Genomic DNA, 144,179 nt, shown 5'->3' on the forward strand with positions numbered 1-144,179 from the left:
TGTCCGAAAAGAATCGTACGGAGTCAAAAGGCCTAAAGATCTGAGGGAACGTTTCAAACACGTCCGAACGGTTTGATTACCCACCGACTGTTCGCGGATAGAAAACGTGCGTTCCGCGGATTCACGGTCCAACACACACACGGTCGAGAGTGCACCTCCACACACAGTTCCCGTATAAAAGTTTCCAATTACGGCGCTCGACAAGACTTACCGCGTTCCGTTCGTCGCCGATTAAAAGCCACGAAAGCAAGGCGGTTTCGCTGGTAAGAAAAACAAAAAGAAAAATGCACATCCAAGAAAGAAAGGTGCTGATACGTGAACCGTAAGATGCGTCACGCGCGAGTGCGTCTCTGTGTATTCTAGAAGATGGATGTCTTAATAGGACAGAATCGACCGACTTTTGGCGCATTGTTATGCTAATGCGATGAAGATGAGATGTTTGTCGATGGTTTACAAACATTTAAGCTCTTTTTAATCTTAATAAGTTGAATACAACGGGGTTCTTGTATGTTTAAACCACAGCGGCCGAGTGAAATCTTCGTTATACAGAGTGCGTAAAATGAAAATGTTATATAGGGTGTCGACGATTTCAATGTTAAAATTTCGGGAGTGTGTAGAGGACCGATAAACTAAGGGAAAAAGTCCTTTAGAGGAATTTGCTCGTCTCTGCTTTATTTAGGAGAAAATAACTAAAAATAAAAGGAAAAAGGTTTCGCTTTTTTTAATTACTTGCTTACACTTATTTATTCGTGTTATTATCAATTTAACCTTAGTGTTCATAACCGCATACCCGGATGCCCTCTTGGGACTTTGAACTCGAAATTTTGTACTAAATTATGCTAAAAAAAATACTAGATTTTATTCTTGAAAATATTACCACAAAGATGGTCCAAATTGTTTCAGTAGTCTTCTACCTAAATAGCACATGACGCCCAATCACGCCTTGAAGGCGGCTTAAAGACGCCTTAGACCTAAAATAGCCGTAATATGAGCGTTTTCAAGAGAATGACGCCCTATGACGCCTTGAAGGCGGCTTAAAGACGCCTTAGACCTAAAATAGCCGTAATATGAGCGTTTTCAAGGCATCATGTACTATCTGGGTTAAGTATTTAGCAAACGCTTTTAAATCCCAGCCATTTTCTTCTGTTAATAGATATAGCTCAATTTTGCAGAAATTACTAAGGAAATAACATATAATAGCATGTCTATATTGAATATTTAATAAACAATAATTTTGCATGTACAAACAAATTTTTTAACTTACCCTCTCATATAACAGCTCTAAAATATGTAACCCCTTAAATTTCTTGGAGATACTTACGCGGAAGACGGTCTACTTTTTGCGAATAATTTAAATTTCATCGTCATATCGAATATAAAAACTTCAGGTGCTCGAATACCTTCTTAATTATATACCCACTAATAAAGCATTCGTGCAATTTTTGCTGGCCACTTTCTTCTTCGACGTATATAAAGCACCGGTCTCACGTCTGCTCGACAGACGGGAAAACGCTACGTGACGCAATAAAAGATCGCGTAAATCCTGCTCTCCCCCGAGGCCAATTATCTTATCGTGACATTCACCTTTCCCAGGTCGAGTTGGGCCAATGTCTCTCTGAAGGCCGTATGATCTCGCGGCTAGAGGTGATTCGGGAAATGGGAATCACGGCGGCTTGTTACGTACGTTGGAACACGCACTTTTCCAACCTTGATCGTTCCACATTTCTCTCTCAGACGAGAGACGAACGTGTGATTTACGCTCTCGTGCATAAGTCGTCGACCGCTTTAATAAACGAAAACTGGACATGGAAAAAGTCTGTGCGTACCGTAAATAAAAATTTGAAAAAAATAATTTTGGTTAATTATACAGTTTCGCGGCTTTTCTCAATTTTAACTACTAATATTTCGGAAACCAACCGGTGTTAATGCTATAATATATCGAAAGGTCATTGAAATCGGTTTTGAGTGGATGATTCCGAATAATTTTCCACTGGTTTTTAAACAAAAATGACAAAAGTACATTAGTTTTTTGAACTTCCCGCTTGATTTTTTGTTTTAGTGATAAAATAAAGCTATATAAAGAAAACCGCAGTGAAATAGAGTACATTTGAGAAAAAGCCACTAATCTGCATAATTATTCAATTTTGTAATGACCAAACCAATATTTATCAAAAAAGTGTGTAAAAGAAACTTACTGTTTACATTTACAAAAATAAATTTTAACGGGGCATTTCGATCCTATTTTCTGATACATATTGGTCTTGACATATTCATCGTATTTCTGGGGGAAAAATTTGTCAAACATTATATGACACTTACATGGCCTCTTTTATGTACAGTTTTCAAATGAAGAATAAGATCGAATTACATTATTTTTTAAGTCATTCGAAACCCGAAGTGAACAATTAAGCAATTAAACAAGCAGAGAATTATTTAATAATATTTATGTCTCTCTATCGTTCCTACCAAAATTACAAAAATATCGTTCATATTTTATGATATTTTTTAACAATTCGAAGTAAGAGAATCGTATCAGAAATGAAATTTGTCTTTAATGAGCTGCTATTATTTTTTTTTTTTTAGCTTGATATCTAAATAAACAATTGTGCCGGGACAATACATACAAACTGTTCTCTCATTGAAATAAAGTTTGAATTTTTCAGTTCACATGAATAGAATCGAAAATGAAGGAAGTAAATTCAAAGCAGATCTATTTTAAATCGTGGAGACCAACTGTATTTCTATTTTGCACTAACAGGATTAAAATCTAACTTGTTCATTGGCTGAATAGTGGAAGTTGAAATTCAAAAATTAAAATAAAACTGAAGTCGTAATTGTTTTCTCTCACTTTCACATTCAGATCTCACAAACTTTAACCTACTCCACGCGAATAAAATGCAATCTGCACAGGATTTATTGTCGATGGACTAATTAGACTAAAACAAACAGAAATGAGTAACGTGACATTTATTATCAACAAATGAAGCTATATAATATGGTAATTTAACTAGGTGATTTATGACGAAACGAGGAATCGTGATACGTCACGCGAAGTTTCGCGCCCTCTCCTTTGTTGTTGCAACATTCTACGATGTCCATAGAGTAAACACAGTAATTAGTAAATATAACAAAAAATTACGTGGACGAACTGTGTTCCCGCATTTTCCATTTGCATATTTAGTTAAACGATAATGCGTATCGAACGAAGCTGTGGATACGTATAAATAAAACAAAACTCACTTAATTTTGTATACAAGAAATTAAATTTTTGGTAAGCATGATAAATTAGTAGCAAAGAGTCACAAAAAGTGGACGAATTGTTACCAGAGAATGAAAGAAAAATTACAGTCTTTTAAAATTTGATATTCGCGTAAATATCCGCGATCTAATTATTATTCATCTAATTCTAATTTATAAAAATAAGTTTCATTCGTTAAAGAAAGTGTTCTATAATGATCGTTTGAAATGAAATAGCTAACGTCTAATAAAAAGGCCAGCTTCAAAATCGTCCTCGACAAAGTTGAATGGAAAAAAATCGTTGAAAACCGACGAAGAAGGATGGAAAACTTTCTCGTTACATTGTACTGCGTAATTAACACGCGAACTATGTGTGCATATCTACAAACAACAAACGATAATCCTCGTGTTATGAATCACCGATAGCAATCGCGACAGGTATCTTCGTCGGAATTCAGGAGATGCAGCGTGAAGCTTTTATGAATTCCACACGGAAGTGAAAAGCTATAGATGTAGAAAATGTAAAAACTATGTATAATAATTTTTATAAATAACTCAACGACGAATAATTTTCTATTTTCTTCTTATTCCTGCGTGAATATTTTTATTTTATACTTTCCAAAAGACTCTCATAATGTTCTATTTCCTGTCCTCCATTTATTGCTATCACAGAATCAAAGACTTTGTTGTTTTACAAAATGTAATAGGGCGATAAAACTGTATCGAATTATAAATACCTACAGATCACTTGATCGTTATATACACAAGGTAGTACAACCGGGGCACGAGGTTATCTACATGCAAAAACAAATCGAAAATATTCACTAAAATTTTGTCCTACGATCCTGTGTTTTGAAAACTTACTGGATAACACATGATAATTGTATAGGACATTGGTTAACGCGTCTGTTCATCACATTCCGTTTCTACTTAGTCACCAATATACACGTCTACACTCGATCCAATTTCCAAGCGAGGAAAAAATTTCTTCTTCATTTCGACTTGTTTCTCAGAGACCCACCTCCTGTCAGATTGCACTAACCTAGACCAGAGACACCATATACATGTAAACTACTGGTATCGAATTAATTAACAAGTGTCTCTGATAAAAAAATATAATGAAAAATTAAACTCTATGTTTGGATCAAAACTGATTCGATCCGACTGCACCAGAGTTAAATTAATCAACTGAAACAGACAAATACGTGCCCTCGACCTGAGAAACGAGAAGAAAAGAAAAGGAAATGAAGCAAGGTGAGTCCGCGATATTTATTGAAAATTGCCCTTACTTGAGCGGGGGAGAGAGGTCGCGCGTATAACAAGCGTCCGCGGTGATACGGGAGCCAGCGGGATGCCGGTGCAACACGATTAATCGTTAAAAAATCGTCGGTTCTATCGGACTGTAGGATCGAAATGGCGTTGCCGCATGCGACCGTATTAACATACGGCATTAGGTATTCCGCATGCGAGCCCGCGGCTGGCCGAGCTTTACTTGGATTTCTGCGGCAATTACACGCGCCTAATGGCCGTCCTTCGCGGATATCGATACGGTTTGCGCGAAACCGCGACCGGGCTTCGAATTAACGCTATCGGGGAGATAAGCTTCCACGATGGTTATACGGATTAACGAGCGAGCACACGCATGCAAACAGAAAACGCGACCACGAGCCTGCGGCACTCCTGACGACTGGTGAGAGTCCGCGAACAAAGTGCTTCAAACATGCTTCAAACATGTCGTGTGTAAACTTTTTTAAACGATTGGTTGAAACGTTTCCAGTCGATAAATATTGACTGTAAAGCCTCAGATACCGCAGTACTGGTCCGTAAAACAAAGTGCTTCAAACATGCTTCAAACATGTCGTGTGTAAACTTTTTAAACGGTTTGTTGAAACGTTTCCAGTCGATAAATATTGACTGTAAAGCCTCAGATACCGCAGTACTGGTCCGTGGACAAACTGCTTCAAACATGATTAGTCTTTTGTGAATGTGAGAAATTTGACCAGTCCAAACCGAGTTTGATTTTGAAGATCATATGTAAACTCTTCAAACAGTTTGTTGAAACGTTTCGAGTCGATAAATACTGTGAAGCCTCAGATATCGCAGTACTGGTAGCGGGTCCGTGGACAAACTGCTTCAAACATGATTAGTCTTTTGTGAATGTGAGAAGTTTGACCAGTCCAAGCCGAGTTTGATTTTGAAGGTCGTATGTAAACTCTTCAAACAGTTTGTTGAAACGTTTCGAGTCGATAAATACTGTGAAGCCTCAGATACCCCAGTACATATTAGTAATGGGTCCGCGGACATACTGCTTCAAACATGATTGTTTTTTCGTGAACACGAAAAGATTGAATGGTCCAAGTCGAATTTGATTTTGGCGAGACGACCTAACTGAAGGTCGTGTGTAAACATTTCAAATCGTTTGTTGAAACATTTCGAACATCAAACGTTTCAAATCGCCAGCTAAATGATTGTGAAGCCTACAATACCCCGCTACTAGTAGTGGGTCTACCAACAAACTGCTTCAAACATGTTCGATATTTTGTGAACACGAGGAGTTTGAAAACAGGAATTTATTTGGAGTACACGTAACGTTACGAACAATACAACGGTTATTCTGACGCGACAGCGTCACACGTTCCAGATACTCGCGTCGAAATAAGGACTCGCGATGGAAATAGCGGGTTCGTCGTCGCGTAAGTACGCGAATCGTGGTTGCGTGAACGTCCACTTCCGTCGATTTACTTCACGCCGGGTCTGTCCGCGATATAATAAAGAGAGGACGCGTGCGATGCACAGGTTGCCGTAATCAAAAACCCATTAGATGCACGGTTTTTCAGGAATTCGAAGTGAAATGGGTCGAATTTAATAATCCTCGCGAACTGATGAGCTTGGGGATTTTCGTGAAACGAGATTAATCGTAAAGACAAGAATGCAAAGCTCGCCTTACAATAATCGAGGAACAAATTATTTTTTCTCCTGCGTATAGAACAAGACCTGTCATTATTTTTTATTAATAAGATGCAAACGATTTGATCAATTATACGTAATTAGTCATACATAATTATTATTTTGATTAATTACTTAGTTACTCTAAAAAAAAAAAAAATAATTAATATGAGCAAAATAATTAATATAAATTAATATGAGCAGCGAACGATCCTTGGATCTCTCAATTATCAACCAATTACCAATCTTTGCCAAAATACAAAATCATTCTATCAAAGCGCCACTTTAGTCTCTCCTTAGAATCAGGTGTTTGGTTATTCTAATACTCCAGAGATTTTAACCTATTCAAGGACGAATCTATTTAGACCAGAAAGAATACTTTTTTTATTCTTCGTCCGTACTGAATTAAAATATATTTATAAATATTAACGACAATCACTTGGTAGAATATTCTTTTTTATTAAGGAATGTCCTAATTCAATTATTCAATTATTCTAATTCAAAAATTCAATTATAGTTTCAAAATACTACTTGAATGAAAGAAAAACTAAACGTGCCAGTATCCCTCAAGAAATTAACTATTCTATAGTAGAAAATCACATTTCGAATAGAATACTGTCAATTTTATAAAGCAAACAACGACCACTATTGAGTGCCTATACCTATAACTCTACAGCACCCACAATCTACCTGTCGACCACCTCTCCACAAAGTTTCATCGAAGTCAGTGCGTGACGCGTGCAATCCCCATGTGTCAATGCATTTCCTTCGCTTCCTTCATCACACGACGTTACGTAATCCCTTTCCTGGACGCTACCATTGCCTCCAATACCCAACACACAAACTTCATCTTCCTACAGTACAACAGAAAATGGTCCACAAATTGTGTCTTATATTAGTAAGTGTATCGATAAGTAATTCACTACTTTTTAATCACACTCAATATCTACTAGCCAAAAATTCGCACTGCTTCATTAATTTTCTAGTAATCCCACGCCACTTTTAATAAAAAAATCGGAAAGATATTTTTATCCTTCAAAATATTGTCTCATTATTCGGAGAAAAATCGGGGATTATTTATTAATACACTTAATAAAACCAATCATACCTACATTTCACATTACAAGTTTCATCTTCATCTTTGACAGGTCGATCGTCCAACGGTTCAATTTCGATTTCCCAACGATCACATAACACCTCGAAGCAACGATCGAAAGGACCCGTTCACCCAGTCGATCACGAAACAATATTAGATCCTCGATCATGGTGGATTCATCCGATCAGGGTTAACCTAAACACATTCGACGGATCAATTTTCCATGGATCGAACGCGGTCGATCGGAACCGCCGTACTGTCTCCCGATAGGCCACGGAGTTATCCCCCGGACGGCGGTTGTCCGCGGCGAGCACGTTTTTGCGAATGCAAAACGAGACGCAGAAGCGTAATACTGGACGATGAGGTGCAGCGAAAGTGCAGAGCCATTATGCTCGCCGTGTATATAAGGCTCACTCTGGAAAACGAAGCGGTTCAGCCACCGCAAAACACACGCGAACTCAACGATGAACATTAAGGTAAGCATATACATATACATACACGTATACACTGAGAGGACACGCAGTCGGATCTGTACGATCGTCTACGCCAGTGGTGGCGAACCTTTTTACGTGCGCGTGCGAAAAATTTATAAATGATATGTATCGAGTTGCTGACGTGCCTAGGAATTTTTAATAGGGGAAACATTTAATAGAAAATTAATTATCGCGGAATTATATTGAGATGATTTTGAGAATTAATATTGATTTTCATGAAGATGAACTCGTAAGTGTCGTAAACTTTGCTGACGCACCTAGGGATTTTTAATAGGGGAAACATTTAATAGAAAATTAGTTATCGCAGAATTTTGTTGAGATGATTTTGAGAATTAATATTGATTTTCATGAAGATGAACTCGTAAGTTGTAAACTTTGCTGACGCGCCTAGGAATTTTTAATAGGGGAAACATTTAATAGAAAATTAGTTATCGCAGAATTTTGTTGAGATGATTTTGAGAATTAATATTGATTTTCATGAAGATGAACTCGTAAGTTGTAAACTTTGCTGACGCGCCTAGGAATTTTTAATAGGGGAAACATTTGATAGAAAATTAATTATCGCAGAATTTTGTTGAGATGATTTTGAGAATTAATATTGATTTTTATGAAGATGAACTCGTAACTTGTTGTATACTTTATCGTATAAAAATCTATATCAATTGTTTATTAATGAGATTTTTGCTGTTATACATTAGGTGCCAAATCCTTTATATCAGGTTCACATTTCGTGATTTTGAATAATACACCCGCTGAATTAGATTCATCTATCATTCTATTCCTTAAACAATCGTTTATAAAATTCATTTGGAAAATAAAATTTACTTGTATATATTATAACAATTAATCAAAATCTGAATAATTTATAAGCGTATAAAATGATATCACGTGCCAGCAAAACTTTTTGCAGTAACTTGATTGTTTATATCATTTAAAATTATCAAGTGTGTCCACCTAATATTTCACATATACCATTAGGAACCTGTAGACATCATCTTACAAAACCCCATTAAAATCCGAATCGGAAAATTGGGGTCCTTCCCTTATGAGTTCCCAACCGTACAATTATCTCCGTCCTTTCACAAAAGATAATCCTAAAGTTTCACAAACATTAGAATCTCGCTGCTTTGAACGTTTAAACAAAATTCCCAATTTCTTCAGCTGACCAATGATAAACCTCCACTTGCTACCTGTCCACCGCCACAAAACACACATCCACCCAAACACACACACGCAGTATCACAGCTACCAAACATCTAGGAAAGCCTAAGCTACACAATCTTTCCAAAAGAACACACGACCGAAAGCCTCAACTCGCACCAAGCGACAACCTCACGATTTCAGAACCAGTGAAAGCCCAACAAGACTCTAACCATCACCCATCCGTTTTCTCCTCAGATCGCCATCGTCCTGGTGGCGCTGGCCACGCTGTCGAGCTGCACAGACGAGTCGAAATCGTCTAAGAAGAACTCGTCGGCCGAGTCCACCGAGAAGAAGACCGAGAAACGGGGTCTCCACGGTAGCTACGGTGACCTAGGCGGTGGTGGGGGTGACTACGGCGGAGGTGGAGGCGGCGGCGGTGGTTCATACGACCACCACGAGCACGTGAAAACCGTCACAGTGGTGAAAAAGGTCCCGGTACCATACGAGGTCACCAAACACGTCCCCTACCTTGTCGAGAAGCATGTGCCGTACGAGGTGAAGGTCGGCGTACCCCAGCCGTACACCGTCGAGAAACACGTCCCCTATCCTGTGAAGGTGTTCGTGAAGGTGCCAGTCCACGTGCCTCAACCGTACACCGTCGAGAAGAAGGTGCCGTACGAAGTCAAGGTACCAGTGGACAAGCCGTACGAGGTGAAGGTGTTGGTCCCGCAGCCGTACACCGTCGAGAAACACGTGCCGGTCCCGGTGAAGGTCCCAGTACCCCAACCGTACACCGTCGAGAAACACGTGCCGTACACGGTGAAGGTCAAAGTTCCGTTGCCGCAACCGTATCCGGTCGAGAAACCGGTACCGTACGAGGTCAAGGTGCCCGTCGACAAACCGTATCCTGTCCACGTGCCGAAACCGTATCCTGTCCAAGTGCCGAAACCGTACCCGGTGCCGTACGACAAGCCGGTACCGTACGAGGTGAAGGTACCCGTCGACAAACCGTACCCGATACCGGTCGAGAAGCCTTACGCGGTGCCAGTTAAGGTACCCGTTCCCCAGCCGTACACCGTTCACAAGCCTGTACCCGTCTCGGTACCGAAACCGGTACCCTATCCCGTCAAAGTACCCGTGGACAAGCCCTACATCGTGGAGAAGGAAGTACCGTACGCGGTTGAGAAAGAGGTCCCTGTACCCGTCAAGATACCCGTGCCTGTACACATTCATGACGATCATGGTGGCAACGGTGGTGGTGGTGGTGGTGGGGGTGGTTACGAAGGGTACGGTGGGCTCGAAGATGGTGGCGGGTACTACTCGCATCACCGTTGACTGGGTTCAGCGGGATAGGTGATCGGTCGGGTTCTTTGTCTGTCGAGCTATGCGCGCCTGATGGATCTCCGATGAATCTTTTCCCTTTTCTATCTAAACACCCTCCTCCCCCCCCCCCCCCCCCCCCACGTGTACGAGGAAGTATCGTTGATAAAAGTATATCCTGAGTATGTTTGTATTGTTTCGGAGTAACGGGACCGGTATTGAAGGACGACTCCCGGTTTTATCGAGTCGTGGTTTCGCGGGTAACGTTCCCTCGACGCGTATTTAGAGGTTCTTGGTGGCTAGCCTTGAATGTAGTTATAAATGAAGTTGGGTGGGGGCGTGTTTTCGATGAGCCAATTGGGTTTTAGTGGATTTCTATGTGTATGATTTTGGTATTGAAAGGGGATTTTGGTCGAGTTTACTTTGATCATTTAGTTCGGAAAATTTGATCCCGTCCACTTTCGAGAATCACGAAATTTCGGGTCGATTTCGTTCAGGTTTCGAACCTGTTGTACGCGTTGAAAAATATTTTTTTTTTCAGAGGATATGCTTTTTGTATGACAGCCACGATTTCTTGTAAACACTATACGCCTAGTTGTGTATTGTTCTTGCTGTTCCAAAGAAAATGTCCACGTCGGCTGCCCGGGCGATCTTTGTCGCGCGCGTAACGCTGGCCGACGTGAAGCAAAAGCGACGTCGCGCGATTCCGATCACGCGTCGGCGAGAAACACTTGTACCTAATTTAAGTTAAGACATCCCGAGCGAAGCAGAATCTCTTTTTTTTGTATCAAAGATTTTTAATAAATGTTTGTCTATCATGAAACGTTGCCTCACGATTATCTCCTCGGAAAATAATACAGTAAATCCTGGATGAGTGTTCGAGGGCTCCTCGGCGGCGACAAGGAGGGGTTGGATGTGTGGAATTTGGAATTCTGAAGCCAATGATACTTGTTTCAGCCGCATATGGCCATTAGTTCATGAAATATTTAATGTTCAGTGCCGAGGACTATTCGAGCAATCATCAAGGATTTACTGTATATTTACTGTGAACATCTATGAGAACGATAGAAATAATAAATTGATACAGAAATTCTGTATCAAAGAACCAAAGATGAGTAAGGTTCTATTAACAATTCTCATACTAATTATCGAATAACAATTTTTTTAGATTGCTGTAAGATATGTGTATGTCAAAGGTAACTTGTTACTGAGACGTTCATGAACACTTCATACATAAAAATGTATGTTAATAGAAGTGTTTGATTATGAAATTTAATATAAAACTTCTCTGTACAGCCATTCAATCTTTTTTTATTACTATGTACTAATACACTATAATAAATTAAATTCATCGTAAGTAAATTAAAAAGTGACAGAACTAATCTTGATAGAAGCAGTATAAACAGTTTTTATAATCAACGTCGGTTATTGAAACTTTTTACAGAAGAATATATATCACTATACCTGGATGCAAATGTACAAACTAATATGTGTATGTAATATATACATGGTATTTGCAATTAGTGTCATTTCTGCTTAGATGACTGACCATCCTATGGTCGAATCACTGACGACCCGTCAACGAACAGTTTACAAAATACTGAAAGCAAATACTGTCTAACACACTATCACTATTTTAGTTTCACTTAGAAAATATGACATGTCAAAATAACCATAGTCTTTTTTCCGCAATGAAGGTCATAAAACAGACAAAATTCATGATGGTGTATCAAAAAATTCCGAAAAAGTGAAATATAAAATGAAAAAGAGTAAACCATTCTCCTTCGTGTGTTTATACATATTTCCGAATATTTTTATACAATATTAAATATAATACGTATTTGTGCAATCTTATTATGGGTCACAATTGACCCAGTTGTCGAATCTAGTTCTAACGAAGTCTATCCAAAAATATCCCACTTACAACGAAAACCATGATATATCAATTTTTTATTACTGTCTTCACGAATGCTTATCTTATCGAAACATGAAATTATTAAATCTTTCACTTTTTTCAAAAACTCATCGACCTATCTCAATCAAAACACTAAATAATGCCCATCTATTACGGTAGACTCGATGCCCCGTTCAGATTTCCTTCGTTCGATCTTCCGACAAAACTTCTCCCGCAACGACGCAACAATTTTCGCCAGGCCGCTAAAAGCGACCGCGCCTGAAAAGATTTCGCGCGTTAACGAGCTGACGCTTTCTCGAGTGAATCTGCCGGAAATCTCGTACCCGCCGTGGAGTTTCACTGTTACAAAATCGCCACGCATTTTCGCGTGTGTCATGAAAGAAAAAAGAAAAGAAAACGGTAGGGGTCAGTTTCTCGAAACGTCAAAACCTCGAAACCCTAGAAGGTTTCGAGTTTCCAGAATTCCAAACTTTGTACTTTTTTCGGGGTTCAAAATTCTCGAAACCTAGGCAAGAGAAAATATAAATTCGATGAATAAAGAATCGTTCGAGAATGTTCGATTCATTTGTATCACGAATATTCGGTACGAAATGCTTCGTGAATGCTCGATGATCGATTTTTGCTTTTAAGAATTGAAAATATAAGAGCTTGATGCATTTTTTGAAATATTTATTTATTTATTTCACGGAATAATTCTCATTGTAATACTAGAGAAAAAAAATGTAAACAAGTTTATATACTATAACTGGAAAATACAAAAGAGAAAAACAAAATGGTGACTATAAGACACTGTAAACTTGGTTTTTCAAAGATTGGATAGAGCCAATAAAAAAATGTTAAAACAATAGTTAAACATAAAAATGTTTAAACGAATAGTTTAATTGTAATAATACCCAAGCCTGGTTTCAAAAGCACCCCCTAAAAAAATAGCAACAGCGAAAGAAAAAGAGAGTCGAAAAAAGGAGAGTAACGAGTTACGTAAACGCGTCGCGGCCTCTTTCGCTCGAACGAATGGAAAAAGAAAAGCACAACACGAAAACCATCGAGGAGGATCCATGAACGTCCGTTTCCGCGTTCGCGTCGCGGTCCAACGAGTCGACAGAGAGAGAGAGAGAGAGAGAGAACACGAGAAATCGAGAGACACCGGAAGCGAACCGGATCCAGGCGTGCCAAGGAGGGAGAAAAAAAAAACGAAATGAAAGATGAATATTCTGACTCGGGGGCCGCTTCCGGGGCTCGCTTTCGATCTCCGAGAGAATCTTAATCGTTACAGGATCGCGATTAAGTACCGTGGATACGTGTTCAAGAAAGCATTCACTTTCACTCTCAGGCTTTTACACGGACGCGCACATGTTGCGGCGCGCGGGATCTCGTTTGAATCTGACGGCGTCCGTGTTACAGGGAGTAAAAGGCTCTTGCGTACGTATTTGCATAAAGATATGTAAACTCTCGTTAAATATGAAGTGAACTTCGTTTCATTTCAGTTGTTTATTTTGAAAGTTGTGCGAGTACACACTTTGGTCTAGTTCATTTGCAACTCTGGCAACCATATTACTGATTTTCTCGGAATTAAAGATACAGTAAATCATCGATGAGTGTTGGAAGGCTACTCGGCAGGGAACATGAAATATTTCATTCCTCTTTAATTTAATTAATTAGTTTTTCCGAATTCTTTCAAGGGAAATGTCCATTCATACCTTATAAACAGGTACGGATAATGAAAAATCTACTTTTTATGTGCTATATATTTGTTAATATCCTACTTTAATAGTTAGAAAATTTCTTAAATTTTCATTCATTAATACGTTTACACTATTTGCTTTTTAAATGTAATTTGCTTTTAGGGATAACTATGAGAATCAATAAAACATAGGAAACAAGTGCAGTAAATTCTCGATGAGTGTTCAAAGGCTCCTCGGCACTGAACATTAAATATCTCAAAAACTAGTGGTTATGTGCGGCTGAAACAAATATCATTGGTTTCAGAATTCCAAACTCTATCACTGTACTGAACTCCATTAACCATAGAACGACACCCTTCATTTTTTGGCGTCAGTAATACTGTGGGATCGCGGGCGACCCAAAACAAAACCTTAATATTTCAAATACTATTTAATATTTTCGAACTTTTCTTCTTTAATTCTTTTTTAAACACCTTAGGAAATAACAACTGCAAAGTGTAATTTATGTTAAAAAAAATATAGGAAAGGTAACGAGAATATTTCATTCTAATGTTTATTTTCACGTTTGGTGGCGTTCCAGGGTTAAAAAGTCAGCGTTACACCTGAGGATCTTTCCTTGTCAGTGCCTAAGAGCCTTCGAACATTCATCCATGATTTACTGTGTACATTATTTGGACACGAGGTTCGATCACGATCGAACGACGAAACGCACCGAAAGCTACCGATTCGCTCGAGCGAATTATCATCATCGGGCGATGTCAAACCGTTGTTCATTTTCTTCTTTCGTCGGTTATGTAAAAAGTTATGCGATACGGGAACTACCTACGAGTTACGACGATACATAACCGCGACGAAATACGAAAGTGCGCGTCTTATTAAACCGAGTGAACGAAGGCTTTCGTGAAAGTGAAAAAAAAGAAAAAAAAGAAATGAAAAGAAAAGAAAAGAAAAATCGCGACGATACCGCCATGCGTGAATTATAGCCGTGTACGTAGCCATCGTGGCCTCCCTTCCTGCATCGGGATCCCGTGTACTTCCGGTTTTCTATCGGCGCCTCGGTAATAAGAGGAAAGTTTCGTCGTTATTTTTTTTTTCTTCTTCTTCGTCTTCGTCTTCTTTTATTACCGTGCAGACTCGAAGCTCGAGCTGCACTTACGGGGAACCGCCGTTTCGTTCACTTTTACTCACCGAACCGATTTTCTTACTCTTTCACCGATTCGATCGAGCTGCGGCGAGCTCTTACGTGGGAACCTGATGATCCTTTAAAACGCTTTTATGAAGGCCGTTAATGGGAGCTGTTCAACGAATGACCCTCCGACGGGAATCCGCTTTAAGCTTTATGCACGTTATACGCGTTACGAGCGACTCGTGGATGAACGATTATTCAATTTTTAATACGTCGTTCGTAAGTAAACGTTATATCATCTCTATTGTGGTCAGTTAAACGTGGTGATGATGTATTTAAGAATTCAAAAACGAGAATGAGTTTGTTACACTTTAGCCTCGTGAATATTCTACGCGTAGTGATGGGCAGGTGAAAAAACAGTCCAAACGTATTCGGACATTTTCAGACGCAGGATATTCAGGTTGGGTAAACGAATCAGTGAATGACCGAATTGTTGAATTTATGAACGACTTGAATGTATTTATTTATAACAACAAAACAGCTGTGGAAATTGCAATTATATTTATTTTTCTAGAAATTTTTATAAAAATAATTACTCATTCCTATCGTAATTTTTAAAAAATTATTTATAAAGTGCGAAACGTGTGAAAGCCTGGTAAATGACTGTTACAGTACTGAAATATTTTGAATAGGAATTGTACTTATTAATGTTTGCTTAATACGCTAAACTAAAAATATGGGATATTAAAAGTGTAACTACACTCCATTTATAAACATTTAATAATTTTCAATTTATAATTTACATTTCTTTGCCTAATGGTCATTCACTGGTACGCAATCAATTGCTGGTTGGTTAACTTTACAAAAATTTGACCGGTCAATTTAATATTAGATTAATAAAATACCAGAAGTTGAAAGTGTTGGTTGTTTTATAGAGAATTTATATCGTCTTTCAAAATGACGGAATTTATATCGACTTCAAATGATACAAATATAAATATTGAATGCTTTTTGCATACATTCTAGTACCTCGATGGTTGCAGCAAAAAAAGATACTGAAACAAAATATTTCAACGAGGCATAGATAATGCATCGACTCTATTAATTAAACCACGGATATTTGTGCAAATTGGCATCTCCACAAAATTATCTTTCAAGAACAATAAGCGAGTAGAACAATAAAAATATAATAAGAAGTTAAATCTACATTTTCCACAGGGTTAAAATCTACCTAGATTTATAAAATTGATAGCAGTTTAATAATTTATTCAAGTATGTGCCCATTGATTTACAAAATTTTACTTCCAGAAGGACAAATTCTTTCGTTACTAAATTGTTATTTCACATTTCCAGTGTCGCTGTAACCTATTCTCTACATTTCGAAAGCGTCACGTACGCGGAATGATTTCATGAAAACGTGTTTTTGATTGTCAGTCCGTGTACGCGCCGCGGCGACAGTTATCCACGATTCCACGTTTATTTCGACGGACGGTGAACACAGACCGTAGTTTCTCGAGTGAATTGCAGTGAAAGCAGCCGCGTTATGAGCCGGCGGAACGATCGCCGTGCGCCTGCATTTAGTTCGTGTTCTGGCACACGACGTGCTCGCCACGAAGGACAAATAAAATCTGTCCGCCCGTCGCAAATTATCGGCCGACTATTCAGCCCGCAAGAAGTCCGTTCCAGCACTTAAACGTCTACAAAATGGCCACCATTCGTCGTGCCACCGGAAGAGCTTGCCGGAACGTTTACAAGCAGCAACCCAGAAATAAATTCCTATGAAAATACACTCTTACTTCGTTGATATTAATGTTATCCGTTCTTGGGAGTGTGTTTTCATTTTGTCAAATGGCTACAGTAGCTCGTAACGAATATTTTATGGCAGGTTTGACCGATCCAGAGTTGGGGAGAATTTCATTCGAATAATACATCGTGAGAAGCGGCAGTATCTATAAATCGTCAACCTGATGTTGGAACAGTTAATGAAATTAAGTCAAGTGTCTACCCATTTAAGAAGAAAGTATTATTTTGTTATAAAGATTGAAATTTCCAAGTTTAATCAATTGAAACTGGCGAAATGCTTTCTTATCTTTTATTCGTTAGTCGAAACTCTTTATCTAGATAATAAATTTGGTTCACTTCTGGATCAACCAGTAAATTAGAAGATTTTTCAAAAACGGTGAACACAATACGTAACGTTAATCTTATCTATACCTGCGGAAATGCATTCTACGTGTCTGAAACTTGTATAGAAATGATTTCCAGGCATCAGTTCGCTGCGAATTGCTTCGAAAGAGGTCGCCACAAAAACACCCGACAAACTGCCAGTCGCTAGTAATTTAACCCTTTAACTCCCAGTATTGCACTGGTACAACGCTAATTTTAAAAGTGCATTAAATTTTGTCACTGGTTAATATCTAACTTTTCTCAGCAAGGAACCATAGTTTCACTAAGCTGGGTTAGATCTCCACATTTTCAGTTGAGAAATTCAAGTTTTCATTCGAAAAATAAAAATAAATAGGTCTGTTCAACATCGATATTTTCGACTTAAAAATAAGAAGTCACGAGATATATAATCTCATAATATATATATCTCCACATTTTCAGTTGAGAAATTCAAGTTTTCGTTCGAAAAATAAAAACAAATAGGTCTGTTCAATATCGATATTTTCGACTTAAAAATTACAAGACACGACATATATAGATTCATAATATATGTATATATCTCCACATTTTCAGTTGAGAAATTCAAGTTTTCATTCGAAAAATAAAAAAAAATAGGTCTGTTCAATATCGATATTTTCGACTTAAAAATAACAAGACACGACATATATAGTCTCATAATATTAATATAACGATTTAAGGGGCTGGGCGTTAATAGGGTTGACACTAGAACTACCAGCATTGAATGTATACTAAATTGAATTGTATAATACAATAATATATACAATGTATAAGACAATCTAGTATAACATACCATAAAATAAAATCTGTAGTAAATTCAAAGCCAGCATAAATTCCGTCAAAAGCCCCATTACCACTTCAATAATAACAAAACAGTAAATCAGTAATCCTTCATTTAAACGTGTTTGGTAATTCTAGTGTCAAAAATGGAACTACGTGTGCCCTTCTTAACAATCAAACACCCGTGTAAATAATCTCCTCGTCCTCTCGTCGATCGATACGAGCGAAATATCCCCGCAAGTATCGTCGTTCGAATAGGCGAGGGGATAGGAGGGGACAATGTTCTCCAAACCGCTGCGCAGCTTCCGCCGAAGGGGAAGTATCTAGGAGTTCCCGTGACGGGGAGATCGGAATCGCGTAAATTCAGAGGCTGAAACCCATTATCAAGTTTCCCCTGCGGCAACCGTTCCCCGACGTTCACCCCGTTCGCGGGGGAGGAGGAAGAGGTGGCGGAGGAGGAGCCTTTTATCCAATGCTGCGGGTGTCGGAGGGCGCGACTGTGAAGCGAAGGCAATTATCGTAGCGAAACTTGAACGTGGCGGCTTCGAGGTTGGCCGACGCCGAGACCCCGACGGCGCGGGAGTGAGTGTTTGGCGTCTGATACGACGGGTCAGGTCCCGGGGGGATTCTCAGGGACTCAAACGGGACTATCCCCGGACGGTCTCCCTCCCTCTCTCTCACTCGTAGCAGTTAATTACAGAGTCCTCCTCCTCGTTCTCCTTCTACTCCATTTCCCTTGGCCGGGGTTTCCTTCCTTGAACCCCGTATCACTATCGAGTCTTCCTCCTGATTGTTGGACGTCGACCTTACCCCCTCTACCCTTCCGCGGCCCTTTTCACGCGCCCTCAGTTTTGTACTCGAATTCTCTCTCGGAGACATTTATGCAGGATGATACAAAAAAAAGGGTCCGAGGCGTTAGGGGCTTGTGGGAAGTCTGGGAGAGACCACTATGTACCTTTCCAATCTTCTGTTTAAATGCGGTATTGTTAAAATAGGGTGGCTACTTGAATTATTTTGAGGAGAGTACACAAAGTTTCACAAGAAACAGTATACTTATTGGTGCACTTAGTAATTCCTTATTGATAAACAGTAAAATCGAAAGTCCCGATTATATATACCTATATTACCTGAAGTAAATATTATATTTCGATAGGTATTATATTTTTGAATATTTGTTTCTGGTGTCTAACGTATTTAAATTTCACGTCTACTTTTTGCGTAGTTTACATTTCTCAAGAACAAATCATTTCGAAATTTGAAATAATTTTATTCAAAGGGATGCAAACGTGAAGAGTAAGTAAGAATAACAGTAAGGTTAATAGGCTAACGGTTGCAATGGCGTTCTGAAAAGTTGTGCCGATCGTATGCTTGTTGTAAGTAGGGATAAACCGATTCAAGTAAATACAAGCAAATAATCGATTCCTTTGTTTCGATATCTACTCGGTATCGAAAATAAATACATCGAATGTAGCAAATAATCGCCCAGATAGCACACAACGCCTCGAAGACGCCCATTTTATGGCTATTTTAGGTCTGAGGCGGTTTTAAACCGTCATTAAGCCGTCTTAAGCCGTCTGTGTGCTGTCTGGAAGATATGAAAGCTAAATGAATTTGAAGGCGGTTGTCGTTCAGTTATATTACTTTGTGAATAAATGTTCGTTAATAAAATATATCTTCGTTAAAATCAGAGATGGGCAAATTCATTATCTAGATAAAAAGTTTCGAATAACGAATAAGACAAAAAAGTACTTGGTCATTTTTAATCGTTCAAACGTGGATAGTCTAATTTTTATAACAAAATAATACTTCTTCCTGAATGAGTCCACATCTGGGAAACAATTATTCAATCTCATGAACTGTTTAAAGCACAAGATGACGCTCTTAGATACTGCAGCTTTTTATTATGTATTATTCGAATAAAATTCTGCTCAACTCTAATTAAAATATATTATACCAATAAAAAAAGAACTTCATATTCATTTTCCTTCGATACAAGTGGGCATCGATACTTTTGATGCGATACTAAGTATATACAGTAGACTCACGTTAAAGTAGCGGTGCAGAGCTCTCGAGGTCGGTTTTTCCTGAAAACGCTACTTTAACGTGAACCAATGGGCACAGAAAATCTCGTGACAGTTCGGTCGATCCACCAATTGGATCAGAAATTTGGTTACAGATTGCAACCCATAGTAGGGTACGCGCACGTGTGTGAATAATACATGTAAGCTGGGCCATTCCTACCGCTACTTTAACGTGAGTTTACTGTATCGATACTTTTTTTCGATACAAGTTATGAGTAAAAGTATCGATACCTCGACGGTATCGGTTTATCCCTAGTTGCAAGGTTCATTTACCCGTTTTCCAATTCAAGTATCCGTCAAACGTTTCAATTCTCCATACAACGAACGACGTGAACAATATCCCACGTCGGACGTAGCGCGCGCGTTTAAATCGAGTTCGAATACAGGTGTGCACACGGTCCATATAAGTGGCGGCAATCGACGAACGGCACAGAGGATGTCCCCGTGGGTATCCGAGCGAGCGAATCGTGGCGGGATTGAACGCTTGGAAATGGAATAATATCCAATAATCTGGCCGGCTGAGAGAACGGGATAAAAAGGGACGTTTTATCGGGGCATCGCAGTAACCGAGCGCTGGTGCCCGACAATTTCCGTGCGGCGACCGTTCCCAGGCGCGTAGCCCGTCCTCCACCCCCCAAACCCCCACAGGGGGCGAAATTAATTATTGATTTCGGATACGGGCATTCACGGGGCCGGGAGCTTTTAATCGAAAACGAACCATCCGTCGCCCGTTCGTTTCCGTTCGAACGCCGACCCGACAACGACGCGGTCCAGAAGCTCGTGCGGCCGCGGATCGGCGTTACACTATCGGCGGTGCTCCTTTTCAACGGGACCAACCTTTTTTTTCCCCCACCCAACTGTATATAAAATGGCGGCATCGACGGAGAACTCTCGTTGTTTTCTCTTTGTTTCAATGGAAAAACTTTCGACACCCTCTATAACCGTGGACGTTCGTGGAAATGTAAATCTGTATAAACTAGGTTGTTGCGAATGAAATGACTGAATTCGGCGACAAATCGTCGCCCGAGTTCTTAACTGTTCTAACTCCATTTTTCAAAAACATTTAGTAATGTACGTGCGTCTCGTTGGTGCAAAGAATACAAATTCACCGTAATATAAAGAAAATTCCACCTAGGAAACAACAAATATTCTTTTAAGGCCTCAGTCTAAAACTTTGAAAGTTTTTTTGTCTTAATGGTTGTATCTGTAAATATTAACAACGATTATAAATTTAGGTAAAAGTTACATTTAGGGGATGCAGATCCGATGACCTTGACATAAGTTGCCAAGGTTACCCTCCTGAATGACCTTCAGAAAATTTCAGTTATCAAATATTGTTTATAAACGAGTTATTAAGAGAACAATGATACCTTTTTCTTAAACTGTTTCTAACCTAGTCTGAATGTCTCCTTTTTTCTTGAACTGTCTTTAACCAACTCTGAATTACTTTTTTCCTTGAACTGTCTCTAATCAACTCTGAAGCATCATCAGAAAGTTCACAGAAAAAACGTAATTCAGAGTTGGTTAGGGACAGTTGCCTTTCGATACTCAAATAAGTAACTGGTATACGTTGCAAATTTCTTTTGATATCAACTTTCTAATAAAAAAACGAGCGGCGGCGAAAACTTCTTGGGGATTACTTAGGAAAAACGTAACTTTTACCAAAATTAATGTTGATGATGTAGAAAGAAGAATCAATATAACAAAATATACATGGTGTTTCATGTACAATAATAAGACACACTTTTATTAAGGATTGTAATAAGTAGTTATTTAGTACCCAGATAGCACAGACTTAGACCTAAAGTAGCCGTAAAATGGGCATCTTCAAGGCGTCATGTGCTATCTGGGTAGATAATAGTATAGTGTGATTATGTCACTACTTTCCTGTTTCTATAATGAACCAATTAAAAATGACCCAATTTAAATTTACAACAAAAAAAACCACTCAAATTGAACGTTGATTGTCCACTTTCTTTCACGAACCACCATTAAGACAATTTGCCGAAGCAGTTATTAAGTCTTTTCAGCAAACGTCAAGTTTTAAATTTAAATAGACATGCAACAAGTGCCATCTCGCGGTACTTTAGTATTACTAAATTGTTAGAAACTGTGCATGCAACGAAATCGCTCGCTGCATATACAACAATCTAAAAATTTACAAAAACGAAAATATAAGGAAAGTAACTCAATGAACATATGATAATTGCATAATATGATGTAGAAATGCTTACGCGTACGTAAGATTAAATGCTTGGGACAACAATATAAGAAGAGCAAGAGTAAATTTGAAAAATATAAGAATGAAAATGTAAAAATAAGTTACAAAGTGAATAAATGTTTTATTAAAGTGTACCTTGATAAAGATGGAAAGACAGTTGTAGGATAGGAATGAGACATGTTAATAAAGCGAGGCTTCTCTGCAGTGTTTTTCACCCACTAATGGATATAGGTGGGAGTGGACCAGAGGTATTGGATCTTGATCTTAATGAATCTTCCCTCGATGATGGTAGATTATCGATTAACTAAATTAAACGTTGAAACAAGATAATGATTACACATATTAACAATATGATTACGAAAAGTGCAACACTACTGTATCATTTCAAAAAACATGATTGAATTCAATGTGATAATATTGAAAAAGGAATAGATGGTAATATGTTACACAAGTTACAAACACACATGAAAACTAGGAATAGGTACAAAGGATTCATTAATAGCAACGTTAGTCATTGTTTACTATTACGATTTCTGTTTTGAGAAAGAAATAAAAATATAAAACTGTTCATTGTATAGAAATTACATATTGTTTAAGTGAAAAATGTATGTATAATTTGCAATTGTAGAGCATTCAGATTTCTGTTGCAGATAAATTTATGCATTGATGTCAATTCATTCAACATGTTTTTAAACACTATAAGGTTTAAGCAATATCTTTAATCACCTCCTGTAATTCAGGTTTTTCGAACATATGAAATAAATTCTCTGGTGTCATTGTCATTACTTCTATATTAGTATCGTTCAGTTTCTCTTCCATGACCTGCTTCAATATTGTTAAGGCAGCCTTAATTGCTTCTTTCAGCGTCATAGACTGAAACAAGAAATCATACAATGAAATAAGATATATCCTACATTGCATTAAATTTATAAAAGTATAAAATTTAAAAAGTATAAGTTATTTATTCAGTACCAGTATAACTAATGTATTTCAGAAACACGTGTAAAAATTACAAAACATTGACATTAATTTATCAAAATATAAATAAGAAAATATCCTTAAAGTATAATTATTTTGTCTGCTTTGGTAACAGTAATTACACACATATATTGATTAAATATTCCACACACTAATCAGCTTACCTTGTGGTATACTTCTTGAAGGTTATGTTGCGCACCTTCACTTCCTGAACCAATGGCTTTTGCATCAAACTGAACAAAAGTGCCAGATGGATCCATATGGTACAACTGAGGCCCTTTTTCATCAATACCAGCAAATAACATTGCTACACCAAATGGTCTTGACATAGCACCACCATCATCATCACTATCTCCAAATCGTATAGCTAAATTCGAAACAGCTTGTGCAGTGGATTCCACTGACATTTTCTCATTGTAAACAAACCAATGATTTTGACATTCAGCTCTAGCACGATCGATCATTGTTCTAGAATCAGCTATTAAACCAGACGCAGCACATCCAATATGCTTATCAATCTCTACAATTTTCTCTACTGTTGTTAGCTCCATTAAGGAGGAGGTGATACGTTTCTCCACAGCTAACACTACACCTTCAGATGTTGCGATTCCAATGGCAGTGGAACCAAGCTTTATAGCTTCTATAGCATATTCAACTTGGAATAATCTTCCTTCTGGTGAGAAAGTGTTAACGCCATGATCATATTCTGAACGTGTTAAAAACATCTAAAAATGTAAATACATTTACAATTAAAAATTACTCCTTACTAAAACAATCAACAGTATGGAGGTACCTTTCAGGATATTATGAATTCAATTTTATGTGCTATGTAATATTTCAGATACATAATATACACTTGCACACAAATATTAAGGTTATGATACACTATTGCATACATAAATAGGTTTGATATTACTTTAATACAGAGTATGCAAGTAGTACGTATTAATTAAAATTCATATAATCTTTTTCTTATTGCAATTATTCAATAATGTTCGAAATAATCACTACAAACTTAAATAGAATGAGGTTAGCCTGGAATGACATAGCAAAACCACCATATTCACATTACTGTCACTTAGACACACAGAATTAAATCCATTTTTAGAATCAATGTATTCCTTAAGAAGTAAGAATATTTACCTTTAAGTTAGTTTTTAACTTCACTAAAAGTTGCTTATGAGAAAGATTATGCCGACTTGACAAATGCTAGTCACGAAGAGACTTGAATTTAATGGCGGGGATAAATACAGAGACGTAACCTTATTTCCACGAACCCCTATACAAAAGGACACAAGCGTTACTAACTTCAGAGTAAAATAACTTCAAATTTAAAAATCGTTGAAATGAATTGACAATATATTAACAATATATTCATCAAAACCAACATCGTATTGAAATTATCTATATAAGTCTCATCGATTTCTAGATCCTTTCAAAATGTTTATAGATTCAACAAATCATAAATCCCAATCTAAAAAACTAAAAATTAATATATTCTACCGCCCATTGTGAATTATACATTAAATTTGACGAATTGCTAGTTATAAATAAATATTATTTAATCATTTTAGAAAATGTAGACTACTAAAATATTTATCATCTTCTAATGATTATAATTAACGCGTTACGATAAGCCTTTTATCATACAATATTTTAATAGTACAAAATAATGATTGCTTTGGCGTATAACGTACACATGTACATATGAGTTGTAAGTATCAAAATGGCGTTAGTTAGGTTCGTGAAGAACGTTGGTAAAAACATACAAATACCGGGACAGAACCGTAATGTATCATTGTCTGCTACAACATATTTGAAAGAAAGTGAGTGGAATACGTGAATTATAAATACTAATTAAAAAATTAGTTGAACTTCATTACAGTTTTACTTTTTCTAACCTATACATTATGAATTTATATACTTATGTGTGTGTATAAAATGTTCATCTTACTTTTATTCTCAGTTATCGAGAAGAAGGTGGATAATACGTTAATAATTGAGGCGATTATAAAGGAAGATGAAAATGAGAAACGATTACTTAAGCCTAAACAAGGAGCTTGTACTATATGTTCTTCTGGTATTGACATCAAACATACAGTAAGAACTTATTTTCACATATAGATTATAGCTCTTTCTTAAATCTCCTTAGTTTGATATACTCTTAAGTAATTTGAAAATATTATTGTAGGATGTTCTTATACTAAGCCAATTCATAAGGTCTGATGGTCGTATATTGCCACAAAGAATCACTGGTCTGTGTAAAATACAGCAAAAAAGAATTAGTACAATGATTCTGATGGCCCAAGCAGCAGGTAAATGATTCATTTATTGAGGTTTAATAGTAATGATTAGATTATGAATCTTTATGCAAATTTACATTTTTTAAAAGTAATCTACAAAAACTGGAATGAAATGTAAATGAAATATGAAGTTGGTCATATTATGTTGGATTTATTATTTTACAATATAATTTATATTCATGTGTTAATTATCATGTATATAATTTCGGTGCAGTAATGATCAATTAATATTACAAATATATCTGTTATGTCTTTCTTTTAGGACTATTACCAGGACCTCTTGGGGATCTATCAACAAGGAGGAAGTGGAAGAAATTTAATACATATTACGATGAAACTACCATTAAAACTAGATATATGTAATGTTCTGTAAAAAAGTCACTAAATATAATTCGGCGTATTCTGAAGTTATAACTAGAGATGGCGTGCAAAATCACTAACGGTGATTTATCACAGCGATCGCCGAATCACGATCACGGTCGTGATTCAACTTCATTCACGGCCGTGATTGCAATTTTTTTATCTTGAGTGAATTTGCTCACTGCGATCGTAAGTGCTTGATCTTTAAACAGAAAAACGTATTCAACATGATTTTAAGTGTCAGTCAGATTTCGACAGTTGCACGAGCAACATTAGACCAAGCTCGAGAATTGTACGAGCAACAACGATAAAGGATCACGTTTCCAAACTTTTGTGCATGCTCCGGGGGTTCTATGATCCCACGTTCCATCCCACGGGGTCTCTGGTGCCCCCTGCGGGGGTTCTGTGGCCCCACGTTGCACCACACGGGGTCTCCGGCGCCCTCTGCGGGGGTTCTATGACCCCACATTCTCACCACGCAGGGTCTCTGGCGCCATCTGTGGGGGTACTGTGACCCCACGCTCTCACCACGCGGGGGGCTCTATGACCCCACTTTTCACCACGCGTGGGCTCTGGCGTCTCTTCCGGGGGCTCTGTGACCCCACGTTGCACTACACGGGTCTCTGACGCCCTCTACAGGGGCTCTATGACCCCACGTGCTCTCCATACGGGGTATCAGGCGCCTCCTCCGGGGGTTCTATGACCCCATGATCTCACCACACGTGGTCTCTGGGCCTCCTCCGGGGGTTCTGTGACGCCGCCGTTTTTCCGCCATCTTAGACTCAGAAAAGTGCCGGAAAAATTTGGGAATTTATGAGACATTTAGGGGAAAATATGAGATAGTGTAGTGATAGGCTTAATAAACAACACATACGTACCACTTAACTGTTTTTTATTGGAAAAATCTAATGAAAGTACACAATTTACAATAGTATTTGAATAAATTTCACAACAATTGCCTTAAGTACTACTTATATATGTACGAGTTTACAATACATTTGTAACAATATGTGCATAAATTCAGTAAAACATGGCTTAAATATTATTCAGACTTATAACAATAAAAATAATTCCCTCTTCTGTAACTTGTAAATCTTCCGTACGATGTTCAATGCTTCATATGAAATAGTTTCATACATTTGTCGTCAAAATTTTCATTCTTGAGGACATACGATAAATGTCGGACTTCTGTGGAGAGATTGCGAACACATCACGAATCACGAGTCGTGATTCACGACATATTTGTGTGGGAAGAAAATGATATATACGCGCTCTCATTCACACATTTCACCCACCACTGCCATATGCCCGCATGCTGCACGGCTGCACGATGTTGCCCGCTAGTGAGTTTGGCAGGCGTCATGTTGGAAATGGAGAAGTCGAGTTATGTGCTCAGGTTCGTTTCAAGTCGACACGCCCCTGGTCGTCGCAAAATGGACCAATAAGAATTCCATCACGTGCGAGATGCAACCATCATTGTTGTTTTGACGTGCTCTATCTTTAACTTTAACTAGATTCGAAGCATGGATCTGATCACTGATCAGGTCCATGATTAGAAGTCATGTTGAAACGTAGGTTAGTAACGACTTGGTGTAAGCGTCAGAAACGATACACGAACAGCCGTTCTACAGCTGTGAAGGATGAACATGGGAATCACGATGTCGCGAAGATTCGTAATATCGGGATTTTGGCGCACATCGACGCTGGTTTGTTAAATTTTTATATATTTTTCAATGTAACCTATTGTTGTGTGACATATTTGTTCTGAAAGTAAGTTTTAATAATGATTTTTCAGGCAAAACAACTACCACAGAAAGAATGTTATTCTATTCTGGTCTCATTAAGACTATGGGGGAGGTGCATCATGGAAACACGGTGACGGATTACATGGACCAAGAACGTGAACGCGGCATAACCATCACTTCTGCAGCAGTAACGTTTGAATGGAAGAACCATCGTATTAATTTAATAGATACCCCAGGACATATTGACTTTACCATGGAGGTAGAGCAAACTCTGAGAGTGTTAGATGGAGCAGTCGTTATACTTGACGGATCTGCTGGTGTAGAAGCTCAAACATTAACAGTGTGTAGACAAGCCGACAAATACAATATACCTAGGATTATTTATATAAACAAGATGGACAGACTAGATGGAAATCTTGACATGAACTTAAGGTCTATTGAGTCAAAGTTAAACGTAGAGGTGTTGCCCACACAATTTCCTATCAAAGCTGAAGGGATTTTGAAAGGTATAGTGGATGTGGTCTCTTTAGAAAAAATGATGTTTTCGCAACAGGATATGGGTTTTAAATATACAAAACTAAAACTGTCTGAAAAAGAGGACAAAAGTTTATGGGAATTGGCACTAGAAAAGCGTAGAAGCTTGACTGACAAACTGTCCAGTATGGATGATAAACTAGCAGATATTATCATCGAACAAGAATCTTTGGACACAATTTCGTCACAATTGTTAGTTGATTCTTTATACAGAAGTACCGTAAGTATGAAGGGTGTTCCTGTACTGGTTGGCAGTTCTTACAAAAATGTAGGAGTACAACCTTTAATGGACAGCATCCTCATGTATCTGCCATCACCTGATCAAAATAAACACATGAAATATTATCATTCTTTTAACCAACATTTGTCTGCCAGAGTATTTAAAATCGTTCATGATAAACAGAAAGGACCTATCACCTTTTTTAGAATTTACACTGGAAGCATGCAGAAAAATGAAAGAGTGATGTGCAGATGATTATGAAGAGATATCTAAGATTGGTCATGGTAACATTGTAGCAGTTACAGGATTGAAAAATACTATGGCTGGTGATTTAGTAACAACAAACGCAACAGAAGCTAGCAGAGCCAGGAAGCAGCTGGAATCACAGGAGAACATCAGTCCAGAAGACGTGGAAAATTTTTTTGCCTCAACCTCGAGGATATTAGAGCCTGTTTTCTTCTGTTCCATAGAGGCACCATCTCTTGCTTTTCAGGGAGCGTTAGAGTCTGCCCTTCAGCAACTTGAAAGAGAAGATCCAAGTTTGAGAGTAACTCAGGACAGTGAAAGTGGTCAGACTGTGCTTGCTGGTATGGGTGAATTGCATATAGAAATCATTAAAGAAAGAATCAGATCGGAATTCAAAATTGATGCTGACTTAGGACCTTTGCAAATTTCTTACAGGGAAACCATAAAAAATCCTGTTAAAGATACTTTCACGCCTGAGTTCAAAATAGGGACAAACAATTATTCTGTTACAGTCACAATATCACTCATACCCGATTATCAGGGTAGTCAAACATTGCTACTAGACAGATCACGTGAATATGCAGAAAATATTTCTGCTATACGTCCAAAAATGTTGAAAGCACTTGAAGCTGGTGCGAAATTTGTTCAATTTCATGGACCAAAACTGAGTTACCCAGTTATAAACATGGGTGTTAAGTTACATTGGTTCGAGTGTAAACCTGGTACAACAACAACAATTATTACTGCTGCTATGGCTCAGAGTATCAAAAAGGTAACTCAGGTTTCTTAGATCATACGAAAGGGTATATTGAAACGTAATATGCAAACAAACATTTTTAACATTTATTTCGCGATCGTGCTACTGTCATCTTGTTTGATCGTCTCGACTGTCTTTTTCGAGTCTAAAATCTTCTCATTTTCGCCAACAGCTTTCATTTCTGACAAAACCGACATAGACTTGGGTTTTCGGTCCAACATGGTTCTTTTATTCTGTTCAGATGTGTTGCTGCTGTTCGTGTCCTCGTGTCGCAAGAAGTATCTATGCTGCCATTTCTCCTGTATAGCCCTTACCGAGTAGTCTTCTTTTAGCTTGTCCTCGGTGGGTATGTACGAGTCGGTGACCGTTCTGAGGACACCGATTTTCTTCAGAGCATCATGTGAGACCATATTCGGATCGAAGTATCTGGCTTGCTTCTCTATCGATGGAAGAGCATAGCACTTCAGTTTGGCTTGTTGTTTAAACTCTGCCACCCGTGTCAACTTGCCGGACTGTCTATCGAGGAAGTCGTTGATCAGTATGTCGTTTTTCATCTGCAAGCTTCGCAGAAAGTTCTCATTGATCATTTTGCGTTTAGCACCCTTCGTGCTGTTACTCTCTTCTGAGTTGGCATTGTCGCCGCCAAGGTGCTTCAAACCGTTCCTCTGATTAGTGTTCTCCCTTATTCTGCTTTTAGTCCGTTTGACGTTGGTTTGGGTCGACTTGTCGATGCTGTGTATACCCCACTTCAGCATGTAAGCGTCGAGGAACCTATGGTAGAGCTCGGGGCAAACTTCTTGTTGCTCGTAGTGCTTGTCTATGAAATAGATCCTACGCAGGCGACAGTTCCCACATATCTGCAATCTCTGAGTGGCAGCGTAAATGCTCTTGAACGCGGTCTGGGTTAACTGCGACAGATTCAGCTCCAGCTTGTTCCATCCGGTTTCGAGTTTCACCTTCACGCGACATATCACACCTCTAGCGTTGTACTTATCGGACTCTGCGTTAGTGAATTGAAAGTGATGCAAACAATTTTGCGTGTCCACCACCTGTGATCCGACCGAAGTGACACGCTCATTAATTTCAGTAGATTATTTATTGTCGAGGACCATGTTAACTCTTAGTACGCATGTTGGACCTAAGAACGTTCCATAATTTCTATACTGAAATCATCAGTAGACTCTTGAAAGTGAACAGCGCTATCGATAGCAGAGTCTTCTTATCGATACATTTTAAGTTGTGAACTCGGAAGTCCTCTTTGAAGATGATTCTGGTAGATATACAAGGTTAATTAGACGAAAATGGTAGTAGGTTAAGGTAAGATGGTCGAAATGTTAAATAGGTCATGATATATGGTAAATTACTCCTATGGTCCAACATATCGTCTATAAGTTACGATGATTCCCTATTCAAAAAAACAAATTACTCGAATAGTGTTCCACACTGGTCACTACAGAGATTTTCTGACTAACTAAAAGCCAGCGTTCATGCTTACTTGCACTTGCAATCGACAATGTAAGTTCAGATTCTTTATAACCACAACCAGGATTGGTAATTCGATATTCAGAAACTGCGACGAATCGGACGGACAAAGGATAGAGGTTCCATAATCATGCGGTTGCTCGAAGTCCTGTATTTCGATAACCTGCCAACCATTTACGACTCTAATTAATTCTAACCGCTTCGAACCAGTTCGTACGGAAAACACGTCGGTTTGACGTTCACCTCCGATGCACGTACATTTTCCAGCAAATCCGAATCGAGGATTTTCCGGATACGACCAGACTGCGAGTGCTGTTTACTCCAGTACTCTAACGGCTTCTCGCTGATACTGTATAGTAGGGAGATGTACCCGGCCACCATTAAACTACGAAATTATTTGACGAAAACTAGGAAACATTTACGCGGATCTGCACTTTAGGATTTACATCTTTCCGTTCGCTTGTTTATTTGACGACTGCGTGTCGTTGCCGGAAAACGCGGCGAACTTCGATACGAGGATCGGTTCATTCGAAACTGAATGCTATCGATCGATTTTCTTCTTTCAACACAGGCTGATCCGTGCCCATAGACTGGCGCATTTTCGTACGAATATCATTTTTCTAGTAGTTAATTTACTACAAGAACGGAAATGAAATCGAGATGTAGCTTTAGATGTAGTTTTTTTAGTTAATGTGGCTTCGCGATCGGTCTCTGCTGTAAATGCATAAGTATCTGTAATCTAGTTATCAATTTCGGAGAAGAATTAAAGATACTATCGAATAATCCCCAAGTATTAGATGTTGCCGATTAAAAACTATATTGAGGGTGACTCCTTGTTGGCCTTGGACGATCGAACATCGGTGTTTCTGTATTTCGCGAATTCTTTTTTACTTAACGCTAAAGGCTTCTTTGGGTTCTGAATTTGTAATATGCCTTTATTATCCGTGTTCAGCTAATGCAGAAAGGCACAGTTGTGTTGCTGGAGCCAATAATGCAGCTGGAGGTCGTGGTGTCTGAAGATTATTCAACCATTGTTATGTCGGACCTTTCGAAGAGACGGGCGGAGATACAAGATATCGATGCACGTGGTTCGAGCAAGGTAGTTAAACCTTCCTAACACCTCATCTTCTTTTGTATATTATTATTCTCAATTACTCGCATTCGACGGTTCGCTGAATATCACTTAAATGGATATTTATGTAAACAGGTGGTCAGGTGTTTGGTTCCATTGGCGGAACTATTGGGATACTCAACGATACTGAGGAGAATTTCATCGGGACATGCATCATTCACGTTGGAGTTCGGTCATTATCGACATATCGATCCAAGCAACGAAGCGGAAACCATTAAGAGGATTACAGGATTTTGTTAAAGTGAGATTATTAAACGATAATAAAGGTGAGAGAAAGAGTGTTGTTCTCGTAAACGTCTCAATTGTCATTTCTCCTTTTCGAAATTCTTTTGTATTAAGAAATCAGCAGTTTCAACTTTACAAAGATGTAAATTCGTCTTGTTCTAACGTAAAAATTATTTGCACGTATCACTGAACGCTGCTCCACATGGGGCACCGTTCCCACGAAGGCAACCGTACACAATACACCTAAGCCGGGAGTAACACGATTCATACGACCGAAGCACGTCGTAATTGTCCCCCCCTGAAGAGTTTACATGTTCAGTTTCATTTTATTCGTTCAAACTAATGAAAATATATTGCAGCATTATCAGTGGTGCGTTATAATTTTATTTTTCTTATACGATCGTCGGTTGTGCGAGCGTCGATTGCGGGCCTGGCCGAGACATCGGAGCATACCCCGCGGCGACCAGCTGAATCGGAATTGAGAAAATAAAAACTAGTTCCGCGTCGAAAACACGTCGACCAGCCTCGCAACCGACGGTTGCGTATAAATATATTAATATTGCTTAAGATCATGCAAAAATTGTCATACATCGTAAAATATATGTATGCGTATATATTATATGTATGGAGGGAATAAATGTTAAAAAAATGGGATGAGACCTTGCAAACACGTTCAGTTGCACAGAAATCTTCTCGTAGTATTGCATAAGACACGGCTTCGGACGAGAGTCCGAAAAAGGCAGAACGAACGCTGGATAGGATTCGTCTTCGGTGAAACGTATATATAACGCACAGGGTCTTTCTAAATTAGGTGAGCAAACTTCACTAGTTAATAACGACAAATAATTTAGGAGTACCCTGTGTCTATGTGTGTGTGTATGTGTGTATGTGTATGTGTGTGTCTCGTCACCGCTAAACCGCTTGAATGGTTTACCTTTGAATTGTGCGACGTTTCACGATTAAGATAATCAGGCGCAATTCAAAGACGACAATTCTTATTCTACGTAAGGTTTTGAAAACATGATTATTCGACGAATTCTAACGAATTTCAGGCATAAGGTTCGGAAAGAATCAGTTAATTATCGTAGTAGTATAAAAAAGTGTTCACCTAACTCGATTTCTTAAAAAAGAAAAAGAACCAGAAAAAAACGAATAAAATGACAATCTTATTATATGCTCGTCGTTACATCCTAATTTGTTTGCGTGAAACGTTACGAGTTTAAATACAAATACATATCACTTGCGCGCGCTGATAACCGTTATCGTCCGCGACTATTTGCCAGAGGGGGTAAGAAAAACCGAAAGCTTCGGAATTTCGTTGCGGAAAAACTACTGGAGATATCGGTATGCAGTTTTGTATCTATAATTTATATAAATTTAGTTTAACTTATTTTAGTAAACCTAGTTACGTAAATTTCATTACATTCTCAGATACTGTAATTCGATAATCTGGTTGAAATTTTTTTTCTTTTCATACCAATCGGCGGTTTTTTTTTTTTACATATTTGACACTAGCATTACCCCCTCAAGCTGTAAAAGAAAAAATACTTCGCTCCTCGAATGTATTTTCCGGCTACTGATTCACGCCGCCTAATACGCAGACACAAGAGAACTCCCCCTCTTTTTCAGCCTCAAAAACGAATCAGAAAGGTTTCCTCCTCCGCTGTTGTGGTCGTAGTAAAGCACAAACCAGAGAGCTTGCCTCGACGGGTTCACACGTTTTACAGGCGTACAATACTGAATTTTCATGAAAACACGGATCGAACGCGAACGTTTACCACAAAATCTCGTGACAATGGTAACCCGTCCGGGTACTGAGTGATCGTTACAAAAACATGTCCGTCGAATATACAATAAAATAGAACAGAGTGCAACGACATCACTTTTATTGCATCGTACTTGTTCGTTTCCGCTTTTACAAACGAGTCAAAAAGCTTCACTGTCGACGAAGTGTCTCGCGTGTGTGTATTGTGAAACACGTTTCCAATTGTCGGAGAAATGCATCCGGGCACTCGCGGCGTTTCCCGGTGTCCAACGGAGAATACGTGGATCGGCGCTCGGTCTAACGGGGGAACGCGGAATAATTGGAGAAAAGACAGATTATTCGTTGCAAAAGGATGCGGAGCGAGGTATCCTCCTCCTCTTTCTCCTCGTTTTAATACTGCCCGACAAAGATCAATTTATATTCTTCTCAGTGGTCGACGACGGTATGGCAACTGTCTCTTTCTCTCTCTGGTGATGTAGAAAAGAACTTCGTCAAGCTTCCTTTCGCGTCATGGTTCCTCCTCCCTCCTCCTGTACATTCTACGATTCGTCCGCAAAAAAAAGTAATATTTGTAGCAAGTGAAACACGACCCCATTCATTCCGGATCGTCCTCGTTCGATCCGTACTCGAGGTCTGCCTGGCGTCACAAGCTCACGAGCTTCGGTGGATTTGCGTCCGGTGAGCTCAGATCAACCGCGGACAGGTTGTTCCTCTGCTGCGTCGAGCAGGACGGTATCATTGGCGTGGAGACTGGCGTCAGACCGGTGCCACCTTCCATCAGGGATTCGAAATTGAACGGTATACCGCTGGTCGGCGTGGTGATCGGCATACCGGCCACGTCCAGCGACGGTTTCATGAACGCCGGTGTCTCGACCGTTTTGAACGGCAACGTGTCGGGTCTCTCTTTCGGCTCGTTGAAGATAGGCAAGGAATTCGGTCGGTTGTTGTTGTCGAACCCGACCGGCAACGAGTTCGGTCGGTTCGGTCTCAAGTTCGCGTTCGCTGCTGCTGTCTCCTGTTTCGTCAGGCTGTTATCGTTCTCGGCGAATTGATCCTCGGCTGGAAGGCCCGCCGACGGTTTTATCACCGGCTTCACATCCGGCGGGGACGCGGAACGAATCCGACAAACGGCTCTGTGGGCTTGCAAGATGAACTCTAGCTCGTCTTTCGCCTGTTGCAGCTGGTGGATCTCCTCTTGCAAGCACTGTTTCTTCTGTTCCAAACCCTCAGTCTCCTGGAATCAATGAACGTGTATTAGTTACCCCAAGTTTAAGTGGAAGAAAGAAGGAAAAGCTTGATAGGAAATACGACGATATATATTTTCCCCTGGTTCTAATTCAAACTTTTAGCAATAGCCACTGAATGTCTCTTATCGTTTAGACTCCTCTTTCCGATGAACGTGATTGGTTACTTCAGTTGACTTACTTAACGAGGGTATACACTCTACTTTCATTTGGTCATAAAGTAATTCCAAACGACATCGGTCAGATGAGGGTAGTCCCCCCATGTGTCTTTGATCGGACCAGGGTCAATCCAATGGCGGATCCAGAGAGGGGCGATAGATGCGATCCCCCCAAGAAGAACAGAATATAACAATATTGTTACTTACACATATAAAAGATGATTTAAAAAAATGTACCTATGTACTTTTAAATATCCACCCCCCACCCCCCTATAAGAAAGTCTCCTGGATCCGTCACTGGGTCAATCTACTCTAACACACAGAAAAACAACGTAAACTCACTTCTAGCAGGGCATTGGTGTGATCCATTCGTCGCTTGCGGCATCGTGCTGCTGCCATCTTATTCCTCTCCCGGCGGATCTGCCGTCGTTCCTCCTCCTCCGGGCTCATCCCGATCGTTCTGGTGGGCCTTCTGCCGCCCATGTTGCGCCTCGCCGTTTGCTGCTGTTGTTGCGGTTCCGTCTGATTATGAGGGCCCTCCACGAGGGTGGTGGTGCTCTGTGCCACGGGGGCGGCACTCGTGGCGGTGTTGGCGATTATGTGATGCGCCGTCGTGTTTTGCGTTTGTGCCGGCGTCGGTTGCGACGGCTCGACCAGGGGCGGCACGAACCCGGCCTCGCGACTGTGCGACGCTGACTCGCTGGTCAGCTCCAAGAACGTCTGCTCGATACTGCGGAGCGTCGTCGGCGTCAGCGTCGGCGTCGTTCTGGTCGGCACTCCGCTGTGTAATCCGTCCAAGGATACCAACTGCAACAACCAACAACAGATTTATGTTAATTGGGATATCCTATCATTTTTTTTCAGACTTTACAATTGGATAACTGTCGGAGGTCAACATCCATACTGGCTGGGGATATACCGTGGCGGTATTGCTAGTTGTATTGGTTAACCCATTTGCATCATTTGGAAAGAAAACAAATGAAAAATAGGCCTCGAACATGAAATTTTTTTTTATTAAATGAACTACAAATATCTCAAAGTATAAAAAGACGTAATATTTGGTACATGCGTATATACAATACATTCCCGTGATAGTGACTATATAGGAAAGTTGTACGTATATATACGCTAATGATACAAATGGGTTAGTAGAGTGTGGTTTCTATTTCACTACACACGTTCTTTGACTCCACTTTTTAGTATTTCAATCGGCTTGTTTTATCGGTACAGGTATACATAAAAGCTTTAACGATGAAAATATTGCGGGGTACCATATCTCACCACCACAATAATTGCAGGGGTAACCGTAATCAATGACGAAAAAACTCAGTTTCCGCTAGGGCAACAAGTAGCGTAGGGATAATGGCTTCGTACCGCTTGGTAAATGTATTTCAAGCAATAAAATAAATGTTAAACCGAATGTTAATTTACCATAAATTTCAGTAACTTCCGAGATCAAGTGATAGGCTCTTCCCTAACGCCACTTTTCCCCTAGCGGAAGCCGGGTTTGCTCGTGAGGGTACAAGTCTCGTGAAAGTTAACGAGCTATGTATGCTTTCAATCTACTAGGAATATAATATATAATATCTAATTCCATGTTGCCCCTCCATCCCCTATATTGGAAATAAAGATTCTGATATAGTGGGCCCAAATGGGCCATACCTTAAGGTAGAAGTCTTGTGACCTACGAAGGTTATTCTCCCCATAGAGAATCATGAACTGCAACAAAATTCTTACCGATCGGAATACGATATCGTATAAAGAAAAAACACTTCGAGGCAATGTCAAAAATAGAAATCTCAACGGAATCAACGATTCTAGGGATACAAATGATACTTGGCGTGAGAAATCAAACCTCGAAAAGTGCTCATCGTCCCCGTTAATAGTCCAATAATACTATCTATCGCATCCGGTGCCCACAGAGTACAAAGAATGTACATATAATATGGGGTGGTATGGTGGTGTGCACGCAGCTCGGCGAATCGTGCACTAGCGTAAACACTCGGGTTGGAGCCGGTGCCCACAGAGTACAAAGAACGGGGTGGTATGGTGGTGTGCACGCAGCTCGGCGAATCGTGCACTAGCGTAAACACTCGGGTTGGCCAGGTGCAAGCGACGCGAGATCAAGAAACGGTTGGGAAACAAATGGTTTTTCGCTGGCAGCTGCGCCGCGGTACGCGATTGCCTTCGAAAGTCCACTTGCGCATTAGGCGACCGTTTTTCTTTATGTTAGAGCCGGATAGAAGAAGTTCGTCGTATTATCGACGAGTCGGTTGAGCAACGCTGTTCGAATCGATTCCAATGAACGCTCTCGTTCCAAGGCAAAAGGGGGCGCCGTGCGTTGCGCAATGATCGATCGCAAGATGAAGAAAAAAAAAAAAATAAGAAATAAACAAAGATGGAAAGGCATGTACACGATCAGGCAAGCGTTATCGTTTCCTCCTTGCCGATATCGCGGGAGGCTTAATCCGACGAGATGTTTCGATAAAAATATCCGTGATCCAACAGCCGATAAGCTATCGCCCGAGCCAGATAGATCGTCCGAGGGAGGGGGGGAATCACGTTTCAAGGTATGCGCATCATTATCGTCGGACATCATCATCGCTAAAATTACGACGAATTATCGCGACGTTCCTAACGATTTATACCCTTTCCCAGTAATCGATGATCTACGAATTCCGTTTGCACGTTCCAATCATGGTTGCTACGACGCCCGAAAATAGAAGTCGAGTGCCGTTTGGGAGATTTGGTATCTGAATACACTATTGTCGCGGAAGTTGAACATTGTGTTCGCAAAGTAGAATCGAGCAAAGTGTGATTGGAAAGGTGACCATGCATGATGGAAGCAGTATCGACTCCTGAACTATAGGCGAACGTTTGGAAACCCTGATAAGAGTATATTTGAACTATTTATTCAGTGTACCTCGATTCTTTTTGTCCCTCGAGCGTGAATTTGAATCTTGAATGAGGTTTAAATATTACTCGAGGACGATTGATCGAACATGAACTACTTATAAGTAGACTTTTGAACCTTGTACATACTCTTTTTACAGGTTCGAGGACAGCTGATCGATACCAAGTACTTGGCAAGTACTTGAAATGAGCCGTCCATTATTTGTGATAACTGATAATGAGATTGATGTTCATTATTGTGTATTGAAATTAGTCCAATCTGTATTCAGTGATTTCATGTGTAGAACAAGTTATAGGCTAACAGTTCCCTAAATATTTGAGAGATATGATCCTAATGCAAATAAATGAGAGACATTATACATATAGTACCTATCTCTACAAGTCTCTCAATGAGACCCACACAATTCATTTGTTAGCAACGTAGTTCTGCCAAATGGCCGATATAGGATCTAAACGGCACTATACACACCACTCAAAGCTATTGGAGGATCCCTATTGTGTAACTTCCCAGGTGTAACGCTGACTTTTTAACGCGGTTTACCACAATGATAGAGCTTGGAATTCTAAAATCAATGGTATTTATTTCAGCCGCATGTGGCCATTAATTAATAAAATATTTAACCCTTTCCACTCGGAATTTCTAATTTTCCATACATTTTGTCGCTTCAGAGGCGACAGTCGAGTGCAAAAGGTTAATATTCAGTGCCGAGGAGCCTTCGAACACTTATCAAGTATTTACTGTATAAAGGTGAATCGACGCGTCACACCGTTTTAATCCGACCCCAAGCAACGGTTCATCCTACAATTTTTTTTTTAAACTGCCAAAGAAACGTACCATCATAAGTCTGTCAGGTGCACGTGCGTTTCTGCGCCTCGAAAAGTTTTTCAATCGCGGCCAATCGTGTCCGATGTCACGCAGCACCGCGATAGAAAATCGATTGTCAGTCATCGGACGGATTTCACCGGCGAACGAAAGTGCACGGCACGTCCAGCTTACAATGATATTAATGACTCGGCTCGAATCGCAGGTCACGTAGCGACAGCCTCGCGCGCGTTCACCATTATCACGACGGCCAATCGGCGCGACGTATTACCACAGCCGGCGCTCGACGTTTCCCAGAAAGCACAAAAGGACGCAGGAAGGAGAGACATGCCGCGCGCGCGTGTCCTTCGCGCTCATAAGGAGAGGAGAGGACACGCACAGAGGGGGACAGACACATGCGCTCGTGCGGGCAAACCTCGTCTCGTACAAGCCTGTCGCTTGCGCTATCATTTCTAAAATTACGATCCGTGTACGGGATCGTTAGCGAAGGTCGATCCGCGAAGACGTCGCCGTGGAGACCCGAGCCTCGATCTCTTGGTGATCGAACGTTGTTGTTCTGTGGATTCCTCGTGGGATATCCTTGAACAACGTGTTTGATGACTGTGCGCGCTGGCATTGCACGGAAAATTTTCGAAGCTCGGAGGGGAGCAAATGAAGGGTGGAAACACCTTGTAACTTGGGAACCGTTTAATAAGAATTCAACGAGAAATAATTGCTGCCTTCGAACTATTGAACAGAGTACAGAGTAGTTTCGATATGTAGAAATGGTGAACAGTGCATTAAGTCCCCTGTGTGATGGATTTTAGATTGATTGGTTCGGAACAAGATATGGACGTAATATCTTTTTTACATTATATTACAAATTGAACGACTTAGAATGAAATAATTTTTACCGTAAGGGTTGGCACTGGGAACATGTAAAATAGCGTTTTTATAGAAAGAATGGACTTCATACAGTTTTGGTCATTTTGTGGGCCTGAATGAAGATTTAGCAAAACCTTTACCTTATTGCATTTTGCAAGTTAGGAGATATTATAAATGCATAAACTCCCGCTGTCTAATAATTACCAACACGCAAATCTAATTTGTCGAATGTCTATGTAAACATATTGTAAATAGGAGAATAAAGAGAAATTCCAACGTTTCTACTTTCCTGGGACAGTAGCTTATCTCTTCTTTGCGAGTCTCTACCGATCGTGAAAATATTCTATGGCTTTGGAATAGTGAAACATAACTACATAGAAGGATAGTTCGTACGCTCTTAGTAAAATCAAAATTATATTTTATCTTATGCTCAACGACTAATATATTCCTATTTATTAAATACAGTTGTATAACGATTTCAAAAGTTCACTGTGTAATTAACTGTTCGAGAACCATAAAGTGGAGCTAACCTAACAGAGGTTTCATCCATATTGCTACTTTGTCAGCCTTCCTATGCATCAAGATGATCGACTTCGATCCTCCTCCAGCGGGAGCAAGAGAACCAAGAGCAAAATTCAGAATTGAAAATAGATAAAAAAAAAAAAAAAGAAACCATGTTTTACTACTCCATGAACATAAATATTCTTCTTTATGGTTTTCGTGCGTTAACTCTCCGGCGTTATTTGTAACCTTTGAACGCTGCTGCTGACTCTGTGCAAATGGAATCTTTGGTGTGACCCCCAGATGGTCCGTTCCCCACATTTGGGGCGAAAATTTATCGCCAGGATATTTTTAACGCGGAATTACGGTGTATAATCGGCGGCACCCCGCATCTGGCCCGGGTGTCATCGCTAAAATTACTTAGCGGACACCACAGAGCGAGCGGCGACTTGAACGGGACGAGGAGTAATCACCCACCCACAAAGTTCGGCGGCCCACCCAGCCGATCTTGCACGCCGCAGAGCGCAACAAGTCGAGGAATGCCCCCGTGGTGATAAACTTAGGCGTTACCGAATCATTACCGCGTGACACCGGTTTCTGGAATTCCGGTGTCGGTGGTCCTGACAAATTCTACGACTTTCAAAATAACGTGTCATCCACCTCGTAGACTGCAAGTCTATGAACACATTCTATGGATATTAAGGAGACACAAAACCACCCTCTGTAATGTAACAATAGAATTGCTTTCGTTCTAGTATTTGTCAACACGTTGATTAACAAATCTTATCTGTACCAAGAGCAAAAACTGTGGCGTTCAACGTGTTAATGCTTCTTGCGCTGACAGAAGTACCTACTGGTTTAACGTTTGTTAATCTTTAACCCTTTGCACTCCGATGTCGGCGACAGCGGCGAAATCTATGTAGAAGCAACTTTGTATTCTTATACATTTAAAAATTAAAATATTCTCCACTTTTTCATGGGGGCCTCTACTGTTACATTGCATGTATAATTGTGTGTTAAAATTAAATAGTCCTGGAGTAGCTGGTTGCTCATAGTAAAAATGACTCAGAGTTGCTGGTAGGTCATATTAAAAATTACTCGGAGTGCAAAGGGTTAAGCCTTCAAGGTACACGCGCAAAAAACATGTAATAACTTTGTTAATATAAAAGATAATTGCACAAACATTTTACTGTGCTTTCTTGAAATGTGAACAAACATGTACGAAAAACTACAAGTTCCTTCGTCTGGAGACTACTCCGAGTGGGAATATCCCTTTAATATCTCTCTCCATCTGTCAAAGAGTCAAAACTTTTCGCGCGCAGAAATGCCCGCCTTAAAGGGGGTGGGTTAATCCGTCATCCCGACCTTCGGGTCGAGTTAACCGCAATTTATTGCAGCCTCGGTTGATGCGCACGTATAAATCAGGTAATACGCGCTTGGAAGTCGTCTTTTGCGGGCACAAGGTGTCTCTTGGTTTGGCACGATCCGAAATTTACGACGCCGACGATACCGAGAAAGCGATTTCGTTATTACGCTGGTTATTGAAGCCGCCGCTCCCCCTCCCTCGCTGTTCCCTGATAAACCTAGGGGGCGGTCGGAGAGGGGGCGGATGTTTGCCACGGGGAACAGCCTATCGTCGGTTCGTATTTGCTTCCTATGCTCCGAAAAAAGTTCGTCGAGGCGACAAAGGTGTGGCCCTAACCGGGACGACGGTTACCCTTTCAGGAAAAAGAGAGAAAAAAAAAAAAGAAACGGATTTTGTTTATCTACGGGATCGAGAGTCGATGTCGCTCTGTTTGCGCTGGAAGATTATCGAAATCACGATCACTGGGCTTCGTCTTAATCAGCCGCGAGAAATTTCGAAAGGCGATCGTATGCTTGTTCCTGTGTCACGTCAATAATCGCGTTTCGGAGTGTTCTACTTTATGCTTCACCTCGATGAAGGTAAAGAGCACCGATTGTGGAAATTAGGCGAGTCAACGGTGGTTTTGGGTGGTTTGAGTCGCATCGAGTACAGTGATTCCTCGATGAATGCGACACGAGCAATGGCGTCATTCCCACCACTGGGGGAGTCCCCCTGTGGAACCGATCAAAACTGTTTCGTCTTGCCATCAGTGCTCCGAAGTAGACCCGAGTACGTCGCACTCATCGAGACATTGCTGTACTAATTATTGGACGAATAAAATCGTAAATGGCCGTTTATAGTTTTATAGCCTACAAGACTCTGTGATACACAACAAAATACAAAACACTTTCATCAGATGCAACACAAGTTCTACTTTATTTTGGGCCCAATAAAATACGTAAGCGAACGAAATTCCTACATTTGCTCTTATATTTATGCGGTACTTTAGAAATACTTTAGAAACTCAAAATGTGTTCCTCATTAATTTCTATAACTTTTTACTGTTTTTTTTTTGCGTCGAAAGTTGCAATTCTCCATCGATAAAATAAAATCACGCCACGATGCCAAATATTTATGGTATTTAATGTTTGTCTGTAACTCTATAACTGGACCTGTCGTCCGAGAACGACAAAGTTAACTTGTCTCGTTTCTGCTCACCCTACATCTTCCAGTGAAGTTATCGACTCTTTCATTTAATTACCAAAACTTTTGTGAAATGTTCAAAAATGAAAACTTCGGGTGAAAATCATAAATCGGGTAACACGCAAATCAAGCAAAAAAAAAATAATTAGACAGATGCCGTTCAATTGAGTATCAGGTAAACGGCGAACAGGTGGTGTATCGATGGTATTTATCACGTCGTGTGTACGATCGAGGATCGTCGGAGCTAATAAAATGGCAGAAAAAGACGTTTCGAATTGGCAAGAATATTGATGTCACGTAGGCGAATCAAGACTGACGAGGTGGAAGTGTCGGCGCTGTTTGTAGCTTTTTATCTTTCAGAAACTCACTAGGCCACGATTATTATACGAGAGAGATTCGTTGACCATCAGGGGCCGTTCACCTTACGGGGCGCGAATCGACGACCGAGGGGACACTAGCTCGCTGATACAAAGCAACCCGGCCAGTGTGCGAACTCGAGAAACATTTTTGTCGGGACGTGCCTGTGCAGAGGCTCTGACAAGTCAATGCCTCGGCGGCCCGACGAATGCGTCACGACTTTCGACGGAGAGACGACAGACAGCTCATTTTACGCGTAGCTACCGGAATTTTGCATAACAATGCCTCACAGAGAGAGAGATCGTTGGAAACCGCAACTTCCGCTCGTTCTCGCGTGGACGATCGATCCGTCAACGCTTTGATTCGACAATTAAAGAATCTTCTCAGAAGCAGAAAGTTCTAAACGACTGATAGAAACTTATCTACCCTGGTTACAAGGAAATCTACTCGTTAACGTTTTAACGCCCGGTGTTGCACTGGTGCAACGCTCATTTTAAAAATGCGTCAAATTTTATCACCGGTTAATATCTCATTTGTGTCAGTAAAGATATGTAGTTTCACCGATGTAAAGTATATCTTTACGTTTTCAGTTGAGAAATTCAAGTATTCCCTCTAAAAATCAATAAAAAGTGAGAAAAATAGATTTGGCTAATATCGATATTTTCGACTTCAAAATGGGAAGATAGAATATATGAATCAGTCTCATAATTATTAAATAACGATATAAGGATATGGGCGTTAAAAGAATAGTCGACGAAGGGGTGTGATTCTTCGTGAAAAAGTAAAAACTAATCAGTCAAAGTTTTACGCTGCTTCGCAGAGAAATCGAATTTGAATATTCACTGTTCCCCACGTGAGACTGAATACAACACTTTTAACCCTCCGTGGCCTCCGTTATTCTTACTGCTTTCGTCATCCCGCTGGGTCTTTTAAGTCCATACCTATTTTTTTTGTATCTTATAAACTTTCAAAAAATCTGAAAAAATTCAATAATTTTTAAAGTTGAATGTTAACCCTCGAAGTACGAACGCTTTTAATATTCGTAGAGACATTTGTGTCTGGATATTTATACGGCTTTTAAACACTCGGGTCCAAATTGACCCGGTAACTGTGCTCCAAGGTGTAAAAGATTTTGTTTTACTAATGGTCCCTTCATTTCGGAGATATTTGAACGCAAAATTTCGTTCGTGCCATAAAAAGACCCAGAGGATCGTGAAGGGTTAATATGTCTGATCATTACGTTACCGTTTCTACTCATTCTCAATAAGTAACGGACCAATGAACCAAAATAGGAATGTTCGATTCCTATTCGATTCTTCAGAAGATCGATTTTTTAAGTAACACATCACTAGCATGTATAACCCATACAGTAACAGCAAAAAGTATAGGACCAGGTCTGGCAATTAAAGAAAAAGGTCAATATTATTCTACAAAGAGTTGATGAAGGTAACGTATTAAAACTGATGGGAAGTGATTTGTATATGTATTCCGTAACTTTTATTTTATCGCAAAAGAATAATGAGTTATTCCTCCATCAATCATGAACTCTAGTTCCATACTTTTGGCCAGTATTATACATGCTATACATAACAGCGACGTGTTAATCAAGAGAATCGATCTTCTGAAGTATCGAATCGGAATCGAACATCCCTACTCCAAAAGGGGTTATTTTTTAAAAGAAAGACTTACATGAAATCTTTTAATTCTATAATTTAGTTACTAGTAATAAGTAGTGTAATTTAGTAATTACACTAAGAGCCAGAAACAGACCACTCTCTGTACGTTACTCGATGGATACCAGCCTGAGTACTATGCAGACCATAACCACAGTCAGTGGTACATACTATGACCCCATTGGTGGCCAAAAAAAGTCGCACGCAAGCGGTCCGTACAAGTAGCCATACACGCACGTCTCATTTCTCGGATCTCTGGCACGCAGTATCATTAATCTTATCAGGATGCGCGCGGTATGCACGGTGCGCGTTCCATAATGCCGGGGTACGGTGTAATTTTTCGAAGTCGCGCCGGAGGCCGGTTAATAAATCACGAGTTTTTTTTTCAGTTTCGCGGAGAACCAGGGGAAATTCTGCGGCGGTTGTTCTCTCGCTTGGAAGTGGACGGGGACCACGAGAATACGTTGATCGATCAACGGTTTTAGATCGTCGACGCGCGATTCGACCGCAGAGAATGATATTTCAATTATCGTCGAGGTTCTAGGAATCTTTCGAAATCAATCAAGCGGCGATGAGGTCATTTGGAAGTGTACAGAGAGATAACGAAGGAAATAAAGAAAGGGGAGACAGAGAGGGGAGGAAATAGTGATTTGTTTTAATCCCCGCGACATTGGAGCCGATGAAGAACACAGAGATGCAGAGGTGTGCCTGATAATCACTGCTTATTGTTATTTATGGTGCTGTTTATAGATATTAACAGTGGTTATGGTATAATTACTTTTCCAAAATTATCGAAGGTAGTAGTTAGATGTTAAGATTTCTAGAAACAACAACACCGTGCCACTGTCTTGCTCGTAAGTAGAAGTAGTAAGTAATAGTCAGACGCGCGATTGACGCTACAGTAGATCCTAGGTGTAATACTGCCTTTTTAATGAGGTTTATCACAGTGACAGAGCTTGAAATACTGAAGCCAATGATATTTGTTTGTCACATATGGCCATTAATTTATGAAATAATTCATGTTCAGTGCAGAGGAGCCTTCGAACATTCACTGAGGATTTACTGTCTGATTAAAAAGCAGAGGAAGTTGTCAATATTATAAACATTTCCGTTTTAAATTAGACTTAAATATTACGCTAACCTGTTAGTGTAATATTAAAAATTCCATAAGATTTTGCCATTTTTTTCTTCCATTTCCTAATTTTCTCACATAAAAAATATTACAATACCGCATTGATTTCCAAATTTTCAAGCTTCTAACACCTCAGCAATGAATTTAATACTTGTTAGAAAAAGGGAAAAAGGTAAATTTCGTATGCTTGAACAAATTATTAATTAATTTATAGTCATTAACTGTATTTATGAAAACAACTGATTTCAAACCTTCAAATATATACTAACTTCATTTCTAAATCCTATTTAACTCCTTCCCGTTTTAATAGGGAATAAATCTTTCTTTACGATTTTTGTATCGATTATTCGATCCTCGAATCGATTCTCTGAAGTGAATCGAACATCCCCAGTTCATAAACCACCGCGCTCTTTTCCTTCAAAGTCCCCGCCGCGACGTTGGCATGCACGCACATCCTCAGTTTCGCGATTGCAAGTCCACCCTCCTCGCCTCACCCCCACTCCTTGTACACGCGACACCAAACGGCCGTGCAAGAGGCGAGCGCGCGCGCGCGCTTACACTCGCAGGGAGAACACGTGTCCTCTGAGGAGCGTGCGCGCACACACACACACGGCCGCGTCTATAAATAAAACGGCGTCCGCCGTTTTAATCTGCCCTGGCCCCGCGTTTAGCGCGCGACGGACAAAGGGCGATATCGGCGGCGACCAGAAAATCGTTGCGAAACCGCCCGCCAGACACCGACCAATCGTGAGTTTCCCCGTTGCCGACGGAGAAAAGTCCACGGAAGGAGGGAGGATGAAAAACAAAATGATTAAAAGAGATACGAGCGAATCGAACCTCACACGGGGGAGGGGGAGGGGGAGTACCGGGACCTCCATCGACCGCACGTGCGCGTAACCCTATACCCGCGAAAAATAGATTCTCGGTAGAGAGGAGGCTCGCCTCGGAAACGCTCGCCATGATAAAATAATTGTAATCGGACGCCCAATCGGACGTAGGGCGACTCTCGTATATGCGTTCATGGCCGATCTTCGAGGGTGTCGTGGAATATTTCGTACTCCGTTTCTCTGAGAAACAGGAGGCTTGCTTGGGGCACGTGTTCGTTGCGGTGAGTGAAAATATCCGCGCATACACTTTTTTAACAAATTATTTTGTAGATTATCTTTGGGTTATATATCTTGGAAACTTTTTATCACCTCGTTCTCGATCTTCATTCGTAGCATTTCCTATAAAGTGTTTCTTTTTGGATTGTTGCTTCATTATGTTGCGGAGATTTCCAAGAGTGTGAAGAATTTATTTTATGCAGCGTTTATTCACGTTAATTTTACGGAAATGGCATTGTAAATATGATTTTTCGTAGTAACAATTGCTGCTGTATGCATCCCGATTGATTTTGTTGATAAGGTGTGTTGACCACCTCGTCCTTCACTTGTGTACGTTGCTTCTTAAGCCTGGTACACACGTCACAACCTTTAATGTCCGAACGCTCTTACGTTGCTTTTTTTTTCGTTTCGCGAGAACGTCCTCGTAAGGTGCTCCTCCGGTGTAGTTTCAGCCGAATTTAAAATTATCCTCGACCAATGGGTCCGCTACGCACCGCGTAGTTCATTTACGATCTGTTTGTTTCACCCGAAGCGGGTGTAACTTCCAACGGTGATTGCACAATATTGCACAATTCTTGCTCGTCCCGCGTCGCAATAATGCTCCCGCATATGTTAACAGGGCTCAATAACGCGAGTTCCCAAGCGGCGAATAGACTTTCTCTTTCAAGTTCATTCGGCGTATAAACCCACCGCCGTCGTCCGCCATGTCGTTTTTTTCTTCACTTTGCCCCTCGATGACGCTAGGAGATTCGGCGGTGTGCCTCGAATGAACCACGAGGAAGGTGCGTTTCTGCTTTTTCTTTTTTTTATTTATACGGTGGTTCTTTGTAGAAAATTATACGGTACACGATCTGATTCACAAATAATTAAAAGAAAACGTGAACCGTATTGCACAAATTAAATGGGATTCCAGACACGTTCGATTGTTTAGCGATCAAGCGTGAAAGGGTAGGATCCAGCCGAGCGTTGGAACCGGACGTTAATTCGCACACGTTCGACAAACGGTCCCACTGAATGAAACACCGCTTGTCGAAGGCTTGCCAAGTGGCCTGTTTATTTTAGACGATAGCTTTCGATCCTCCTCGAGGTCCTTTATACTGTTTTCTTCGTACAGAAGGCTACTTTGTACGGAGGCGCAATGTAATTGAACGAGGGGGTTATCTCTCGTGTCGACGATCCGTCAACAATAAAGCGAACACGTCAGCCTTCGAGTAACTCGCATATAGAAGCGGTGTGTCCGACGGTGCTCTAAGCGACTTTCTAAATTTAAACCGACCACTTTCACACGCGCGCGCGCGAACGCTGCAATTTTTTCGTGAATCGTCGAAATTTTTTCGTTTTACGACGTAGTCGTCGCATCTCGAGACCCCAAATTTCAACCGGTTCCGACGATTCGTCTTCCTTTATTGTTTCAAATGTTTCTACACTTTATCGTTCGGCTTCGAGACACCGTCGCCATTAATCATCCGACTTTAGAGTTTCAGGATTTCGTGCACGGGTTCTCGCCGGGCCATGTGGCACAGCATATTCGACCACTTAACGCCTGGATCTATTTGTTGGTACAAACTAGAAAATACCGCGTAAATCGAGTAGCCTATCCCTTTTCCAAATAAATCGCGCAGCTGTTTCAACTCTTGCCTAATGACAGGACCGTTTGTTTGACGGTAAACAGAAACGAAGGATCCACACGCGGGTAGCCCAGCCTCCATTTTCATTTTTCCGTTTCTTAGCCTCCAACTACTATAAATCTCTATACTCTCCACCGTTCCGTGGTTATTCTGTACTTTCAACGACAAACCAAAAGACACTTTGCGTGATGTAACCACGGACGAAACGCAAGGCCTCGGCTTAATTAGTAAAGAAAACAAGAATAATGTCTGGAGAACACGAACATGAAGGATTACCTGCTGATAAAGCAGTTCCTGCGCGAGGATATTAGCAATGTCGACTGGATCCATGGCGGTGGCTGCCATAGCTCGAGGTATCGGTTATTCGTTCAGTGTTCGTTTCGTGTCGTCGAAAGAAAGAAATTAAATAAAAGGAATGAACGGGAGGGAATATGGGATCCAAGGAACCAGCGCGAAACTCGTCGTCTCCACGCGCGGGTTATGAAAGGAGGGGATGAGGGGGGTGGGGTGAGGTTTAAAGTAGAAAAAAGTAACTTCAGTCGATCGTTCGTTCGTGAGGGATCGTCGTTCGGGACGTCGGTGTGCGCCTGCCTCCCTTCCCCTATATCCTATCGTCTCTCTTTTCTCTCGCCACTCTCTCGATTCTCCTCCCTCGCGCTCGTTCGCTCGTCTTCGTTTTCTCACTGTCCGAAAGAGTTCGTCACCACTGCGTCCTCCACCGACGCCTCTCTTACACTGAGCCTGCCGACGCCGCTCTGCTCTTCGTGGCCATACGCGACGAGGAAACCTAAGCTAAAAATAACCTTCGAATTTCGAGTATGTGCGCTTGACAGAGAGAGAACAAGATGGAACGGAGAAAGAGATAGAGACAGAGAGCAGAAGAAAAAGGTGGGAGGGATTTCCGCGCCCTCGTTCAATTCTCTGGATGGCACATTGACCTTTTTGCCATTTTTTTCAGCCATATTTGAAAATAGATTTTTCTCGAAATGCCCCCCCCCCCCCGCCTCCCAAAAAAATCAAATTCGTCAGTTCGTATTTCACGAACAATAAACATCGTTCAATACTCCATTAACACGCCGACTACGTCATCGAAGATCAGCGATGTCAATTAATTAAAAAACGTATCAAAAAGCCCCGTCATACTTGTTGAACGTCTTAATATTTGAACATAACCTATAATGTCCAACTAATACTTGAACATAACCTATAATATCCAGCTAATATTTGAACATAACCTATAATGTCCAGCTGCTACTTGAACATAACCTACAATGTGCAGCTAATACTTGAACATCACCTATAATACCCAGCTGATACTTGAACATAACCTCTAATGTCCAACTAATATTTGATCATAATCTATGATGTCCAGGTCGTACTCCGTGTGTTTGTTACGGGTGTTGTTCGGTTGGTAAAGCAGTCGAACTGCAACATCTGGATCCGAATCCTGGTGTATATACACATATCCCCTCCACCCCCCAATATCGATCTCGTTTGACGCGTTTTACGTACCCGTAGAAAACGTTCGAGGCAAGTTTGGATGTTTAAGGCGCAACGATCTCTCCCTAGAGGTTTATGGTCGAGCAGATAAGAAAGGGGGTGTCTTTACGACTTTCTCCATTGTTCCGGCCTCCGACGGAAGCGGCATTCTTTTGGAATCGCGTAATGGTCCGAAAAGTTCTCCACCGTTTTAACGCCCGCAGTCGCCGATTTATCCGTGACGGTCACCCTGGCCGAAGATTTATACTAATGCGCGGATGTCTTTACTAGCCGCGAAAACACGAATTATCCCCGAGGCTGTCCGCACGGAAGGAATTATTTGCGTAACAGTTGTCGGCGTACGAGGATGATGTTTCGAGTCTCCGGTCCAATTTAATTCGATTAATGGTCCTCTACTTGCGGTGAGACTTATACATCGATCGAGGAATGGATTTCACTCGTTTTATAATAAATTACATCGTACGAACGATTCTGATTGCTATACATATTTCTGTATGAACATCATATGAAAGTGACTGTCTTAACGTGGCAAGTTTTGGAAGCTCAATTACAGGATTCAACCGATAAAAAGTACAGATAACAATCATTTTCGTATACTAATCGTTCAAAGCTATGTCATTGTTGCATCAAATGAGCGATATGTTGTGACACTTCAATTTCTAAGTGGACATACTTTATTTGATGAAAGCAGAATATTGCTTGCAATATAAACCTATATTTCATATTATTCATTATCTCTGTTTTGTGTATCCTTAACACGTTAAGCGGCATCATGTAAAAAATTATGTTGTTTTTGGCCAATGTACTAAAAAAAAGCTGAACTTAAATAAAGGACACCGTATCTAAACTAATAATACAGGGGCCTATGCGGCCAGAATATATTGTATTCATTTGTATACAAATGGCGCTTAGCTTGTTAATATCTAATCTACAAAGAAAGAACACTACACTGAAGAGGACGATGTGGACTTATAGAGTGATGGTCTGTGACGAACGTTTTTGAAACCATATGGTGGTAACCAACGTGTTAAAGACCCTACACATACACAACGATACCTGGGTCAGTATTTGGACCCTTCCATCCATTTCGAAGCATCCAGTAAATCATCGATGAGTGTTCGGAGGATCCTCAGCGCTGAGGATTCAGACATCAACTCCATTACTAAGTGGAGGATCCCGTGGAACCTGTCAAACCCCCAGTGGTGGGGATGACGTATGATCATCGATGATTTACTGTATTTCGAGACGCATATCCTCGTGAAAAACGTCAGTAGATGTAATATACACTGTTGGCTTAAATTGCACACCATAATATGGGTCGAAATAGATCCAGATACGCTCATCGAAGGGTTAACTGTCTGACCCAAAACGGTTGGAAAACAAAATTCCAAGGGAGAGGCTCGGTATTATTATAAAATCAGGGACGAATCGGTCGCGAGCCAGAAAACAGTCGCAAAACAGCGTGCCCCCGAAGAACGAAAGTGTGCCTGGTGTGTCTTCTCGAGCGAGTTTATTCGCGACCAAATGGTTTTTCCCGGCATCCGTGAAATTCCCAATTGCGCGTCCGCCTGGAGGATCTTAATTAGCCCGCGCGTTCTAAGTTTAAACACCTGTGGAGCGCCGTTTGTCGTCTGACCGCCAGCTTCTCCACGATTCGTCGCGCCTTGGAGTCTGGCCAAGAACTCTCTGGCGGCTTCGTGGAAGTCGGGAAACGGCTTTAGGGTTTTTTGAAAAACTTGGGAGGCCTTTGAAAAAGTGGGGGGGGGGACTTTGAAATCCCGGGACGGCTTCGATAAAACTCTCTGTTGAAGCTTTGGATCCATTTGTCCTTCATCGCGTGCCATCGCAGATAAGAGGAATTGGTATGAATACTCTCGTCGCCACGGAATTTGGTAAATGTGACGTTGGACGGACGTGTTCGACGATCGTTTTTTGTCGTTTATCGCGTCTCGACGTTTCCAGGATGTGGCTTCCTTCGTCGCGCGCGCGTTGTCGGCCGCCAAGAAGGGCCCGAATTTTATATGCGTTTCTCGGAGGATGGTAAACCACGGAGAGAAAGAACTGTTCATCACCGTGTATGAAATATTAACGCATTGTCGAGGGAGATCGGTATGTTACGTACGAATTGCTAGTCACAGTGTGCAGAAGAAATAATAAGTGTACCTGCATACACGCATAATATTCATCGATATACACGTGACCACGGAGAAAACAAGATGGCGGACGGAATAAGAAACTTCGATCGAAATGTAGCTAATTTGCGCTAACAGATTCGATCGAAAGGTTAATTTTATCGACGTTTATAGAAAATTGCGAAGTGTATAATCGTTTATACATTGCAACGAAGACCTAGTGTTGCTACAATTCTATAAAAGGAAACTATTACTTCCTGCCAAAAATATGTTTCCGGGTTAGATAGCAGCGCCACCACGATGACAATCGTGGCGAACTAATAGTTCTCTCACTTCGTTTCTTTTTCGTCCAATTTGTTTAAGGAGTTATATCATCGTCCGAGTTCCTAACTATTCTAACTCCATTTTTTCAAAAAAATTTAGTTAATCTACGTGCACCTCATTGGCCCAAAGAATACAGATTCATCATAATATAATGAAAATTCAATCTAGAGAACAACAAATATTCTTTTAAGTCCTATCTCCGAAACATTGTAAGTTTTTTTTCTTAATGGTTGTATCCCCAAATACTAGCAACAGTTACAAATTTATGTCGATAATAAAATAGCTATTCAGTAGCTGATATTAGAGTATGTTTCAGAGTACATTTAAGTTTCCCGCTTCTATAATATTAAACTTCCTAAACTTTAAAATTTTTTCAGTTTAGAACCTAGTGGAGATAGAACAATTAAGAACTAAAGCGACGATATATCAATCAACAGACAGCCACGTTCAGCACGAGCGCGCGCGAGGCGATCAATTATTTAGGAGTAGTATTTCGACGCAAATTTCGTGACACGGGGAAAACAGCAATAATTGGAATGTCGGCGGAAAACCTGTTTCTCTGTTTTGCGTCACTCGGAAACGAACCAGCCGCGGCGGTGGTCACGAGTTCTCGTTGAACACGAGATGGACATTCAAAACCAGCTTATCTCTGTCGTGATATGAAAACATGTGGCAGCCAGATTACAATAAACGATACCTCCGGGTGTTTTACCAGCCGGCGATGCCCGTGGAATTTTTAAACATCAAACATCGTGGCTGGGAGGCGTAACCGCAACCTTATTATGTTACCCGTAAATAAATATCGCACGCTGAAAACACATATTCGACTCGAAATAGAGGGCGTTCCAGGCGAACGGGAAACAAAAAGACACTCGATTCTCAACGTCCATAAAATGTAGTAAATATCAAGGTATTTACGGAAACTGGTAGCAGAAATCAGTGGATCTTTCTATACGTAAACACAATATATCGCGGACACATTTCGATAAATAATCGTCAGAGCGTGGATTCTAAGAATTTTCAGCGAATACGAGGTTTTATGAACTGTTCCACCATTTAAAAATATCCAATGGAAAATGTCTACTTTTTCAAAATCTAAACCTGTATGAACATCCACAGGCTCGTAATCATATGTTATTTGTTGTATTATTGCTAGAATCATTGTATACAATAGATGGTAGTGTTTCTGTAACTTTTTCCACAAACTGGTCGTTTTATAAGTTACCCAATTTGTTCCTTTAACCTGAACACTTAGAGGTAACCACATATAATGGGGTAATAAACCCTGTGGGACCATAAACCGAAAATCCTTTTGTTGGTCTGACCCAGGGGGTTCTCGAGCAAAGGGTTATTTTCGGCGTTCCAAAAATTTTACAGAGCCAGTCTTTAAAGGAAACCAATCTAGTGGAGGGTATATACTTATCGTAGCACTGAAAACGAGGTGTCATTTCCCTACGGTCACAATATTCTTTACTGACCGTTAAATCCAACCTGGGCTGACTAACTACATAACAACGTTTGGAATTCCCTTAACTTTTTTAACACATCCCCAAAGCTTCTTTAGGCTTTCTGCTCGTGCCGCTGTTCGTAATTTATCACAATTTTCTTTCAATTCTTCCTTTTCCTTGAGCTTTACCTATCTTCATGTTCTCTGCCACATTTTCTTACTAATACCCTGCACATGCGATTCTACACCCTATCTATACTCTATACTTCAAAGTAATTTTTTAAGACAATAATTTGTACTATACTGTATATTCTGTAATACTCTCACGTAACAAAAGGGACTTCCCGTAAAAATATATTTACCTTGCTATTATAACTTTACACCCAAGTCACATGTCTTTAAGGAATCACGCTTTCAACACAATTCGACGTTATGACGCTCCCATCGACCGTGTATAATGAATCCATTCTAATTGCACAGAACATACACGATTGACGTGCAGGGATTAACGAGGAACACAATATGTCCCAACCGCGAGGCACGGACAGACAGTAACCGATCGATTAATTTGCATCGGCTATTATGGACCGATGATATCGATCCTTTGATCGCGGGTAATTTCGGTTTACGTAACGAAATAAAGATCGGTCATAAAACCGGTACAAGGTAAAGAGTCTCGATGAGATCGCGCGCCAGAGTTCTGGAATCCGTTCTAAATTCAATTTCTCGTGTGTTTTTCTCTCTTTCTCATTGCTAACGTCTGCCTCTTTCCATTGGCTAATTATGCGACAAGGATCCAATCGAGAGAACGGAGTCTCTCGGCGAAGCGTGTATATTGGCTCGATTCGAAAACAAAAGAGTAAGGTGGGACCCGACAGGGAACACGGGCGGGGCAACGATTTTTCCACGAAAACCTTTCCGCCGGCAGGACGTCGAAATGTCGGGCCAAGATCAACCGAGCGCTCAACTCGGGCCCCGATGGGCCTGCGGGCGCGCGCTCAAGGTCGCAATAGCGCTCCACCGACCAAACAAATTGCGACGATCCTTCGGATCACGATCAACCGCGCGACGTGGCGACCGGTTATCGTTATTTGCCATGGTAATTAGCGCTTTCTGCGAGATGATGATTACGGATTCAGATGTAATCGGATCCTCGGAAATGGTTTTTCTAAAACTGCTATTACACGCGGAGCTACGAGTTTTTTCAGTGGGAGACAGAAGAGCTAAAGTCGTTTCAGAGCCTTAATCCTCGACAGATGTACATTATAGAGGAATTTCGACTTTATATGAAGACATTGGGATGGTTATTACACTGTGATTAAAAAGATGCTCATTGGAATCTGTTTCAATTCCTTTAGGCGAACAGTCACTAAAATCATAATGGTGCTTTTGTGGAAATTTACCTAAATTTTTAATTCATTATAAATTTTACGTTATATTGTATTATATACAGGATGTCCCATTTAAATGGACCCACTCGAGTAGCTCCGAAACTATTGATGATATTAAAACATGTTTCAGACAAAAGTTAAATGGTATCAGGGAGCATTATTTTTTATGTACCTTTTTTTCTATGTGGACACGTGTGCCACCTAATACCACTTAACTTTCATCTGAAACATTTTTTAATATCGTCAACAGTTTCGGAGATATTCGAGTGGGTCGATTTAAATTGGACACCCTGTATATATACAATTTAGTTTAGCATATATTCAACCGCTGGTGGTTCTAGTGCCAGGTAACCGGAGTAAAAATCGTTTTCACGCAAGCAATTTAACAGATATTTCGTTATTGCAAAACTATTCTCGAACTCTTCAAACAACATCTCCAATAACACGGTACCACGAACTGTGAAAGGGTATTGTTCAACTTCCGTGCTATTGCGTTTTGTCCATTTCACTTGATTTCAAAACTGCATATCAAACAGTATAAAAAGAATCTCAAATTCCATTGGTCAAAATCACGTTCACATTATTTAACTGTATTTATAAACAACAAAAATCTTTTTGTGCCAACCAAGCACTATTGTTCCTCAGGTGTAGATGGCAGAAATCGTGCATACAGTGAATCGGCCGAGGATATGGCAATTATCGCGTATTGCGGTCGGAGAATGTGCACGACGCTCCTTGCATACGTATGAAAACGGAGAATGCGTTCGAATTCCTAATCTCGTTTTAATACCTCGCCGATGGACCGTCCACGACAGGCAGGCATACGGTTTCACGTAACAACGCGCTTTATTGCCGTGTTTTCCCGCGCGCCACGGACGTGTTTTCCCTTTCAGCCGTGCGCGGCGACACGGTCGGCCATGACGCTCGGTAAATAACGCAATTACGTCGTCACCGTTCTCGAACCAAGAGCAAACACTATCGTGGGTACGAAACGAAAAAGATAAAAAAAAAAAGGAAGAAAAGTATGTGCGCGGCAACGGCGTCAGAGACCACCGCGCGACGACACGAGTCGCAGCCTTGGATAACAAAGGAAATCGCTTCTATATTTCGCTCGCGCTCGTCGGAAGGAAGGACGTAAACATGGCGGCTGTCTCGTCGACCGTAGAAATCGCGCCTAAACTTTCGAACTGGAACTCTAAAATGATCGTTCTGCACGTGTGCAATAACAAAAGCTTAACCCTTCTAGTATCTTAGAGTCGATATATCGGCTTTCCATTTTTAACATAATTTAAACACATATGATGACACTATTTTTATTTAAATTGGTTTATATAGTGGAACATACGTTTAATAGATAGAAATAATAAAGTTTAAAAAGAACGTGAAAATATCTTCATTGTTAAGAGAAATATGTTAATTTTAATAGATACCTCAAAAATTGCATATTTTTCAAGGTATTTTTGGACAGTACCCGGAACGCGTATAAGATACTATAAGGGTTAATATTCTTTCTTTTCAACCCCCAGCTGATTGGTGCATCGATCACATTGACCCGTTGTATTTTTTTGATCACCGACATGAGACATCTATGGACATATCCTATATGTATAAAACATATCACCCTCTTCGTTTTCAATATGGCGGGGGTAGAGACAGAGATGGAATCTTATTGAAGTGGCCATAGCTTTTTGGTTATCTGAACCGACTATCCTTTTTTCTTTTTCTTCTTCATCTGCCTGTGCTCGCATAATACGCGAAAAGCGAAAAGAAAAATTCAAAGACCGCGGGATACGGGTCGGGAATATTGAACGAGGGGATTAATTCCGCAAAGAGGTTAGGAAACTCCGTGTTGGGTACTCGCGACGAATCACAATCTCCTTTGTCCCGATCCTCTTACCAGCGGAAAACTTAATAGCGGAATAATTTCGTAATCATTTATTCCGCTCGCTTCGCTGTTTTTCATCCGCGGTCTCGATAGGGAAACAATAGTATATACTATGCGCAGTTACCAGAGGAACTGCGAGAGGAAAAATGGTTTATCTTTCCGTGGCGCACGCGCGCGAATTTCGTTTCTTCGGACGGCAATTTCCTGGAGCATGTATACAATGCACAGAAAAAAAAGAAAAGGAAAGCGAAGTAAAACTTAAAAAGTATTTCTGTAATTAGAATTTCTGATCACCGATTGCGTCATACAGTTTTTCAGTCACACGTAACGTTCGCCTCTGATAACGCAACAATTGCACAATCGTGAAAAAACAATTACAGCCGTCATAGGATCCACTTGAACGAAGATCGAAGGACTCATCGATCGAGCTACAGGAAAAAGGTGTGTTTGCTGGAATTAAATCGCAGGGGCTAATGAAGAGGCTCTCGTGAAAACAACAATCTTGCGTGGTCTTCTCCGGGGGCAGGGAAACGGTTTCGAGTAAATACGCGAAGGTTGAAGCGCGAGTCTCGAAAGCCACGATCTGGCGCACAAACACGCCCGATGCACCAGCCCGCAGCGGCGGAGAAAGAACAAAGCATGTAAACACGATAAATACGCAGCGGGATCGACTACACAGAGCATACGCATATACAGAATTTTCCCCCGTTTCGTTAAGGTTTTCACCATAGCACACGAACGGACATGCGAGCCTCGCCAATTACATAATCCCGCCAGCACGTTTTCTAGGCGACAGACCTCGGTTCCTATCGAAAAGATAGCTAAATGTGGGACGACCGCTGAACGATGTCAGCAAATATATCGCTCGGAATTGCTCGACGCCTTAACTACCGAGAAAAATTGGAATTACGAACCACTTTTGCTCTAAAAATACGCGTCAAGTAGAAAAGTATACAAATATCGTTAAATGGAAGTTATTAGTTAGTATTTTTATATTTCTACGACAACTATGGTCTACTAGATTGTAATTGTCGGATTTGTGTGCCACTGATCCTGTATGATTCGATTTATTTATTCGTTAAAGTTAAACCATTGATTCTCTAATAATACTAATGGTTTAGTAACATAATATAATATACAAGTTTCGTATACTCTACTAATTGGGTAGACCAATGTGTTACACAAAAATGGAGTAGATTGTAATATCATAGTACGTTAGTCTTGTAATGTGTCATTACCACCGTGTATCACCACATGACGATTGGTAAACACAGAGGACACTAGTATAGTGGTACCAGTAACAGTAGTAATACTACCAGTAGTAGTTGTAGGTTTCTACGTGCCACACTGATTAACACAGTGCTATACCATCCACAAATAATAGAGCAATGCAAGTATCGTGATATTATTATTACTCGACTGTGATTTCTATGCGAAATGGCATTGTTGTATAGCAATCATATTGTTGGATAGCAGTAACAATTTCTCTGGTCTCCTAACTATCTTATTGGGTTTAGAATAAAGACGAAAACTCGCAGAATTAAGGTTTTGTCTCTTTACTGTATCTTACAGAGCTCTTATAGGCTACAAACGCATCGAAATTCGCAATCTAACCCTTCGTATTCAATATGGGTCATTGACGACCCAAACGAATTCTCATTTTTCCCGGAACTTTTCTCCGAATTTTAATATTTATCGAAAAAAGTTTTCAATATTTGACCTAGTGAACAATTGTATATTTTAGCATAGACTTTGGTAGGTATACCAGAATTTTTTCAGATTCTTCGAAAACCTAAAACAGTATACAAAAATTAGGCGTGGAAATGAACAACCCACTTTGCCTACAGAGTGCGAAAAATCTGTTCGCCTAAGGAGGGCTAATTATTACTTATACTAAACTCTGAAGTGTCCAAGATATCCTAATCATTGCTCCAAAAATATAACAATAAACAAAGAGACTTCGTCTTGTAGCAATGTACTTCCCAGCTATACGTACACATTACTGGTGTCCACATTTGCACACGCTTCTGCGCAGAACAATTATCCTCACCAATACCCAAACTCCACACGACCGACCACGGCACACTCTTTAGTGTCCGAGGTCCTCCACCTATTGCTATGCGCACGCACGCACGCACACACACACACCTACGTATCGAGTCGTACACTCGTATCGCGATACCAAAAGATAACAGAAAAAGAACGAGCTCAGACATGGAAATAAAGTCATTCGGGGCGAGCCCGGCAAGCAGCGTTACGCGTTATTTAGTAAATTACCGAGGAAAAACACGCGCGGTATTTCCTGGAACATTATCGAGTCGGACGTCAAGGTTCGAGGCGGCGTGGCGGTGGCGGCCGATTTGTGGAAGGCTCTCACGTATACATACATACACACACTGAACCTCTACGTGAGCTTGGACGTGAGAAGAAGCACGTGTACTAAACCGACTGTGACGAGTCTAAAGTGCAGCTAGAGAACCGGAGGGAAAAACAGAAAATGCAACGGGCATCGGCTATCGGTACCGGGAACAAGATAAGCGGCTGCTATTAGGAACGAAAATATGGGCTGTGGCTGCCGTATTGTTCCATGGCTAGACAGAGGAACCATGAAATAAAGATCCGGAAGAGACACTACCATTTTTTTTTTCCTCTTCGTTCACCAAATGTTTTTCTCCCTTTCTCTTCGAGTCGACCGAGATTTACACAGCGAACGACGTGTTTCCAACAATAACAGTAACAGCCATTGTCCGTGAACGAAAAACGCATCGCGATGTACACGAGTCGGGCTGACCTATTCACCCGCTGCGCACCGAAAATGGAGTTGACTTTTTAAGTCGTCGACTCACCTCGAAAGCGGGTCGCCCTATGACCCCTCCCCCCCTTTTTCCCGTCGACGAGAGGACTACAAGCCTATATTTAGACTATTCCCTGGAAGTTGGGGTCCCGTGTTTAGGCTCGACTGCACGTCACGCGGTTTCTTGTTTTCTGTTTCTTTTTTTTTTCTCTTCTCGTTTCTCGCTCAGACGCCAGATAGACCACGACGCGATTGGAGAAAGAAGAAGCGACACGACGAGAGGAAAACGGGTCGTCGGTGTCGTCGTCGTCGCCGCGGACGCAACGACCACGCTCGACGGCAGTCGTAGTGACACTGACAGTGCTTCTGTCAACCCGCTATCACCACATGGTCGCCCGATCCCCCGAGTCGGCCTCGGGCCACCGTCGACGCCTTCTCGGCTATCTTCGGCCGTGCTCGACTCCTTTCTCGAGAGGACTCGACCGTCGCGACGGCGGCGCGGGATGGACAAACGGGAGAGAGAATCCTCTTGTAGCACGGGCGATCAAGAACAGAGAGAACGGGGGAAAAAGATCTCACCAACCGCCTGCCACACACGCACGATGGGGGAAGAGGTTGCATTAGCCCGGGATAAGAGATGACTTCATTCGGGCATCGAAACCACGGCTCTCGAGCCACTTTCCAAGTGAGCGGGGGATCGAATGAATCTCTTTCTCTCGCAGAGTTTCGGAAGCCATCGATGTGCGTTCAAACATTTTTTTTTTCCTTTTTTTTTTGGACCGTTCGCGGAAACGAAACCACAAGTGGAATCTTTGGTATTCCTGAGTGGTCCACTTAACTTCGCCACTCGACGGAACAATAATTTCGAGTGAAATTGCGGGAATTAAATGCCGAGTAAAAATGCGGTGTTCTTTATGCAGAGTAGCACATTCTTGGAGAGATTTGTGAGAACCAGGGGTCAACCGGAGTTTCGTTTGTACAGGAGGTCCGTGTTAACAATTATACTGTCTGTTATTTCCTAAACTATTCGAAATACGAGAAAATTGTTTACATAGAATTGAATTGCACGAGGAGGCTAACTAACGGGCTATTTTTTTTTAACATTATTATTTTAAAAAGTATAACGGTCAAGTATGATTTTTTAAATGGAATTATATATTTTTTTTAAATCACTTGATAGTGCGTTTCAAGACGAATTCGATAACTTGTAATGTATAAACCCTTTTTCAAATAGTTTCGATGTAATGGGCAATATGCCCTTTGGTATTGATATACAAGACGAGAAATGAGATCACAGAATTACCTATAAAATGCAGAAAAAAGATAAAGGAAGAGAAAAGAAGACGAGAGTAGTTATCTAGAGAGTAGTACTAAGATTACATTACGCCTGAAGATGTGGAAAGAACCAAAAAAGTGAAACTGATGGCTATACAAGTTAACGTTGGTTATTAACCTATTTATGCAATTATACTGGCCGTACAGACTTCTGCGAAATTCCTGTTTAATAAGTAATTGGTGTCTAATCGAGGGTCGCGTTGCCCATAGTACAAGTAGGCCAAGATATTGGGGATATCTACAGCCCATGTTTTTGGGAGACTTTTCTGTCGATTTGTTTAAATAAATTCTTCTTGACAAACCCTTTCGATTGAACCATCTTCAGATAGACACATCACAAGGGTCGTTTCGCAATTTCTCATGGTGACATAACAATATTATGTTGTATAAAAATACAGATCATCTTGAATGATTGTGTTCGAAAATAATGTTTAAAGAGTAATAAGTATCAGGGGTCCAAACGGACCCAATACCGTTATTATCCGAATATTAATATCGGTCGTTTTTCGAGAGTTAATAAAAGTGTCACTTTGTCCGACATTGCATTTCAAATATTGGATGTTCTTTCTTTATGATAATTTAAACGATATTCTTATATAAAACTGTAATGAACGCATAGCTTGAGTCGCCGATGATTCAGCCTGAGTTTATTATAAATACATTAATTCTTGTCTACTTATAAGATAGTTAACATATCCAGTTGGCTATCTGCGCAAAGGTGACGCAATCTTCGGTTTGAAGTTGCGAAACTGTTCATCGAGGTTAAGAAACTACTGTCTTCAACGTTACCAAATGCAAGAATCTGTAGGTACGTTTTCGAGTCTTTATGGAGATCTCAATCTAGCAATCAATGCGATAATAATACTTTCAACGAAGTAAATGCATTCTATAGAAAAAGAATAACCATTTAAATCATTTACTTCTCACTTTCTAATTATTTGAAATTTGGAGCACCACGAGAAGTTTTATCTCCCTGTGTTATCGAACACGGAAGTATTGACCGCTGCAGCACGACGTTTTTTTTCTCTCTTGACCGAGACAAAAGGAATATCATATCGCTTTGTTTTTGTCCCTTATCTTGTTCCATTCAACCGAGCGACATTGATTACAAAAAAAAAAGAAAGAAGAAGAGAAGCTAACACAGAACGTATATTGGCTTTCGATGATTAGTATTGTTCACTAAACTTTTGTATTCGGTACTCTGTAATCTCTTCTATAAAAGATTCTAGGGATTATTTTCAACTATCGAGACCTTGCTCGTATAGACAGGTGTTTCTGGGACGCTTGGCAATATAATAAAAACAGCGGAGTTTGGCAAACCTTGTCATTGTCGTTTACTATCAACGTTTACCCCAATACATGTTGGGCGTTACAGTATCGATATTTAATGTGACGATATATTCCAGAATCGATATTTAATCCAAAAATATAGAAATTTCGATACAATCGCTGCATTTGCTGTAACATAACAGGTTGTAAGGAAAATGGACCAATTGCAAGCTTCCCATAAATCGATATCTTTTCCACACTGTTATCTGAGAATCTGCCCGATAAATAAACGATTTATTTTCATTTGTGGATTTCAGTACTTCTAATTTAATTAAAAGTTTCGATACCAAGGGTTGCGTCCTAAGCTTTAAACCCTTAATGATATTAAATAATTGTTCGACAAATGTCGATTCATTCAAAGAAGTATTGTTTTATTATAAAAATTGAAATTTCCACGTTTAAACAATTAAAAATGACAAAATATTTTTTTTATCTTTTATTCATTATTCGAAACTTTTTATCTAGATAATGAGTTAGCCCATCTCTGTCGGTACCAAATATCGATACAATTCAAATGTATTGCCATCACTAGTTTATCCTATTGCCGAACAAGAACGTTTCTGTCACCATAATGGTTTTTCGTAAATCGATGACCTTGAAATACGTAACTCGAATGTTCGACGCACCGTGTAAAGTGCACAAGAGTTGCACACATATGCTCCGGTATCCGCAGCATCTGATCGCTAGGCGCCAACCGGGAATGAGTCACGAGGGCCCCGATAGCAGAAATCATGGAATCATCGTACCAGGAAATTCGAAATCGAGCACGTGCCTTTGCGTCACGTTGGATTCCTGGGTTCTTTCCTGTCGGAAACGATTCGTGCCCTACGATTCCACGAACTTTATAAATCGCTATCCCGCCGAACCGTTATGTCGATACTTAAAATTCTCGAAAATCATATGAACTACTTAAAATACCGAGTATACACATATACATATACACACGGTCGTGTCGGTGATTCCCTAGAAATCTGATGGTAATCGGAACTCTTTTTCTTCTGGGTACCTCATTACTACGGATTCTACGCGTTCACAGAATAATTAATGTTTTAATCACGATAAAATTACAATTTGTAACCTTGTATAACGAAGTTTCGATACAGGACATAAACGTCTGTGATTTCTAAATGAGATTACGAAAAGCGTGATTGTGGATAAATTTAATTATATTGCATTATAACTGAAATATTGTCTTGGCAATTTGTTGAATTTTTAGTACATACGGCCCTTTATACTTTTTATCAATTTTACCAATTTAATTTGAATGATTAATATTTTAAACTACTTCGAAATGATTAAATGAAAAAAAATTTACAAATAAGTGAAAACAACAGAAATTGTTTTTCCTTATTGTCTGCCAGGGCAAGCCACACATTGTTTTACGTTTCTGATGCAAGAAAAGTGGCAATGCCACAGGTGACGTGACGTCTGCATGATGAAGCGTGCACCATTAGACGGTTTTAAATACCTTTTTAATAAAAACGCCTTATAATGTGCACGCTATGATCGGAAAAGGAAGGTAAATTCGTTGACGAAAGCATAAAAGAAATAAGTGGAAAGATACTACGAAACGTGGTAAAACCCAAGTTTGCATACTTCGATCTTAATTTTTAGTTTTATTTGATCGTTCACATATCTTTCTTCTATGCCATCATGATCTCTGTAAAAAAATCTCTTACCACCTAATTTTTTATGAAAATATAATTTTTTCTAGTTAAATAAGAAGTGATTAATTTGTTTACTATCAACTACAGTTCTATAAGACTCGTGTTAAAAAAAAAACTTCTAATTAAAACAGAAGCTTTTAAGAATGTTCTATTAAATTTTGCAACTAAATTTATAATTATTAAAAATTCCACCTTAAAGAGCTCACTCGCCTCTGCCCTGAAGGGACAAAACGCGCGAGTAGGCTCTGCTAGCGCTGTTAGCCTTCTTTCAGATCCCATTTAAACCCGCGCAGCCACAGGCCTCTTCAGACCGCCATCCACAGGGCTCTTAATTGAAGGCTGGCCTTTCCCGAGCCTCGATTAACGATTACCATTGAGAACAGTACCCCGTTGTTGGTCGCACGCCGTCTTTTCTACGGTCTCGCAGGGGTTTCACGGATCAAAGCACTGCGCGAGTCCTACTCCGATAAATTTTTGCCGTCTATACCTACACGATGTATGGACCACGCGGCAGGAATCATTAGCCCTTTCCATTCCGAGTATTTTTCTCATACTATCGACCAGCAACTCCGGGCACAGTATTGCAGTGAAGCTTTCGGAAACGAAAAATTGTTTCGAAAAGAAAAAATGATAAGTGCTTGTCGAATTTACTTAGTTTCTTTTGTGAATCTGCTTTATTCTGACGTGAATAAAACTTGAATCTTATTTGAGTAGTTATATGGAGTTTTATATTGAGTTATTATGTCTTATTCTGAGATTCTTCATGGTATAGTACTTATGGAATCGAATCCCGTTCATTGGTCCGCCGAGCACGTGGTTTCAGGATGACACGAAAGGCAGAAAAAACATAAAGCAAACAGAAATCAGAGATGGACAAACACATCGTGTACCTAAAGAGTTTCAAATAACGAGTACAAGATAAAAAAGTACTTCGTCATTTTGAATCCTTCAAACCTGGAAATTCCAAGTTTAATAATAAAATAATACTTCTTGAGTGAGTCGACATTTGGCAAACAATTATTTAATCTCAATAAATGTTTAAAGCTCAGATTGATGCCCTTAGATACTGCAGCTATTCACAATGAATTATTCAAATAAAATTGTGGCCGACTCTGATAGACACACAGGCGAAAGAAGGGAACTCTAGAGACAGACGTTTCTTATGGATGCCACTGTAGAAAACCGTATACATCAGACACATAACGCGGACTGAAGTACTTGGACTGGGGCTGTCAGTACCCGATAAAGACCGAGATAACGACAGAGTGCCGTCGCCTCGACGTTTTTAGCACCGAACTCGGAACACAAAGCCGGACCCAGACTCGGTATACACCGGGCGGCGGCGACGGTTCACGATCGGAGGTGAACGACACCGAAACGAGAGAATGGGCTTCCCCCACTCCCCCCCCCCTCGTGTAATTTCGGAAATTCCGACCACGTCACGGCCCTGTCCTCGTTTTCACGCGAAACACATCTCTGCGCCAAGGCTACACTCCGGTTTCGAAAGTTCTGGGTCAGTTCTATTACCGTACGCTAAGAAATGATTGCTCTCTAACATGTCCTTTATGATGCTACTCCCTTCCATGAATTACGAACACAAACTGTGAATTCATATTCTGTACAGGTTGCGTCGATAAGAACTATTATCTAAAATAACTCGTCACCATATTGGTTGTATCGAGAAACATTTCAAACGAACTAGGTTGTATTTGAAGACACTCGTTAGATAGATAGAATTTGATTTTTTTATATGTTACAGTGTCTGAGATATCATGGTAACTTTGAGTATTCTCAAGGTCAACGAGCGTTCTAGCTGATACAAAGACGAATTCAACGATAATACATGTACAGTAAGTACTCGATGAGTGTTCGAAGGCTCCTCGGCAATGGACATTAAATATTTAATAAACTAATGGTCATTTGTAATTGTACATAAACAATTGTAGACCTCCACTAGAGACCTCCGTGTTTACCCAGGATTGCAATCTCGAGCAATCGATCCCCCGTGACGAAGAGAACCGTGGGGTCTTACGACATCCAGGCTCGAGGGTGTTTAATCGTTGTTTTTTCATCGAGGATGATCGATCAGCTGGGATTTATCGGTGCGCGCTTCGAAATACATAATTGCTACTTCAAGCACAAGTCGCTGCAATTATATGGATCGTACGTGGCGAGGAAACGGAAAATCGATCTACTGATAGGGTCATTCCACGTGAAATCGGACAGTTTTTGGTGTAACATTTTGAATTTTGTTGACACTTTGATATGTTGTAATCTTTAGTGATGTATAAATGTATCTCGGAAGATTTTTGAAAATTTAAAAAAATTGTTGATTTTACAGAAGTTTAAAATATAATTTCAACGTTTTTCCAATAAATCATAACTGTTGAACTGACAAACTGATCAAAATGAGCTTTGTAAGTGCTTACAGCGAAGACGTAAGAGTACCAAATAAAAATTATTTCAGTTAAAAAGAAATATTTTTTAACATTTATTTTGCAATTGCTTTAAAGAAATACAACGTTATAATAGCGGGACACGATTTAAAAATTTGAAGAAAAAAAAGGATATAATCCAATTTGTCCCTTTTATGGGCAAATTTTCAAAAATTCTTTAAGATACGTTTATTAAAAACTACAACATCCAAGTATCAACAAAATCCGAAATGTTACTCCAAAAAGTGTCAAATTTCGCGTGGAATGATCCGGTAGCGAGACTCCCTCGATCGACATACAGTTGGTGAACCTTCTGTATTTCGATCTCTCGACCGTCGTCAGGCGTTTACATGGAATTAATCGTCAGGTCAGGTTTCGTGATCGTTTTTTTTTCCTGTCTTCGTTGGTCTAACAGCGGTTGATTCATCGTTAAAAAGCGGTTTCAGCGACGTTGTTATTAGGCCCACTGACGCGGCTGTTAAATCGCCGTGGCGTGTTTTCAATGATTTAGCAGAAAAATGGCTCGCGATCACGAGAGATCCTGCTCGATAGCCCACGCGAGAGATTCCACGATTGTAATACGTTTCGATTGCTGTACCAACGGTTATTCGAGAATCGATCGAGTCGAAAGCGGCTCTTCTGTATTCCGTAAATTCACCGAGAGAGTAAGTAAAAGTTTAATTAATATACTTCCAATTAAATTGGATCAAAACACAATTATACGTATGGAGTGTTTCGAAAGATCTAGATCGAATCGATGCAACTTCACAAAAGGCTTTTTCATTCATGTGATTTAAATTCATTTTATCCGCTTAATCCCAATATTTCAGAACACTCCAAGCAATCAATTCAAAATACAGTAAATCATCGGTAAGTGTGTGACGGTTTGTCAGCACTGAATATTAAATATTTCGTAAACTAATGGCTATATGCAGCTGAAACAAATATCATCGGCTTACGAATTCCAAGCTATATCACTGTGCTGAACTTCATTAAAAAGTCACACATAGTTTTGACACAGTCTTTTATTTACAAACCTACTTACAATATCATGCAAAATTCGCCACCTAACGTGAACACCTCCAATATCACTTGTCAATCACTTGTTATTGAAAATACAAAAAAAATGTGCCGGAAAAGTAGTATTTGGTTAGAAGGAGCAAATACTATGAAAGCAAAAATTTTTCTCAACGTCATATTTTTCGAAATTTCAAAGTTATCGATGCTTTTTTTAAATGGGACGATCAAGACCAACCCAATGACCTACAACAGTGTGATCTTAAGTACGAAAAATCAATAAATACATAGTAAAATAATTACGAGGGATTAGTACAAAAATGTATCGAAATTGATTGACATCACTTCGAGCATTTCTTAAAATAAATTTTCTGCAAATCAAAAACAAGTGAGATACTAAAGGATTCACGTTAGATGAGATATCCTATATATGATTCATAAATAATTCTTGCTGTTCATAGCCCAGTAGCTTATCATCTAATCGGCAACAATCAAATTGGAGTACCATAGTAGATATAATCGCAATTGATTCTTGCCGCTCCTGACCGGTTGTCTTATGAATCAAGCGGCACTAATCATCCGAGCGCTCCCGCGTCAGCTCGTAAAAAGACCGTCGACAATGTTGCTTCGCCCATGGCTACACACATTAAGGACGAAGATTGGAACGGAGGGATTAAAAAAACCACGGGCATAAAAGAAAACGTTCCGAGGGCAGAACGGTCCGTGAATTCCTAGCCAGTGACGCAATCGCGCAGGCATTTCCGACTGGCTGCACTTCGGCAGCTACTCTCGGATGAGGTTACCTACATAATCGCGCACATAATGTAACTACGTGTCCCCACAAGTTTCTCTCTGCCACCCCCACTCACTCTCTCTCTCTCTTCGTTCTTTCTCTCTCTTTCGACCAACGGCCGTCTTCTGCGCAACATTTTCCATCTCCTAACATACGACGTGTTTTCAGGCGGAGGTTAAAGGAAGGACACGCCAAAGCGGAACCCTATTCACAGAACCTTTTTTTGTCCCGACGAATCTGAAGGCTTAACCTCTACAAGGTGATTAAAACGGTATGCTGTGTTTTTTAGGACTTTGTGGATTTACTGACTGCTGTAGATAGACCCGTTATCCTATATTTAGTTGCTTTCGTTATTTCGCTACCATTCACCATTCGAGGAGATTTCACTTCCCTAATGTGATCCAGACACAGAGGTACAGATTCAACCGGCTAACAAAGAGTACATAAAACAAACTACTATGTGACAAAACTATACGGGGTAGACACGCTGGCAAAATCCTGGACACAAATCACACGATCATTCAACTATTAAGATCTTCGGTGAGAAGTTAGTAAGCAAGATCCTCAAGCCATAGAACCTCCAATAACCAGGCTTCCGCTTCTTTCGGAAATAGAAGAAGCACCATCAATCTCGTGTCATTTGGGGTTTTTCAAATGCATTAGGTTATAATGAACTATTTAATATTGTAACGCGTTCCGGGCAACCGAGGGTTCCATTGTGGTAAGAGCTAAAAGACTTCTGGCCTGCTGGAATAATAGTTTCACGAAATTGGATACACCACACGTTCGTCCCACGTATGGGTGGAAGCGGTCCCAAAAGGGTCTGCACAGGGTTCCATGACCTCTTGAACGTGAAGTCCCTTCTTTCATACGGGGCGAGGCATCAGCCTGAATAGGTGGAGCACTTTATCATTCCATCAGAGGGAGACGAAGGACCAGAGAGATCTTGTTTTTTCTGAATCATAACCACCCGGCGACTTAGGACGTCCCCTGGGGGCCCGATTCTTCACGGACACCTCTCGAAGAATGCAGCCGTGAATAAGGAGACGCGAGCGTTCTGGTCCCCTTGGTGGTATACCCGGGAAATCAATTTCGAAATGTCTGGCGACGTGTCATCCAAGGCGAACATGGATTGTGTGTGTGTATTTTTCAGAAACATTTCTGTTCTGACGCGCGCGGCTGTCGCATAGTTGCGGCTGGGGTGACGTGTGGGGCGGCGGCTCGAGGAATGTTAAATATTTCTCAGCCGAAGCGTACCGTGAAATGAAAATATTTGCTCGGGAGCGGGTTCCACGGTCTCTCGGAGTGATCAACGTCGATCCATCTTGTTATTAAGCGAGACACTGCACCCCCCTCCCCCGAGTGTCTGGGTCAGTGTCGGGGATGGGGAATCGACCCAGGTGTGAACTGTATTCGCCACGATGTTTAGAGTTGAATGATTATATTACGGGCGAAGTTGATTTAGTTCCATCTACGAAGAATAAGCACCAGCTGCGTCGGTGCTACCGAGAGACCGTGTTCCCTTCAGAGGAAGCTCGATTCGATATAACGTAGATAAACTGTTATCGCCACGGGAAGACTATGACAGGGATTTCGTGCAGTTTGCTATATACTTAACCCTTGTACGGTCCACAGTTCAGTTCTAGATATTCAAACATAATACCAAAAATACACGTAAAAAATATACGTACAGTTTTGCGATTGATATCATAGGAAACTAAATACTGAATTCACGAGTTCATACGAAACTTCTCGATTCCTTAGACAATTTTCTAAGAACTCTTTTTAGACCCCACAGTGGAGTTGAAAAGATCAACGGTACACCTGTGGTTAGCTCCCTATTTCTCCTCGAGGATCTCGAAAATGGTCTAGCATGATTAACGCAGAAGTTACGAAATCGAACTTTCAAGAGTTGCGCAATCCGATCCAAGGGGAAATCCCTCGATCGATCGCGGTGAACAGCTAGAGGGAAAAAGTGGAATCCCACGAAAACGTAAAACCCGAAGAGGTCCTACAGACGCGGCGGTTCGAGGCATTCTCGAGGGGAAAGTGTTAACGTATTGACGTCACTCGTACGCAAGATATCTTTCCGCGGAATCGACCTCCTTTCGAGGTCGACCATACCGGATCACCAGCTAAGCCACGTAGGAAAGAAAAAAAGGAATCTTTTACGGGCATAACACGCTCTCAAAGTTCGTGCTTCGCGGCATTAGTGTGGCGGTTACTCGCAATAATTTGTTGCTACCAAGGCTCTGGATCCCCATTGTGAAACTGTTTTTCACCGCGGCGCGCGCTTAAAGGCGGTTTCGCAACCCGCGGCAGATTTCTACGCGACTCTCCCTTTTATCTGAAAACTCACGCGGAAAAATTCGACGTCATTTGAAGTTAATCTTGTGGATTTTTCCTTGCTTCGATTAGATTCTACGAGTATTAGACATTCTTTGTATCAGTAACTCAGTCTAGTACTCGATCGTTTTCTACAGCAAACTAATCGTTTCATTATGGAGATCTTCATGGTCCGGTTAATAGAGGATTTCGCAAAGGATCTGGCTAGGCTCAGACTGAATAAATATTTATCGGGGAACGATAATTAAGCGAATCGATGCAAATGTGACTAATCGATAACTTTCACTTCCCAAAATATCCTTCTAACCTGGCGTGTCATTTATTAGGGATTAGGCTTCAAACAGCTTTAATGGTTTTCCTATTACACAGCGTACTAAATAATTTCGCAATGTTTCTGAATTACTCTATACTCTATACAATACCTAAATAGCGTGACTTGATTTAATACTAGATTTTGGAATACTTTTTTGGCTGAATTATGAAACTGGATTTAAATAGAAGGACACTTTTAGCAATTCTACTGTCAGACGAAGGAAAAACATAGTCTGCGTAAAAGCTGTGCTGAAATGTCCATTCTATCACATTTGCGTAATCACAACCACTATACATATTTATATGTATATTCATAAAATCCACTGTATACTCATCGACTGGACTTTTATATAGTTGGATTTTTTATATTCATAATATTCACGAACTCACAACAATGATTTTTGTCAATCATGGTTTATTTGCCAGTTTTGGCACTAGGTACTATTTAAAACATTAATTTTTCTCAGCTGTACCTATAGAATACTTCGAAAAAATAATAATTTGACTTTATTCGATTAAAATTTTTCATTATCACACTGAACCCTTTGCAGTCGAGAGGCGACTGTCAGTTGCCACTAAGAATTGCTTCAGATATTTTTCGTTTTTGTACTTCAAATTACCTACAGCCAGTAATAAAATTCAAGAAAAACTTAAAAATCTATCAAAGTGCAAATCTGATTCCCCATCCAGATATGTTCCCCGACCGTATGTACCCTCACGAGCAAACCCGTATTCCGCTAGGGGAAAAAGTGGCGTAAGGGAAGGGCCTCCTACCACTTGGTAAATTGATTTCAGGTACCGAAATAAATGTTAAACCGAATGTTAATTTGTCATAAATTTCAGTAACTCCCAAAACTAAATGGTAGGGGGCCTTCGCCCACCTCACTTTTTCCCCTAGCGGAAGCCGAATTTGCTCGTCGGTGTACCCTCACGAGCAAACTCTGCTTCTCCTACCACTTGGTAAATTGATTTTAGCTACTGAAATAAATGTTAAATCGGATGTTAATTTGGCATAAATTTCAATATTCCCAATACCAAGTGGCAGGAGCATGGTAGAAGGCCCCTTCCTCTATGTCACTTTTTCCCCTAGTGGAAGCCGAGTTTGCTCGTGAGTGTATAAACGACCGAGCGTGTAATAATCGTCGGACACCCGGATCTGGTGTTCTCGGTAAGCAAGGAATAACCGAAGTTCCCGGTAAATACTCACGAACGAAGAAGAAAATCGCTCGGTTTGTTCGCTGTGCGACAGTGGGAGTGTCGCCGCGGTGCACGCGAGAACCTCCCGGTCACCACTTTTCCTGGTAACCGGTGTCTCACGGGAGCAACGCATAATCGACATGTTTACGAGTCGTCGCGAATAATAACGCGGGACGCGATCTCGCGTGTCACGACGCGACAGGCGCAACCTGCGCACGTGTCGCGTGCGTGGATTTTCATTCATAAATCGCCTGGTAAAACTACGCTCTGTGACTCATCCCCGCGTCTGCACGAGAGAAGGACACAGAAAAGGAGCATGCGCGCGCAACTCGAAAAGTGAGGTAAGCTCGGTGAAAATAAAAAAAGACTAGAAGACTGGAGCTACATGCGTGGTTTTATGCAAATCTAATTGGATGTTGGTCGTCCACGGAACCTGGTGACGACGGAAATTTTTTTCCGGACACCGGAAGTGGCTAGTTTGCCAGCGGCTTTCGGAACGAAATTCGAGCGATAATTGTCGGGGAAGGATGGTAACCGGTATCTGGTGATTCATACGCGGGAATGTGTGAAGAGGTGTGCAACCGTTGATGGATTCGAGAACTGGTGTAAGATTTTTCGTTTTTTGGACGGGATCTTTTCGAAGATGATTTCTTAAGAGGGTCACACGTTTTCCTTCTTTGCGATCGGTTATTTCTTGTATGCTTAGCGACTCCTTTTTTTAGATTTGTTGACCGTGAATATATGTATGTTCTTGGACGAAATTGTACCACAGAAAAGTGGAAAATATGACAGTACAGTTTGAAATATAAACAAAATATTTATGGTGTTTTGCAGTCTTTCCCAGTTACCTAACTTCAGGATTCGATGTTGCAAGTGTACGTTAACTGTATTTCAAAATGTACATTTTATGTAGTATTTTAGTAGACTGCAGATTTTATAAATTCGTAATATGTACTAATATGTGCAATACAATAGAAAGTTTTTAATTATATGTACTTTCGAATTTGTGGAACCATTAAGAGAAGGAATAACTTCTGTTTAGCGCATGTTTCTGCCAAGTTACCCCAAAAAAATATACGAGTTTGCCTCAAGAGTCACGGTTTATTTCATACATCTCTTCTAATATAGTAACCAACCTGACTATACTTAATCGTCGATGAGTGTTCGAAAGCTCCTCGGCACTGAACATTACATATTTCATAAACTAATGACCATATACCGTTGAAACAAATATCATTAACTTCAGAAATCCAAGCTCTATCAATGTGCTAAACCTCGTTAAAAAATCAGCGTTACACCTGGGATCCTCAGCCTGTCAGTGCAGAGGAACCCTTCGAACACTCATCAAGGATTTACTCTATATTCAGGATTAATAATGAATTTAAAAAAATACTTCATTAATCGATACAAAAACTATACATACAGACGACACAATTTTAATGTTTGTAACAATTAATATTGTAAACAACCTCAAACATTTTATATCAATATTCAATAAATATTGGATGTTAAATCAGTTTGTAACGGTGCTCGAACGATCTGAAATTTTACTCGATAAAGATTTACGAATTGCAAACACAATGACGAGAATACCTGCGCGAATAAATAATGGTCGATTGTGATAAGCGATAACGAGATCTCTCATCGTGCCGGAGAACGAGCCCCGTGTCGCGTGTTTCCTATACGAGACAAAGAAAACGGCTGTCTTTCTCGCGAGGCTAAGAGGCAGGATGACACCTCTTGCCTTATGACCCGTCCATATTACTCCCGTTAAACTTAACCCTGCCTTCGTTTAGCTAAGCCCTCTAATTGGTGGGTTAACGAGCGTTAACTCTGGGCTTCCTGTCAGATTTAACTGTTTTCCTTCAGTGTCAGCCGCTCAAAGAATCCTTCAATTTTCGTGGATGAGTGCGTTTTCTCAAGTGTTCGGGTTCAACAACACGGTGCCGTTCAAAACAATCGAGAAATTAGCTCCTCGACAATCTTGAGGGGACAAACATCGAGGATTTGAAAAACAGCGCGTAGCTTCTTTAAGCTTGTACACTTCTTAGATTGAATGGTAATTTCTACAGAATGCCTCAAGATAATTTTAAGATCCTGGATAATTCGAATAAACAAGGCACCTACAGGCTTGGACACTTTCTGTGCATTGAATGTTTTATACGTACTGCTAAAAATAAACCGAGAGCATGTAAGTATTTCGCGTATACATTTAATAATAGTCTCGAGGCTTCAGATAGTTCATCTTGGAAAGTTAAATGGGAACACTTTGTATTATATATATATACTATATAAACTAATTTTGTTAAGTATCAAAAGGATAAATATATTGATATATCTGCAAATATTGATAGAGTTGTAAACAGTTTTCTGTCGGCTGGTTTGAACAAGTGATTATCTAACTCTTAGAAATAGCATTTGAAATTATCAGAGCAGTAGATTACTATGGAATATCCGGTGTCGTCTAACAACATTGAGCAGTACTTAAAAACGAATTAACTAAATTCGAATGTAATTTGAGGCGTCTGCTGTGTACACCGAAAGAGTCAAGGCAATATTAGTCGCCAAAAGATGAGGACTACCTTCGAGACCACGTAAAACCACTTATGTAATAGCCTATAATAAACGCGGCCTTTTAAGAAGACCTTCGTGTATTCCCCGAAAGGAAAATGTGATTACGGTACAAGTACGCGATAAGAAAATGGCGTTTGACTCCAAACTTGTTTTCACGAGGAATTTTATCCTTCGATCCTTTTTCCAACGGTCCTTCGGACTTTCGTACGCCTGAATCGCATAGCGAAATTACACGGAGGATAATTAACCCTGCGAATGAATAGGGAGACAACCGCGCAGGTAAAAGGCGAGGCAGGTAAGAGCATCGAAGATTTAACACGATAACGAGGCTTCTTAGAAATTTCAAGGCACAGACGTCATCGTCGACGCAATCTCAATGACTATACAGCTCAATTGTATACTACCTCATGTAAAAACGTTTTCATTTTCGTATACTCAATTTTTAATCAACGTTTAGGTAAACAAAAATTGACCAAGTGCTCTTCTAGTAAACAATAATATTATAGTAGAAGTACAGGTTCCGATGGGGACTACGATTTTTTCTTCTGTAAGTCCCAATCAATAAGAATTAATGTTACATATTTATCATATTTGAAAAACTAACGGAAATTTTAATTCGGTTTTTAAAGGTTCACACTTTTTTTACAGAACTCGATGCTTTTTTTAATTTATGAATTTTGTACCATGATAGTAAGTAACGGAATAGTGATACTGTCAAAATTTATATAGAAATTGATTATCCCAATGAATTATTTCACTAGGTAGAAAAAAGAACTACTAATTCTAGTTCTAGTATAATACGGAAACATTACACTTTGCTATAGTAAAAATTGAGAGAATCATCAAATGAAATAGAAACAATTGTACGGGCGTGTATGACCTATCAACCTAATACTCGTGAAATGAACAGTCTCATGAGACCCAGAAATATAATGTTTACAAATGAATTCTAACTGTAACCGTCAGAACACTTCTCCCACGCGGACACCGGCTAAGTTCACGGCTAGCTCTGGTTCGAATAATATCGATCGCCTTTCGAGCGTGACACCTGGACAACCGACACACAATCGACGTCTCGTTTACATTGAATCGACAAACTGGTATGTTTCCATACAACGGACAGAGATCGCAAAAAAATTGACGCTCTAGATGGTTGACGCAACGGGTACTACGAAAACAAGAAAGAAAAAACGTTCAAAAATATTTCTCTTACCATAGCCTTCTCCTCTTTCGTCAACTGCCACGGATCGGACAGGTTAGACGCTGGTGGATACATCGAGAACATCGTGTAGCTGTGATCCTCGACAATGGTGTCGTAAAAGACTGTGCTAGGTACACGTTGCGTCATCTGTGAGCGGGTTTCGCTTTCAAAACTTCACTGGAAAAATTGCTGGTTCCCCGCGATACGGTCCGATCGACAATTTGCGGTTTTCTAACGCGAGCCGAAGAACACTCGCGACGGATAACTCGGTGTCACCCTGTTCTTGTTCACCGACGTCACGTATACACAGTTGTCCAAACGAAAAAAGTAAAAGAGAAAAAGGAAGAATGGAAATAACCTCCTCTGAATCTTCTTTCAACACTGTCACGTACGAGTCTTTACCGTACCACAGCGACACAACGTGATCAACTACTGTCGCGGCGTGCTTACGTATCCCAACTGAGCCCGCCAATGTGACTGGGAAACTATATAGAAAGACTGCCGCTCGACCCCCCACCAATCAGAGCCGAGCGGTCGCCGCGTGACGTCATCGCCATCTTGATTGCTGATTCGCGCGATAGCGCGCGGCCAATCAACGTGTCCCAGGACTGTTCGTACCGCGACGTACGCTTCCCTGGAATCGCGAAACGCACTCGGGGAACCAGATCCCCTTTTCCAGGTAAATAACGTGCGGTCGTTAACTTGCATAATTTTCGTAATGAATAAATGATCGGCGAGGTCTTCTTCTAATTAGTGGTAACCGTTTGCAATGGGGAAACGAGCTCTATAGCTTTTAACTCATCGATTTTATATGTTATTATTGTAAGAATCGAACAGACGATCTGTTAGCCCCTGACGTTTGCTGTCCTTGGTCAAAACTCCATTCTTAATTAGAACTGTTTAAAGAGTGAAGAATAACGAATGGACCTCATGAGACACGATGTCGACTGTTTTTCTAATCCAATGTTAGGTGTCACCCGTAAATACTCCACTATATTTTGTCAAATTTAACGTTTTTTTCATCATATCAGCAGCTTATACGCGTCAGTTTGAAAGAAGAAAACATGACCTTGTTAGCGTTCTAGATCGATACACTTATCTTCTAGACATTTTTCTAGATTTACTGAATTGTGAACAGTTGAGATTGCAGGCACATTATTTTTCAAATACACCGCCAAACTCATTCGTCGATGGGAAAACGTCTACATCTTCTTACCAGCATATTTTTCGCCAATGAAGAACTGATAAGAGTATTTAAAAATGCATAATTCAATTAAATCTAAGACTCGCAGATATGGCTCGAAGACGCACGAACTTTGGTCTAAACTTCAGTTATATATTCTTTTATTTATACCACTTGACAAACACTATTTTCATCATTTAATTCTAATTATACATGACTGTATAAAATAAAAATAATAGATACAGTTACATTGAAATGATTTACTAGCATTTCATATTTTTTGCCAAGCCGTAGCACTTACGAAGATAGTACATGTACAAATGGTATTCGTTAAATGCATTACACGCAGTGCTGGAAATATGTCAAGGAAATTAGTCAAGGGGGAATTGGCCCGGTAGAGGCTCAAGGCTCGACTCTTCCAATCGCAATTTCTTCTTGGTTTACGGTATCTTCGGCATAACGACATCGTATTAAATTTCGAATGCCCGACGGCGCGTGGCCTGCGTTGCGTGTGCTCGTATGCAGATGCAAGCAGAAATGAGTATACGAAAATAGAAATAAAAAAAAAACATTTATAGCGACGTTGAGTGGCTATCGTTGCTGGCGATCGTCTGTCGCGGGAGCCATCGAGCGCGCGCGCGCGCGAAACTCTCACTATTTCGGTGCGGGGAATTCCCTCGTGCATGCACAAGCTCTTTGTTCTTGTTTCGATATGTTCTGTCGTGCACGTGCAACGAACTCCGCCAGTGCTCGGTGCAACGTACGTGTGAACGCACTTTTTGCAAGAATAAAAGAAATCCTGGTACGATCGTTATTGTTATGCGCATCGAACATCGACGGTCGTTAATATTGCGCGGGGGGGAGGGGGGGAAATCAACACGCCAAAGTTCCATATTTGCCTATTTCGCAAATGTTTCTAAAATAACCAAGTAATTTATATTAACCGCATTATCATGAATTATCAAACAACTCCAAATCACCGAGACCGGATCGAAAAGGTAATTTTTTAATGTTATTTTTATTTCCCCCACTTTTCCAATTAAACGCATTGTTTGTCTTTGTTACGAGCAGGTAAGCCCAATAAAACCATCGTCAGCGCAAGCCACGCGGAACAGACAGCTACGACCACCCGAGGGAAAAACTATCATTTACGACCTTGTTTTGCTCAACCGAGGAACAATACCCACGATGGTCCGAAATGGAACGGAGAAAACCCTTCGCTGGACAAAGGGCGAGAGTGAATATAATCTGCGTCTTAAGATCCCGTGAGAAAAGCGATCTAGACAGATTTACGAGCTTGTTTTGGTAGAAAGTCTCGTGAAAGAGAGAAAGAGACACGCCAATGTCAACAGAGTGTGATTCATACGCTCCGCTTCCCCGCTCGGCGCCGGTAAATAAAAACCCCTGCAACTTCTTTCAACTATCGCACGATTGTATAGAGAAAACCAATTTTTTGTATGGTGCACCGTAAACTGTTTGTACGCAGACGTGTAAGTATAATTTCGTTGGAATTTCGGTCCAATTATCTCAGGTAGGAGCGTTACCTCCGGTGGATTACTTTTTAATTACCGCTCGATAGCCATCGCTTATGGAATACGAGACCGAACGCGTCCACTCGTTAATTGCCGGGACGATGCTAGACATACGTAACACTGCGAAAAACACCCCGAAAAGCCAAATGGCTTTCCAAATGGAAGCGCAGGTAGACGGGGAATGGTTAATGAATTGTCCGGTCACGTAGCGAGAAAACAGTCGCGAGGACCATCGAGGAAACACAAAAGGAGCAGGAAATCGAGGATCGTGTGGGCCGCGAAAGGATCGGCGAGAACTTTTGTTCCTGCGTCGACAAAGACACGTCTTTTTAATAGGTACACGGACCGATGATGCTAGCGGGGTCAATTGAATGTTTGTGGGTAAACCAAAAGTCGCGGCTTACGCGCGCGGAATAACAATGGCCGTCGAAAATCGTCGCGAGAGAAAGGCGGAAACCTTGATCGGCCTTTCTACGGAGAGAACTGCGGTTAACCATCGGGGACGTGGTAACTTTGAATATTCAGGATGAACCCCGGGGAATAAGTAATAAGACGGAGCAGGCGTGAATCAGTCGGTTCCTCTTTTGTGCGCCGAAGGATCGACGTTAAGTACTCTTACTCTCGGCCACGGACAAAACACGACCGAAGAGTATAATACCGAGAATAAAGCAGGACACAATAGACCCAGGAAGGAGGAGGAACGAGATTACGGCTCCGTGACTTTCCTGTTGATCGGGCGCTTACGATTGTCATGATGCGTTTACTAGTAGGGAACCTGTTTTTGTGTTTTTTACTTCTGAGCTCCAAGAGACACGAAAAATTGAAAATATTGAAAGACGTAAGAAGGAAGAGCGCTTTTTTTCCTCTAGGTGTGGTCCGAGTGAATGAACACCAGGTTCATGGAAAGCAATACGGGGAATGCTCTCCACGTCTCCACCCAGGGTCATTAAATGAAGTCCGACCCCCACCGCTATGTCCCCTTTATCGCTCGCTCCAAAATACAGACGTAGTAGATACACTGACGTGCAACTCGGATTCCGTTAGGGAAAAAAGTGGCGTAGGCAAGGGGCCTCCTACCGCTTGATAAATTTATCTGAAATACTAAAATAAATGTTAAAGCTAAATGTTAATTTGGTATAAATTTCAACAATTCCTGATACCAAATAGAGGCCCTTCGCCTAGGCCATTTTCTCCCCTAGTGGACGCCGAGTTTGCACGGCAGTATACTTAGAGGGTGCTTTAAATTTTCACCAGTAAAATATACCAATTCTGTTCCATGGACACCGATTACAAACTGAGGTCTGTAAAAGTCTTATTCAAGGGAGAGAGGACACTCTTCTCCCTGTACCCGATATTCAAATACGGCCGCCGCCCACATTTTCAATCCGAAGAACAAAGACCGCAGACTACTTTCTCGGAACTCTTTTCGCGCTAATATGTCTGCTGTCGCCTACTCCAGCCCCGCTTCCGTGGCCAGCGGTTCTTTGTCCTTAATATTTGCATTTTATCGGTCGATTTCTTCGCCCGAACCCTACCACTAATGGCGACGAAGATAATTAGGTGACAACAGCTGGCTCGGCCGGCTATCTGTTCGTAACATTAATGCTGCGCAGTACACAGCACGATCTATGGTTCCGCGCGCGACAGACACGTGTGCTTGCTTTCCCCCGATCTTTGTGTGTATATGTGTATGTGTGTCTGTGTGTGTGGCGAGGTCCGCGCACACGTGTCTCTGCGTCGGTGTGTACGCGCGTGTTTTTAAATGACCGCGCTCTGTCACGAGGCGACCGTGTACGGGTTCTCTATAAAACAGCTGTTGGGGACAGCAGAAGCCATGCCAGTCGAATTGCTAGATCAATACCATCACCACAGAATATCTACGTGGGGCGCAAGGGAAGGCTAGTCGATGGGGGTGCGCGTTGAACCCTCCCATGGCATTCTGTGTATAGTGCCTAAGAATTTTACTCTTCGTTATGCTAGACTGTGCAGTATTTGTACAGTCGAAGTTCCTGTTTTGCGTATATGTTGATTCGAATATGTACCATATTGTTAGTATTTCCACGTTTTTTATTGAAAGACGACGTGATAATAGAATTTTGCTAACGGGAAAATATAATAAACAGCATAATTAAAAGTACATCAGAAGTAAATTGTTTAAATAAATAGTAGGAATTCGTGGAGCCTATATCGGCTGGGACAGCATTACAAGCATAGATGTTTTACACTTGGAATGTACAGAACCTAATTATTAGTTGTTATATGATCAGGTCGAAAAAAGACATGAAGCTTGTGCTATAAATCATCCTGACCCAATAAGGCTAAAATGTTTATAAAAAAAATAGACTCTGACCAGACATCCTTAACATTTAACAATATTTTTTACTGTTCGACTTTTGCTGATTCACATAGCCTCATTTTTCTTGTCAGTGAAAATATATGACTGATTTTTATACATGCGAAATGACGCAAGGAAAAAGAAAAATGGAAGTTAACATAATTTTAACGGTTGTCACTATAAAGTCAATCGACGTCACTGCATACAGGCTGTGTAATGAGAACCTGTTCTCATCATATTTTTAAAACTGTACCCGATATTTTTCTTGCAAAGTCAAACGAACGCTATCATCGTCGTTGTAGTTTCGCAAAAATATCAATGCAAATGCATTGTAACGGTTCTTTGGTGTCGTGAACGATCATTGATCTGTGGAGATCAGTGAATGGACGTAAGACCGCGTTTCATTGGTCAACTCCATAGTAACTCGGAAGTTTATTGGCAACACTTACGCATACAGTGTGCGCCTTAAATGGATACCTAGCTGGTTGGGATCAGAATGAAAGTTGTTTATCCGAGTGTGCAGAGTTTATACAGTAAGCAAGATTGTCATTAATGTATGAGGATCCTGTATTTTCACGTGTTGTCAAATATAGGTACTTGGAATCTTTTGTACTCCAATCAAATTGGGACTTGTTGCAACTTATTTTAATTCAACAAACCGTAGCGTTTACGTATTATAATTTTTAGTTACTAATTGTCCAGGATAAAGATTAAGTAGAAATGACTGAAGCTGGTATTTTATAATTATGACATAAAGGTAATAGAAAGAACTTTAACATATTTCAAATGATTATTTCTTTTCTACCGATAGTCTATTTGGATTCGTGAGCCAGCACTCCCGATCATGAATATCGAAAACCATGTTTTTACGACGAACAGTTTACAGCGATGACGCGATACGATTTATAAATTTAGATCTCGGAGCGTGTACCATCCGCGAATGACGGAATGATCGCAGTCCCCACTCGGTTGTCAACTACGCTCGCGTTAATTGTAAATTATCACTGAGCAAAGATGCACTACGAATTCGCCCAGTCACATCTGACTTAAGATAAAATCGAACCGTGCAAACTTGTGGAATGTTGAAATACAAAAAAAGCGTCTTATAATTTCTGAGCTTTTTAGCGAACGGACTTCTTCGAAGAAAGGAAGCCTTTATCGTAATGTACTCGGTAACCGTCCTCCGTACCTTCCGTAAACTTCGATAGAGCACACTTTTGGTTCTACCTGGAAATTCTAAATCGATTTTCTTCTCAGTATTTCTCGAATCCAACGCCAACAACTGCATCTATTAGATATACCAATAAGTAATCACTCAATATTTTAAAATAAATTATCGCAATAATTTATATTTCTGAACATAATTCCTGTACTTTTCTCTTTTCAGAAATGACGAACGATGTACGAGTATAAACAATTTATTTCTGAAAAAATAAATATCAAATTTGACAAATACTTATCCGTATACCGAATATCTCAATAAAATGCTTAATCGTCCGAGAAAACCTGATTACATAACACGTCTCAAAAGATGCTTTTTCCATTCGCAACCATACACATCGCCGGACGAATATTTTTACGAAATACAAATACGCGTTCGATCACGTGAACGTTGTTTATCAAGCACGTACGTACACAAACATATATACACGCGTCATCGTTGCATAACTTTCCATATTTGCGAGATAGGGGATCTATCATTTCGTTACGATGGAGTTTCCGTGGAAAGTGTAGGATACAGCTCGCGGTGTACTTACGTTGCCGTGTTGTATGGACAAATGCGCGATGCTGGAGAGAATATCATGGCTGACGCGGGAGCTCTGTGACGTGCCGCTGTCGCTGGACACGCTCGAGCTGTCGTACAGCCCGTCGGACACGTCCATCTTCATGTTTACGTCGTCGACGAAGCCAGACGGGATCTGTCTGGCGTTTTTTTCTTCGCGCGCGAAAGGAAAAGTCGACGGCCTGTCCCAAGCGTACGTTTTATAACCTCTTTTTTTCAAGAGTCCACCCGATACGGGCGAGGAGACGATCCGACGATCCTCTTTTACGGGGAACTCGAAGGCAGTACACACGGATCACAGGTTCCTTTGACCGAAACTGTGTGAAACTGCGCCCGATGACTCATACCGTGGGGGAATACCTCGAGGTTCGCGCACGTTCGGTCCTCGGCTCAACGATCTGCTCCGACTCTCTCTCTGCCTGTCGAGTCTCCACGAACGCGTATGACGTCACTGGCTATTCCCAGGCGACCAATCGCTGTCCTCGCCGCGCGATGCTTGGGCCAGGGACGACACAGGCTGCGATATCAATGGGTGCTACAAGTGGAGGACAAATGTTTTCGAGTAAATCAATTTTGTTGCGGTATTTAAGACAAGGAATGCCATTGATGTGCAATTACTTTAGCATCCGCTCTAATAATCTTTCCAGGAAAGTAGAAACAAGTTATACACAAGCCAACAAATCTATTTACAATTATATTGATATTCTTGAATAATTGCAGTTCCCCGACCATATTTTATAGCGGGGATGTGTTGTTGATATAAATACCGAGTCAGAAAACTATATTGTAATGTTAGGATAGGTCTGAGAGGAATTTATTTGAAATTTTAAGTAACATTAATAATTATTTCGTAATTCATATATTTCCTTTCGTTGGTTAATTAAATAAATTCGCCTGAAACATTTACAGTGATAAAGTTGTTGCGTACAATAGTGGCACAGAGTCTATGACCCCTAGTAGGTGTGAATATGCAGTCTATTGTATAATCTGTATTTCATTACTTCATGTTCTTAGAGGTATACAGTCTCGTCCAGAAGTATCCGGACACCTGTTATAAAAATGTGGTTTTACAGACATTACGTATTTTGTATTACGTTCAGTATATTATCATTCCACTGACTTATTCAGCTGTAATATTTTGAAATAAAGATATTCTACAGCATTTACAATGTTTTAGTGGTTCACAAGTTTGGATTGATCAAGGTTAAGTGTCCCACTACTTATGGATGAGAGTGTATATAGACTTATTTTATCAATCGCATCAATCAAAGCCAATTAAGAGTTTACATGTATTTACGCCATTTGATGGTTCTATAAGAATCGCATGTATCGCTCGAAGATTCTCTAACGTACACTCTAAGTATCTTGTTTGTGGATGCTATGGTAGCATCTATTATCTCCACAATGTTCATGCCCGCCCACTTACATTTCAAGTGGCTTTTTACATTCAAGTCCTAAATGCTAAGGATCGATCTCAATCGAGCATTTCTTGCAGGGGGTCAGTGACGGTGATTGTTTTGTAACTACACTTCAACGGGGTACTGGCTGCGCGAGGCTGTTACAAAGTCACCTCCTGTCCCGTTTTTATCGGTGATACGTGCGACTTATGTTGCGTAATCGATAGTGCCATTGGAGCGGAACTTCCTGTACGGCCAGAGCGGTACTCGGTGCCAGAATCCGCGGGAACACGCGTTCCGTGGCTGCTGCTATTGCAGAGCAGTGGGTCGGCAGTGGCGTCGCTTGACGACGAAAATTTCAAATGAGCGCCCGCGCTGCGTTTCCAAGAATCGTCGGTGAGTCATGCGGCAGGTCGGGTGGGCGGTGAACGGGGTAGCCGGAACATATCGAACAAGACGCGTGACTCACCAATCTGATATGTCGGATATTCGCGCCTTAACCTGCTCCCTCCGGATGGCTAGACGTTCCTCGACCTGCCGTTTCCTTCACTATGAAGTTCACAGGTGCCCGTAAGTATAGCGAGCAAGATACACCGAGGAAGCTGGCTTGCCAGTCACGCTGTATATACCTTCGTCATTCCTCTATGCACACTTAACCGTGATCTAGGCCAGACGACGTTGATACGACCCGAAAGACGGTTGATTTCTTTTGTCTACATCGGGACATCTGTTGCGAGAGATAGGACTCTTGTGATTATTTCCAAGAGATAACGTCATCTGGTCTGGAACTTTTAAAGGATTGATAGTTTTTTCGGTATACATATGTATATTGCTATGAAATACAGTAGGACTCGTATTTATCAGAACATGTCGGTTTCGGATAACAAGATGCTTCTGATAATAACAGTTAACAAAGTCTACCTATCTTCTACCATTATTTATTTATTCGGACAATGATTGCTAACCGTTTGTTCGATATGTTTTTAATCTACAAACTATTATCGTTAAGAATCATGGTTTATTGTGTAGTATGCTGCTGATTCTAGCAGTTGGTATGTATTTGTTGAGGTAATACTAAAGTACGTCATCGATCGAGACAGTTTCAACTCGACCTCCCGACACATACTCTTCCGAGGATACTTGAATCTTGTCATCTATTCAACATCCTTCGCTCGAGCAAGCGATATCTCGGTAATTAGGATTGTGTCCGTTGCTAATCGGCCGTTTCGATCGTTATTTTTAGCATGGATCTATCCCACGAGCACACCATTATGCCGCGAAGATATGTCTCATTATGGGCATGAAGCGCATGGGGCTGACATTCACCTGCTTAGCTTCACACCGTGATGAAATTCGAATAGACAGCCGGTCGTCGTCCTTGAGCTAACTTCTGCCTATAGCCAAGGCCTCTCCGTGCTTAGCGGCCACATTTGAACGTTACCCGATTGGAAAAATTACGACGCCATGGAATGTCATTGCCGTTTCGTGAATCGGTGCCGCGACGACGGGGCTCACATGCTGCGGCTCGGATAATACACGGCTGTTCGTTGTTTCGCTTGTATCGCGGCGCTGATCCTCGAGAGGAGAATCTAGGTTAAGCCTTGTTCACGGTTGATTTTCGAGGCTAACCAATCCGCGCGTCGATCTTCCCAGCAAAAAGAAAAAGAGAAACAAGGAGAGGAGCGCATCCGTGGCGTTGGATATCGAAGCAACGCAGCCCATTACATCGGTATGTGCGCATTTAGAAATCGAAATCACGATGTTTTATTGACGCAAACCGCTTTAGCTTCCTTCCTTATCTTATCTACGGTGTAATACGGATAAAAAGGACAGTTATTTTCATACTTACTAATAATAACGATTACGAGCGAGCAATCTAGAGCGCATCGTTAAATAGTCTTCTTTTGCCCTTCTCTCTACAACACGAATTGATTGTGTATAATTGTATACTTTATTTATCGCTTGTCTCTTTCATTAATCACTCCTAGCCTGACCATATACGGCGAGCGGTCGCACATCCCGACGAGGTAATGATAAGTAATCAACGGACTACAATCATTTCGACGATCTGGCCAACCAGTCGGAAGGATTATCTACCTTTATCGTTTGTAACGGAACTCCAATATTGGGTATCGAGTTTGGTTGCGTGTGCCTCGCCATCTTGGACAATCCTGATTATACAGTCTGTAACATAAGAGCGTGGACGCGATGTTTTCGAAAGTTGATACCTAATGAAGAGCGGACTGTGATTCTGTTTTCCAGAAAGCATGTGGAAATGGGCTGGCGTGGACTCGTGAAAATGTCCATCGTGATTGGAGTGGATGTACTTTCCATTCGCCGGACGCAAATCCACTAGAAAACGTTTGGGTTATTATAAAGAATAAACTTCGAGGAAAAGTATCTTGATTAGGAAATTCTCGTATATCGAATTCGAAAAATGTAGGATCACTACCTGTCTCGTAGGCCGAAAAGTTGGTTCCAAACATACCGAGACATTTTCAAGGTATAATCACTAATATACATACACACGCGTATCAGTTTTTTAAATGTACTTTCGATTTATATGAAACGTTCCGCAAAACGTGATCATTTTTGCAGAGATATTGCGGCCACGCTCTTGCGTTACAGACTACAGTAAATCTTCGATGAGTGTTCGAAGGGTTCTCGGCATTGACAAGAAGAGGTCCCCAGGTGTAATGCTTATTTTTTAACGAGGTTTAGAGGTGATAGAGTTTGGGATTCCGAAGCCAATAGTATTTGTTTCAGTGGCATACATTTCAAACACTTATCGAAGGTTTGCTGTATATGTGCTCTACACGTGCCCTTTCTCCGATGTCCAGAGTACGCGAGATAACGTCACGTGGCCGCTGACATCGCAGTTATTTCCTGAAACAAAGACGGAAACGCTGTAACTGTGAAATGCCGCGAAACGATTTGCGAATAATACCGAGCGTGAAAGAAAAAAACTGGGAATCAACCGTGGACTCTGCACTCTCTCTTTCTCTCGCTCTGACGGCGGCGCAGCTGCGCGCGAACGGACAAGAGCAAGTTTAACGACGCAGCCGTGGAACTAGCGCGAAATGAGTCAACACCCGCTCCCGTTGCCTCTTGCAAAACGCACGTGCGTCCGTTGTGCGGTTCGCGAACGGATCAGGAGATAAAACGTGCTCGATCCGATGGATAGACATCGTGCGCCCTATAGACACGTTGTTATTAAATTCGGTACGGCTGGCCGCCGGAAAAGAGCACGATCGTATGCGAGTTTCGTGCCGCATGTACGTGAGCTCAATGTCAATCAATCTGATTTTCATACCCACAACTATAATGTCTATAATATGTATGCAGTCGAACGAAATCAGGCTTGAACGAGAATAAATAACCGAGCTCCGATAGTCGATTTCGAACATTTTCAACGAGTTCATGTGTATTTACACCACCGACCACGTGTACCGAGGAACATTTGAGAATCATGCTATCGGGTTTTGCTATTTTCCTTGGTTATTTATACAATTCCCACTCGAAAGAATGTCATCATCGGTGCAGCGGAATCCTCGGTTGGTTCTGCTGTACAGGAAATCGATGTTCAAGATTTATTCTAGAAGCAGAGTTTCGTATTTGTCCCGTTTTGTACTCGCCAAGGCTGGCGAGGCTAGGAAGCAAGGCGATGCAACACCTGATTGAAAAACGGAACAAAGGCATTGTTTCTGCCTGAGAGAATGATTTTCTTTGGAAGCGTCGACAGGAATGTAAATTGTCAAGGTCGTTACGATTGCATTAATTCCGTCTGGAAAGCGCGGACGATCGGCCGAGACGGAACGATTTCGATGGATAATAAATACAACGATATTGCAATGGTTAATTGTCCCGTTGCGGTAATTATCGTGTAAAACGGTGAATTTAAAACGAAACGATTTGTTAGGTCACGAACAATGGTTTTTCAAATAAAGAACGGACGTGCTCGCGGTCGGCTGCGTCGTGGGCAACCTCTGCGTGGGCGGGAGCAGCCGGGCGCCAGGACGGAATTATAAATTTTGAGGTGGCAAGTTTAAATTTCGTTAATCCCCTCCCCGTTTGTTATTCAGACACGAGACGAGGGTATGGAAACAATGCGTGTGGTTTATGCTCACGGTTCTGCGCTATGTCTAGCCCTTTCAAACTATTGTATGTAAAATAGCGGTTCCCAGCAATCATATTTCCATCTCTATAGCGTGTTCTTTTCGCGCCAGAAAACATTTTCACGAAGGTAGAAACGTTGCATTAAATTCATACCTTGTTTTGTAACTGAAACATTACTGTAACATTGAATATTACATTTCGAACCTGTATGGTCATATAAGTGGAATTAAAGATGAATGTAACATTACACTGTACACTGATTCTTCGGTACATATTACGTTTGTATGGACTGATTTATCAGAGATCGCTACAAAATGAAATAAAATGAAGAGGAAACATTACTGTAACATTGAATATTACATTTCGAACCTGTATGGTCATACAAGTGGAATTAAAGATGAATGTAAGTACACTGATTCTTAGGTACATATTACGTTTGTATGGACTGATTTATCAGAGATCGCTACAAAATGAAATAAAATGAAGATTTATGAACTGGCCCATTAAAGGTTTCATCGGGTTTCGTGTAGAGTAAACTGTTTATTGTATCGAGCTCTGAAGAATCGTGCATGTTATGCATCCGTAAAGTACGCAGTCCACCAATAAACGTTTACCGATATTTACGTGTGATGAATAACTGAGGCAAAAGTCGCCATTCGTGTGTCACGTTTCCGATGTAAGAAAATCGTCGAGTGTTTTTCTTTTTTTTTTAATCGTGTAAAAAGACTCCAGATCGTATTATATGTTGCGATTATCGCTACAATTAGTCATGTCGCTATCAGGAATGAGTAAGATTTAAGCATGCAGGAAATGTTTCGGTAGACCGTAGCCTTTGTGTGTGCTTAGTCCTGCGAGATACTGAACGCTTAAATGCCACGCGATAAGGAGCAGCTTAACGCTCTCGCGTTACATTGTGATTTCGATTTTTCCATAGCGGGTTAAAAGGCCAGATAACTGGAAAATTTAAAAAACAAAAGAAATAGATCGGCATAATCGGCCTGACTTTGATCCCCTTGCTTGCGTATGCGTTTAATCAATAATACGCTCGATTCTCTATCGATAATTGTAAACAGTTCTCTTCTATTCGCAAGGGGAACAAAAAATGCGACCTTTCGTGTTTCTTTCTGCGGCAATCAGCATTAGTCTTTTCAAGACAATCAATTACACGTTTCCGAAGAACATGAGTCGACGTTGTTCTTCCCATTACAATGGATATTGAGGGAGTGTATTGTTATAGATAAACCGCTGGAACGATTTGTACCTCGTAAAAAAGAGATTCTTTTTATCGTGAAACGAGGGACGAAAGTATTAGTGGTAGTAAGATTGCTGTACACATAGGAGGATTTTAGAATTGTTATGAATGTATTATGTTATCTATTTTTATTGTCCCTTTTAAATTTCCTCGAATACTTCTATCTCGCATTGTCAATAGACAGTAGATTCTCTATTGATTAACTTTTACACAAAAATTAAAGTTAGGAAAAGTGGTGCGTTTATTAAGTTATGAAAAAATCAACTTCACTGCTCTTTGTGAAAGTTTCCTTTCATTATGTTCCATGGTGCTTTATGCATCTAAAAATACATCGATGACACGATAAAAAGACATTCCGTTTAAAAATGACGGAAAAGTATCGTATTTTTACGACATTATAATTAGTCTTCGAATTGGAGATTATCTAAGTTAAAAGTTATTTAAACAAACAAATTGAATGAAAAGCGCTCCAACTTTATTATTTCGGGGGTTTAATAAGATTTTAATTTTTATTATTTCAAAGATATAAACTATTCCAACAAAAAATAGCACAGTTAATTTCAACAAAAATGAAAGAACAGAACATTTTACTTACCTTATTTCTTCATCTTACCGTTTTTCTTTACATATTTAAAATTCTTTATTTTGCTAAAGCTTTTGCCCATCTCTGATAAATACAACATGCGCTATCTAGACAACAAATGCTGAAAATTTATCGTCAATGTATCCTCCCTAGGTATCACAGAGCTCCTCCTTACCGACGCAAATTCGTCTGCATGAAGTGCACTCCATTTTCTATCGTCTGTATTCCAGATGGCGGCACAGTTACTTCGCGAGCGGCTCCGATCGGCCGAGACGCTCGTCAACAATCGATGACAGTCCAGGCCGGGAGTTCTGGTGTGTTCGTAATCGTATTTTCGCCGGAAAAGCTAGTTTTCTGCGTTCCGCGTATCGTGGCATCGTTACGCGTTGACGGTTCTCGTGTTTTTTCTCACGATTACACACGCGGTGTAGCGCGTCCACCGCCCAGTAAATCGATTCTCTCGCAATCGTTCGTTCTATGGGACGTAAGCCCCGCAAGTAGAAGCAAGACAGCAGCGGGACACGGTTAGCCCGACGAAACAATCGGCGTCGCGCACGCGGCACGTTCCTGTCACTTTTTTTTCTCCTCCGATTCGTAGTGTCCTAGTATTCGCGACGAGCTGGCTGCTCTATGTCGTCGTGTGCACCGTCTAATCTCGCCTCGTGATCGTCGTGGCGTTATTTCGCGTTACACGGTGCCAGAATCCGCCGTTCCGGTAACACTAGTCGTTCCCACTATCGGAGGACCCAGGTGGAGCACGCATCAGCTGCACGGCCTAACCGAGAGAGCGGTTACGAGTGAGCGACAACGCGTTGGTCTCTAGGAACACCGTCCTCCGGATGGCGGATCACGGAAAAATGTAAGTGGCCAAACAACTTCTAATTCATCCGTACGATCGATCCCTCGACCTGTCTTAGATTGGAAGCACTCGACTCGTCTCTCTCTCTTACGATTCGAACGTGCCGTTCTAAGACATGGTTAATTATGCGCCGATCCCTGTTAGGTAGGTTAAATGTTAGGTTGTAAGACGTTCAATAATTATGCATGGTGTATGCAATATACGCCTTGGCAATACACACTTCGTCGAGGAGACAGTGAATGAAGTTAATTGAAACATAAAGAGGATTAATTGTAGTCCGAGCACAGCAGCTCGCTTAACTCCCTACGTCACCGTTACATCATTGGAGGAGCTTGACGCTTACAGTACGTCACTAATGTGCACGTACGTGTAACTTGTCATTATTTATATCTTCGAAGTTATCGGATCGTCTACACCTAATGTTTCTCGAATGGCAAAAAAGGCATGACATTTTCCCGAAAAGAAGTATCAAGGCCTGACGGAGACAAGCTAGATGCTATCCCTCGTTAGTCCCCCCTATCTCGACGTATCAAAGAATAAGCGAAGCAGGAAATTCCAAGGTAATCTCGAACGTCCCCTTGAAGTCGTCTCAACCTTGCACTTGGAATCTATGTCATTCTTTTTTACTTTCGTTCTCGTCGACATTCCGGGACGGTAACTGTCTCCTCTGCGATCAGTGTTTTCCACACTGTCTCGCCCCACGTTTAACAGTTCTGCGCGGAACGAGGCGACCTTGCCAGGTGTTTTAAAGATTCTCTCGCTTTGACTGGCAAATGAGGACCCCTTGCCCACGGACGAGTACCCTGTCGGCGTTCTATACCTCGCGACTCTCGACGAAAACCTGGCTTTTGATCGTTCTTTTCGAGATATTGCCTGTCCCTCCTCCATGTAACGCGGAAATTACACGGTCAGTTCCGTGTGTCTACGGCTAACGACGTCACTCGTTACATGTCCAATGACTATTCGAACAATTAGACCACGGTGCACTTTGAATAACATCGAGGATACTCCGAAACGAAATATACATAATGATATTTAGATTTATAGTTCGAATTCAATTCCTTTGTACATAATTTAATTATTATTGTCAAGTTGTTCGAAAGCTTTAACGTTTAATTCTGTTGTAACGAGGTATCGTGAACGGAAGCTCGGAGCACCTGGGGAGGTGGACGCGACGACTTCCTGAATATTCAAATTGGATATTCCTAACTCTATTTATGACTCGTCGAGGAAGAACCGTTGGAGAAAGACTTAGTTGATAATGTTCGCGTGGAATGATTTCGTTGGTGTCAATGACAGAATATAAGAACGGAAAACAATGATATGTGTGAGATAACACACAAGTACTAATTCTATAGTCCCTTATTCAAAAAATATATGCACGTTATATTTCGACGTGTAAAAAATCTTTATGAAATTATTTTCAGAAACTGGAATGTTCGTCCGTTTACTCTACCAGAGGGTTTATTAGATTGTGAATACATAAAACAAAAAGTACGTCAGGTTTTAATCAATTTTATATCAATTTTTATCCTATAAAACCATAAAATTCGCGGTTTGCCTCGATAATAAAATTTGATCGGACGATTCGTGGACACCGCGTACATGCGGTAAGTGACAGTGCAGCGTTGGTTATACATCGACACACAAAGGTGGCATCTCTGACCCGCGATGAAGGTGAATTACGGCATCGCGCGCGATTAACGGTCACCGACGGTTTCTCGTGATACGTGCCGGCTCGTAAATTCACGCAGGGACAACGTACATGTACGAAGAGCCCAGGGCGAAAACGATCGTATTGAATTCTACATCGAAATTGAGATTTTACCGTCGTGTGTTGGAGCTTAAAAAAACCTATCCAACTGTGGTATGATAGGGTACTTGCTTCGGTAGTGCATATACTAAAATTGGAACGATACAGAGAAGATTAGCATACTGTAGTATAATAGGGGAAAATGTGATTTTCTGCGATTCTGATTTAACACGATCGATCCAATTTTAAGAAAAAAATGTTTGATGAAAGATCTTGAATGAAAGTCTTGAACTGGTCAGTAAGTTGGGTAATCCTTTTGCCAAACATGAGCCTAATGAGGAACGAGCTGGAAAGTTTTAACATGATCTGAAGTCATTAATGGCTTCATACATAGAATTATATAATTGCCTAGCCAAAACACGAACACAACGACTTTTAACTGATTCGTTCTTAAAACAAGTGAAACATCGGAATCAAAAGAGACTACAGACTTCTCTCGATTATTGTCCCGAAATCGGGTCCGTGCCAGGACAATAATCTTATAGAGAGAAATGCTTCAGATCCTCGTAAGTTCGTTTTTTGTCCGAAGCTCGAGCCTCGGCAACAAAAGTGGAGGGGCAACAAAGTATGCGCTTGACAGGTTCGACGCCCCTCCCCCCAGGGGTGGGGATGACGCCTGGACAATAATCGTGTAGTACAAGCCAGACGATAATCGAGAGGAGTCTGTAGTGCTAATTTTGTTTCATGGATCATAGAAAGAATGTCACCAATAGAGTAAGAAAACGATTCCCAAGATATTTTCTTCTTTTCCAATGACAATTTACTTTATATAATACATTTTTATGTACATATGCAATGTTTATAAAATAAAAAGTGCAAACACGTAAAAGTGACAAGGTTCTAACATGAATTCTCATATAGTTTATTGTATTATTTTTGCTGATTTTTTAGGTCTCCAAGTAATCTTCCATATTTTTCTACATGAATTTTGTTTACACGCATTTTTCCGTAACGTATCTATCCTGTAAAAATAGAATTAGGTGTACTGAAAATTTTATTTGTTATGACCATGATCGTTCTTCCCTTGAATTCTTCGCATAGATCGGTCTATGCACGCCACATCGCGATCCCGCCGCGTAGGAATGCGTCTCGTACCCCGTCGTCGGCCATTTTCTTCGCCCCTTGCGTGTCGTGGGGTCCATTGTAGTGTTTCCGGAATTGTATTATTCCGCTTTAAGCATCGAGACCCTTCGTCGCCGACGGATCGATACACGGTCACGTTAAAAGTGAGCTCTAAGGCGCGCACACACGCGGTTTCGTGCTTGCAACAACAACTGGACGCGCGATTTATTTACCGTTGCCGCCGCGCCCGCGTCCACGGGCAATTTCGCTGCGTCTCGCCTGTTTTATCGACCAGCGGCTTCTTTCTCGCTTGGGAACGTTGGCAAAAATTGATTAGAATCGTGTTACGTTCGATCTATGGGGCAAACGCTATGAACAACATCGAAATCCCACTCAAGGATACGAGTTAAATATCTTGAATGTCTGTTATTGGACGGGAGATTAAAATGGAAGCAACGAATCAGAAATAAATGTGACTACTTGAAAGGGAAGAGGAAAAAGGTTGTATTGGGTTGTCGATGATCGATTGGACTTAAGCTTCGAAAATAAACTCATTCTATGCAGAGGAATTTTAAAGCAAAGGGTGTGTGTGTCAGTTACTGAGCCTCCTCCCTGGTTACTGTGCCCTTAGATTATTTTTATGAACAGTAAATTACATAATCATTAAAATAAATGTATTAACATTTTGTAATTGAACTGAAGGTGTAAATTATCAATATTTATAAAATAGGAATATTAATTATTGAAATTATGTGGTGACGATTTTGTGAGATTTCGCCATAAGTCTTATTTAAAAGCTTAAAGGACGTCGTGTAAATGAAGCTATAAAATAAAAAAAATATATAATTAGTCTATAGAAATCGTTTAGATAACAGACAAATTTATAATACAATCAGTTTGAAGAAAATATTTTGTTAATTTAAAATAATCCCGAAAACTGAAACAAAATTTTTGTTCGTTTCAACTACTGTGTGTAGGAAGTGAACACATGAAATTAACGACAAACTGAATCGCAGCTCCTAACCTTCCTTTTATATAAGGACACGGTAACTGACTCAAAAATATAATTTTTAAATTTCGTCACTATCACACATTTACTATAATACTTAATTAAAAAAAAATCCTATTTATATAAGAGACATCAAAATATATTTTAAAACGTTTCGAAGGGCAAAATAAAAAAAAAGGTTTTTAAATCACTGAAAACTTTGAACTTTGTCTTAATGGGCATAGTAACTGACACACTTACTCTATGTGGAGGTACGGGAATCAAGTGTAGGGCACAGCTGGTAATTGTAACATCGAGATATTTCAACGACTTCAGTCTGAAACGTTACGACTCGTCTGTAATGACCCCTGGTATGCAGCCAATCAAATAATCTATCGTGTTCTAAAAATACCTACAACGAAGAACTTTCTTAGATTTCGAGAAACCTCTTCAAATCGATCTTTAGTGGTTTACTTATGGTTGCTGGATTATTTTTCGTCGCCACGGTTCAAAAGAACTATGAAAGGAAAACGTTATGATGACATAGCCCAGATATTCAAAATGGCGTGACGTGAATTCTCAGAGGTATTCCAGAAAAGAACACAGATCAGTCATTTGATAGATCATTTGGCCATGCAAATCGCTGTATCGCTGCAGAAGGAAGTATTTCGAATAAAACAAAACATTTTTGTTAAAATTCACCTCTATCTTGTGATTCTTAAAAAGTTCGGTTATTTTTTTAGCAGACCTTGTATACACAGAGTGTCATCTAACTGGTGGTACAATCTGGTAGAAGATGATTGTATGTGAAAAAATAAGTCGAAAATGTAGAATGAACTTTTTTCATTCAAGACTTCGTTTCTGAGAAAATCGACTTTGAAAGTCTGCTGGATACGTGTGCAATTGAATAGGACTTGGCTAGCGCGTCTGTTCATTAGATTCCGTTTCTACTTACCACCGTGACGAATACATGCGTTTCAGATCAATCTTCAAAGTCGATTCTCTCGAAAACGATATCTGAAATGAAAAAATTTCATTGTACATTTTCGACTTATTTTTTCACGTAGAATCACACCATAGCCAATTCTACCACCAGTTACACGACACTTTGCATATTCGTTCTAAGTTAAATTCTGGGTAACCTCTTTTGGAAATTATTCCCCAATGTCTTTATAACATATTAACATAAATTACTTATAATTCTCCGTGAAAATTGATTAATAAAAAAAGAAAATTGCTTACAAAATGCGCAGAGTAACGCCTCACAGTTGAACTTACGAAGTTGCACGACGTGCGTCCGCGAGCCCCATTGGCTGACAAGTCTACCTATTACTCACTGTTTCTACTTATCGCGAACATTGATCGTAGCACGGCGCTATTTGTTCTCTCCACCGGCCTGGCCTCACTTGTATTCTATCGGTTTCCGTCGTGTTCTCGCGGAAAATAAATAATACATAATACCTACCGTCAATGTTTGCGAGCAATCGAAGTAGAAACAGCCAGTCATGGTCAGACGAGTCAAATGGTACTCGTAGTGCACGCTGTGTAAAGACAAGCTTCCAAACTCGTTTGTCATGGCGACAGAGTCTGCCACACGCTAACAATGTTATTCTACGATTTTCATTTATTTTCGAAGTACACAATCATTCCTGGATGTACACTACCAGCCACAAATGTGGGACCAAAGTTCAGGATTGATGGAACGCATTATTTTGTTACGATATAATAAAAGTTATGGAATGAGTACATACAGGGTGTCCCAAAATAGTTATAAATCCTTGAAAGGGATGATTCCTGGTGTGATTTGAAACAACTTTTTCCTTAGTGAAAAAATTCTCCGAGGTTTTGTTAAAGAGATATTAACGAAAAACCTCGACCAATCAGAGAACGAGTCTGCCGGCTGAGGTTCCGCGGTAGCGCGTAGCCAACGTTAGGAGCTCAGCCGGCAGACTCGTTCTCTGATTGGTCGAGGTTTTTCGTTAATATCTCTTTAACAAAGCCTCGGAGAATTTTTTCATTAAGGAAATAGTTGTTTGAAATCACTTCAGGAATCATCTTTTTCAAGAACTTATAACTATTTTGGGACACCCTGTATATACAAATCATTTCTAATCAGTATTAGCAAATTACTTTTATCAAATCTTCATGGAATATTTTTCTTTTTCTTTAGTTATTAGACCTGCTATAATACTTTTGGCCGGCAGTGTATGCATGCAGGATACGCGTACTAAAAGACAGATCCTGTTATTGACCTTCGTGTTCCCATGACGACCACGTCGTTTAGCCCAACCTTGACAACTTCAACCGTTTCTGAAAGATTCATTAAAGATACCGCCTAAGTACCCGCGTATTTCTGATCTTCCCTAAGCATCTTTGTCATTTCTTTTCCCGAAGACCGAAAAAAAACTGTACACCGCTAGCACGCAAAGTACTGTAATCTCCCCTTTTATCCAGGCACAGATAAGGATCGGCCGGAACGCCGCGCCGAGCTAATTTTTTTTTCTCAACGGTGAAACGTTTCCCGCGATTTACGTTGATCACTAGGTCTGACGAATGACGCGCCGCGTGTAGATCAATCGGGACGGTTTAAAACAGCAGTCTGAATATGAAAAAACTGTAGGGTAAGCGACCCAATTACGGATGGTGTTCGTATTATGGAGGGTTAACTATATTTTTATGACTTAAGCTCACAGTATTTATGCAACAACTACAATAATTTTTTTTACCGAAGCTCAACTCCGATTTTATTAAGAGGAATTATAACATTTTTACTTTATACTCGTTTATTTATTACTAGCTTTTTTTCCAGCGACTTTATCGCGTGGATTTCGGGATTAGGCAAAAATTATTTTTCAAAGAAAAAAAGGATGAAAGAAACTCTAAGTCGCATTTTTCCCCACCAAAGTGGGTGATTTTACGTTAAAAAATAAACAGAATAAACCACAAAATAAAAACAGCTTAGTGTTGACTATCGATGTGACTGTCATGGCGGTGAATGTTCGAATAATCATAGCTGTACCTTTCACTTTTTCTACCTTCCTGGCTTCTTTTTAATAGATACATGAGTATCGATCCAACGGTTTATAGAGCAATGTGGTTCATATTATTAAGTCGGGTCTAGTAATGTCGTTTTTCTGGACGGCACGAAACCGGTCATTTTTCACCCTAATTACCGACGCGCGACGAGACAGTAACGAGGACTCGTGGAACAGCCGGTCACGCGCCAAATCGCGTAACGTGCTTCGAGACGGCTCGGCAAGTGTAAACGTTCGCCTAATCGCGGGCTGATATGCAGACAGATAAGCTTCTATCTAAGCAAATTAGCCATAATCTGGCAGCTCGAGCACCGAAAACCCGCGACACAGAGCGTGCCTTATCTCCTTGTACTCCAACGTTCACCGTTTTTGACCTCTTTTCATCTTTCCCCGTTGCACTTTGATCCTCTTTCTCGCTTTTCTAATTACCTGGCAAGTTCGACGCACCTTTTTGCTTCGCCTTTCTTCTCCATTGGAACGGACACGTTCATTATGTTCTCCCCCTTTAACTATCTTACGGTGTTTGTATCTTCTTTGAGCGCCCGCTAGCGATCTCATCCTTCGCCCACCCCCGTCACGGTCCTGCAATTGCTTCTGATCGTATTGTGCTCTTGCTTCTTTGAACAACTTCTCTACACATCAAAGAAATATAGTAAATATCGTTATTAACACGTACACGTTCCTTGTTATTTAACGAAAGTTCTTTTTTTTTCGTTTATCGTAGTTGTTTTCACCACTTTTTTTTTCGAATTTTGAAAACACTTAATTCCTGTTTCTATGATCCCATATTTTTTCGATACCGAGTATATATCGTAACGACAGTATTGATATTAAAAATACTCAGTGTCAAAACGAAAGTATCGCTATTAAAAATACTCGGTATCGAAACGAAAGTATCGCTATTAAAAATACTCGGTATCGAAACGAAAGTATTGCTATTAAAAATACTCGGTATCGAAACGAAAGTATCGCTATTAAAAATACTCGGTATCGAAACGAAAGTATCGATATTAAAAATACTCGGTATCGAAACGAAAGTATCGATATTAAAAATACTCGGTATCGAAACGAAATAATCTGCCATCGAGACGCCATTCGAAAATCTACAGACACACATCGAAGATCGAGCTTCAGCGTCACGTGAACGAGATGAAGTTGCGCAGATGGTACTCGACGATAATATTTCTTGTGCAACGTTGGACGAACCGCCTTCGGAAATAGATTCAAGTACATGGACACCAGGCGGTTCATTTAGAATTATGCATCGATTCGCTTCGTCAAGGTCGTTATACCGTGATCGTTTATCGAGGCACTTGAACCGCACCATCACCTCCACAGCCTGTCCCCGCGAGCGCACTATTGCATCCTCGGATGCGTTCCCGGCTCGTCCTTTGCCGATATGTACTCGCGAAGGAATTTATATCGGTTCGTAGCGAATCTCGATGAACTGAATCGACTGGTGCCATTTTGTTCCGACTCGAGATCATTAAACTTCCTTTGTGGATTGCGTCAAGTCGACCGAAAAATAGGGTCTGTTATCGCTACGAATGCGAAGGGTTCACTATCCTCGGCCATTAAAAGTGGCGTAACGAGATCTGACTTTTAGTTTTCATACTTATATTGTTACAATTCGAAGAAAATTTGGTAAATATTTGCAATAAGGGAGCCAGTTTTCATTTTGATGATTTTTTAATATGTTCTGAAGAACATCACCCTAAGTAATGTTGTGAAGATTTTGGTTGGGCGTTGCTGTTTATAAAATAATTATTATTAAAATAATTTAGTATCGTACTTTAGTAGCATTAAAATATCATTGAAATCGGAGGTGGCTCTCAAAAAAATGTAATTTCTTTGAAATATGTGAAGAGGCCTTATCGATCAAGGGTAAGAAAAATTGAGTTTTATTACAGAACTGGGATATCTAACCGTGATAAATGTAAAAAAGGTAACGAATAAAAAGTGGCATTAGACGGTTTCAAAATGTTCTTGTGAATCATTATCACGAAAATACAACGAAATATTTCTTTGGTAATTTTTAAATAATTTGTGAATAAAATGGTTAATCATCTCGAATCTCACGTTATATTTCATGTTTTTGATCATAAATTTTAGTTTTCCGTTCGGAACTGAAAGAAAATTGTTTCACCCACGTGTGGGCGACGTGAAGGTCGAAATATTAATGGGAAAACTAAATTTTCGTTCAATTCAAGTTTTCTTGAGTTAAACGTATGCGAAAATCTCATTTTGCATACCTAACTATTCACGATCTAATGTTTACACGTGTTCACGATATTTATCTTTTGTCTTCTAGAATCATTAGAACAGGCAAAACGGTGATTGAATGTCGGTTCGAGGAAGAGAAACGAGCTTGTATTTTTATATCGTTCGTAATGGTTTTCGAAATATTCTTTTTATCGCGACGGTGCCATTTTGTTTCCTCCAGCGATGCATCTGATAAAGCCGAACAGGAATGGGAAGATCGTGTTATATCTCGGACCGTTAAACGAGCGCACTTACCGTGATAATATGCAATTTCTCGGGTCTTCTAATTGATACGACTTATTACGCAACTCGAACGGTTCGAGCGGATCGTATCGGACAATTTAAGCATTTCAAACAATTTAACCGTCTCTCCGTGACCGCTGAAGACACTATTTTCATTGCATTATTCTATCTGGATAATAGCAGGCCACGAGTCTGACCAACGACGACTGTTGTTCGGCGAATTTAATCCAGTAAAATCGTGAATCAAGATTATACAATTTATCCAAGATATAAAGGATGAGTCACCTAAGATTTTCATCTGAAATATCTTCGTTGTTTTTAATGATACGAGAAAATCTCTAAGGGAAAAAATCTTTGCTTCGGCGAGGCAATTATTGCGACAGAAGATTTTTTTCTCAAGGTCATATTTTCCGATATTTCAAGGTCATAGTCGATTTTTTTTTGATGGGATAATGTATTTTGATTAGCCTACCGTTATAGCTTATGAAAAAACAAATTCAACCGTGTATAATACATTAACTTTTAAATGACCTTCGGAGGACTTATTCTTCAAAAAACCTATTTTAACGCACAAAACTGAAACATTGTCAAAAGATATTTCTTGGATATAGTAGTTCATAAAGAAGGGATATGTTTCGGCAATGTTTACATCAATGAAAGGCGAAGACGCACAATCTCAGATCAAAACAAGAGAAGACTCCCTTCCAACTTCTCCAAGTCGACTCACTTTGCAAATTCGACACGCCCCGTGTCTTGCACCCCCATCCTCCATCCAGAAACGAGACATTCATGAGATTCAGTCTGAAAGTTTTCAACTAGACACTTTCCGAAGTACCATTTCGAATTTTGTTCAAATTTGAACATGATATATAACATAGTATAAACGTATCTCGAAGGATGTTTAAAAATGTTCAAAATTGTTGATTTTACAACTGTTTGAAATTTAGGGTCAACTTTTTTTCAATAAATCATAACCATTGAACTAACAAACTGATCGAAATGAGCTTTGCGGGTACTTATGGTGCAGACATAAGAGTACCAAATAAAAGTTTTCTTTCGAGACAGAGAGAGACAGAGACGAAAAAGAAACAGTTCGAATCGATGCGCGATCCATTGTCTCATGGTCCTTGAGCCCGCTGAAAGAGGAAACAATGCTTGCCAGACACGTTGAACTCAGCCGACACAACACGTACATAATAATAAACAACGGCCTGGCTCATTATTTCTCTCTGGTTTCTTTCTATCTCTCTGTCCGACGTTATATCCGCCCATCTTTCATCCCCTTCGTCCTCCAGCTTCCGTGAGCTCAGTAGAGGTTTCGTTACGAAAAGAAGGATGTCTCTTCCTCCCTCCTTTTCGTGTCCTCTAAACACTGGACGACCAGCAGAGAAACAAAAGAAAAAAAAAGGAAAGCTAAACGGGCGAGAAGAAGTCTCGTGGAAAGGGAATAGAAACCAGATGGTGGAGGGGATGGGCAACTCCTCATTTTTCCCGAGAGTTCGGTCGCGACCTTCGCCCGCCTGGAAAACCGATGGAAAATCGCTCGAGCTCTCATTAAAGGCGGCCTTGTCGGTACACTTTTTTCTTTCTTTCTTTCTTTCTCCCCCTTTTCCTCAATCTCTATTTCTATCCTACCCCGAAATATTCTTCCTATCCCATTTCTTCTGTTTTTTTTTCCGCGTCTTTTTTTCGACTCGCCGCACTTCACGGCCCAGCACCTACGACAGGTGTTTCTTCTTTTTTTTTTATCGTCCAATCCATTTGTTTCCCCCACCGTTTTCTCATTTCGCTGGGAAACGAGACACTGGATCGTGTAGAGTAATCTAGAGGCTCGGGAGGATCGTTCACAGGGGGGATAGGGGATGTTTTTTTCTTATCGTGGTTGGATGTCGCTGATCCGACGAATGAAGGTTCGGTTCGGTGGCACGTCTGAAGGTACAATTCGAAAGGTAGGAATAATGGACGTTGCGTTTAGATTGGTATTGTGGTTTTTAGTTTATTTCAATGGCTGGGAATCCAGCTTTCGATTGGAGAAAAATGGGAATGGTTAGTAGGAATTTGGGGTAATTATTGGTTTTTTTTTTAATTTATTTGAGCAGAGGACAATCGAGATTTCGATTCAAACGAGACGGAGAAGGATATACGGGGTGTTAATGAAAATGTGAAAAATGTTCACAAGGTGGATTCTGCATGCGAAACTGTGACGAAATTGCGTTCGAGGCTTCACGCTATTATTAGCTAGCGTTTTTCTCGTAAATAGTAGGTATTAGAAAAAAATGAAAGAGGAATAGATTTTATGTTAATGTAGGTGACGTTTAATTTTTCAAATGGTATGCTGTATATTTTTTTATGTTCTATGAAAGCGCGTGACAAGACTAATTCATTGATGTTCTATAGAATGACCTTCAAGGTCAGACAACGTCAGAAATAAAAGAAATATTTTGAATATTTTACAGTTATAAGTATTTTTTCATTGACAAGGCTAAAGTATATGTTTTATATGACTTCCTTGTGCATGAATGCACATTTCGGTTCTATGAATTACATCTTCGGTAGCTTCTGCTAATATTGTCCGAGATATTAATACACATGATTGCGTTATTTTGCTTTTCAAATTGTTTACATCTCTGGGCGGTGTATCGTAGACGATATCTTTAAGAGTCATAAAAAGAAATCCCAGAAGTACAGAAGCAGTAGTAAACACTCTGATAGCGAATGAAAACAAGAAATTAGTCGCATTTAATGAGCTAAACTGTATCAATGAGAAATACTTGTATACACATTGGTACGAAATATTCAAAATGTTTCTTTCACTTCTGACGTTGTATGACCTTGAAGGTCATTCTATAGAACATTAATGAGTTCAAAATGAGGTAAAAAATTAAAATTCACTTTTATTTCAAGAAAAATATTGCAAACGTAAAAAATTGATATGCGTTGTTATATTAGTCATAGAAAGTTGTAAAATCTATTTTTCTTTCATTTTTTATAATACTTACTATTTTCGAGAAAAACGCTGGCTAGTAACAGCGTGAACACCCTGTAGATTGTTGAAAGGGCGAAATCGTGTAAAATACGTCTGACACGACGGGTCGTTTTACTTGAGATGCGCGCTTTTCAATTGTTTCCCGAGGTGCCTTCATTCATTTCGTTTTATTTTATTCATAAATTTAACTAGGTCATCGATCCCGTGTATCAGCTGGAAATCGACGGTTGTAAGTAGTATTTCACACGTATATTTCCCGTACATTCAACAATTAATTAATAACTTGGAAACGAAGCCTCGAATGCAATTTCGTCAATCCTGATTTTTATCTCAGTTCGACATGTAGAATCCTACCGTGAAAAAATTCCACATATTTATTAACACCCTGCAGAAAATTAGGGTAATCATTGGGTAAGATGTAAAACTTTTCGATGGATTTTACTGGAGATGATATGGACCACCATCGTTTTGCGGAGACAATAAAAAATCGAAGAGTGCTTGTAGAAAACACTGTAAGTGACAAAATAAATCAATTTCTATACCACAATATTCCTATTGGCATGTAAAACAGTTTTCGATAAAATACAACATTTTTCAACATAGTGCAGTGTTTTTTATAAACATTCTTCAATTACGTTAATTACCGAAATTCTCATAAAATTTATACGGAATATTTTTCGTACTATATAAAATTAGATAAGCAGCAAATAACAAATAATCAATTTTTTAAATCTTCTACAAGATACGTACCCCTTTAACGACGTTAAGAACGTACTACAGAAGAGTGATTACCAGCTGGTCTCATCGCTCATAGTCAAGCTGGTCGGGCGCAGACGTTATTAGAAGATTAAAAAAAGAAGCGTTCGATCGTGGAACTGTGACTTCGTCATAGAGAGAAGAATAATTATCGCTGCGAATAACGATCGATGGCGAGGGAAAACGGGACATCGGGGGGAGAGGGGGGGGGTGGGGCTTGGTCGAGCTTCAAAATTACCAACGGTTTTTCCTAATCGAATAATTAAATTGATACTGGTTACGAGGTTAATGGCAAACCGATTTTCGATCGATGGCTGGGCACAGGTATTCTTAAACCCTTCACATTCACGCCTGTGTCTCACATAGGCTGCAGTTGATATGCTTTTATCACCGATTTATCTATTCCATCCGTTAAAGCAAGCTGTGCCTATGCGATATCTTGAGAATAGCAGATTTGTGCTTTTGACTTCCTACATATGCCATTTTATACAGGGTGTAACAAAAGTGTTGTAGGTCTCTGAAATGGGTCATTCGTGAGGTGATTTGGAACAAGTTGTTCCTTAGCAAAAATGTTCGAGGCTTTGTGGACGAGATATTAACGAAAAACTTTGATTTTTCGTTAGTATCTCATTAACAAAGCCTCAGATAACATTTTTGTTAACGAAAAACTTGTTCCAAATCACCTCACGAGTTTCCCATTTCAGGGACTTACAACACTTTTGTTACACCCTGTATATTTACCTACTACGAACGTAGACCCTTACCTCCTCTTAACCCTCTAGACCTTTACTGACACCCCACATATAATTTTGTTTTATAAACTTGACACACTATACAATACTGTTTTATAACTATACACGTATATAATGTGATATTTTTGTAAGTTTGCTAACTTTATTGTGCAGTATGATATACACACAGATTGTAAGCATAACTCACAATGTAATACCGTTCCAGTCAGGGCCGATTCTAGCGGAAGGCGAAAACGTGCTCAGCATGTGGGTGGCCGATTTAGGGGGGCGGTAAAAGGCCGTCCTCGCGATCTTAATGTTTAGATGTTTGTTGTAAAATTTATATACAGGTTGACTCAATAACAATTACTATCTAAAATATCTAGTTATCTATACATTATATCAGAAAACATTTTAATGAATTATGTAGCATTTTATGGGATGCATAGGATGAATAGAATTTGATGTTTTTATGTTTTATTTTTTTTTTTGAGATATCAGGGTGATCCGGAGTTTTTTACAGGTCAATGCATCTTTACCTTGTCGTTGAATTCGTCCTTCTATTGGTAACAAGTGGTATTAAAAGAAAGATGCGTTGACATTCTAGACACTCAAGGTCACTTTGATATCTAAAAAAAAGATATAATGCAATCAAATTGTAGTCGTTTAATGTATCCTTTACAATGCTGTATTCATTAAAACGTTTTCGGATACAACTAATAGATACCCTGTATGTTCCATAATTATTTGGCACAGAAAAATAAATATTTTTCCTTTCAGGTTTTGTTTTCGAGAAAATTAGGTTTTAAAGTTCATCTAAAACGCGTGTATTCGTACTACTGACTATAAGTAGAAACGGCCTACAATGGACAGACGCGTTAACCACGTCCTATTCCTATTGCCCGTGTATTCAACCTAAATTTCAAGTTCGATTATCCTGAAAAAATTGTATTCTCCTTTATCGACTTATTTTTTCTTATTGAATCACCACCTGCACGATTGTACTGTCCGACCTTAACACCCCGTATGGCCCAGAAACAATTTCACCCAAGAAAGGAAACTGATAATTTTTTGTAATGCGAGACTTGAATTAAAAATGATGAAAGAAGCCACTAGAGTATCCCGTAACATTTTTCCGTCGTTTAATAATCATATTTTCTAACGTTTTTGTAGTACATTGTGACAATATTTAGAAATCGGAGAAAGAAGGCAATATCTCACAGGGGCTCGGAAATAATTAATCTTCGCTATCATGAATTTCCGCAGCGGACGATACATTTATTTGTTGCCTGAACAGAGGAGCCAATATATGCTGCTGTTTCTTCGATGAAGAAATAAAAAAAACAGAGGAGGGGGCAAGCCGATACTGACTGGCAGCACGGGATTAATAAATCCTTGATTTCGAGTGTCCCCGTTGCTCGGAACCGTTGCAACCTGAAAAATTGGATACGCTTAACGGGCGTTCACGATACGTTAAATAGGTCACCGGCGACAAAGGATCGGTTAAAAGGGAGCAATGGCGTGTGGCAGGGACGACGTCCTTGAAATTTTCCCTGGTTTTCACCCCTTCGCTTGATTTACGCATCCCACGATCAGTCGGAACACTCGTTGGACCTTTACAGATTCATTAACGCGAATCCAACATGGACCGACCCGGCAGGCTATAAATAGGACCAACAATTAACTTCTTTGTTTTCTCAAATTAAAATAGATGATTACATAGGTGTACATTTCTCTTTTGACATATTGACTCTTGGATCAGTACAGTTTGTGGTTGTCAGAAAAAATACCGTATGTTACACTTCTTCATTTTCGAGATATTGTTTAAAGTCGTGGACTTCACTTTTTTTTATTAGCAATGTTTCCTTGTTTTTTTACGATATAAATATATATTTCCTTCATTTTGCATAATATTCCCTTGTGCATTACGTTGTTTTCTGTAAAATACAATACAATGTAACCTCTCCCCATAAGGGAGGTATGGGCCAAATAAATAGTTTTAGAACTATTATATTTTTAACCTTGGAACGCTACTGGCGACCCGAAAAATTTGAATCTTGTCTACAGACGTGAAAATAAACATTAGAACATTGAACTTTCCTTTACTTTTCCTTTAATGTTTTTAAACAAGAATCAGACTGTCCAGTTATTTCCTAAGGTGTGTATAGAAGAGTTAAAGAAAAATCTTTCGAAAAAATTAAATAGTATTTTAAATATGATTTTATTTTGGGTCACTCGCGACCCCACAATGTTACTAACGCCAAAAAATGGAAGGGTGTCGTTCTAGGGTCAAACATTCCTGTGGAATAATAGAATGAAATCATGATGGAACATGATAAGACCGTACTACTTAAATTCTTCAAATTTAAATCGCGTTTCTCTTAATCACTACTATAAATTAATTGAAAACTGAACCCAACCTACCCACTCTGCCCTACCGAAAACTGCGTATCAGAAGTGTCTTGAGTATTAGGAAAAACATTGGCGTGAGTTTATTATATCCGACAGTGGATCACTTCGAAGGGGTCCGTATCAATATCGATGAATAAATAAATCTCTTTTGAAACAGCTAAAAATTCCGGTAACTTTTTCATCAAACCCTCGTATGTTCCATCAAGCGTTAAGGGGTTAATGAAAGTTATGTCACCGTGTATGATTGATATCGGCAGTCCACAAGTGGCGCATCAGGTGACAAAAGTCCGAAGATCGTGGCGGGTCACCCTGTAGAAGGGGATCAGGGAAGGCCGTCGATATTGAACGACCTTGTGGCATCGACCAACCCTCCTCTGCTTCTCCTCTTGCCTTTTCGACTCTATACAGAGGCATCTTCGTTCACTACGCTTGCTGCTTCCTCCCCCAACCCCCTGCCACCCTCTCGTGTTCACTCGTTCCACCTTTGCTAGGTATCTATGTCCTGTTTCTAACCGCCCCCTTTCTTCGACCTTCTTCAGAGGCCGGGGGAAGCAAACTTACAATCCGTTGGTGGTGGTCGATTTGCGTGTAACCGAGGCTGCACTCGAAGCATTATTCCTTGGAATGTTATCGACGTTACGGAGAAGAGGATTCGATTAATTATTCATTCGTTAACATCGTGGATTTTTCGCGAGGTACTGATTGAAGGGAAACGAGCGAACAAAATGTGCAATCACTTATGGTTTGGTGTCCTGCAATAATATTAGGTCGAACGAAAAAGTTAAGATTTCACTAGCGAATGAACAATGTTAAGTAACTGGTCATTTCTAACCAGTGGCGGGACAACTGTTTGAAAATAAAACAAGGAATTGGAAAAAATGAATATTTGATCATTTCAAGGTTTCAATAACTTAATTTACTCGTTTTTATATATTTTATATCGTTTATTCACTGGTACGTATACCCTCACGAGCAAACTCGGCTTTCCCTAGTGGAAAAAGTGTCGTAGGGGAAGGGCCTCCTATTCACTTGATCTCGGGAATTACTGAAATGTATACCAAATTAACTTGAATAATTATTTCATTACTTGAAATAAATTTACAAAGTGGTAGGAGGCCTTTTACTAAAAGTTTTACCTGAAAAATATAAAAAGTCATGAAATAACCTACCCATCTAAAGGTTAAATGCGTTTGCGAAGTAGTTGTAGCCGTATTATTCGTCTCTCTGAGACGATTCGTTTGTAGTTAAAGGTTAAATATTCATTTTTTCGTTTCAGTTAATTATCAGCAGTTTGTCTTCGACAACCGATCGTTGGAATACCGATTTCCATCGTTGAGATTCGCTTCACGTTTTTCCTGGACCAAAGGTCGGTTTTTCCAAGCGATGGGGGGGGGGGGTGGTAAATCGAAGCGATTAATTTTCGAACGGATGCGGGCGCATGTTTGATCTCCCTTTCGACGGGGGGAAACATTTTTCGTTTCGCTCGAGTGGATCGTTCAGAGTGCATTTGGAATTTAGGAGAAACCGGTCGCCGAGAACGCGTTCCGGTTCGCTCGATGGATTTACGATGATCCAGCCGGACTTACCCCCGTGTAGCGAACGATCGAAACGATTTTATTACGACTTACGAGAGACGTCCTCCTGATTTCGATGTCCAATGAAAGGAAGAAAAAGGAGACATTGAAACATTTTTTCCATGTTTTTTTTTTCACAGAGAGATCGACAATTTTTACCTCCCATTTCGGACGATTCTGAGTTCGTTCCACGGATTTTACGCTGATCCATGGAAGTTATCGCGTGGTAATCGATCGAGAAAATTTCATCGTGATCTAAAAAAGGTAATTGCGCGAGATTAACGAGGAAGAAGATGGGACAAGAGTGGTTTGACGTGAGTTTTAAAATGCTAGCTGAACCATTCGGTTTTTTTCTCCTATTTGAACACGATAGGGAGAACGATTCAAACGATATTACGATTGATATAGAGAGAAAATTTCATGAATTTAATACGAAAGATGAAGCATCGGGTAGAAATAGGGGTGGGTTGAAATCTTATTTTTCAATTGTCAGAACTCGAATTTGAAAGTTTGGAAGATTTCGAATGTCGAAACTCTCGAAACTTGAAGCGCTGATTTTGTTTATACAATTTTAATCCTTATTGACCATAGTTAACCAAAGACAGAAACATAACAATATATTTACTTATCCTTTTTTTAGCATTAACACTCGATAGTTATTTATATTACAGTAAACTAAAGGAACTAGTATTTATCGAAGCCGACTTTGAAAATATCAATATTTTACAAAATGCCGGCTATTTGAACTTAAACTTGTAGTTTCCATAAATAAAATTGTTTGCCCAAATAAAAAATTCGTTTCGTCAAGTACAAGATTTTAGACTTGTGTAAGAATTATACCACAAAGTTTGGTCCAAACCACTTCAATAGTCTCACATATTTTTGGTACCGATTTTAAAAACTGCGTTTCGAGTAAAACGCTTTTAAATGGCAGCTCAATTTTCCAGAAATTACTAAGGAAATAACATTAACAAGATGTACATGTTGAATTTTTAATAAACAATAATTCAGCATGGTACAACAAATTTTTTAATTTTCCATCTTATTTAATAGCTGAAAGGTATGTAACCCCTTAATCGATGCTGGTCACGTGAAAAACTCCTTGTTAATTGCGTTTTCGTAAATAACACATGTGCTCGGTTCACAGGGATTCTGAGCGTGGGTCATGCGACAATAGGATGAAAAAGAACAACTGGAGGGCGCGTGGGAACGCGAATGTTTTGTTTTGTTACGGCAAGCTCGTGTAGAATGTTATGCAAAGCCGATTATGCATATACAATTGTAAAAAAAACAGTGTTGAAATTTTTGTCTGCTGCGTTTCGGAACGTCTGCCTGGTGCATTAACGGTGCCTGACAAAAAGTACAAGGTCTGATTAAAAAATTCGAGGAGTTTACGTTTAAATTATATATTATTAATCTTAACAATAATTCTGTGGGATCATCGTGAAGTTTATCTCCTTCTGCCGTTATAAACTTTCAAAATCAGTTTTTTCCAGTCATCGAAAGTGGTGTTGTAGATGGAATATCAAGCCTCTTTCTTGCGATTTTTTAATTAATATTCCTCGCATGGTAAACCTTGTTCTTCTTAACATCCATTTCAGACGAGGCAAGACGATTGAAATATTCTTAAAATTACTTATAATTGAGGACAAGGGAGTTAACATTCGAACGATATATCGCTGCGTTGATATTAGCATAACTTAAAAAATGTAAATTTTAGAGGAGGGACTTTGTAACATTTACATTTGTATAGCCTAAGGCCAGGTTGATAGCGACATCCTGCCCTCTTACGCAAAACTGATGGAATTATAAATATGCCATTTTGTATGATAAAAATAGGAATATAATGTAGACCTTGTGTTCGATAAAGGCAAATATGAAATTTTTTTAGCTGTGCCACTATCAATGACAAGCAGCGATATTTGCTTTTATCGGACATAATTCATCACCTTCATTACTGCTCGTAGCTTCCATAACGTAACCATAGATCCAAAGTTTCGTCCCCAATTATGATTAATTTTCAGAAAGATTCATCTTCGTCTCTCGCCCTAAATGGGTGCTAAACGACATTTTGCCACGTGGGAGACAATAATTAAGACATCACAGGAGGAGCCTAAAAGAAAGGTTTCAAAGTTTTATAAGAACAGAAGGAGTATCACTTTTTTTAGCGATCTTATGAAATCATCGTTAAATCCCCCAAACTGTCTGATGAAAAACCTTGTACGTTTCACAGTGTATTCTGCAATATTTTCTATGTTTACCCTCTGTTGCGCCAATACGGATATACATCGAGTAACAGACCCGTTATTATTAGTATCGATTTATGAAATTCAATTAAAATTTATAAAATCATTCGTGCGTGCCCATATCTCCGTTTAATAAATAATCGTACAGTAATATTTACGTTGTTGTCCCACTGAAAGCCACGAGGAATATTTCACAGCACGTAATTTTCAATGAATACCCAGGTCGCGCGTTTCGTAACATAAAAGTAAAAGAAAAAAATAGAAAAACCTTTTGTGGACGGTTGGAAAAAAGGGAAGTCGCGACGCGTGAACCGCAACCTCGATTCCAACGAAAAATACCTCGCGTGTCCGCTTCTCTGATTCCATAAACAGCATTAAGTCCACGGGCTGTACGATTCGACAGTGGAAGCCGTTTAGTTTGAGAATGCGAAAGACAACAAAAAAAACACACAAACACACACACAGAATAATGCTCTTGCATGATAATTGTCCTTGTGGTTTGTTCTCGCGTGTGCCCTTCTTCGCGCCTCGTTGTGCATCGTACACATGTACAGGGTGCTTTATTTAACTTGACAAATCGAAATATCTCGAGAAATACACACCGTGCGAAAAAAATGTTTCAAATAAACCCTCAATATTTAAGGCCATCCCCCTGTGCAACAATTAGCCCGCCCCCTGGTGGTAGGGCGGGGCGACTTTGGAATCTTAAATGGAAACCTCCATTTTTTATTGCAGATTCAGATTCTACGGAAAAAAGTACGTAATTAAACAAAAATTAAAGTAGTTAAAGAAGTAGTTAATCAAGCACCCCGATGCTGAGAGAACATTTCGAAAACAAGTTCCGCCTCGTTAATATTTGATCGATGTTGAATCATATCCAATGAAACAATCGAATGATTAACTAATTTACGCCGACTCCAATAACAAATCTGAATCTGCAATAAGAAATAGTGATTTCCATTTAAGATTCCAAAGTTGCCCCCGCCCTACCCCCAGGGGGCGGGCTGATTTTAGCACAGGTGGATGGCCCATTAGAAAATATTTAGGGTTTATTTAAAATATTTTTTTCGTACGATGCGTATTTCTCGAGATATTTCGATTTGTCAAGTTAAATGAAACACCCTGTATATATACGCCTACCCGTTGCATTTTCGTAGGCAGCCTCGCGGAAAAGACGTACGGCTCACCTTGGAAAAACGCACCGCGACGGAAGAACAATGCCGACGAGCGTATTGTCACACCTATCGCGTGTCCCGGAACGCGCCGCGAACGACTCGGAACGACTCGCAGCGACGAAGAATGTATGTACATATGTAGTTGAAAAAATGCGGGAATATCATCTATCGTGTAACTGATTTAATAACAAAATAGGATGAATATTTCGAATAAGGAAGCGACCTCCGATGTCGATGATTTTTTAATATGTTGTCTGGGTCATCGAGTATATTCGTTATTAAACAAAGAAATGCCATGTTTTCGTGACGAGTATGCTCGACTTCGGTTGGTTACAGTGGCTGCCCAAACGTTTCGATCAAACTGTAATTTCACCATATCATTTTCAAAAAGTTTAATATCACCAAATCTGAGGTGGCAATGTATCCTCAATATAGGTATACAGTACACTCACGTTAAAGTAGCGGGCTCTCGAGGCGGGTTCTTCCTGAAAACGCTACTTTCACGTGAGCCGATGGGCACGCAAGACCTCGTGTCAGTTCGGTCGATCCACCAATTGGATCAGAACTTTAGTTACAGATGGCGACCGATAGTGGTGTGCGCGCACGTGGTGAGTAATGCTTGTGAGCTGGGGCGTTCCTACCGCTACTTTAACGCGAGTCTACTGTATCAAGAGTTCATTCATACTGTATACGTTCAAAAAGATACGTCGTAACTACAATTTCCCCGGAAACTTTCCACAGCCTCTGTAAACACGTATAATCAACAGTCCGATCGACATGCGTCCGCAAACGGTCAATAGAAAAATTCTCGAACTACCACGTAAACCAGAACTCACCGTTGAAAGTAACTTTCCCACCGTAACCAGTAGAACCACGACAGATTTGAAAATGCACCTGACAAAAGAACAAAACTATATAACCAACCAGAAACTTCTCTATTATTCAAAGCTCTATCGAAACAACAAGCTCGCCCGTACCGTTTGTCCATGCCATAAACTGCGGTCCCTATTCAGTTCACCGAACTGCATAGAAGAAACATACAAGTCCCTCCCCTTCACCCCTCCCCCATCTTATCGAGTTGTGTGTTGTGTGGGGTGGCGGGTAAGACAATGGGGCGAGGAGGAGTCCATTTTCAGGTGGCGTCCTATGACATCGTCCATCTGCGTCACAGAGGAGGACGAGAGACACGCGATGCCAGGGGGGTGGAGTTTCTAGGCGGGCTGGCAACGGGTTGTCCTGGGGTCGAGCGACTAGGGCGGTTTGCCCGCTACAGCAGGGGCAGGGGGGAGGGGGACGGCGAAGGTTGACTGGGCGGCGGAGACAGGGGGAGGATCCGCTGAGGGTGCGCTATTCCCCTCCCCCCCCCACCCACCCCTTCACACCCCACGCCTCCCGTTCCGACTATGAACACACCGGCGAAACGTCAGTTACCTCGCGACGATCCTTCCGCGAGGACTTTCTTTGGCCCGTGCCATCATTCGTGTTTCGCGTCTTCGATACCAACCAACAGCGTATCTGGAAACACGGTTACCGAACGAGACGGATATACATATACACACACGCGCATACGTTCTTCACCATCCTCGATCACCTTCGTGGTAAGAGCGTCACGACGTTGATCTTCGTCTTAATCCACCCTTGTGAACCCTCCCGAGAATATACGTTCGAGGAGTGTGCTGTTATTTTTGGGGGGGGTGGATGGAAACACGTGATGGGGTGAAGTTAGGAGCATGTGTCGTTTTAGTAAAGGGTGTCGTCGAGGTATTTGGATGATTTTTCGAATGTATATCTCATTGAACGAGGCGAGTCTGTAACTGTAAACAATGGGAGGTGTGGTGGTCGTTTTGGTGAGACACTGGGGCAGAGACAGTTGCCAACCACAGGTGGGCAAATTGATTTTATCTAGATGAAGAGTTTCGAATAATGAATAAGAGATTGAAACAGTACCTCGGTGTTTTTCATTGATTAAACGTGGAAATTCAAAATTTTATAGTAAAATAATGTGTTCTTCTTGAACGTGTAAACAATTAGTGAATGATTATTTAATTTCGTTAAATGTTTAAAGGTCAAGGTAACGCTGTTAGATATTACTGCTCTTTTCACTGTGTATTATTCAAATAAAATCGTCTCGGGCGAATGTTTTGGTTGTGCTACTGACTCGTCCCGTTGAACGGACAGTGGACTCGACTGGTGGCGAGAGTTTCTTAGTTTTAGTTTAAAGGTGTCGTCGATCTTTTTACGCGACTTTTCGAATGTATATTCGACTAGTGGGAGAGCGGCTTAGTTCTTTTAGTAAACAGCGTCGTCGTGTTTTTGTACGACTTTTCAAACGTAGACTCGACTAGTGGAACAGCTGATTGGGTGTTCGTGGGCGTGTGATCTCGAAAGCACCAGATTTTTCGTGAGTGTACCCTTTCGATTTTTTTTTTATTTTGCATTTTTTTTTGGAGTGGGGAAGTTTGAAGGTTCTCACGGTTACGGATATCGCTTTTGGTCGGTTTTATGTAATTTCGTGGGCACGCGGGGTCGAAGGTTGTTTTTTTTTAGGTTTAGTGGTTTTGGGGGAGTATGGATCGAAGTGGAATTTTGGTTGATTAGTCGGAATAGATTTGATTAATCTGGATTCATTGTGCGCAGTGGATTTAGGTGTGTTATGATTTTTTTTATAACTCTGTTCTGTGTTTTTATTTTATATTTTCGTGTACTGGTATGCGTTTTAACGCTGGAACTACCAGAGCAGTCGAAATGACTGGTTAGAAGATTTTTATAATGACGATTAAAATGCATTTTCTCATATCTTTCACACATTCGTTGCAATTTGAAAATAAAGAACATAGTTAATTTATAAATTTAAATATTTCTCGATAAAAATAGATGTATGTTTATTGTTAGTTGTCCTAGAGTTAAGTATACAGAAAAGGTTTCTGAGATATTTTTGCAGGCGTGTTTAACACGAATAAACTGTTCAGGGAGATTATTGATTAAAAAAGTAATGAATACAGTAGGCTTCTTTGTCTTAAAGTTACATTATAGAACGGGGTAAAATTTTGTAGGAAATACCGAGGAATATTTACATAGCGAACAAAATATATACATATACATAAATGTCCACGTGACATAGTTTCGAAATCCTAAAATCGTGTGTCTATTTTATTCGCAGGGAACAAAATTAATAGCAATTTTCCGGGATGTAGTTCAGTATTAGTTTTTTAATTACCGTGCAAAATTGAAATTCTCTTGCTGAAATGAGAAATATCATCCAACGAACAGAATCTATTTGAAAACTGTTCCAGTGAAATGCGCAATTAAAACTCGTTTAAAATGAATAAAAAGGTGTTTCGTTCATTTCCGGAAAGGGTCTTCTAATTGCAAACAGTAACGGTAGGTACAATGTTTCCGTGCAGAGGCACAAATGAAACAAGAAACAAAATCGATACAAACAGCTGTCCGTAGAAGTCCTGCGATATCTGAAACTGACGCGTATCCGTTAAACGAAAAAAAAGTTAAAGCAGCACGATCCTTAATATTTTTCATCTCCGCAATTATTCGTCAATTCCTCTCTTACAATATCGAAGTGCTCGTAACAAAAATGATTCACGGTTGAAGAAAATGAACTTAAACCTTTTAATTATTAATATGATTGTATTTTAAATGCAATGATAAACTCATTTATTCGACAGTTGAATTAAATACATAATATGATAATGGTTGTTTGACTACTACGCCACAGGATGGACGCCAATAAGAAGAACGTGCAGAGAAAAGAATGAATTAGTTTCAATTAGTACAGTATGTAACAGTTCAATAGTTCAAAGGCAGTAGTCGTTGTTATTCCAACACACCCTTGTCGATTTTTTTTCCAGGAGTATGAAAAAATATTAATAAAAAAGATTATTTTCTTTTCGAAATAAATCAGGATATAGGACGTTCTTGTCTTATTGATTGTATCAGAAAATGTTTTAATGAATTATGTAGCATTCTAAGGGATGCATCGGATAGATACAATTTAATTTTTTTATATCTTATTATTTTTGAGATATCAAGGTGATCTTATTTTGTTCAAGGTCAATGCATCTTTTTTTTAATACCACGACCTACAGCATGATGATATTAAAAAAGATGCGTTGACCTTGAAATCTTAAAAATAAAAGATACAATGAAATCAAATAGTATCCATCCGATGTGTCCCTTAAAATGCTATACATATAACTCATTAAAAGATTTTTTAATAGGTACAACTAATAGGTTATGAGATTGATATTTTTATATTATTATTGATATTGTTTAAATAATTTTTTACAATAACTAAAACAATTTGGGCTATAGAGGGTTAAAATACGTAATTCTAAACGAAAGGTTTTATTGAACGAAGATTAATAAAGAGACGTGCTTTCGTGACTTGTGGTTGGGTATTTATATTATCTTCTATAAAAAAAACCCCGCATTCTATAAAAATCAGCGTCCAATAAAAAGTCGTAACACGGGGATTAAGCGTTCTGACGTCATCGATGTCGCGAGCAGCCTGCGTGAAATGGTTCGTGTCCGTTGCCAAAGAATGGGCTTGCCTGTTTTGTTTATTCCGCGTGAAGGGTCGCCCTTTGACGGAGAACGTGGGTGGGTCCCCATTAACATATATACAGTATTCTCTGCGATCGAACAAGCTGCTATATCAACACCAGTCGCCTACCGCCATTTTGTTCGGGCACCGTATGTTGTCATTTTCCATTCGGTGGAACGCGCGTGTTTACCTTCTTATTCACGCATTAACAAATTATAAAGTCGGTTGTTAAGGGTTAAACTGAGAGATCATGGTGTATGTTTTTTATTGATTATACAGGGTGAACCACGAATCGTGATCATTCTTCGAATATTTCTTTAATCTTTTCTCGACCCAGATGAAAAAAAAATAATACATGTTATGTTATGATACTTACCGAATTCGTCTTGAAATCCTCTAACAGATTGGCGTAACAAAATTATAGGTGTACTTGCAAAAAATTGAAGGTGACCTTGAAAAATCATGAAAAAACAAGAATCGACAAAAAATTTGCTATAATCATGTTAAAGCTCTCTTAAAACGATGCTATACTTGATAAAAACATTTTCCATCGGACTGCTAATAATAGAGCAATCTCTACTGATCACGATTCGTGGTTCACCCTGTGTATACATATACATATATACATATTTCAATAGAAGAAATATAATAGCAATAAATATATATGTATATACAGGGTGAGTCACCTAACTTTTTCACCTCAAATATCTTCGTTGTTTTTAAAGATACGTCAAATGTCTTAAGGACATAGTTGAATGGTTGAATGGAATGGAAAATACTGAACGACCTCGTTTTCGTGTTCGATCTCATCGTCAGAAATATCTTGAATCTTCTCAACGCAATAACTCAATAAATATTGTTTTCATCTACACAATCATTTTCAGTCTCATCCTTACCGTCAGATCAACCTCCGTAGGGTTAATTCCACTGATACAGCAAACGGTTTTCCTCCGAAAAACATTTTATCGAGGACCGTGCATGCGAACAATATTTACGAAATTGTACGAACAGTTTAGCAAGACGGGACGCCTATGTAAACATTCATAGATACTTCGATGCTCCGAATCTGTTTCGTTCGATCATAAAAACATAAAAAAGAAAAAACGAATTCACGTTTTTTGACGAAGGGGAAACAGAGGGTGAGTCTGGCGCAGCGAGCGCGTTTAATGCTACGCTGGCTGCCAACTAACACCCCTCCACTTCTATGGATGAATTTAACTGGCGTGTTATCGCGTTACCTTGATAACGTTAATTAGCCCCCTGAACCGGGTCGGAGTCGCCCTGGGTGGGACGAGAGCTTCCTTTTGGCAGAGCCTGAAACCCGTAAAAAAAAAAAAACAAAAAAAGAAGGAACGAAATTTCCACGTCCAACAAGCGAACAACAGCCTGTGTGTGTCGCGTAGTGCAGGATTAAATTCGTTGGTTTATTCTACCCGTTGCATGAGGAATTGTATTTCGAAGAGCTTTGCTCTTTACACGAGAATTCAGGGCTTCGTGTAACCCAACCGCTGTGGAAGACACGTGCCTGACCCGTTATGTCCCGCAGGGCGACGCGAACCTACTTCGATTCTACCTCTCATGGATTATGAATTTTACAAAGAGGAGGTCTCTCCTTTGAAATTGGAGTTATTCATACTTATAGGGTTTGTGGAGGAGGGGATACATTACAGGGGAAATTAAGGACCTCTATGGATTATTCGAGGGATAAAAACGGGCTCGAAATAGTCTAAGGAAATGTGGACTTATTACTAGACTGTGGGAAATTACGGACATTTACAGTTTTAAGTAGTAATATCTAAGAATTAAAAGGGGGTGGAATTTTGAATGTTCTGCTGTACGCTTTACTATGTTAATAGTAATGCATAATAGTATTACATTTTATTAAAACCTTTATTTTATGGCATTTCCAAAGTTACGTTCACTGTCACAGTGAAAATGGCCCTACGCAGCCAGACACGCTTTATTTCGTCTTTTAAATAAAAGATCGTTGAAAATATATACATAGGGGTTTAGGCAATAGAGGTTGTGGTCTTGTTTTAATTTTATGAAAAAATGTGGTATCCATGTTTAGTTGTCGTGGCAGTCAGTGTTAAAAAATTGAACAACATTTTAGTGCAAAATTTTTATTTTTGTCGAACTTATAACATATTTCATTTTGATGTCATGACAATGAATATGTAAAAGTGGCAATTGTTCGGAATCGCGACGAAAAAAGTAAAGGTCGCTGTTTACAACTTTTTTTTATCTAAGACTGTAATGAAAATTTAAAAATACATTTCGTAGATTCAGGTATGTTAATTATATACATACATGCCGAAAATTTCATCGAAATCGGTTAACATTCGTATGAGAAACAAACGGTTAAAAATATTGAAAATCGTTCTTCACGATTTTCGACGTAAAATTGTTGTAAATCCAAAGATTCTTACATTTTTCGATGCCTGTCGCGCGTATCGGTATCTCAATAAAAGTTTCAACGTGTAGTATATAAGTAATATAAATCTTCGAAATGTATTTACGACACTTTTCATTACAGTCTCAGATAAAAAAGTTGTAAAAAGCATAATTTTACTATTATCTTCTTGATTCCGACCAATTGCCACTTCTTCAAAATTTGGTTTATACATTAGTTAGTAAAACAATTTTTTTAAATTCACATAAAAAACTCGAGTCACTTCACCCAATTGTAAAAAGCCGCTCAGTTTTAAAGGGTGTATGGAGACTTTTTTCACTGACTGTATATAACTATTTAAATCCTTCCACGAGTATGTTCCATCGGCTGAAAAACAGGAGATCATCCGATTTTCCACCTGTTTCTCGGATCTCACCTGAAAACAGACACAAGAATACAGGTTGGACGGAACATTTTCATCGCCATCGAACTCCTTCAAAGGCTCGGATGGAAGATAATCGGACAATGGAAGTCATTAGAACAATTACCGTGATCCTGATACGGGACCAGAGCGCCGTGCGGACAGTTCCTTTTCACGTTGCTCCGCGATCCGTTTTTAAGGGCTTGTGTCGGATCCCTGGGAATCCGATCGCAGGCAAATGATTGAATTTTCTCACGGTGGAAATTCTCTTCCACCCTCCATCCCCCTTCCCCGACGAGTTCCATGGAAACAAGGACACTTTCCATCTGGTCGATGCAACCAGACCTGGGAAAATTTTGTTTGAAATGAAAATAAGAGACAACTATTTGAAATAATTTATTTGGGAACTTTATTTCCAATGCTATTATTTGAAAATAAAAATATTATCGATTCATTCAAAGTAACAGCAATTTCAAATAATGAATCATTTTGTTGTTTTTGTATTTCAAATTTGGCAACACAAAATGAATCTCGAAATAATATCTGCAACAAAAGATTTTATTTTAAGAAATCTTTACAGCAATTTGCTTTCAACAGGTCTCGCTCTTCAAAAATCTCATCTATGAGAAATTTTTTGCTTCGGTCCAAATAATTATCGCGAAAGAAGATAATCATTTTACTCTTCAGAAAAATGTCAATAAACCAACTCAGGCCTAATCACTTGATATAATATCGAAGAACAATTACACAATTATTTCAAAGAATTATTCCAAATCATTAGAAAATTAAAATAACCTGGTATTTGAAATAATATTTCAAATAATATCTTTTCAGTAGTGCCCTAGTCTGAATGCAACATGCTCGACGATCCACTGAGAGATTATCTTCTTCGACATTTCTTTCTATTTTTCCCTCTCACTTCTATTAAAGGAGTCGAAACAATGGGATCGATGTAACTGATGCATTAGTAATGGAAATCCTATGCCTGAAAATGAAAAACCTGCTTCGATATATATATACATCGTTCTATTTCTCCTTCTCCTCCTTGCTGTGTGGAACTCCCTTTCTCTCTCTCCTTCTATCCCTCGTCTAGTTTCACTCGAAACAGCGAGATGAGCGACGTAGTTTTTCTTTTTTTTCCCCTCTCCCCTCGTTGTTCCACAAAAGAGCTTTTCTCATCGCTCGAAAAAGGTATCGTGTTTTTTTTTTTCGTTCGTTCCAACGACTAACAACGAATTAGAAAAATGGCCGACTGTGCTCCGTTTGGTTCGTCTTTAACGAACGTGAATTTTTTACTCGACGACTTTGCTCGTGCTAGTGGCGCAGGTGAGACAGAGAATAACAGTAATTTATCTGGGGTAGGGACGGTGTTGGGATTAATTTTGAAGGATTTAGGTCGCGCTTTTGGTGTACGTACACTACTGACTAAAAGTATGGGACTGGGTATGATAATTAAAAATAGAGAAAAATGTTATTTTACAAAGATTTGATGAAATTAATGGGCTAATACTTATTGGGAATGATTGGTATTTTTTTTGTTATGGGACTAGGTATGTATGTGGTAAATTCTCGATGAGTGTTGGAAAGTTCCTCGGCACTGAACATGAAATATTTCATAAACTGATGGCCGTATGCGGCTGAACCAAATATCATTGGCTTCAGATTTCCAAGCTCTATCACTGTGCTGAACCTCATTAAAAAGTCAGCGTTAAACCTGAAGATATCTCTTTTTCAGTGCCGAGGAAACTTCGAACACTCATTAAGGATTTACTGTACAGTATTTACACGTATGATAGAATAAACTTAGAGCTATTTTTCTATGATGTTAACTAAAATTTATTAAAAATTGACTTACCCCATTACTGCAACCATTGGCTCAATTAATCCTTTAACGCCTAGACCCTTAAATCGTTATTTCAAAATTATGAGACTGATATGTATGTTGTATTTTGTTATATTAGAGTCAAAAATATTGATATTAACTTTTCTTTTTTTTTTATTTTTTTTTGGAGAGAATATTTGTATTTCTCAAATGAAAACGTGGAGATCTAGTTTACATTAGTGAAACTACAGATCCTCGTTCATAAAACTTAGAAATCAACCGGCGACAGAATTGGATGCACAAATAAAATGAGTGTTATACCGATGCAACACTGGGCGTTAAACGGTTTTAACTCGGAAACCAAAGTCTCGAACGTAATATCGTCATTGTTCCATACCAATTTACAATTACTGCGTGTTAATTGTCTACTCAATAAATTAACGTGACATACAAGGGTAGCTAGCGACTCTTAAACGACAAAGGATAATTTTATTACCAACAACGTAACATATTATACCGTAACAGAATAATAAATTACTGTTTCATCAATCGTGAACTCTGGTTCAATACTTCTAGCTGGTAGTGTATCTAGTTTCCTGACGCGACGAGTTAAATAGTTGCAGGTTATTTTGACTGCTTCCTTTTCTTTTTATCTTCTCGACCCGATTTCACGGTTCTTTTCCCGACGTCGTTAAATTGCCGACTCGAAAAACCGTTTTCCCGACGACGAAACCGCGTGTGTCTTTTGATTAAGTCCACGTCGCGCTGTTAACTCGTGTCGGTGCATGCGATGCCACGGCAGATTAAAAAAAAAAAAAATACAGAAAAAAAAACGATGTCTGCGAGGATACCGTAGAGCAATTACCACGACTACCGGCGAAACGATAATGATCGTTGTGTGTCGGCCGTGTGGAACGCGAATTTCTGTTATCCTGATCATCAGAACGCGACGCCGGTTTATCGGGTGGATTATCTTGGAGATCGTTTCGATATCATCTAGCGAGAGGATTCTTATTTACGATCGTACTGCACGTGATGAATTGTATTTCGTGTTTGAATCGTACGGTTAATCGCAGGGACTTCTACCGAAACGTAAAGTACCGTTATTATACCGATATTATACCGGTATTTTCGATTGTACCTTCGCCCTATACACGGTGTAACAAAAATTTTGTCCGACCCGGAAATGGGGCACTCGGGGGGTGAATTGGAACAAGTTTTTCCTTAGCAACAATGTAATCTGAGGCTTCGTTACCGAGATATTAATAAAAAACCCCGACCAATCAGAGCGCGAGTTTGCCAGCCGAGTTCAGCCAGTATCAATCGCAGCGCGTAGCCACCGCTAGCGCGGGAACTCGGCTGGAAACTCGCGTTCTGATTGGTCGGGGTTTTTCGTTAATATCTCGGTAATGAAGCCTCAGATTATATTGTTGCTAAGGAAAAACTTGTTCCAATTCACCCCCCGAGTGCCCCATTTCCGGGTCGGACAACATTTTTGTTACACCCTGTATAACCTTATATAAGCCCTACCCTTATAGAAACCAAAAAAAACCCGGTATTTATTTCGGTAGTATATCGGTTTCGGTGTAGCTTTGATGGCAAAAAGTTTTGTCTTTTGTTATATTTCACATAGCTCTACAAGCTATAAATGCATCAAATCCACTGTCTAGTGATAATGATAGATGGAAACGTGAGCTTAGTCTTTGAGATGAAAACGAGTGGATCTTGATAAAAACGGTTTCAGATTTACGTAAATAGTGATTCGATAATCAGAAAGAATTATGATCATCTTTTTAGTAGTTTAGAGGATTCAAGATGTTTCATGGAAATTCCTGGGGAATTTTGGAATTCGAGCGTTGAGATGTACTTACATTGGTTTCTCGTGGCATCGAAGGCTTCGAAGGAGTTACTGGGGGTTGCAGCGACTGCAATAGGTTTGCTGAGGGTTCAGACGTATTCAAGAGTCCTCACGGATTCCCACGCATTTTAGAAGACTTTGAGGAATTCCGAGGTCTCGAGGGGATCTCTAAATACGTGAACAGTGTATGCAAGTACATTGTACATTACAAAATATGTATTGGGTTAGGTGTCCAAAAAAGAAAACTAACAAAACGACACTATTCTACCACAATTCTTTGACTGTGTTAGGGCGAAACCGTGTTTACAGTGAATCTTCGATTAATGCTCGGATCGTTTTGGAACAGTTACCGCAGGGGACCACGATTTCAGCACCCCATAAATTTCGGGTCGTGTCGTTGAGACAACACTAATGCAGTGGTGAAATCTTTTTTTTATTTTCGGTTCTTTGTCAATAAAAATGCTGACAAGGGTAGTAGGCTCGTGAAAGACAAGTAGATGGCTTATTACATTACACGTTTTACTGTTATCAAGGGGGGGAACCCCGCCAGTAGTGGGAATAGAACAGAAGCACTTAACGTACAGATACTTCCGAGCAGTTATCGAGAATTTATATGTACTCATAACATAGAGTTAAAAAATAAATTGTCCAATCCGGCAAACGTACTCTTCTAGTGTGTCTCATGGATCACAGCTGACCCACCGTGTTGGAAAATACATTAAATTTAATTGACAAAATTTTCTACGAACTTCTAGACTCAGTAAATGTGGCGAATTTTATTTCCAGGATGAAATGATTAGGAACACTTTCAATTTTTATCGAAACTTTCGAGCAACGACCGACTATTATTGGTACATATGGAATAGTAGAGTGTGGAAATCGTCTTCGGAAGCGAATAAAAACGATTTCGTTCGCCCGAGAGATACGGATACCCGAGCTGTTAAAAGAGTTTTATTGTTCCACGGGTTTACCATCGAGATATATATGTACTTGTGACCGATACTTCTGATAGTTTCCCCCCGTTGTGTTTGAACGAACACCCAGGAGAAAAGGAAAGAACGTTTTGTCTCCACCGTTACTGAATACAGTCCTTTATTCGAATTTCGAATGAAAAAAAAATAAAAGTTCTTAAGAGGGTATTCCCACCTTTTAAGCGATTTTTAGAAGTAAGAATTAATGAATCAAGGAACTTGTAGTTGTTCGTACATGTTTGTTCGCATTTTAAGAAACCGCAGTTAATTACTTATCTCTTATATTAACAAAGTTATTATATGTTTTTTACAGCAAATCGCTCTAAATGGTTGCCACGATTCACCATAATTTCCAAGGTGTTATACTTTAAGAAAATACAATTTAAAAAATCGATTTTTTGACACTATCGAGTGGGAATACCACCTTAAATGAATCGATAAAGAATTCTGAGCCGTCGTTGCGTCCTCGAAAGATCGTGTAGTTCCATCTTTCAGAGTAAGATTTTCCATTTTTTTTTCTTGTCATTGTCACGGTTGAATACTCAAAGAAATCACGGGTAAACGTGAGCCCTTTGTATTTTAAAGCTGCACCTTCCAATTGCATTGAAAAGTCGTTATTGAAAGGGAAGTCGTATTTCTTCCATCGACCAGACGTGCGTTACCAAACTCGCCATTATAGAAAATCTATATTCCTTTCTTGCCGCACGACGAAAACACCGGATTCTCGAATGCCATTACAATCAAATTGTTATTTCCTTTTCAATTTCCCTATTCGAGTCTCGTTCGAATGCTTCTGATCGTATAAAGCTCAAGAACAATTATACGGATTGTAACTTTGAAATGTAAACGAAACAAACTGCTATTACACTTTCTTTCTTGCTGCACTTCATTCGTCGGTTGACGAGCAAGAACTTTTTTCTTTTTTCTTCATGATAATCATATTTATTGCAGTACGTTTAACCGATTCCAAGAGGGAGCAATTTTCTTCGAATTTCTGGACTCGGTGTGGGCAGTGAAATTTGTCTCGAAAAGAGTAGATAACTTTTGAAAGACTATAGAGGCAAATCGCTCGACGACCCACACCGGGGAGAGAATCAGCTTCATCGCTTTTCAATCCACACTAGGCGGTTAAGTGCGTCGGGGGAGAAAGCTTCCCTCCTCGAACACTCTCCTGGGCTGTTGGATTGCTGCCAGCTAGGGATAATAACCTTCACCCTCGGCCGACCACCGCGGGAGCACTTTGCATTAACCCGTGTGTCAATAATCAAAATTTTCTACGTTCTTCCGATAATCGGCTACCTGGTTCACCTTAGGCATATTTCTGCTCGAGTAAATTCAATAACGTACAGCAACAATTTCGCATTCATACTTTCTCTTCGTTTCTCTTTTTGGAATTTTTTTTCACAGTATTCCAAGTACTGTTATAACGGGATTCGAATAAAAAGATAACAACCGAGCACGAAGTATGTTTACGAGCATTGATGTTGGTTTACGATACAGACACGACTTTTTTTTACTATTTTTTGAGAGTCACGGAACCCTTTAACGCTCAGAGCCTTGATTTGTTATTGCAAAATTATAAGTCAGAAATTATTACTATCTAAAATCACTCGTTACCTATTGGTTGTATCAAACAAATTTTGAAGAATCATATAGCATTTTAAGGGACTCATCGGATGGATACATTTTGATTTCGTTATATCTTATTTTTTTTTAGATATCAGGGTGACCTTCAGTTTTTTCAAGGTCAATGCATCTTTTTTTAATAATAGTGTAATAAAAAGTGACAAAAAGATGTTTCACACGCATTATTTAAATATTATGTCGTAGGATAAAATTTAAAAAGCTAGCTTTATTTCTATTGGGTATATTTTATTTCTTGTCATCGTTTTGCAATGCTTTTTTTAATAGCTTATTTAATAGTCAGTAGTAAAATTAATATTATTGTAAATTTTGTATAGTTAATTTCAAATGTAACTTTCGAAATGGAAATTGCGCATCGCTCGAGTGGAGTAAATTGAATTCTTTCTACGTCGTAACATTTGCAAATGTTATTTGTGCAAATGAAAGTGTAATGCTTTTCCTCGCTTTCTCCGTCATTCGCTCGTGAGTAAAGTGAATTCTTTAAACTCGAAGCTTTGAATCTCTTCGACGATACCTGGGGGAAAGTTTTGAGATGTCGAGAATATTATTCGCAATCGCGTCTTAATAAATTTTCGAACTCTCTTGGACGTTTAAAATCCTCACTGAGTGGAATTCAGATTTTCTTTAAACTTCATCCCGTTGCAACCCAATTTTATCGCAGTTTGTTGAACCATCAAGATCGTTGAATTTTTGCTCGAACAATCGTAAAAGGCAGACGAACTTATTTGACAGTAGTGAAGTTGTGAACTTTAAGCTCATAATCGATTATTTTATAGTAAATGCATTCTATGTTTAATGGTTTTGTGATCTTATCATATTTTACGTAATTTTCTTTCAGATACTAAGTTGTCGTCGACTTCGTTTGTCATTTATATTCAGTCGCGTTTTCCATCGATTTTACCTTTTTTTCTTAGATACACGTTTACTAATAGACATTCGTCGCAAAATGTTCCAAAATTTTTCCAACAATCAGACTTTATCGAATACAATGTATCTAACAGAAAACAAAAGAGATTATTTATATTCTTCTTTCAATTTTTTTAACATGTGTTCATTAAAAATTCAAATTTTTATTACAAAATCATTTTTCGAATTTTTGCCTCGTTTTTTTGGTATTTTTTAACAGACCACGCGTGTCAAACTTCCTCCTCATACGCTTCTTTATATGAAGCAATAAAAAAGTATGTAAACTTATACTTTTATTTAAGTAGAAGTAGATAACCGAAGAAATTTTTGTCAATTTTAGGAATTCTCTTCTATCATATTTTCATTAAAAGTATGAATTTTCATAAAAATTTGTTTCCACTTTTCGATCGTACGAAATGTTCCGAGGAGGGCAATAATGCACGGAACAAATCATCCATGGTTAATAATAAGTCGATATGAATTTTTTGGAAAATAAAAGAAATATCTTTTTGACCGTTTGAACTTCTAAATTTCGCTTCTGGACCACTGGTGGCTCCACGATCGACAAAATTAAGTTGAACGAACCACCTGAGTTCGGTGATTTTTCAGGTGTATTCGCTCGAGGAGTGTTCGAGGCGATTAATCGTGTCGAACCGTGGTCGTGCGGCATTAATTGCGGTTAATTTGACGGGGACGAGCTTCTACGAGCTGAAATTCCATTACGGGCAACCGGACTGCGTGAAATGGAACACTGAGAAACCGCAACAAAATGCACGCGTTCCCGGAAACGGCGGCGTTGGGACTTTGTTACGGTGTTTGTTCACCGAGATTGCACGGAAACTACAATTTTCCAAGGGATCCCTCTTGCAATTCCGTCCTGGCGACTCGTGGGAGAACGTTACCCCGTCCACTCATTTTTCCCGCGGAAAAGCTGCCCTCTCGAACGATTAGAACGAAAGTTTTTCTTACGTTCGAAATGAGGAATCAGCAACAACAGACGATATACAAATTTGTGATTGAAGGAGTGGCTTAAGAGTGGAGCCTGGTGTAAATGGGTGAAAAATGAATGAATTTTTAATTAACGAAGTTTTAATTTAAAATTATTAACCCTCGATTACGTACGTTTTTTTAAGTTCGTAGAGACAGTGGTGTTTGGGTCCGTTTGAAATTCTATGCTTCCTTCTTTTTAAACATACTTTCGAACGCAATTATTAGGAAATATCTGCTTCTTTTATGAGGCTAATTATGAGCAACTTCTTGCTTAAATTATATTTACAAATCGACGAGTTAGATACGGCTTTTGAACATTCGGGTCCAAGTGGACCCGAGAACCGTACTCCAAGGGTTGAAAGGTAAAAATTAGGGTAAAAAGGGTTAAAGGTCTTTGAAACTTTGAGAATGCTTTATTGTACAAGTAACCTGAATATAACAATCATAATTTTATTCTCACGACAAAGCCATAAATATTATAGTTATAAGGACTTATATGCAGTCCCTAAGTAAAAAAGGTGTTCCAAGTCGGGAAATGTAACTAAAAAAATGTTCAACCATTGACGCAGCCTTGCATGTATATATTCTTTAACATCTTCTTCACAGCATAAACATACGTTCGTAATTTTATTGTTTTAATAAATTATATTTTTTAGCATTTTTTATTTGGAAAAATTGTCCTTTTATAAAAAATGTCATCATTTTTTCAATTTTGCATTTTGTAGCTTCAAAATATGTTCATGCTCTGAGGAAAATGTTCAAATCATTTTCAAATCATTTCTTTATCATTTTCTCAATTTTTGTATTTAACTAACAAACGTACAAAGTTTACCGCACAGTTATTACCGAACTGCGGATTTTTATACAAAATTACATTTTATAAAGAAATTTATGAACACAGGAACAAAGGTAGGAATTCCTTTGTTTCCTTGAGTATCGTATTTGATTAAGAAGATAATATAAAACTGGTTGCATCTAATGAAAGTTTTGTCGTTCATTGCATTCCACAGAGCTCTACAAGCCATAATTTTATAAAATCCGTAGTTTCATTATTACTAAAATATCGACACTTGATAGCAAATCTTTTTAGAAATTTGAGTCATCTGTAACCGATAAATATTCTATTATTTATTCGTATAAATCAGGGATTTAGTTTAAATATCAACCATCTTCCTGCTTTTTCCTTTTTTCAAAATGACGGACGGTATTGCAGAACACGGAATATCCCTTCAACAGTACAGGCTCTCGATTTCCGAATAAAAAAAATAAAAATAAATATTAACTATCGCTTGAAATCGTGGAGTACTTATCGGGCACACCTACTACGTTGCGAAATAAGAGAAATTTTACGAAATGAAATTGATACCCAGAGTTTCGTTCAAGCACACGGAGTACATATATTGAAATCACTGTTCAAATATTGATCCCCCGCATAGTCGTGCCGTTTATTCCCTTTTCAAAGACCGTTTCGATCCACGTTCGGTTCCGTCCTTCGCTGAAACTCGATCGAAACGCGTTTTACGAATTCAGTTGCGGTGTTCGAGAACGGAAAAACGCGGCGGTTCCGTGAAAAACTGCGGAGGCAATTAAATCGCGAATGGAATCCGTGCTCCAATGGCGGGCGATTGTTCATTTTGTTCGTGGTTATCCGCCACGCGTCGTTCCGTCGTTAATGAAATTTCGCGCAGACAACGGACGAGAATTGAAATTTAGCTGTTCAGGCTTTGAAATAACTATAGTAGTTAATAATTCCTCGACCTACATATTGGGTTTCATTATTTTTCCCTTGGAGAGTGTTAAGATATTTTGATAAGTTAGGCGAATTTAATAGATTATTTAGCTTATAGAGGAAATAATTGTTGACGTTTATATTACTTTTTGGTAGCTTTTGTAACGTTTTACTGGAAAAATTTTCCTTAACTTATCATTCTCAAGACAATCGTGCTCATTTATTACGCTGCTGAACACACGAGTGTGCTGATATGTAATATCATAATACTGATATGTAAATATGTACTGACTGTATTTTTTTTTGCAAGTAACGCGTAATAACATTCTTCAATTTAAGCACTCATAAAACGTGCATGTAGCTTCGAATAATAAAGTAATGATTGTCTTATATTTCATGTAACTTATGCAAAATACATCAAAGTGAAAATATATTACACAATTTGGTGTATTTTTTGTAAATATGGTAACGTGTAAAACAAACACGGTTTACGTGATGGTGTATAATAAAATTCACAAATATATACAAAATTCTCGTAGCAACAAGTGTAAATAGTCACGTCCACTCTGATGGAAACAAAATTATTCTCGGAACTATATTGTCACATCTCGTATGCATTTTCCAGAATTTTCATAAAATGATCCATCAGTATTTTGTTTTATTTTGAATTGGGGATTATTACTATAAATATAAGAAATGTACCTGAACACGTTTATTATGTCTGTATTAAAAGAGCACAATGTGTTCCTAAGGTAATCCTTATCGATTAGGAATGTGTTAAACAAACAAGTGCTTAAGAATTACAAATACAGTACTTAAAGACTAACATTGTACGTTAAAAACGTGACAAAATCAATGAAAATTATCAAACAATATTCTTCCATGTTTTATCTTTCCGCCATTTTGTTTCAGAACCTATCGAATTCGATTGTAAATCATTCGACCATGATCATCATCTTAAAAAATATACGCTTTGCATAATTTCATTCATTGAAATAACTAAATTTGAATTCTGAATCACTGTGGGATGCCAGGACCAGAAAGTTTCATCTGGACAGTGGAGGTTTCCCCATAAAAAAATGAAATTATTCGTAAGTTTCCAACGATTAACATATCCAAACGTGACCGATCGATCGATCCTTGCTCAGCCGCCATTGCACATTTCGCTCGAGACGCGCAAAACTGATTGCTTCGTCAAATTGTTCCTTTCCCTTTATTTTTTTTATCGATGAAAATATTTCGCTTTTTATTAACGATTCTCATTGAATTTTGCATGGCTTCCGTTGCTTCCTGTTCGGTGCTTTTATTACCATCGGTAGCGAGATTTATTTCGTCGATGGTCCTCGATTAAAGCTGAAACGTTATTTCACAGCGTACTTCGAAATATTGGATTCCCGTGTTGTAATTTGGTTAGTTTGGACAATGTTATTGCTGTTTACACCGGATTCTCTGTTATCAGTGGTTTTTTTTTTTTCGTACAGGGAACAGTAATTTAATTTTTCCGTATTGGCTCAATTCCGCTGTAATCGAACGTTCCATCTTGCATAGAAAGTCTTGATACGGCACGAATATGACAGAAATATTCAATTCCAGTGTTATAATTTGGTTATTTTGGACAAAGTTATTGCTATTTACACCAGTTCCTGTTTTATCAGTCGTTTCTCTAATTGCACAGGGAACATTAATTTAATGGAAGGATTCAAAGATAACATTAATTTAAATCGAACGTTTCATTGTCCACAGAAAGTTGTTATATAACACAAATATCACAAAGAACTTATTGTTAGCTCTGTCCGCGGTTACAAATCTGAAAAGGAATTAATATTCATTACGTATGTTACACGCAACCGGACGATTAAGTGTTAATAAATCGTAAATATCGCAAGAAGAAACGAAGTGTATCATCCGATTCCCCAATCGAAACTCATATTTTCATCGAATCGCCTTCTATCCAAACGAAAGACAAAAAATATAATCGTTTATTAGTCGAATATAAACCTTATCAAACTCCAGTCTATTATCAATAATTTTCATTAACAGGAACTTCGATCTTATTCATGGTTTTCCTGTGGAAATCGTTTCCTTCAGGGCCAGGACCAGAGAAATCGTGTAAACAATTATCCATCCGTCCGTTCGAAGTGGGCTATCGCGATTAAAAGTCCATTAACCGAGTTCTGTTTCCTTTTTGTTTTCGTTGGTCGGATAAGAGGAGGAAGAAAATTCGATTTGAATGTGAAAAGTTATTAGCAGAAAGGGAGGGATAAAGACAGGGGAAAGGAGTGAGACGCTAGCGGGGACGCAATTAGTCGACCCGTCCGCCGTTCTCCCCTTTAATCTTAATCGAGTCTTCGAGGGATAATCCTCGAGACATTTAACTAGCTTCGCCAGGCTGACGGGTTCATTTGCACGGATATTAGCTTAGAGTACCCCACGATCATCGAATGTCGTTCCCGCCGCCGCGATCTTAACACCGTTAATGCCACTGTTCTGGGAGGAGATGATCTTTTGTCGTGACCGGAAACAGATGACAAAGGAACGTTCCTATTCAACATAAGAAACATTGGTAAATATTTACAGTCAAGGAGCCACCTCCGATTTCAATGATTTTTCAATATGTTCTCAGGGTCATCACCCTGAGCAGTGTTGTAAAGGTTTTAGTTGAGGGTCGCCGTTTCTTAAAAAGTTATTATAAAAAATAAAGTCATTCAGAATTGGTTGCAGACAGTTCAAGAAAAAGTCATTCAGAGTTGATTAGAGGTAGTTACTTTTTTTCTTGATCTGTCAGAATTGGTTCAGAAATGTTTCAGAGTTGGTTAGGCACAGTTACAAGAAAAGTCATTTAGAATTTGTTAGAGACAGTTCACGAAAAAGAAATCATTCAGAGTTGATTAAAAATAGTCCAAGAAAAGAAAGTCATTCAGAGTTGGTTAGGGACTTGTCAGTGCTCGGGAGCTTTCGAACACTCATCGAGGATTAACTGTACAACGCGAAACATGTTAAGTGGTACGATTTGGGTAACTCTCCTCTAATTTCCTTCGAATAAATCGGTATATGCCAATGGATATAATCAAGATTCAATAATCTTCCATCTCCGAATTAACGTAATCATCGACTGACAATCATAAAGATCTGAAAATCGTCGAACGAAACCGTTTCAACGATTCGAAGCACCAAGTCGGTTCTTAAAGGATCACTTTCTTCACATTTTGGATTTCTGTTGCTTGCGATTAACAGCTTAGATTGCTTAGAATTACTGGACTGTATGCAGTTCAGTGATCCTGTATGCTTGTAGTAGCGATCACTAGGGGGATGGTTTCGATCACTAGGGGGCTGATAGCGATCACTAGAGGGATGGTTTCTCCCTCTCGAACCTAGATATTTTGGTCCGAATCGAAACACCCGTCGATAGAAACAGAGACGTGTGTGTGTGTGCATGTGCAATCCAGCGCGGCTTGCGCAGTAACGTTTTCGTGTTATTTGCAAAGTCGTCCCCGCGATATACGACTGCACGTCGTATTGATCGATAGCAGAGATAATAATAGGCGGCCCGTGGCGCTGGACGAGGCCGCGATTTGATAAGGAAATTCATTAACGCGTCCCACTTCTCGCCCGCCGGAATTGGACAACCCTTCTTTTTTTCTTCTCCTTTTTTTTCAACCGTCACTAACTGAATTATACGTTTTGACTGTCCGAAATCGTTTTTACGCAGCCCTTTTCCGTACGAGACGAAGACGAGTGTTAGGAATAGGTTTTGTGAAACGTCGAAACCCAAGAAAGTTTCGAGTTTCGAGAATTCGAACATTTGCATTTATTTTTCGTGATTAAAAATTCTCGAAACCCAAGTAAGAAAAAAATATATAATCGATGAATAATTTCCGAATATTCGGTGGGAGATGCTTCGTGTATGCTCGGTGGTCGGTTTTTCTTTCCAAGGATTTCCACAATTTTTCAGGGCTTCACAGTGGCAAGACCCCTTCAGAATATTATTTTTGACGGTATACAAGTTGGATACAAAGAACAACTGTCGGAGAATTTATTCTACGATAGCTGTCGTTTCTACTTTTAGAAATATTCCATATGCAGAAGGTTATTTCGAAGTGGATACAGACGGTGGATGAGATTAGGTTCGATCTCACGGGGACACAGAGCGTAATGTGTGTGGGTCGACTCGAGGATATTATTTTTGACGTTGTGCAACTTCGGTACAAATGGAACAACTACCGGAGAAATTATTCTACGATAGCTGTGTCTTCTACTTTCAGAGGTATTCCATTTGTAAAAGTTTATTTTCATGTGGGATATAACGTGAGATCTTGCCTCGATAGTTGTTCTCTCGTGGACACGCAGCATAATACTGTGTGTCGTCTTGAGGGCGTTACGTGGGAAGGTAGAACTAATTCGTAGATTCGTATCCTCCACTTGCTAGTGTTCCAGCTCTCGAGTGAATACAGGATGTAAGAATTGGTCTCGAAAGTTTCTTCGTTTCCGTTCACCGAAGTTTGTTCTAGATGTCATTCCTACGGGATTAAGAATCGGACTATACAAACCTAACACGCTCACACCTAATAAGTAAAAATGAACCAGTAAAGTTTAATTCTTGCAATTTTCCAGGGGGTCCCACCTAACGTGAGCATCTTTAATAACTTATTTATTTTTGAAGGTGCAAAGAAATGTGAATGGAAAGTATTTTTTGGAAAACACTACGATAAGCAAACATTTTTGCAAGGTCATATTTTTCGAAATTTCAATTACATAATTTTATCAGCATTACGTAATACTCGAGATCAAGACCAATCCAATGATCGATAATAGTGTGATTTCATGTGGACCTTGAGTAAATGATAAAATAAAAATGATAGAGGGATTAGTGCATAAATGTATGAAAGTTGATGGACATCACTTTGAGCATTTATTAAGATTAATTTTCTGCAAATTAAAAGCACCTGACCCTGTATTCCTTCAACAAGCCATTTGCTAAGTTTCAGAATTTTAGAGCATCAAAGAACAAAATTTCATCTCCCAACAGAAGCCAAATTACGTAATATTAAATGAAGTAACTTGTATGTCCCAAACTTTTAGTCTATCTAAAGGAGATAGAAATATATGAAGGTTTCAGTAAACTTAAAAAATACATGCTTAACTATAAGGACTAAAAGTTAGAAGTGGATTGAATATACCCACTTAGGTAACATATACAGGGTGTTCCCGATATGGTGGTACAAGCCGAGAAGGGATGGTTCTACACGAAAAAATAAGACAAAAATGTAGAATACATTTTTTTCATGTGATGCTTCGTTTTCGAGATAATCAAATTTGAAAATTCATCTATACGTATTCGTGCTGACAATAAGTAGAAACGGACTGTAATGGACAGACGCGTTAGCCAAGTCCTATTCCATTACTCGCGTATCCAGTAAATATTCAAATTCGATTATCTCGAAAACGAAGCATCATACGAACAAATTTTACTTTATATTTTCGATTTATCTCCTCATGTAGAATCACTTTTTCTTGGGTTTTAACACCATTCCGGAACCATTCTGTGTACGTTTCCTTCCTTTCTGTTATGTACATAAAATTCTAATAATGTCATGATGAGCATATTTAGACAGATGTACTAAACTCAAACATGTATCATGTTACGTAAATTTGTAATTATTCTGTAGTCTTTTGTGGTCACTAATAACAAAAAGATAGATGTGACCTATATAAATAAACAATTAAAAAAAAGGTTCCTTCTAAAACGTATTACAGTTACAACGATATGTTTCTTCTCTATTTTCAGCTTTTTAATTCTATTTTCAAGCAATAAAATTTCGGGTTTTCTGATCTTTAATTCTATACTGTATCCCCCACTCCAAGAACCACGATTCGTTCTGCTACGTGTCGATAATTTCTGGTGGTACACGTTCATTTCGCGAAAACGTCGCGAAGGATTACCAAGTGAACGTTTTAAAATGAAAGGTCGGGGTATACAAGGTGGTTACAAGCTGCCCGATCGAAAGCTTCGGGTAAACCCACTTGTCGCTGGAAAACTGGGTCAGCATGACCACTCAAAATCTTTTGTACGTATAATCTCTCGATACAGTGAGAGGAGGCGTCGCCTTCCTTCTCCCTCGACACAAAGCACGCGCCACGTTCCTCGAAATACGTTGCACAGAGAGAGATTTCTTCGTATTTGAGTCCATCAGCAGAAGATCCTTCTTAGGGCCCAACCGTAGCTAGCTAGGCAAAGAATGTTCGATCGAGTCGTTGGTATTTTGATTCTGATTCTTTCGTTCCTATGGCTGGATCAACAATGACCCCTTTGATGAATATTTCAATGAATATTTAATATCACAGAATATTTAATCATCTCATAGAATTTTTTGTAAAGTAATTCATGAAGACAAGAACAATAGTAGGAACTTCTTTCTTCCCTTAAGCATCTTGTTAGGTTAAGAATAAAATGAAAAATTCGTAGCATCTGACGAAAGTTTTGTCTGGTATTGTATTTCACAGAGTCCTACAGGCTATGAATGTATAAAATCCGCAGTCTAGAAATGAATTAAATGGCACAGCTCAAAGGTATGTAACTCTTTAACACGGTTTCGATAAAACACGGAACGAATTAATCCTGTTATAGGAGGGTTGAGTGTTTACACTCGCGAGCAAACTCGGCTTCCGCTAGGGGCCAATATGAGATACGCGAAGCGCCTCGTACCATTTTGTTTTGGGAGTTACTGAAATTTATGCCAAATTAATATTCGGTTTAACATTTGTTTCAGTAATTGAAATAAATTTATCAAGTGGTGGGAGCGCTTTCCCCTTCGCCACTTTTTCCCCTAACGAAAGCCGAGGTTGCTCGTGGATGTACAACAGAACCAACAGTGCAAATATGTACTTTCTGCCTGGTACATTAGGAATGAAAGCCGGATTTCTGTCCAACAGCTCAACGATCTAGATTAATCTAGAACATTCCACGTGGAAGAATGTAAATACCTATCTAAAGATACTCATAGAGCAGGCTTGTCGCGTTCAAGTTAATACCAGCCGTTAAAACGCACCGTCGTTTCCTAACGCGAGTTTATGTAAGATTAAACTTTCTACAATGTATCATTAGCGGCGAAGTAGGGCAGATGGAAACACGCTGTGCCACGATTCAACCGCGATTCCGCAACGTTCGGCCCGTCTTTATCCGGACTCGGTCCGTCATGGTTGTAACGGGAAGCTGCGTCTGTGCAGTTCGCCAGCGATAGTGTCGAGCCGCTTTCGATCGGTTCAAACGAATACCGTAAACTTATTGGTTAATTAACACTAGAACTACCAACGACAAATAGTACATCTATTTTTATAGGATCGATAAAGATGAAAAGCTTTTTGAAAACATACAACATAAATAAACTAGTAATTTCTTCAATTCCGTATTGCAAATAAAAATGATAAAAAATTGCGAAAATCCAATCCTCGCTATGAGGATGTAGTAACCAGTTATTTTAATGCTTTAGTAATTCTAGCGTTAATTGTATAGAATAGAATTACCCCCCTACCATTTCTAATTATAGAAACTTGTCTTAAATCCATTCAATAATTCGAAGATAACGATTGTTTCCCGCCTAATTCTTACCGATCGGTTCCAAGGTTTTCGCAGTTTTAATTTGCTCCCCTCTAAAGTTTGAAACGTGTCACTCAATATAAGGCTCTGGGGTCCAGATATCCAGAGAGATTCTTTTTGTCTTTGGTGATAGAGATCTTCACTCTGGGGTCCTCAGGAACCCAAAATTCATGACATCTCAAGAACAATGGCACGAAGAGTCTCATAGTACATATCTGTAGTCACTGGAAAAAAGTTGAAGGAGTTGACAGATCAGCGAATGGAAACTTTTGCAGAATCCTGTCCACTTTCCTCCATAAGAGCAACAGACCCGACGATGATCTAATTTTAGGCCGCGACAGTCTTTTTTTTTTCCCTCGTGGAAAGGATTTTAGCACGCTATTTATTCGTGACGTCGATTCCCCGCGAGAAATCATCACCCCCCTTTGAGTCCTTTCGGTTTGTCGTAATGGCAGAGGTCGCTGGGCCACCTTGACGGGGTTCCGTGTGCGTAAGAGGATTCACGGTAATCCAATATGAGCCGCCACGTGCCACCGGAGCTTTACCTCCTCGATAACGGTTGATGTTTGCGCGGTCAGCACGAGACAATGACGGGTCAATATGCGAACCGTGCGAGGGGCGTTTGGGCGTGTTTTCATGCGATCCCAGCATGAACACAGTCGACACTATGGGTATGTACTGCTGTTTTCACTTTGAAGGAGACAAGAATAATTCGTCGATCTTATCGCGTTAACGCTAATCAATCTGTCGCCACGTCTGCGTTTGATGATTCGTGCTATTTCTGGGCTGATCGAATTATGGGGTGAGTGAAAAATAATCTTTTGGGTACAGATAGCGAGCTGAGGAACTGGTCGAAGTGGTCGAATGCGCAATTTTTCGAGGTGGAAAAACAGCGATTTTCTATGCTATCAAGCACGCAATTTGTTAAGTGTTCCAATGAGCAATTTTTCGAAGTGGAAAATCAGCGATTTTCAAAGCTTTCAAACATGCAATTTTCCAAGTATTCAAATGAACAATTTTTGAAGCGGAAAATCAGCGATTTTCAAAGCTCTCAAACATGCAATTTTCCAAGTATTCAAACGAGCAATTTTTCGAAGCGGAAAATCAGCGATTTTCAAAGTTCTCAAACATGCAATTTTCCAAGTATTCAAACGAGCAATTTTTCGAAGCGGAAAATCAGCGATTTTCAAAGTTCTGAAATATGCAATTTTCCAACTATTCAAATGAGCAGTTTTTCGATGTAGAAAATCAACGATTTTCAAGGCTCTTAAACATGCAACTTTCCAAGTATTCAAACGAGCAGTTTTTTGATGTAGAAAATCAGCAATTTTTAAAGCTCTCAAACATGCAACTTTCCAAGTATTCAAATGAACAATTTTTCGGTGTGGAAAATCAGCGATTTTCAAAGTTCTCAAACATGCAATTTTCCAACTATTCAAATGAGCAGTTTTTCGATGTAGAAAATCAACGATTTTCAAGGCTCTTAAACATGCAACTTTCCAAGTATTCAAATGAGCAATTTTTCGATGTGGAAAATCAGCGATTTTCAAACTCTCTAACATGCAATTTTCCAAGCATACAAATGAGCATTTTTTGCGCATGCGACAAATCAGCAATTTTCGAAGCTTTCAAACATACGATATTTTAAACATCAATTGTTGCCACTCGACGAAAGGTAGCTTTCCATCGATCATGCCCCCGTTTTATTTATCACGATCGTTCGTCGTAGCGCCCCATTATGTTTTCTCGTTTCAATTACGTTCACAGAATCGTTGATTGATTCGATACCTGGGCCGGAAAACGGCATGTACAAGCCCCGAGAGAAGTTGGGTACATATCGAGACAGAAACGCGCGCGTACAGCGACGTTTTAAACGGAAAATAGATTACATCCACGATGGGGGAACCATCGATAGCCGATGTGGAAAGAGAATCTGGAGCCTAACAGGAGTTTTAATAAGATCCATAGACCATGGAGCCACTTCGACGAAGCATTTTGCTTGCCGACGTTGAACAAGGGGAAAATTGCTTTCGAAGATAATATTGGTAAATCGAATAGACGGCGGATTTATCGGGCAATTAAAAAATTCACAGAATCATACCGTCGGAGTTCAAAGAGTCACTAAGAGAATAAATCTTACAAAAAAAAATTCCTCAACGATGGTGTACTAAGCTGTGTCTACACTATATGGGAAAATAGTGTTATATAACCTTGCTGTACAACATGTTTTTATAATTTGTTGCAAGATTTTACCTTTTGGATAAGTCTGTAACAAGTTTGTATAACATTTCTCATCTCATTATTAGTCCTTGCTGGGATTTCCAAATTTAGATCATCCTCTAGAACCATTATTTCTGGAACTGGAACATGCAAACAAATTTGCTTTGCAACATTTAAGAACTTGACGAAATAATAGAGGGTTACATAAATTTCCAAATAATTATATCAACATACATTAAAGGCGCAACACTTGATGGATGACATATAACCTACTATACAACATGAAAAATGTTATGTCACATCATCTGATATAACATTTTACTTTCCGTTTCTCTAATAAGTTTCATAACATTGCTATACAACGTGTTACGTTATACAGTGTAGACGCAGCTTTACATGATCCACGCTGATTCCCGTTACCCTCCACGGCCACGGAATTCAATCAGTTCGGTGTCCGATGAACCCCAATCCAGAAGACACTTCAATTATTTCAGGTCCATCCACACAGACTTCGATTCAATTTGAAACGAAACTTTTTCCTCAACTACCCCTTCCAAAATAATCAGACACTTTCCACCTGTATCCCCTTAACCTCGTTAATTACGACGATCGAGGGCCACGAAACAGGGGTGGGGGGAGAGCATGACACTCGTGTTCTAAATTTTCATCTAAAGCCAACCCCAATGGAAAACAACGGGCCTCGGTTCACACAGGGATGAAGGGGAAAGGAAGAAGCAACTTGTTACGACTACCGATACAACGACCTTGACGTCACCTAGAACAGTGAAAGCAGTCGTTCCACCCTGCACCCCTTACCCTCCCCCCATAGTCGACTGGCCTGTTCTTCCAGCCCCGAAACAACCCGACCGACACACCGCCCCGGCGTTCCGCGATTGTCTCGAGAACTAGGTCGCCACAATCAGTCCCCTGCAATCGCACAGATACCCCTACGAGTTGGTTACCAGGCCATCCCCCTCCCCCCCCCCGTCGAAATTTCTGCCTCGATCGATAGGCCTGTCGATGTTGCACCGTACGGTCGTATGGAGAGGCAACTAATTCGTTGGTAAACAGCGTCACCGATCGTCCACTGGACAGTAAATACAGTAATGCTTCGATGAGTGCGACAAACTCGAGTCCTATTCGAAGCATTCGTGGCAAGACGTAAAGGCATACAGGCCCCTCGTAAATTAACGAATATATATTAACGAAGACATATTTTATTAACGTACATTTATTAACAAAGTTATATAACTGGACAACAACCACCAACCACATTCATTAGCTTTCATATCGATTACTCGCTCCATTCGTTATGAATATTTTTCTCGATACCGAGTATATATCGCAGCTGAAAGTATTGATAACTATTGATTGATATTTACTTGTATTTACTTGGGTCGGTTCATCCCTACTTGTGAAGACATTTCCGACGACCGGAAGTAGGGAATTTCGGAGTTACAAGTCCCAGGGGGCTAGATGCATTGGCGTAAGCCCTCCACCCAGAGGGTAGAAAGTGGCCTTTGCCATACTCTAGAAGGGAAAAAAATTGGATTTTGCCCCCCTTCTTCTAGAGGAGAAAAATAACCTAATGGAATTTACCGTAACCCTTTCATCCTACCTTTTAGCATATGGTTACGTATTCTAAATTCTGAAATAAAATATTAGTATGATATATTTTTTCATATCTTTGAGTATATAATAGTTTCTTCTAGTCTTATATAGATGGTATAGCAGAAATTTGAATGTGCATTTAATAGCTTATCGGTGAAATAAGACATTAATCGGGACTAGGTGTTACACAAGAAAAGGGCCATATTGTTACGTTGTATTTATTTATTAATTTAATTAATTTCATAGTTATGGATTATTATGTTTATTAATGTTTTATGGGACAATGGCACCGATTTATGTAAAGAGGACATCTAGGGGTGTATACCACACCTGTAGGCAGTAATTGAGCAGCAAGTAAAAATATTATCAATAATAAACTCTTTATCAGACACTCAGCTAAAAATCATCGTGTATATTTTATGACTCTGTGCAAACTTGTCAAGAAGTATAAGCAAAATGACTAAGTAATTAAATTAATTTCTTTCCAAGAAAATATAATTATGTTACCGATAATTAACACCTCTTCCAAAATGTAATATTGTTCCAACTTGCCTTTTAGTGTGTAACAATTAGCCCGCAATTCCACTCTCTGACAAACTGAAAAGCTATTAATACAATTTAATTATATAAATTCAATAAATCAATAATATTCCAAAACTTTCTATGTTAATATCAGAAATTTCTCTCGAAAAGACGTACGTTTCAAAATAATTATCCTGTATTTCATTAAATTATTATTAAATTAGAATTGAAATTATCGTTACTCTACCCTTTTAGAGGAAAATACCCACCAGTACTTTTGCATCGATCCTATCGTTTACTGGTTAGAAATTTCGAGAACTATACTGTATTAGGTTTCAATTTTCACATCCCCGTATCTTCCTTTAATAAAATAAATGGAGGATCGATATTTTCCGGAGCGTCGAATAAATCGTAAATGGAATAGCTGGAAATGTCCAGCGTTTGATATACTCTCCAAAATTGAAATTGTTTTTCTTCCTAGGGGAGTGAACGTGACAGCCCTTTTTCTGTTCGACGGTGTCCAAGGGTTGATACTTCTTCTCGTACTTCGTTCTCATTTAGCCTTGTAATTTTTCCTCGTTCGTCCTAATAGCTTGATCCAGCAGCCGTGAAAATAGAAATACAAAAAATAGGGCGGACGCGGAAAACTGATTGTCTTTCGCTGGAGCTTAGAACACGAGAGGGTAGGGGGATGATGGCTGACTTGTGTAGAAGGGTTGGGCCAAGGCGTCGGGGCAGTTTCACGAGCTAATATTTGCTCCATCAATCAACCCTCGCGTCCTTGGTGCACGGGAGGCCGGGTTACCTGCGGCGCACCTGCTGGATTCTATTACATCGCTGTCGAGAAGACAGCTTCGAGGTTTTTAAAAATAAACTTTTTTCAATCGATCGCCCTCTCGGTTACGTAACAATTAACACGTTCTACGTGACGAAATGGATAGAGCGACATGCATAAATTCACGATTTTACAATCTTAACCTTTTAACGCCTAAACCCTTAAATCGTTATTTCACAATTTTAACCCTTTAACGCCCAGAGTCTTAGATCGTTACTTTGAGCATATAAAAATTTGAATTTTATGTTATTAATTAAATTAGTAAATATAATTAGTAATAGAAAAGTAACTTTCATATTTTTTTAAAATTTTTATCAAATAAAATGAATAAAACTTAAATAAATAAAACTTGTTAGATTAATATAGTTAATATATAATTATGACAAACAGAAAGTTTAGGTATGCAATATGCGTAAAGATATTACAAGAGTTTACGAAATCTATTTAGTTACAATCAGACCTGGGTAAATTGTATTTGAAATGCAAACAAAATGATTGAAATAATATTTCAAATAATATCATTTCAGAAGTGCTCAGGTCTGGCTGCAATTACATCAGTGAACAACAACTACAACAGTAGTCGTCGTTTCAATGTCTCATCGAACCAATCAGTGTAAACATGCACGGTAGCAACATTCGTAATTATTTATAGTGACAATGTATTCGAATGCACAGATAAAAGAAAGAAAAAAAGTTCCGAAGCCCTGATAACGTAGAGGAAAACTTGTCGTTCGGACGGGAGGCTGAAGGCGATATCGGCAATAAATTGTTTTGACGTTCCACGACGGATTCCCGGGACAATATCGTGCACGCGCGCGCACGTTCTTGCGACTCGCGTCGTGGAATGCAAAACGCTGATACCGCGACACACCATAATTCCCAGGATAACCTCGCCGTGATATATCGACCTCGTTTAATGCAACTATGAATCGGGCGGAGCCGCGCGAGTAACGACGACGAACGTCATCATTGGCCGTCGTGCCGTCCGAGAAGAGCCTCTTGCATACTGCAAGACAGTCGATTCTACGATCGATCTTTTCCTGTGACCGACAGGGAGTTCATAATTCTTTCGGAACAGGTAGAGTTACGCTCCTTGTCGTAAGTCACTGGACACTTGTGGTTACTTGACACTAAAACTACCTGCATCAAATGCTAAGTTGAATTGTGTAATTTTGTGTAATTTATTAA

At 39.7% G+C, this 144,179-nt stretch overlaps 5 protein-coding genes across 7 annotated transcripts; 3 read left to right on the forward strand and 2 right to left on the reverse strand.

Annotated features, from left to right (window-relative positions):
- The first annotated feature begins 7,743 nt into the window (after nt 1–7,743).
- On the forward strand, nt 7,744–10,251 carry LOC107194803 (proline-rich protein 4). Its single transcript, XM_015584506.1, has 2 exons — nt 7,744–7,755; nt 9,172–10,251. Exons 1-2 carry the CDS (start codon nt 7,744–7,746, stop codon nt 10,249–10,251), a joined length of 1,092 nt encoding a protein of 363 aa, XP_015439992.1.
- Nucleotides 10,252–22,821: 12,570 nt separating this feature from the next.
- On the reverse strand, nt 22,822–24,422 carry LOC107194867 (proteasome subunit alpha type-5). The gene is made up of 3 exons (XM_015584575.1): nt 24,347–24,422; nt 23,368–23,928; nt 22,822–23,098 (listed from the first exon to the last, which is right to left on the reverse strand). The coding sequence occupies exons 2-3, from the start codon at nt 23,926–23,928 to the stop codon at nt 22,931–22,933; spliced, it is 729 nt and encodes a 242-aa protein (XP_015440061.1). The 5' UTR covers nt 24,347–24,422; the 3' UTR covers nt 22,822–22,930.
- A 501-nt stretch (nt 24,423–24,923) lies between these two features.
- On the forward strand, nt 24,924–25,899 carry LOC107194924 (28S ribosomal protein S18a, mitochondrial). Its single transcript, XM_015584637.1, has 4 exons — nt 24,924–25,029; nt 25,170–25,303; nt 25,395–25,518; nt 25,769–25,899. Exons 1-4 carry the CDS (start codon nt 24,930–24,932, stop codon nt 25,867–25,869), a joined length of 459 nt encoding a protein of 152 aa, XP_015440123.1. The 5' UTR covers nt 24,924–24,929; the 3' UTR covers nt 25,870–25,899.
- A 1,495-nt stretch (nt 25,900–27,394) lies between these two features.
- Nucleotides 27,395–32,916, forward strand: LOC107194618 (ribosome-releasing factor 2, mitochondrial). The gene is given in 5 exon segments (XM_015584263.1): nt 27,395–27,572; nt 27,662–28,611; nt 28,613–29,383; nt 31,803–31,949; nt 32,058–32,916. Coding segments are annotated over 5 exon segments (2,178 nt in total). The 5' UTR covers nt 27,395–27,427; the 3' UTR covers nt 32,223–32,916.
- Nucleotides 32,917–33,353: 437 nt separating this feature from the next.
- LOC107194981 (transcription factor kayak) lies at nt 33,354–83,642 on the reverse strand. 3 transcript variants are annotated; one of them, XM_015584711.1, is made up of 3 exons: nt 83,403–83,642; nt 35,717–36,181; nt 33,354–35,206 (listed from the first exon to the last, which is right to left on the reverse strand). In XM_015584711.1, exons 1-3 carry the CDS (start codon nt 83,532–83,534, stop codon nt 34,616–34,618), a joined length of 1,188 nt encoding a protein of 395 aa, XP_015440197.1. In that variant the 5' UTR covers nt 83,535–83,642; the 3' UTR covers nt 33,354–34,615. The 3 variants fall into 3 exon arrangements, with proteins under 3 accessions (XP_015440197.1, XP_015440196.1, XP_015440198.1); XM_015584710.1 differs by lacking the exon at nt 83,403–83,642 and adding an exon at nt 76,608–77,040; XM_015584712.1 differs by lacking the exon at nt 83,403–83,642 and adding an exon at nt 49,193–49,655.
- Nucleotides 83,643–144,179: the final 60,537 nt, after the last annotated feature.

This window comes from Dufourea novaeangliae, unplaced genomic scaffold (assembly GCF_001272555.1).
Source record: "Dufourea novaeangliae isolate 0120121106 unplaced genomic scaffold, ASM127255v1 scaffold8, whole genome shotgun sequence".
Classification (NCBI taxonomy): Eukaryota; Metazoa; Arthropoda; class Insecta; order Hymenoptera; family Halictidae; genus Dufourea; species Dufourea novaeangliae.

Coding starts and splice junctions, on each gene's coding strand:
- LOC107194867 (XM_015584575.1), bottom strand. CDS start 23,928: ATGTTTTTAACACGTTCAGAATATGATCATGGCGTTAACACTTTCTCA. Junction 23,099..23,367: donor TTCAAGAAGTATACCACAAG/GTAAGCTGATTA, acceptor TTCTTGTTTCAG/TCTATGACGCTGAAAGAAGC.
- LOC107194924 (XM_015584637.1), top strand. CDS start 24,930: ATGGCGTTAGTTAGGTTCGTGAAGAACGTTGGTAAAAACATACAAATA. Junction 25,304..25,394: donor GTATTGACATCAAACATACA/GTAAGAACTTAT, acceptor ATATTATTGTAG/GATGTTCTTATACTAAGCCA. Junction 25,519..25,768: donor TCTGATGGCCCAAGCAGCAG/GTAAATGATTCA, acceptor TCTTTCTTTTAG/GACTATTACCAGGACCTCTT.
- LOC107194981 (XM_015584710.1), bottom strand. CDS start 76,742: ATGACGCAACGTGTACCTAGCACAGTCTTTTACGACACCATTGTCGAG. Junction 36,182..76,607: donor CGAAAGAGGAGAAGGCTATG/GTAAGAGAAATA, acceptor TGGTTGTTGCAG/TTGGTATCCTTGGACGGATT. Junction 35,207..35,716: donor ACACCAATGCCCTGCTAGAA/GTGAGTTTACGT, acceptor CATTGATTCCAG/GAGACTGAGGGTTTGGAACA.